Source organism: Capricornis sumatraensis, chromosome 6, assembly GCF_032405125.1.
Source record: "Capricornis sumatraensis isolate serow.1 chromosome 6, serow.2, whole genome shotgun sequence".
Classification (NCBI taxonomy): domain Eukaryota; kingdom Metazoa; phylum Chordata; class Mammalia; order Artiodactyla; family Bovidae; genus Capricornis; species Capricornis sumatraensis.
In genome coordinates this window covers 39,762,492-39,906,670 of record NC_091074.1, presented here as the reverse complement: position 1 = coordinate 39,906,670, position 144,179 = coordinate 39,762,492, and the positions used below count along the sequence as shown (strand labels likewise).

Sequence of the window (144,179 nt, the reverse complement as noted above, 5' to 3'; positions counted from 1 at the left end):
AAATCACGCGAAGTGAATATCTGAGCAATGAATATCTCCTTCAGTAATTAGTGTTGAAAATATTAAAATCAATTAGAATTTAATTCCTAAAATTCACAGTTACAGATTCATTCTTCGAGCTTAAGACCTTCGGCCCCAGATAAACTTGTATAAGAGCTTGCCTGATGGTTCAGCAGTAAAGAGTATGCCTGCAGTGCAGAAGACCTGGGTTTGATCCCCGGGTCTGGAAGATCCTCTGGAGAAGGAAAAGGCAACCCACTCCAGTATTCTTGCTTGGGAAATCCATGGACAGAAGAGCCTGTCAGGCTACAGTCCATGGGGTCACAAAGAGTCTGACAGGCCTTAAACAACAACAAACATATACAAGGGCAAGTATACTTGATGCAATATCAGTTATTTGTATATAAATATGAGTATCTTATCAGATCCTTTCCCCCCATAAGGTTTGGAAAAGGTAAGAATGGAGGAAGCATAAAGTCTCCAAAAGCTGGAAGGCAAAGGAGAGGCTGTTTTGAGGACATTAGTTACTTGATTTTAAATACTCTCAACCATGCCCCAAAGTTCATGTTTTTAAGAGGGTTAATTACATTTTATGGGTAAAATGGAGCTCAGATAGGCCATATAAAATCAAATGACAGAGCTTACACAGGCAGAAACCTTGGAGATATTGTAGGCTCTGTTCCACACCATAGCAATAAAGCAAGCCACATGAGTTTTTTGGTTTCCTAGTACATATAAAAGTTAAGTTTATACTGTACTGTAATCTATTATATGTGCAATAGCATTGTGTCTTCTAAAAACAACAATGTATATACAGTAATTTTCAAAGATTTCACTGCTAAAAAATGCTAATCATCACCTGTGCTTTCAGCGAGTCATCATCATTTTGATGGTAGAGGCTGATGCTTCATTGCTTTTGACTGATCAAGGCGGTGGTGGCAGAAGACTGGGGTGGCCGTGGGAATTTCTTAAAATAAGACAACAATGAAGTTTTGCATTTGCTGCATTAGTTGACTCTTCCTTTCACAACCAGTTTCTCTGTAGCATGCAATGCTGTTTGTCAGGATTTTCCCATAGTAAAACTTCTTGGTTTTGTTTTGGCTGAACCACACAGCATGCAGGATGGAACCCATGCCCCCTGCAGGGGAAGCACAGAATCTTAACCACTGAACTACCAAGGAAGTTTTGAAACTTCTTTCAAAACTGGAATCAATCCTCTCAAATCCTGACGCTATTTTATTAACTAAGCTTATGTAATATTCTAAATCCTTTGCTGTAATTTCAATAATCTTCAACAGCATCTTTGCAGAGAGATTTAATCTCAAGGAACCACTTTTTTGGTTCATCCATAAAAAACAACTCTTCATCCATTTAAGTTTTTATCATGAGATTGCAGCTATTCAGACACATCTTCAGGCTTCATGTCTAATTATAGTTCTTTGGCTATTTCTACCACATCTGCAGTTATTTCCTCCACTGAATCTTGAATGTCTCAAAGCCATCCATAAGGGTTGGAATTAACTTATAACAAACTCTTGTTAATGCTGATATTTTGACCTCTTCCCATAAATTATTAATATTCTTAATGGCATCTAGAATGGTGAATATTTTTCAGAAAATTTTCAGTTTACTTTGTCCAGATCCATCAGGACAATTATAGTTCATGGCAACGATAGCCTTACAAAATGTATTTCTTAAATAATAAGACTTCAAAATTGAAATTACTCCTGAAGCCATGGGCTGAGAATGAGTGCTATGTTATTAGGCATAAGTGACGTCGCTCAGTCATGTCTGACTCTTTGCGACCAATGGACTATAGCCCACCAAGCTCCTCCAGCCGTGGGATTCTCCAGGCAAGAATACTGGAGTGGGTTGCCATTTCCTTCTCCAGGGGATCTTCCCGACCCAGGGATCGAACCCAGGTCTCCCGCATTGCAGGCAGACGCTTTAACCTCTGCGCCACCAGGGAAGCCCCATTAGGCATAAAAATAATATTAATCTCCTAATGTATCTTCATTAGAGCTCTTGGGTGACCAGGTACATTGTCAGTAAGCAAGAATATTTTTAAAGGAATCCCTTTTTTCCCCTGAGCAGTAAATTTTAATAGTGGGCATAAAATATTCATTAAACCATATTGTCAACAGATGCACTGTCATTCAGGCTTTGTTGTTCCATTTATAGAGAACAGGCAGAGTAGATATAGGCAAATTCTTAAGAGCCCTAGGATTTTCAGAATGGTAGATGAACACTGGCTTCAACTTCAAGTCGCCAATGATATTAGACCACAGCAAGAGAATCAGCCTGTCCTTGGAAGCTTTGAAGCCAGGAACAGACTTGTCCTCTCTAGCTATAAAAGTCCTAGATAGCATCTTCTTCTAATATATGGCTATTTCTTTAACATGGAAAATCTGTTTTCTGAAGTAGCCACCTTCTTTAATGATCTTAGCTACACCTTCTGGATAACCTGCTGCAGCTTTTATATCAGCATTTGCTGCTTTACTCACCTTGTACCTTTATGTTATGGAAGCTCTTTGACTTTTTCCTTTAAACCTCGTGAACCAACTGCTACTAGCTTTAAACGGTTTTTATACAGCTTCCTCACCTCTTCTGGCATTCGTAGAATTGAAAAGAGTTAGATCCTGACTCTGAATTAGGTTTTGGCTTAAGCGAACATTATGGCTGGTTTGATCTCCTATCCAGATCACTCAAACTTTCTCCATAAGAGCAACAAGGCTATTTCACTTTCTTATCATTTATGTATTCACTGAGAAGCACTTTTAATTTTCTTCAAGATGATCCCTTTGCATTTCTCTAACTGGCACAAGAGACCTAGCTTTTAATCTGTCTCAACTTTCAACATGGCTTCCTCACTAAGCTTAGTCATTTCTAAGTTTTTATTTAAACTGAGAGACTTGTAACTCTTCCTTTCACCTGAACACTATTAATTGGCCTAACTGGTTTGTCTCAAGGAATAGGGAGGCCCAAGGAGATAGAGAGAGATTGAGGAGCAGCCTGTCTAGTGGAACAGAGCAGTCGGAACACAGACAACACATTTAGGTTAAGTTTGCTGTCTTACATGAGCATGGTTCACGGTGCCCAAAACAATCTCAATAGTAACATCAAGGGCCACTGACCACAGATCATCATAACAAACATAACAATAATGAAAAAGTTTGAAATATTGTGAGTTACCAAAATGTGACACAGATATAGACTGAGCAAATGCTGTTGGAAAAATGGCACCAAAAGACTTGTCTGATGCAGGGTTGCCACAAACCTTCAACTTGTAAAATAACACAATATCTGCAAAGTGCAATAAAGCCAGGTGCAATAAAATGAGGTAAATCTGTATTCAGATGAAATCTTTATCTCTAAATTTTATATATTCAAAGTTCAGACTATGAGAACAAGAGAAGACTGACTTCATCAATGCCAAAGTTCTATGTTGGGTGTTCTGTCTCACTGTCTTTATACTGGACACTTAAAAGAAAAGGAACTCTAAATAAAACACCCATGATATAAAGACAACTGCAACTTCACAGCTCTTAGCCATACATTCAGATTTTCCTCCCTTATCCTTCCACACATGTTATCAAGCTTAATTTAATATATGTAAGAAAGTTGGAGAATGTATTTTAAATTGTAGGTTATTTTCATGCAGCTATAAGGGTTCCCAGAAAATATTATAACTAGGAGTGAGTTACTTGTTGAACTTTTCTGTGTAACTAACATTTATTTCATTTGCTATCTACTTTCCCTTCCCCAACTCAAAGCAGCTGCAACATAGCAGAGATGTTGTATGGAATCCTAAAATGAATAAATTCCTACTTTCCTTCACAAAACTAAACATAGAAGTTGAAATTAACCTCTGTTAAAATTCCTGAGGAAATTTTGCCATCACAGCTTGACATATCTAATAGCATTTTGAAAAAGTGATGGCTCTATCATGAAGTTTTCAGAATTTCTGTCACTATGTTGACAGGTGGTAAAACACATTTCTACTAGTAAAAGGATAAGAGTGAATTTATCAAAATCTTTTGTAAGCAAATAACATTTGTTAGTGCAATGCTGGGCCACATCTCATATGTCACCTTAAGAGATCAATCATTTTGTTAACATTCAACAATGATATAGGGCCTGTTCGGTAATCATGATCTATGGCACAATTTTCTTATTTGTCTACAAATGTGGTTTTCTAAAGTGCTTTCTTCAATTGACTAATGCAAGCAACTATGAAAAAAATCTTTTTCAAGTAAAGAATTTATAGAATGTGGCAAAAGTTTTATTTAGTTGTTAATTGCTTTAATTTATTCAGCAAGCAATTTATTACAAGCCTACTGTGCACAAGGCGGTATGAGTTGACAAACATGTAAGGAATGGGCCTTGGCTGCAAGAAACTTATAGGAAATTTACATATGAAAACAGCATGCAAAACAGTGTACAATAAGCAAGGGCCCAACCAACCTCGCCTTTCTAAGAGCTCCACTAAACTACTGTAGGAGTCAAATATCTACCGGAGGCACAAGTTGATATAAACGAAAGAAATGTTTCAAAAAACATACACACTTTAAAAGGGCAGTTGCCCATTCAATCTAGGTTAAATGTTATTATGCAAATAAAAGAAAGAAGATTCAGATTTTTCATGTGGAAATCTACCAGTATTCAATTAGTGTTATCTACAGATTTTTTAAGACACTCTACAAATACACACACACAGGACAAAATAAAAATCAGCTGGCAAATTCTGTAGTTTTCAAATGAAAAAGGAACCACATCTGATCAGAATGACCTAGAAAGGCTGTGTATAAAAGACAGTATTTTAGCTGTGTCTTAATGCAGAAATAACATTGTCAAAAGATGATGTGAAAAACAAGCATTCCAAATGGAGAGAAAGTTTTAAAGAAGGGAAAGGTGGCTAGAAAATATATTAAGGAAACAAATAAGTGGGTTTCTTTTTTAATATCTTCAGAATTCTTTGTAATGTGATCAAAGTAAACTACGGATCTAGAGGATGTAAAGACAAGAGAACCCTCTTGAACTGTTGGTGGGAATATAGATCAATACGGCCAACTAAGAATGGTATGAAGATTCATTTACAAACTAGATATAGAAGTACCATATGACAAAAATCCCACAATTGGTCCTATACTCTGAGAAAACCATAACTGGAAGAGACACATGTACCCCAGTGTTCGTTGCAGCACTTTCTACAGTATCTAGGACATGGAAGCCACCTAGATGTCCATGGACAGATAAATGGATACGGAAATTGTGGTACTTATACACAGTGGGCTATTACTCAGCTATAAAAATGTATTGAGTAGGTCCAATGAGGTGGATGAACCTAGAGCCTATTACACAGAGTGAAGTAAGTCAGAAAGAGAAAGACAAAGATTGTATATTAACATGTGCATATGGAATCTAGAAAGATGGTACTGATGAGCTTATTTGCAGGGCAGCAGCGGAGATGCAGACATAGACAGCAGACTTGACACAGTGTGAGAAGGAGAGGGTGTAATGACTTGAGAGAATACCATGGAAAGATACACATTATGTTAAGTAAAACAGATAGCAAGTGGAAATTTGCTGTGTGACACAGGGAGCTCAATACCATGCTCTGTGACAACCTAGAGGGGAGGGCTTGGGAAGGAGATGGGAGTGGGGTTCAGGAGGGAGGGGACATATGTATACCTGTGACTGTGTCATATTGATGTATGACAGAAATCAACACAATATTGTAAAGCAATTAACCTCCAATAAGCGGGCAGCTGCGATGGTGCACAAGCACAGCCGAGAGGAGCTACCCCACGTCCGAGGTCAGGGGCAGAAAACAGGAGGACCCCATGCCCGAGGGGCGGCAGCCAAGAGGATCTCCCCACATCCAAGGTCAGGGGCGGCGGCCGAGAGGAGCAACCCCACATCCAAGGACCAGTGGCTGTGGAGGCACAAGAGGGCCTAGAGGAGCTACTCCACGTTCAAGGTCAGGAGCGGTGGTGAGGAGATACCCCTCGTACAAAGGAACAGTGGCTGCGCTTTGCGGGAGCAGCCATGAGAGATACCCCATGTCCAAGGTAAGAGAAACCCAAGTAAGATGGTAGGTGTTGCAAGAGGGCACCCAGAGGGCAGACACACTGAAACCATAATCACAGAAAACTAGTCAATCTAATCACACTAGGACCACAGCCTTGTCTAACTCAATGAAACTAAGCCACGCTGTGTGAGGCCACCTAAGACAGGCAGTGAGAGGTCTGACAGAATGTGGTCCACTGGACAAGGGAATGGAAAACCACTTCAGTATTCTTGCCTTGAGAACCCCATGAACAGTATGAAAAGGCAAAATGATAGGATACTGAAAGAGGAACTCCCTAGGTCAGTAGGTGCCCAATATGCTACTGGCGATCAGTGGAGAAATAACTCCAGAAAGAATGAAGGGATGGAGCCAAAGCAAAAACAATACCCACTTGTGGATGTGACTGGTGATAGAAGAAAGGTCCGATTCTGTAAAGAGCAATATTGCACAGGAACCTGGAATGTCAGGTCCATGAATCAAGGCAAATTGGAAGTGGTCAAACAGGAGATGGCAAGAGTGAACGTCAACATTCTAGGAATCAGCGAACTAAAATGGACTGGAATGGGTGAATTTAACTCAGATGACCATTATATCTACTACTGAGGGCAAGAATCCCCCAGAAGAAATAGAGTAGCCATCATGGTCAACAAAAGAGTCCGAAATGCAGTACTTGGATGCATTCTCTAAAAAGACAGAATGATCTCTCTTCGTTTCCAAGGCAAACCATTCAATATCACAGTAATCCAAGTCTATGCCCCAACCAGTAATTCTGAAGAAGCTGAAGTTGAATGATTCTATGAAGACCTACAAGACCTTTTAGAATTAACACCCCAAAAAGATGTCCTTTTCATTATAGGGGACTGGAATGCAAAAGTAGGAAGTCAAGAAACACCTGGAGTAACAGGCAAATTTGGCCTTGGAATATAGAATGAAGCAGGGCAAAGACTAATAGAGTTTTGCCAAGAGAAAGCACTGGTCATAGCAAACACCCTCTTTCAACAACACAAGAGAAGACTCTACACATGGACATCACCAGATGGTCAATGCCAAAATCAGACTGATTATATTCTTTGCAGCCAAAGATGGAGAAGCTCTATACAGTCAACAAAAACAAGACCAGGAGCTGACGGTGGCTCAGATCATGAACTCCTTATTGCCAAATTCAGACTTAAATTGAAGAAAGTAGGGAAAACCACTAAACCATTCAGGTGTGATGTAAATCAAATCCCTTATGATTATACAGTGGAAGTGAGAAATAGATTTAAGGGACTAGATCTGATAGATAGAGTGCCTGATGAACTATGGAATGAGGTTCATGATATTGTACAGGAGACAGGGATCAAGACCATCCCCATCGAAAAGAAATGCAAAAAAGCAAAATGGCTGTCTGGGGAGGCCTTACAAATAGCTGTGAAAAGAAGAGAAGCGAAAAGCCAGGAGAAAGGAAAGATATAAGCATCTGAATGCAGAGTTCCAAAGAATAGCAAGGAGAGATAAGAAAGCCTTCCTCAGCGATCAATGCAAAGAAATAGAGGAAAACAACAGAATGGGAAAGACGAGAGATCTCTTCAAGAAACTTAGAGATACCAAGGGAACATTTCATGCAGAGATGGGCTCGATAAAGGACAGAAATGGTAGGGAACTAACAGAAGCAGAAGATATTAAGGGGTTCCAAGAATACACAGAAGAACTGGACAAAAAAGATCTTCACGACCAAGATAATCACGATGGTATGATCACTCACCTAGAGCCAGACATCCTGGAATTGAAGTCAAGTGGGCTTAGAAAGCATCACTATGAACAAAGCTAGTGGAGGTGATGAAATTCCAGTTGAGCTCTTTCAAATCCTGAAAGATGATGCTGTGAAAGTGCTGCACCCAATATGCCAGCAAATTTGGAAGACTCAGCAGTGGCCACAGGACTGGAAAAGGACAGTTTTCATTCCAATCCCAAAGAAAGGCAATGCCAAAGAATGCTCAAACTACCACACATTGGCACTCATCTCATACACCAGTAAAGAAATGCTCAAAATTCTCCAAGCCAGGCTTCAGCAATACATGAACCGTGAACTTCCAGATGTTCAAGCTGGTTTTAGAAAAGGAAGAGGAACTAGAGATCAAATTGCCAACATCTGCTGGATCATCAAAAAAGCAAAAGAGTTCCAGAAAAACATCTATTTCTGCTTTATTGACTATGCCAAAGCCTTTGACTGTATGGATCACAAGAAACTGTGGAGAATTCTGAAAGAGATGGGAATCCCAGACCACCTGACCTGCCTCTTGAGAAACCTATGTGCAGGTCAGGAAGCCACAGTTAGACCTGGACATGGAACAACAGACTGGTTCCAAATAGGAAAAGGAGTATGTCAAGGCTATATATTGTCACCCTGTTGATTTAACTTATATGCAGAGTACATCATGAGAAATGCTGGGCTGGAGGAAGCACAAGCTGGAATCAAGATTGCCAGGAGAAATATCAATAACCTCAGATATGTAGATAACACCACCCTTATGGCAGAAAGTGAAGAGGAACTAAAAAGCCTCTTGATGAAAGTGAAAGACAAGAGTGAAAAAGTTGGCTTAAAGCTCAACATTCAGAAAACAAAGATCGTGGCATCTGGTCCCATCACTTTATGGGAAATAGATGGGGAAACAGTGGAAACAGTGTCAGACGTTATTTTTTTGGGCTCCAAAATCACTGCAGATGGTGACTGCAGCCATGAAATTAAAAGACGCTTACTCCTTGGAAGAAAACTTATGACCAACCTAGAGAGCATATTCAAAAGCAGAGACATTACTTTGCCAACAAAGGTCCGTCTAGTCAAGGCTATGATTTTTCCAGTGGTCATGTATGGATGTGAGAGTTGGACTGTGAAGAAGGCTGAGCGCCAAAGAATTGATGCTTTTGAACTGTGGTGTTGGAGAAGACTCTTGAGAGTCCCTTGGACTGCAAGGAGATCCATCCAGTCCATTCTGAAGGAGATCAGCCCTGGGATTTCTTTGGAAGGAATGATGCTGAAGCTGAAACTCCAGTACTTTGGCCACCTCATGCAAAGAGTTGACTCATTGGAAGAGACTGTGATGCTGGGAGGGATTGAGGGCAGGAGGAGAAGGGGACGACTGAGAGTGAGATGGCTGGATGGCATCACCATCTTGATGGACTTGAGTTTGAGTGAACTCCAGGAGTTAGTGATGGACAGGGAGGCCTGGCGTGCTGCCGATTCATGGGGTCGCAAAGAGTCAGACACGAGATTTTAACCAGTTTGAAAGAGCTGTTTTTTCTTATTGTTACAAAATGAAATGTACTCAATTTAAGAAAATACAGGTAGGCCAAGATAAGAAAATAACATGATGCCTTTCCCATAGCCTAAATATAGTGACTATTAACATTTTCTTAAATTATAATAGCTAATATTCTAATAGGTTGGCCAAAAAGTTCATTCTGGTTTTCCCACTAATTTAGCTATGCACATATAATATACTATAAGCACTGTACTAAGCACTCTTCAAGTCCTCACCTCTTTTTATGTAAATACAGATTTTAAGCCAAAATTAATCATATGTATATGGTTTTTAATTTATCTACATACGAAAATATTATTAATACCATTCTATGAACCCAGTCACAGAAAAAATATTTTCTTCCACAGTGACATCTTCTAATTCTTCCACAGTGTTACCTTCTAATTCCTACTTACTATTCCATGTATTTGTGATTTTTTTAGTCAGTTCTCTATTGATAGATATTTACAATGTCTGCAGATTTGCCTTCTATGAAGTATCAAATTTGATTAATTCAACCGAATGAAATGATCTGAGTCAAGCTGCTGAAACAACATTAAATAGATTATTAAGGCTCACATAACTGGTTAAAATTCCAGATGTAGGGCACAGGTCAGCTGTGGTTCAATCATAGCTAAGAATTCTTGTCTCTGAGACCCTTTTGACTCTGCCTTTGTGAAAGGCTCTGCTTAGTCTTTGGCTGGTGAAGAAATGAGAGCAACAGTTTTGGGCTTCATATGCAAACACAGCAACATCCAGAACAGAAATCGCCTCTTCCAGGGCTCCCAACAGAAGGTCTCTTATGTCTCATATACCCACTTGTGAACCATTTCCTGAGATGGGCAGAAGGCCATCAATAGGTTGGCAAAGGCCAGTGTTTTTCAGTAATCATTGGAAATAGAAAGTGGATTTACCATAAGACCTATGAAGGCTCTGCAGGACTGGAACAGAAAAATGTCAGCCCTGAAACAATAGGGGTGAGATGGATAAATGAATGCAAGTTAAAAATACTTGGGAAGGGGAAAATAGACTAGCTAAGCAACCAGTGATGTTCACTACAATAAATAATGCAGCAAACACCCTTAGGAAAGGAAAGGTTGAGGTCCATGTGACTGTATTGGGTTAGTGCAAAAGTAGGTGCGGCTTTGCATTGGTGAAATTTGCATTTGGTATTGGAATACATTATTAAACAAATGCAGCTACGTTATACATCATTTTAATGTGTATTTCTTGCTTTATGTTTTTTGCTAATGACTTATTACTTACTGTTTATTTTATATTTATTTTAGACCATGGAAATGATATTAGACAAAAAGCAAATTCGAGCAATTTTCTTATTTGCATTCAAAATGAGTCTTAACACAGCAGAGACAACTCGCATCATCAGCAATGTGTTTGGCCGAGGAACTGCTAACGAACTTACAGTGCAGTGGTGATTCAAAAAGTTTTGCAAAGGAGAAGAGTGCCTTAAAGATGAGGAGCACAGTGGCCACCCATCACAAACTGACAATAACCAACTGAGAGCTATCATCAAAGCTGATCCTCTTACAACTACATGAGAAGTTGCCCAAGAACTCAGCATCAACTATCTTAGGGTTGCTCAGCATTTGAAGTAAACTGGAAACGTGAAGAAAGCTCGGTAACTGGGTGCTTCAAGAGCTGATGAAAATCAAACAAACTGTCATTCTGAAGTGTCATCTTCTCTTATCCTATGCAATAAGGAACTGTTTTTCAATTGGATCATGACGTGTGAAGAAAAGTGGATTGTATATGACACCTGGTAATGACCAGCTCAGTGGCTGGACAGAAAAGAAGCGCCAAAGCACTTCATGTCAAAGTCAAACATGCACCAGGAAAAGGTCATGGCCACTGTTTGGTGGTCTGCTGCCCATCTCATCCACTGCAGCTTTCTTAATCCTGCAGAAACCATTACATACGTGAAGAGTGCTCAGCAAATCGATGAGATGCACCAAAAACTGCAGTCTACAGCCAGCTTTGGTCAACAGAAAGGGCCCAGTTCTTCCCACACCACCACCCCACCACACATTGTACAATCAGCGCTTCAAAAGTTGAATGAATTGGGCTACAAAGCTTTGCCTCATCTGCCATATTCACCTGACCTCTCACCAACCAACTACCACTTCATCAAGCATCTTGACAACTTTTTCCAGGGAAAATCCTTCCACAATCAGTAGGAGGCAGAAAATGCTTTCTAAGAGTTCATCAAATCCCAAAGCATGGATTTTTACACCACAGGAATAAACAAACTTATTTCTCATTGACAAAAATGTGTTGATTGTAACAGTTCCTATTTTGATTAATAAAGATGTTTGAGCCTAGTTATAAGGATTTAAAATTCACCATCTGAAACCGCAATTATGTTTGCACCAACCTAATACACAATTATTTCCTTAGGAGTTATTCCAAGAAAAGGAATTTCTGGAGCAAAGGAGATTGTTTTTAATGTTCATTTTGGGTTTGTTTTTATGTAATGCTGAATTTCCAACCAGAACTGCTATATCAATTCATACTTCTTCCAGCAGTGTCTGAGTTTCAGGAAGTGTTTATTAGGGTGGCATAGAAGTATATGTGGCTGATGACTGGTAAGACTAGAAACATAGGTTGGACTGGACTATGGATATCTTAAAGGCCAAAATGAGGACTCTGAACTTTACTAAGCAAATATTTTTAACTCAAAAAAATTGACATGCTATTTTTTTCTAAAAAGGGTTTTGAAAGGTTTAAATATATAACAATATTAATTAAATATAGATGTAAGAGCATGAGAAGACAAGCCACACTGGAAGAAAATATTTGCAAAAGATATATCAATAAATGACCGGTATCTAACACGGGGCTTCCCTGGGGGCTCAGACGGTAAAGAATCTGCCTGCAATGCAGGAGACCCAGGTTCAGTCCCTGGGTCAGGAAGATCCACTGGAGAAGGAAATGGCAGTATTGCTGAGAAAATCTCATGGACAGAGGAGCCTGGTGGGCTACAGTCTGTGAGGCTGCAAAAAGCTGGACACGACTAAGCCACTGAGCATGCACAGCACACATACAATATATATAAAGATCTCTTAAACCATAATAAGAAAACAAGCAACCCTACTAAGAAATGGGCAAGAGACCTTAACAGACACCTCACAAAAGAAGATATACAGATGGCAAGTAAGTATATGAAGAGATGTTCAATGCCATATGTTGTAAAAGAATTTTTAAAAAAAAAATCAAGTTACCACTACATAACTAGTAGAATTACCAAATCCTAAACACTGCTAATGCCAAATGCTAATGAGAATTTGAAGCAATAGGAACTCACATTTACTGCTGATGGCAATGCAAAATGGTATAACCACTTTGATAGTCTAACAGTTTCTTACAAAATTAAACATACAATCCACAATCACACTCCTTGGTATCTACCCAATAAGCCTACACATGGATGCTTGTATCAGGTTTATTCATAAATGCCAAAATTTGGAAGCAACCAAGATGTGCTTGAGAAAATGAATTAATAAACTGTACTATATTCAGACAATGGACTATCATTCAGTCCATCCAGACAATACAATATATTCAAGCCAGGAAGGGTATGAAGATAACTTAGATACATAGTACTAAGTGAAAAAAGGCAATCTGAAAAGGATACAATAATTATCTTTGACAAAAAGGCAATATGGTTGCCAGGGTGTTAGTGACAGTGAAGGATGACAGAGGATTTTTAGAGTAGTGAAAATACTCTGTAGGATACTACAAAGGTAGATATATATCATTGTACTTTATCAAAACCCACAGATAGTACAACACCAAAAGTGATCTGTAATGCAAACTAGGAACTTTGGATGATAATGGTGTGTCAGTATAAGTTCACCAATTGTAACAAATGTACCACTCTAGCAGGTTAGTAATGGGGAAGGTTGTGCATATGTGGTGACAGGGATTACATGGAAAGTCTCTGTACTTTCTGCTCAGTTTCATCATGAACTTAAAACTGGTCTAAGAATAAAGTGTGTGTGTGTACATGTGGCTTTTTTTTTTTTTTTTTTTTTGCACAAGATAGTAGTACGTGCTTTAGAAGATTAAACCTGCAGTGTTGTTAAGGAAGAACAGAAAGTCACCGAAGCTAGTGGAAAAACACAGGTAGAAAGCTGCTGTAATTGTCCAGACACAAAGTCTTAACATAATAAACTAGGAGGGTGTCAGTAGGCTACAATAGGCTATGCATGGAAAGCAGAAGGAACAGTGACATTTGCCATTGGATTGTCAATAGTGGATGTGTGGGAAGCAATCTCCTACTGAATATTCATGGAATTTGAGGAAAACTGGATCTAATTCCATAATTCTCAGTTGGTGAAAAGCCACTTAGAGCTAACTTTTGTGTACCTTTACTTCCTCATATGCTGAAATTTCTCATTTATACTTTTACTCAGACTTATTGCATTATTTAGCAATGTCTAAATAACACCATGTTCTTTTATGCCTCTATACCCTACACAATCTATTCTTGAAAACTAAAGTAGATTTTATCCTGACAGAGTAACTTTAAGATAATAGATCTGCCACTTACTGGCTGTGTTACCTTGGGCAACATTTTTTATTTCACCTTCTTCACCCATAAAATTGAAGCAATAAAATAAAAATATATATCTCATAGGAATATTGAGTTAGTTAATTGAGATAGTATAAAATATTAAGCAAAGTGCCAGGAATGAACTCAATGTATAATGATAGTTTTTTTCTCCTTTTCCAATGATTCTTCAAAACACACACACACAAACACACACAGGTTGACTCTATCAACCTTGTTTACTCTCTACCCAGCTCTTTTTAAAAGCCTGCTCTTGTATAAAGACCTGACAACGTGATTCTTATAAAAGTGTAAATAACTGGTAACCGATGGAGTGTTCCTTCTGCGGTGTGTACTTACACTAAGTGACACATAATTTTCTTTATTTTTATTAATGAAGACCCAGTCTGATAGAGTCAAGCCTCTGTCAGAAAAATGAGCTTGTCATGGTAAACTGAAAATAATATGCTCCCAGAGATATGTCCATAAACTTATAGCTCAGGAACATGTGAATGTTATCTTATTTGGAAAAATGTTTTTTTTTGCAAATGTATGAACTCAATGATATTAAAGTAAGGAGACTCTTCTGGATTATTTTCGCAGGCTCTAAATGCCACAGCAAGTGTCCCTATAAGAGACAGGCAGAAGGAGATCAGATACACAGAGAAGAGGAGGCAATACAAAAATGGAGGCAGAAGTTAGAGTGATGTGGCCACAAGCCAGGCGACATGAGTCACCAGGGGGTAAAAGAGGCATGGACTGGATTCTCCCCCAGATTCCGCAGAGTGAACGTGGCCCTGTTGACGCTTCCATTTTTGACTGCTCGTCTCTGTGATTTTAAGAAAATAAACTTCTCTTGTTTTATGCTACCAAATTCATGGTGATTTCTTACAGCAGCCACAGGAAACTAAACAGGAATGGAACTAAAGCAGATAGGCTATCAGTGATCCGGGTAACTTCAGACATTGTCCATTTCCTGGTATTTCTCCTATAGAGAAGGCCCAGCTTTTTATTCTGTCCTGTTCTTCTTCTCAATGGAGTTTTTCTCCTCGGCTACCTTTAGTTCTCTACCTCATGGTTTCCACCAGCTCTTAGTCTGTGTTACCTCATAGTTCTAGCTTGTAATTCATTCCACCTATAACTGATAGGATCATTCTTCTCATCCGTTATGTGTCAATTCCTATCTCCACCTGCCAAGTCATTTCATTCCCTTCCAGTTCAAAATCCTAAAAGAGTGAAAATAACTGACCTAGCAAATCATACGTTACTTTAGTTTCTTTGGGATTATAACTACAATCCTATCAGCTACAGCTCATGTCTCATGGCACCAAATGGCTGCCTATGGCTGGTCCTTTGGCAGGGATCCCATAAATATGCAATTTCCCCTAAATATGGCTGTAGGTGTGACCCTCTGTGACAAACAATCTACCATGCTTCTTATGTTCAGAAAGTTATAAACAGGCTGCTGCTGCTAAGTCACTTCAGTCGTGTCCGACTCTGTGCAACCCCATAGACGGCAGCCCACAAGCCTCCCCCATCCCTGGGATTCTCCAGGCAAGAACACTGGAGTGGGTTGCCATTGCCTTCTCCAATGCATGAAAGTGAAAAGTGAAAGCAAATTGCTCAGTCATGTCCGACTCTTAGCGACCCCATGGACTGCAGCCCACCAGGCTCCTCTGTCCATGGGATTTTCCAGGCAAGAGTATGGAGTGGGGTGCCATTGCCTTCTCCAGTGAGAGATTAATTCACCAATTATCATGGGCACAGAGCTTTTACATGACCTTTCCCTTATAATACCTAAAACCAAATGGAAATTTGACAGTCTCATGCTATCATAATAGGGTTCATTTTCCTAGACCCTTGGGTTAGATTTTGCATATTTATCACTGGAGTAGTTTTGACAGAAAAATAACAGTGCTTTGACTAATCTATTTGGAACATATCTGTGTGTCCTTAAAAAGTAAAAGGACATGTCTGTCAGTTTACAAGTAGGTCTAAGTATACATATGTGAGAGGCTCAAAGTTATTATGAAAATGGAATGCTGAACAACTATTACTAGCCATACATTATATCATAGCTTTACATTACTGTGCTTTCATGAGGTCATTTTACTAGACTGAACAAGTAGCAAACCAATCTGAGTTAGCGCAGTAAGAGGAACTAAGCATGCTTCTTTTTTCAAGATATCCTAAGTAAAATTGCACTCGAGATGCAGGAAGTTTCAGAAATACTTTTGGGGGATTTCCTGAAGGTGGTTACTGAGATCCACTAATAATTTTAAAGCAGCATTTGGCATAGGAAGACAGCAGCAACAGGATATAAAGCTATACACAAAAGCACATTCACATTCAATAGCTATAAATACAGGCAAAAGGACAAAGACCATTGTTCACCTTCCCAATTCCATCTGCTTGCACTCAAAAGGTAATTCAAAATGCTTTAAACATGATACTTGTAGGCATCAAGGACAATGAAACAGAGATTAAAAAATTAAGAATATTTATAGTTTAACTGCCCCAATATTTTAGTCATATTTCCAAACTTGTACATCTAACAATCATTTTTAAAAAATATGTAATCATATTTTCTCTGTGCCATTTCATTTATTGTTATTTAAATTTTTACTTAATAGACTGTGTTTCAAAAAATGCACTATGACAATTTAGACTTATAGTCAATTACTATAAGAATGAATGATCAGAAATTACATAAAATGATAAGGTTATTTTGATGAAATATTAAACCATTTTTAGAAAACATTTATTCTGCTAAACTAACATGAGATAATTCAAAGCACTGTGTTTTCAAATGTAGGTATGAGTTTACTCTGGATCTGTGTTAACTTTAAGTAGCTAATCTGATTACAAAGTTGACATTTAGTCTGATGTAAGCACATCTATAGCTCCAAGTAGAGAGACAAGCTCTGTGCAGCCCTGGAGCTTTAGAATCACAGCAGCTGGTCTGACCTCCAGTCTCCTCATTAAGGGAATCAAATTACACACACAACGCCCAGGGAGATCCTTCCAAACATGTTGGCACCTCCAAGACTTGGAGATTCCCCTAGAACTCCCACCAGAACTTTCCATCTCACTTCTGGTTTTCCATCTGAATAAACTATTCTTATTGTATTATTGGCCTGGCAATGACCTCATTTTGAAGGTGAGCCCTCAACATGTTCATGTAGAAGCGCTACATTGTGATTCAAGTGGGTGGTGGTGCTGTTTAGTCCCTAAGTTGTGCCCAACTCTTTGTGACCCTCATGGACTGTAACCCACCAGGCTCCTCTATCTATTGTACTTCCCAGGCAAAATAATGGAGTCGGTTGTCATTTCCTTCTCCAGGGGATCTTCGTGACTCAGGGATCCAACCCCACGTCTCCTGCATTGGCTGACAGATTCTTTACCATCTGAGTCACCTGTAATTCAGGTACATCCTTGTAATTACATCCTAAATCAACACATCTGTGGTTTTCCTCAAGCAGGTGGTAGGACACCAGGAAGTGACAGATGTTTTAGTAATATCCCACAGAGCATTTGCTTAAAGAACCAAATACCATGTCTTAGTCTAAATGAGTTGCAAACCAATACCAGATGAATAGTAGCAGACATTAAATGTTTCAAAAAATATTAAGGGAGAAAAAGCCAAAGTTAGAAAAATCTTCAATCACAATATTACTTTGCTGAGTACTATAAGACTCATGCTGTGGAATTTCATTTCATTGTGGAAGACAAGCATTGCACAGGAGCATGGATTGTGAATGACTACAATCCAACAAACACAGAGTAACATAAGTATAATGTTGCCCATAGTATAATGCGGGCAAAATGGATAGCACTTGGGACATTAACTGAGTATTATAGAAGAGAGAGTGGTTCTGTGTCTTCAAGGACACTGACTTCAGGGGTATGAGCTCTCTTACAAAATATTTTTCTTCATATGAGTTAGGACAACAGTCCACCAAGAGTCTATTTCTGCCTAGCTTTAGTAAAATGAGATTCTAGCACTCTCTTTACAGCCATTAAACAATGGCACCAAGAAAGAAAATGTGTGGAAATTTAAGCTTTTGGAACTTTTAAGTCTAAAGACACAAAGTCTCTTCAGTTGAACTCATTTTAAGTCACAGAACTTGACTGGACTTTGAGGCAAATGTGGGTCCAGGATGAATCCGTTTGATGATCCTGATAATGTATCCTTGGAATTCATTTATTATTATTTCTAATGGGATGAAGCCCATTACTCCGCCACTACTCTTTGTAGTTGTTCAGTTGTTAAGCCGTAGCCAACTCTGCAAACCCATCGACTGCAGCACTCCAGGATTCCCATCCTCCACTGTCTTTCATTGAGTCAATGATGCCATCCACCATCTCATCCCATCCCCTTCTCTTCTTGCCCTCAATCTTTCCCAGCATCAGTGTCTTTTCCAATAGTCAACTCTTTGCATCAGGTGGCCAAAATACTAGAGCTTTAGCATCAATCCTTCCAATGAATATCCAGGGTTAATTTTCTTTAGAATTGACTGGTTGGATCTGCCTGCAGTCCAAAGGACTCTCAAGAGTCTTCTCCACCACCACAGTTCGAAAGCATTAGTTCTTCAGCACTCAGCCTTCTTTATCGTCCAACTCTCATATCCCTACAAGACTAATGGAAAAACCTTTGACTAAATGGACTTTTGTTGGCAAAGTGATATCTCTGCTTTAAATTTAATACACCATCTAGGTTTGTTATAGTTTTCCTTCCAATGAGCAAGCTTTTAACTTCATGGCTGCAGTCACCATTGGCAGTGATTTTAGACCCCAAGAAAAGAAAACCTGTCACTGTTTCCACTTTTTCCCCTCCTATTTGTCATGAAGTTGATGGGACCAGATACCAGATACCACGATCTTGATTTTTTTTTAATGTTGGGTTTCAAGCTAGCTTTTTCACTCTCTTCTTTCACCTTCATCAAGAGGCTTTTTAGTTTCTCTTCACTTTCTGCCAAGAGAGTGGTATCATCTGCATATCTGAGGTTGTTGATATTTATCCCAGCAATCTGGATTCCACTTGTGATTCATCCAGCCCAGCATTTCACATGACATACTCTGTATATGGGCTTCCCCAGTGTCTGAGTTGTACAGAATCCGCATGCAATGCACGAGATGTGGCAGGAGCATGGGTGTGACCTCTGGGTTGGGAAGGTGACCCGGAGAAGGAAATGGCAACCCATTCCAGGATTCTTGCCTGGAAACTCCCATGGACAGAGGAGGCTGGGGCGGGGTGGGGGGTGGTCTACAGTCCATGGGGTCATAAAAGAGTTGGACACAACTTAGTAAATAGACAACAACAACTCTGTATATAAGTTAAATAAGCAGAGGGACAATATATAGTCTTGTCACATTCCTTTTCCAATATGGAACAAGTCAGTTGTTCCATATCTGACTCTAACTGTTGCTCCTTGACCTGCATACAGTTTTCTCAGGAGTCAGGGAAGGTGGTCTGGTATTCCCATCTCTTTTAAGAATTTTCCACAGTTTGTTGTGATCCACACTGACAAAGGCTTTAGCATAGTCAATGAAACACAAGTAGATGTTTTTCTGGAAGTCCTGTGCTTTCTCCATGATCTGGTGAATATTGGCAATTTGATCTCCGGTTCCTCTGACTTTTTTAAATCCAGTTTGTACATTTGGAAGTTCTTGGTTTATGTACTGCTGAAGCTTAGCTTGAAGTATTTTGAGCATAAACTTGCCAGCATGTGAAATGAGTGCAATTGTATGGTAGTTTGAACATTCTTTTGCATTGCCCTTCTTTGGGATTGGAACGAAAACTTATCTTTTCCAGTCCTGTGGCTACTGCTGAGTTCTGCAAATTTGTTGACATATTGAATGCAGCACTTTAATAGCATCATTTTTTTAAGATTCACCTTTGTGGTTATCTGGGTCATTAAGACCATATTTGTATAGTTCTGTGTATTCTTGCCACCTCTTCTTAATCTCTTCTGTTTCTCTTAGGCCTTTAACGTTTCTGTCGTTTATCCTGTCCAACCTTGTATGAAATGTCCCTTGATATCTCCAATTTTCTTAAAGAGATCTCTAGTCTTTCCCACTCTATTGTTTTCCTCTATTCCTTTGTATTGTTCATTTAAGAAGGCCTTCTGATCTCTTGTTGCTATTCTCTGAAATTCTGCATTCAGTTGGAATAACTTTCCCTTTCTCCCTTGCCTTTTGTTTCTAGTATGATTATTATTATTACTATTAATGCTGTGAAATTCATTACTCCTCATTACTCTTAATGAGCTCACTTTTAAATGAACCTAGTCTCTCTTTCCTCAGAGACCCTTTAGGAATCTTAACCAGATGCTGAAGCAGTAACATCTGCTGCTCATTTCAGATCTTCTTAATGGGACTTCTGCATCTCTCACAATAGAATAATATCATTTTATATATAGCCTCTGCCATCAATAAGACCCTTCAGAGAGAATGTTTAACAGTCCTTCTGACCTATGTAATTCATTGTAAAAAGACTGTGGCTCTCCCTCACGCTTAGGTGGGCTGAATAAGCTACGTCATGAGGGCGTCCCTGATGGCTCAGTGGTAAAGAAGCCACTTGCCAATGCAGAAGACGAGGATTTGATCCCTGGTCTGGGAAGATCCCACATGCTGCAGAGCAGTGAAGTCTGTGTACCACGATTACTGAGCCTGTACCCTAGAGCCTGGATGCTGCAACAGTTGGAGACCACGTGCCCTAGGGCCCATGCTCTGCAACAAGAGAAGCGACCTCAATGAGAAGCCTGTGCATGACAACTAGAGACTAGGTCCTGCTCATTGCAACTAGAGAAAAGCCTGCACAGCCACAAAGACACAGCACAGCCGAAAATTATAAATAAACAAATATGCCATGAACCAAATTTGGGATCATGTTATCTTCTTGTCAGCTTTGTATTTCATCTTCTCACAAAATCTGTGAAGAGTAGAGCCCCTTAACTGGCAGAGGCCTGGCTCTAATTATTGTATCCCAAGGAGGATTCCTTCAACCAAGCCTGCCTTGGAAAGCTTGGGGTCGCTGTCATGTCTCCGGTCACTCTGGTCTTACACAAGTCTGGATGAGGACAGGTTGTATGCTATGCAGTCACCATCACAACCAGCTCACAATGCTTCCTACAAGGGCAGTTCATGAACACCTCATCAGAATCTTTTTGGGGTGCTTGTTAAAAATACAAAGTCTTGGATCTCAACCCAGGTCTACTGAATGACAGTATCTGAGGGTGTTACCCAGGAATCTACACTGTCTGAGCAATCTTAGACATATTCATTTGAGAACATGAGAGAAAGTAGGATGATAATATTATAGTCCCTAAACAACAGTAGTTATCTAAATGTGGTATCTAGTTATTCTCAGGAAATTAGTTTGGTCTGAGAATAAATTTAAATGCAGAGAAAGCTACCCCCTCCTTTTCTGTGGATTTAGAAACTCTAACTCAATGAAACCCATGTCTTCAGAGTTGACTTAAATCTAGCAGATTGAGTACTAGTCCATCTGGGTTTTAATATTTTTATGTTCCTACTTAAAATTGACTTCAATTTGACTTTACAGCAGAAATCTATGAAAGCATTTCAACTATATCATTAAATCTGGTGTGTAACTTTATAGCCAATAGAAACATCTGGGAACCAAGCTCTATTACAAGTCAAGTTTTAAGTCTGTTGCCATTGGCATCCAGGAACTGGGTTTTATGCGGATCTAAGAGGCAGTGAGAAAAATGTGAGTAGAAGAGACGCTTTAGTGGTGACATATGCTTCTGAGCATGTTTTATGGCTCTCGGTACAATTACTTGATTATTTGGAGGGAGTCACACTACCTTTGCTTAGCAACCATTTTTCTTGTGTGGTCATTTTCATGTTAATGTGCAGCTGGCTAAATATTTTTTTAACTACCCATAAAAAATAAACACTTCATACAGTGCGATTACAGCCTGGATAAATGAGAGGACGAGGGCAGGAGGGAGTGAGAAGGAGAATGAATGGACTAGACCGCTCAGTTGACACTTGTCTCAGAAATCTGGTCTCTCACTGCATTTTGAGAGGGCAGTGTCTGAAAGAGGCTGAAGGATGGAAGGCACACTGGACTATAAGACAGGGCACCAGTCTTCATTCTACCCTCTTACTATTTGTGGGATTGGATAAATACTTTAAATCTCCAACCTACCATGTCCTTTTCTGTAATATGAAGGAACTAAATTGAAGTGCCTCAAGGGTTCCTTTAATTTCTAACATTCTAGTACTAAACATAGAAAAATTTCTCTAACTTAGTAGAAAAGTAAAATATGTCACAGAAATGAATTAATTTTATTTATGTTCAATAATAAGCAGCAGTGGTTCAGAACACCTTATAGATGGGAAGCTCTTTTTTTAAAAGAAAATACAATAAATCTCACATGAAAGTATGTCTATTTTGTTTATAAATGGATTAAAAAACAAAATCTAATTCTTCCAGAAATTCACAAAATACTTAAGTAAAATTTTATTAATCAGAGCAGCATCCACACACTCTTGAAAAATAACACCTATAAAATAAAACTCACTCAGTGTAAAAGCAATGCTTAGTTTATATAAAGATTCTTGGATCCCTTGAACTAACTCCAAAAATAAGTGAGGAACTACCTAAATAGTGTATGAGAGATAAACCTGAGCGTCCCTAAATTGAAGCTAGATCTTCGCATCTCACTCAGTTCAGTTCAGTCGCTCAGTCGTGTCTGACTCGAACCATTTTGCTGTACAGCAGAAATTAATGCAACATTATAAATCAACTATACATCAATAAAAAAAAATATTGGGGGGAACAAAGGCTATGCACAGGTGATAACAATGAAAGGTTTTAAGCAAAATAGTGACACAATGCAGCTACATGTTGAGAAAAATAAATTCCACTGCTATGAAGGTAATGGATTGGAATGAGAAAAAAGACCAAGTGAACAGGCTAGTGGAGACTTGTGCTATAGTTCAAGTAAAAAATTATGATCATCTAGAATAAAGGTGAAGACAGGAAAGACAAAATGGAAGAATATGAGATCACATGGAATTAACAAGACTTGATGATAGGTTGAGCACTGAGGATAAGGAAAACTGGGTAACCAGAAATTACTTCTAGTTTTCTGTGCTGTATTACTGGGTGACTGATAATTCTTCTAAGATGTGAAAGAGGAAATTAGCGGAGTGGGGACAAATACAAATTATACTTGAAAATTTTCTAATAACCTATGCAATTATTATTTAGGAAGTAAATAAGAGCATGAACAGGAAACACTGGGTGCTAAAGGAGAATGTGTTAATTAACTGCGATTTTTTCAGATAAAAATATTCTAATAAACCTATACAATCTCGCAGGAACTTCAGCCTTCACTGTCTATACTGATGAGACTCTTGTCTCATTGTACTTGTGTTCCCAGTGGGGACTTGTGTTTCGGTTACTGGCAGCCCTGGGCCAGAGGCAGCATGCTGGAATGGGGAGTGGTAAGTGAGTGCTTATTAACTAGTCATAACAGTATCCACCCACCCTGTGACTTCATTTCTGCATTAATGGAAGGGTGGGTGCATTGTCTGCCTAAGAAACGGAAGACTAAATTATTATCTTAAGCCTAGCAGATGCTGGAAAATTTAAGAAAGAACATTTTCCATATCTTTATTCAGAAAATTTTCAATACAAAGGAAAATTTTTAAGATTTTACAGTGAACATCTGTATATCTATCACCTAGATTCTATCAGTAATATTTTAGCAAAGGTGCTTTATGATATATTTATCCACTTATCTTTCCTTCTATTAATTTATCTTAACTTTTAATGCATTTCAAAGTAAACAGTGAAAACAGTACACTTCCCACCCTGCATACTCCAATGTTTGTGTTTTTCTTTCAATGACAAATTATATATGTAATGCACAGTTCTTAGCTGTACATTCACTGAATTTTGATGAATATTTACATCTGTGAAATCCAAATCCCTATATGTCAACATAAAGAAAATCAACATTATTCCAGAACATTTTTCACACTCTTTCCAATTCAACCTCTGCTTCCACCTCTCCAGAGGCAACCACTGTGCTGATTTTTTTCATTCTAAAATTAGTAGAATTATTAGAAAGGAATTCATACTGAATATACTCTTTGTGTGTGTGTGTATGTGTGTTTTATTGACTCAGCATAACATTTTGGCGTGGTAGTAAAGAGTCAGACTGCCAATGCAGGAGACACATAAGATCCAGGTCCGATCCCTGGGTCAGGAAGATTCCCTGGAGAAGGAAATGGTGACCCACTCCACTATTCTTGAATGGAAAATTCAATGGACAGAGGAGCCTGCTGGACTACAGTCCATGGGATCACAGAGTCAGACACGGCCAAGCACAAATGCATAGCACACATACATAACATTTTTATTTGTGTAAATTTTGTTTCTCCATGTTATGTGAATCAGTATTTTATTCCTTTTTATTGACAAGTAGTATTCCAATGTACTATTTGATGGATATCTGAAATGTTCCAAGCTTTGCTATTATGGATAAAACTGCCATGAATATTCTTAAACAAGTCTCTTTGTAGAAATACATTTTTATTCTCTTGGATAAATAACTAAGATTAGAATTACAGAGTCATTATGTAGCTGCATGTTTAAAATTTTAAGTAACTTCCAGAACCCTCCAAAATTAGTTGTACCATTTTACATCCCAACCAATAAAAGTTTCAGTTGCTCCACACTCTTACCAACATTTGGTTTATTTATTTTTAAAATTCTAGATGTCTCAGTGAGTTATCACATCACTGTGATTTTAGTATTCATTTTCCCTGATGACTAATGGCATTGACAATTGTTTGTTAGGTGTTCATTACCATTTGTATAATTTCTTTTTATGAAATACCTGTTCAAATCTTTTGCCTATTTTTTAAATCAGGTTGTCTCTGTTTTTTATTATTGAGTTCAAGAGTTCTTTATGAATTTTTGACACCAGTTCTTTCTCAGGTACATTTCTTGCAAGTATTTTTACTGTCCTGTGACTATTTAATATTTTCCTAATGATTTCTGATAATAATCAGACATTTTACACTTCAGTGAAGTCATTTTTTTTTCTTTTATGCTCATTTCTTTTTATGACACAAATATCTTTTGTTTAACACTGAATCAAAAAAGATCCTTCCATGTTTTCTTCCCAAAGTTTTTAGCTTTAGCTGGGGGCTTCCCTGGTGCCTCAGACAATAAAGAATCTGCCTGCATTGCAGGAGATCCGAGTTTGAGCCTGAGGTCGGGAAGATCCCTGGAGAAGGGAATGAGAACTCACTCCAGCATTCTTGCCTGGAGAATCCCACAGACAGAGGAGCCTGGTGGGCTGCAGTTTATGGGGTCACAAAGAGTCAGACATGATTGAGCGACTAAGCACACTAAGCTCATAAGTCAACATTTTGAATTTATTTTGGGGTATGAGTAAGATCAAACTTCTTTTCCTTTTTATATTAAAAAAAAATGATTATCAAGTTACTTGGTACCATTTCCTGGTAAGACTTACTTCCCCAGACAAGGAATTGCCTTCCCACCATTCCTGTACTTCTTGAAATACAGTTGTTGTTTGCTTGTTTATTTGTTTTTTTGGGGGGGATACAATTTTATGCTCTTATTCACTTTAAAGAGAAATGTAAAACAAGTGATCAGTTCTTACTTTGTGTAAATATTACAAAACTTTCTCATCCTCCCCCAGCAAAAGCCAGTCATAATAGACCAGTTGAATCTGGCCCTTGTTGTCATCTTCCTTCCACAGACAAATTCTGTTTATTACACTGAATAGAACAACTCTGTTCTCTGATGAACAACTCTGATGATTCAGAGATCCAGAAAAGCAATGAATTAGCTTTCATTCACAGGGCACTTCCTTTAGTGTCACTCACCAGTTGTGGTTTGCGGGTGGCGCATCTCCTACCACTCTCCAACAAATACCCTGCCTTCTGCAATTCTGAAATCCTTAGATCCAAAAAAAGTCCAGATTTTTCTCACTCCCAGGGATCTGCATGTCTTATTTTCTTTGCTCATAATGCCTTTGTCCTAATGTCTAAGAAATCCTATTCACATCACCAGGGACTTTCCTCAACCTCCTCAATAGTGTTAAATATTCTCTCCTAGATGACCCATGCACATAGGTCATAATGGATTATATCACTTATCCACAGTCTTCTGATTAATCATCATCTCTTTCCTTCTCACATATGGCCTTCTCAATATAAACCTCTAGAAAGTATAAACCTATCTTTCTCTGCACCTTAGTAAGTCAAAACAATAACCACAATAGTAGATTTTCTGGAAGAAAGAATTTAAATTTTCCAATGTAGTTTAAATGTCAAACATCTTCCACCTTACACTTGAGTATATTTATATTTACTAGATCTCACAGGATGAGATGGCTGGATGGCATCACAGACTCGATGGACCTGAGTCTGAGTGAACTCCAGGAGATGGTGATGGACAGGGAGGCCTGGTGTGCTGCGATTCATGGGGTGGCAAAGAGTCAGACACGACTGAGCAACTGAACTGAACTGAGATCTCACAGCCTTTGATCATTTGGTTTGGAAACTGTAATCATCTTCCTATGTTCCAGAACAGAGGGGAAAAAAACTTCCTGGAAAGAATAATAAACACCTGGTAGATAGTTTTAAGCTTCCTTATATATGAAGATTGAAAGAATGATTATAGTAGGACCTTTGAGGCACATTTTCTCAAGAAAGTGTCCTACATGGATTCTACTGTTTATCGTCTACACACAAAATTTCTAACACACTGTTGAGATTCTGTAAAGAAAGTACACTAATAAGTAGATGGGGCCCCAAGTCTGCTGTTGACTAGCTATGTGTATATATCAGTGAGAGGAAGCTGGATTTTGCTGCAGTAATAGCTATCTTGAACACTGTAGTTGTCTCACTTATACTGCAAGACTCATCGTGGGTCAGCCACAACCCTTTTTCATGTTGCCATCACTCTAAAAATCAGGAAAACTGCGATCACTGAGACAAAGAGAAGACAGACATGACAATCTGCACCCTGACTCTTAAAGCATCTTCCTGAGAATGTCACTCACATTACTAATGGCCACTCCTGAGTTAATCAGAGCAGAATCTTCAGTTAGGGAGGATATTTAGAATGCAGTATTTAGTGAAAGTAATTCAATCTACCAAATAAATAATTTTACAGAAAACATATATTGTACCTGAATCTCAGTTTCCTCAAATATAAAATGACAACTATGCAATGATAAAATAAATTACTTCATAGGGTTATATGGATTAATGGAGATAATGATTTTTAAAAAAATACTTAGCATGTTTCTACAATAGCCAGGACATGGAAGCAACCTAAATGTCCATCAACAGATAAATGGAAAAAAAAAAGATGTATTACATATACACAACAGAATTATTACTCAGCCACAAAAAGAATAATGCAGTTTGAAGAGACATGGAAAGACAAAAATAAATATCATATAACATTGCTTGTGTGTGCAGTCCAGAAAACTGGAACAGATGAACTTATCTGCAAAGCAGAAATAGAGACACAGATGTGGAGAACTCATGGATACCAAGGAGGGAAGAGGGGATGGGATGAATTGGGAGATCAAGATTGACATATATACACTACTATGCATAAAAGAAATAACTAATGAGAACCTACTGTAAAGCACGGGGAACTCCACTCTGTGTCAACCGAAATGGAAGAGAAATCTAAAAAAGAGGGGGGTATGTGTATACATATAACTGATTCACTTTGCTGTACAGCAGAAGCTAATATAACACTGTAAAGCAAGTATACGCCAATAAAAATTTAAATATTCATTAACTAATTAAAAAACACTTAGCATGACACCTGGCATGTAATTATTGCTCAGTAAATGTTTGCTTAAAATGTTGAAAAAAAAAGAAAAAGGACCTTGGTTGCTGTATCTGTCAAATAAGTAATAAACTCAAATAGCTCCGTGGTGTCAGGGTGTTAGCCGCATGGTTAAAACAACTAGAGATAATTGAGAAGTGTTAGTCCTTCAGTCATGTCTGACACGTTGCAACCCCAGGGACTGAAGCCTGCCAGGCTTCTCTGTCCATTCTCCCTTGGGAATGGCTACCCACTCCATATTCTGGCCTGGAAATTCCATGGACTATACAGCCCAGGGGGTCACAAAGAGTCGGACATGACTGAATGACTCACTTTCACTTCTTTCTGATCCTTTTGGGATGCTATTCTTGTGGAATTCCCCAAGTTAGAATACTAGAGTGGGTAGCCATTCCATTCCATTCTCCAGGGGATCTTCCCAACCCAGGGATCGGACCTAGGTCTCCCGCACTTCAGGCAGATTCTTTACCTGAACCACCAGGGAAGCCCAAGAATACTGGAGTGGGTAGCCTATTCCTTCTCCAGCAGATCTTTCCAAAAAGAGGGCTTATTCTGATATTGCCTCACAGATGCAGCAAATCACTAACGTCTGCAGTGTTCTTATTCCTTTACTAAAATAAGTTAGCTAAAAAATGAGGGTTTTGTTACAGGGAAAAATATTATAATAGATGTGTGGTGGCTTATTTATGTCACATTTCCCTAATGGCTAATTAGGTTGAATATCTTTTCATCAGCTTACTTGATATCTGTCTATGATCTTTATGAAGTGTCTGTTCAGACTGTTGATCCATTTTTAAATTTGCTTTCTTATTAAGTTTTGAGAGATTTTTAAAGATATACCCTAAATATGTCTTTTGTTAAATATGAGATTTATAAATTTTCCTAGTCTCTAGTTATCCTTTTATTCCATTTATAGGCCTTGTGCAAAAAGTTGTTGTTGTTTCTTTAATTAATGATGTCCAATTTACCAAGTTGTTTTATTTTTCTTTTATGGATCATGCTTTTGGTGTCAGGTTGAAGAAACTTTGCACAACTCAAAGTCACTAAGTTTTTTCTCCTATATTTTTTTATAAAAATTTTGAAGTTCTAAATTTTCAACTTAAATCTATAAGCCATCTTGGATTAATTTTATATAGTGTGAAGTATAAGTCACGGAATGACATTAGCAAAAAGATTTTTTTGTAGATGTCCTTTATCATCCTAAGGAAGTTCCCATTTTTTTCCTAGTTTGCTCAGAGGTCTTTTCGTGGATACTTGTTACTTTTTATCAAGTGTAGTTTCTGCATGAATAGCTAAAAACATGTGGTTTAACATTTTAGTCTATTAATGTGATGGGTTACATAAATTGCTTTTCAAATGTTGAACTAGCATTCTGTCCCAGGACAAATCTTACTCTGTAATTATATATTGTTCTTTTCATATGTGGCTAGACTCTGAATTGCTAATAACCTGTTGAGGATTTTTGCGGCTATGTTCATGAGGAAAAGTGGTCTCTAGTTTTCTCTTTTTGTACTGTGTTTTGGAATCCAGGGAATCCTGCCCTCATAAAATAAGTTTGGAAATAATCTCTCTTCTTTAATTTCTTGGAAGATACTGTGTAGAATTGGTGTGATTCCTTCTTCAAATGTTTGGCAGAATTCACCATTGAAACCATCTGGAACTGGAGATCTCTGGAAAATTTTAAAATACAAATTCGATTTCTCTAATAGACACAGCTGTATTCATGTTACCTACTTCCTTGCTAAATTTTAATATTTCATAGCTTTCAAGGAATTGACCCACTTCATCTACATTATTAAATGTATGTACATATATATAACTGTTCTTGGTATTTGCTTATTAATATTTCAATGTCTGTAAAGGTATATTCTCTTTCATTGCTAAAAATGATAATTTTGTCTTTTTGGTAATTTCAGTTATACATATATCAATTTTATTGATTCTAATATACAATTTCCTATTCCTTTTTTTTTTTTTTTCACTATTTTGTTCTGCTTTCTGTGTATTTCTGACCTACCTTTTGATTCTTTCTGATTTCTTTGGGTTAATATTCCTCTTCACTTTCCAGTTTCCTAAGGTGAAAACTTAAATTGTTGATTTGCAACTTTTCTTCTTTTGGTAGCTCAGAGGTTAAAGCATCTGCCTGCAAGGCGGGAGACCTGGGTTCAATCCCGGGGTCAGGAAGATCCCCTGGAGAAAGAAACGGCAACCCACTCCAGTATTCTTGCCTGGAGAATCCGATGGACGGAGGAGCCTGGTAGGTTACAGTCCATGGGGTCGCAAAGAGTCGGACACGTCTGAGCAACTTCACTTCTTTTCCAATACAAGTATTTAATGCTACAGATTTCCTTTGGAGCCCTGTCAAGCTTCATTCCATACATTTTCATATATTGTACTTATATTTTCATCCAGATAAAAATAATATATTTCAATTTTCCTCAAGGCTTCATCTTTGCCTTCATGGATTATAAAGAATAATGTTTTTATTTGAGGATTTTCCAGCTATCTTTCTGTTATTGATTTCTAATTTCATTAAATTGTTTTCAGACAATGTACTTTGTATGAATTCAATTCTTTCACATTTGTTTTTTTTATGATGTAAGATTTGGTCTGTTAATATATTCATGAATGTTTCTTGGACACCCAAAAAGAATGTATATTCTACTGCAGCTGGATAGGGTGTCCATGAATATCAGGTAGATTCAACTGACTGATGGTGATGTTGAGTTCTTTGTACTTGATAACTTAATGTTACCTTGTTTCAACAAATATAGGAGACAAGTTTCAAAAGTTACTTTCTAGCTATATTTTGAGGTATTTGAATTGTATCTTTCTTCATCCTTTTATGTTTAACACAGTTTACTTAAATCATATGGGAAATGTTGGATTGTTGTAGTCATTTTATCTTTTTTTTTAATATTTATTATTTGGCTATGCCAAATAATAAATATTAAAAAAAATACAGTCAGCAAAAAGAAGACCAGCAGCAGACTGTGGCTCATACTTATTGCCAAATTCAGACTGAAATTGAACAAAGTAGGGAAAACCACTAGACCATTCAGATATGACCTAAATCAAATCTCTCATGATTACACAGTGGAAGTGACAACTAGATTCAAGGGATTAAATCTGATAGAGTACCTGAAGAACTATGGATGGAGGTTCAAGACATTATATAGGAGGCAGGGATCAATACCACCTCTAAGAAACAGAAATGCAAAAAGGCAAATTGGTTGTCTGAAGACGCCTTACAAATAGCTGTGAATAGAAGAGAAGCAAAAGGCAAAGAGAAAAGGAAAGATATACCCATTTGAATGCAGAGTTCCAAAGAATAGCAAGGAGAGATAAGAAAGCCTTCCTCAGTGAACAATGCAAAGAAATAGAGGAACAATAGAATGGAAAAGACTAGAGGTCTCTTCAAGAAAAGCAGAGATACCAAGGGAACATTTCATGCAGAGATGGGCTCAATAAAGGACAGAAATGGTATGGACCTAACAGAAGCAGAAGATATTAAGAAAAGGAGGCAAGAATACACAGAACTGTACAAAAAAGATCTTCACAACCCAGATAATCATGATGGTGTGATCACCAGCCTAGAGCCAGACATTCTGGAATGCGAAGTCAAGTGGGCCTTAGGAAGCATCACTACGAACAAAGCTAGTGGAGGTAATGGAATTCCAGTTGAGCTATTTCAAATCCTGAAAGACGATGCTGTGAAAGTGCTGCACTCAATATGCCAGCACATTTGGAAAACTCAGCAGTGGCCATAGGACTGGAAAAGGTCAGTTTTCATTCCAACCCCAAAGAAAGGCAATGCCAAAGAATGCTCAAACTACTGCACAATTGCACTTACCTCACAGGCTGGCAAAGTAATGCTCAACTTTCTCCAAGCCAGGCTGCAACTGTACATGAACGTGAACTTCCAGATGTTCAAGCTGGATTTAGAAAAGGCAGAGGAACCAGAGATCAAATTGCCAACATCCACTGGATCATCGAAAAAGGAAGAGAGTTCCAGAAAAATATCTATTTCTGTTTTATTGACTATGCCAAAGCCTTTGATAATGTGGACGACAACAAATTCTGGAAAATTCTTAAAGAGATGGGAATACCAGACCACCTGACCTGCCTCTTGAGAAATCTGTATGCAGGTCAGGAAGCACCAGTTAGAACTGGACATGGAACAACAGACTGGTTCCAAATAGGGAAAGGAGTATGTCAAGGCTGTATATTGTCACCCTGCTTATTTAACTTATATGCAGAGATGCTGCTGTTAAGTCACTTCAGTCATGTCCGACTCTGTGCAACCCCATAGACGTCAGCCCACCAGGCTCCCCCGTCCCTGGGATTCTCCAGGCAAGAACACTGGAGTGGGTTGTCATTTCCTTCTCCAATGCATGAAAGTGAAAAGTGAAAGTGAAGTCGCTCAGTCATGTCTGACCCTCAGAGATCTCATGGACCGCAGCTTTCCAGGCTCCTCTGTCCATGGGATTTTCCAGGCAAGAGTACTGGAGTGGTGTGCCATTGCCTTCTCTGATATGCAGAGTACATCAGGAGAAGCACTGGGCTGGATGAAGCACAAGGTGGAATCAAGATTTCCAGGAGAAATATCAATAACCTCAGATATGGAGATGATACCACCCTTATGGCAGAAAGCAAAGAAGAACTAAAGAGCCTCTTGGTGAAAGTGAAAGAGGAGAGTGAAAAAGTTGATTGATCAACTTTTGATTGATCAATCATGATGATCACACCATCATGATTATAAACTCAACACTCAGAAAACTAAGATCATGGCATCTGGTCCCATCCCTTCATGGCAAATAGATGGGGAAACAGTGGAAACAGTGAGACTTTATTTTGAGGGGCTCCAAAATCACTGCAGATGATGACTGCAGCCATGAAATTAAAAGATGCTTGCTCCTTGGAAGAAAAGTTATGACCAACCTAGACAGCATACTAAAAAGCAGAGACATTACTTTGCCAACAAAGGTCCCTCTAGTCAAAGCTATGGTTTTTACAGTAGTCATGTATGGATTTGAGAGTTGGACTATAAAGAAAGCTGAGCACCGAAGAATTAATGCTTTTGAACTGCAGTATTGGAGAAGACTCTTGAGAGTCCCTTGTACTGTAAAAAGATCCAACCAGTCCATCCTAAAGGAAATCAGTCCTAAATATTCATCAGAAGGACTGACGTTGAAGCTGAAACTCCAATACTTTGGCCACCTGATGCACAGAACTGGCTCATTTGAAAAGACCTTGTTGCTGAGAAAGATTGAAGGCAGGAAGAGAAGGAGACGACAGAGGATGTGATTGTTGGATGGCATCACTGACTCAATGGACCTGAGTTTGAGTAAATTCTGAGAGTTAGAAATGGACTGGGGGCCTGGCATGCTGCATTCCATGGGGTCTCAAAGAGTTGGACATGACTGAACCACTGAACTGACTGACTGACTTCGCTACACCAGGTCTTAGTTGCAGCATGAGAACTCATTTGTGGCATGTGGGATTCAGTTCCCTGACTAAAGATTCAACCCAGCCCCCTGCAATAGGAGCATGGAGTCTTAGCCACTGGACCATCAGGAAAGTCCCACTGTAGTTGTTTTTTTCCTGGTGTTGTTTTAGAAGGCTAGTTAGACTCTCCACATACTCTGATTCACATTCTATAGACTGTGGTTCCAATATAAATTAATCATCCAAAGTCTTTGCTTGCCATTTACAACTTCCCCGTTAGTCACCCACCCAGTGGCCAGCTTGGGACCTGGGCTGTGTCTACCTCACAGTTTAATTCTGAAAGCATTTAATACATTCTTTAGCATCATATCCATTCCTGGCTCAGGGGTGAGCCCAAGAATTCAAATGCATTTTATGGGTTCATTTTCACAGGCTGTTTCCACCCAATTAACTTGCTCATTAAAAAAAAATTATTTTATCAAATTAGTAACCATTCATGTTCTTCATTCCACTTAAGTTTTTGAAGCTGTGAGATAAAGTCACCCAAACTTTTCTATCCATGTTTCATGGTCTTTCACTCAATTCCACCCTAAATGCCTCGTAAGGATTTATTCAGTCTTCCCTTACTCAACTTTCCTTCTTTTCTCTCTCTCTCTCTATGGAAATGTTCACCAGAATATAGTCTCCCTGGCCCAGTGACTTATCATATATCTATCATCTATCCCCTGGCAACAGTGACTATTGTCTGACTATGCCTTAATTTTACTTTCTCAGATCAAATGCATGAGGGAAAAAGCACATCAGCGTTCACTTGAACAGCCTCTCTTCTTTTCACAAGCAGTGAATTATATTGGTCTTTGTGCATATTAACACTGGAAAACCCATCATCTGAATACCAGAACTAGTCCTAAACCAAATGGTTAAGTAGGAGATGTGCCTTGCATTGCCTGCTACACTCTGTCTCTGCTTGCAGTTCTTTTTGTCCCCTCCGCACTTAGCTCAAGCTAGTTAACTGGCCAAAATTCCCAGGCTTGTCTGCCCTCTTGTATAAGATGGGAAATTATTAGATAAATGAAATCATACTGAACTGCTCAAGTCATACTCCTTCAGAGAGTATTTGCATTTTAAATGAGCTTGTCAAGACATGTTACTCACTTAATTCTGGATTTCCTAGCATGCTGACACCTGAAATGGTGGGTTAGTGTGAGGCAGAGATGACCCTAATTTTTAAAAATCCTTCTGCTAATACAAAGGGTTAAAAATGAGATGAGTGTTTTGTTCTTTGACTGCAGAGGGGAGGTGTCTGTATGAGTTTATGGGGAGTATAATTTTTTACAATTCATTGTCCATAATATTCTAAATTTCAAAATACTTATAAGATCAGATGTAGAAATGAGTGACAGAAATGTAGTAACTTCCTTTAAAATTCATCTCTTGATTCTCCTACTCAAACTGAATACAAAACAAACAACTTCACAAGCTATATGTGGTGATAATAAAGCTCTGCAATAATTTGCAAAATACTTCAAATTCTTCAGTCATATCAATAGGCTCATAAGTACAGAGAAAAGATCTAGTTCACTCACAAATAGCTATTTTATTATAGTTGACAACATATGTGTGTTATATATTTCTACTTAGACTGTAGAAATCTAACAATTTTGGCCAAACTTTTCCTAAACTGATTAGACTGCTGAACTCTTCTCTTCACATGACAGTCATTAACATTGTGAGCCAGTGTACTGCATAACACACTATGGGGAACATTCCAGTGGATTCTTGGCATTTCATAGGGATATATTCTGCAGGTTTTATAAATCCCCAAAGTCATACATTCTAAAGGAGATCAGCCCTGGGATTTCTTTGGAAGGAATGATGCTAAAGCTGAAACTCCAGTACTTTGCCCACCTCATGCGAAGAGTTGACTCATTGGAAAAGACTCTGATGCTGGAAGGGATTAGGGGCAGGAGGAGAAGGGGACGACCGAGGATGAGATGGCTGGATGGCATCACCAACTCGATGGACGTGAGTTTGAGTTGGTGATGGACAGGGAGGCCTGGCGTGCTGTAATTCATGGGGTTGCAGAGTCGGACACAACTTAGCAACTGAACTGAACTGAACTTAACTGAAAGTCATGAAAAACTCTGTAGTATATAATTTCCACCATAAATTAAATTAAAACAGTTTGTTGAATTGTTTTTCCTGTCACTGTGAGGGGTACGTGGTTGATTTAATAATGTCTTCAATTCCACTGATTAGGCATTTATCTCTACACCGATCCGAAGCTTCTTTGATTAAAACACCACTTTTTAAAAATTCCAACATAAGGATTAGCACAGGATAATTTGGGGAACAATTTTTGTCTCTTACTCTGCTTCCTGACTCCATACACACATATGCGTGTGTGGTAAGTCACTTCAGTTGTGCCCAACTCTGGGCAACCCAGTGGACTGTAGCCCACCAGGCTCCTCTGTTCATGGGATTCTCCACGCAAGAATACTGGAGTGGGTTACTATGCCCTTCTCCAGGGGATCTTCCTGACCCAAGGATGGAATTCTCATCTCTTATGTCTCCTGCATTGGCAGGCAGGTTCTTAACCACTAGCGCCAAATGTACAGACACAATTTTCATGCTTTTGTTTTTTTTAGGCAATGCCACGTGGCATGTGGGATGGTAGTTTCCTGACCATGGGTCAAATCCATGCCCCCTGAAGTGACAGCACAGATTCTTAGCCACTGGACCAGCAGGGAAGTCTTTCATGCTTTTGTTTTATTTTGTACTCTGTGGAGAGGTGGTGATGGCTTAGTCACTAAGTTGGGTCCAACTCTGTAAACCTATGTACTGTAGCCCACCAGGCTTTTCTGTCCATGGGATTCCCCAGGCAAGAATACTGGAGTGGGTTGCCATTTCCTTTTCCAGGGGATTTTCCCAACCCAGGGATCAAACCCACGTCTGCCACATTGAGGCAGATGCTTTACCACTGAGCCATTAAGGATTCCCATTCTATGGAGTAGTAAAACGTAATTGTGACCTAGGCTCACAAGGTACTATGTTAAATAAGCAGAAAAAAATACATAAGCAAATATACACAATCAACCTTATCCCTTAACCCATAATGACCTACTCATAATACAGGAATTTGGGAGGAATGTTGGTATTACATTTGAGATGGTTTTGGAGTCAAACAGAACAGGGTGGATTCCAGATATCTTTAGTAAGTTACTTAATGGGATGTGCTATCCTCATTTGTTAAGTGGGATTGTAATAGTTATTTGAAGACTGACTAACACAAGATGGAAAGACACAACACCCAGTAAGTCTTCCAAACGTACTAGTAATTATGTAAGGAATAGTCTCATGGCTGACAAGTCATTAAAATCTAAGTCTTTAAAGGTTACATGTGTGCCCATGTGTACAGTAATCAAAGCTAAGAGAGCCTTGATTTTCTCAACACCTTTTGCAAGCTAATTCAGATTTATGCCATGTTAAAATTCAGTAAGCATCTATTTCGACACTCCATAGAGAAAGCAATATTATTTGACCCAAATTCTGGGAGCAGACAACCTTCCTGTACCAGTTTTCTTTCTGAGTAGAGACTAATAGGACATTAATTTTATATACATCTGCATATGTTTTATTTCTTCAGGATTTAGTCCTTCTCTTTGAATAGATGCTGGAACAACTACTTTCTTCTTACTTCTATGGAGGTCAGCACTCTTATTTTTTTAGTAAAGAAAATGAATATTAGATAAAATTATGAAGAGTGGGTATTTACAGCAATGGCCAACATGGAAAGAAAAATAAAATCACACCCAGATATCCATTTTCCAAAATACAAGGTTTTTTAAATTTTCATATCATTTTTTCACTCTCAAATACTCTTTATATGACCTAGGACAAAAAAATGTAGGACTAAAACATAAAGTAGAAAACCTTCACATTTACTCTTCTTTTCTTCAACTTCGTAGCATTGAAATGGCTCAAAAATCTCTTCTTTCATTCAACTTCTCTTTGTAGCAATGAAATGGAACAAAAATCTCTCATCGCATCAGAAACAGTGGCAGAAACACAATACTCAGTGCATTATCAGCTCTCTCTGTCACACACACACACACACACAGAGAGAGAGAGAGAGAGAGAGAGAGAGAGAGAGAGAGAGGGAAACCCATAGCACAGTAGATGGTGTTTTCTGTGAGGAAAATTAAAACACAATGGCTGGATTACTATGAAAACAGAGTACATGTCATGGTTTCTGGGAACATTTGGGACAGCTGTTTTTCATTTTGAGTGTTTTCTCCAGTACTTTCTATCATATTAACAACTCTGTTGACCTTAGAAATTTCACTCATTCTGTGTGCTTCTGCTGCTGCTGCTGCTAAGTCACTTCAGTCGTGTCCGACTCTGTGCGACCCCACGAACAGCAGCCCACCAGGCTCCCCCATCCCTGGGATTCTCCAGGCAAGAACACTGGAATGGGTTGCCATTTCCTTCTTCAGTGCATGAAAGTGAGAAGTGAAAGTGAAGTCGCTCAGTCATGTGTCACCCTCAGCAACCCCATGGACTGCAGCCTTCCAGGCTCCTCCATCCATGGGATTTTCCAGGCAAGAACACTGGAGTGGGGTGCCATTGCCTTCTCTGTCTGTGTGCTTCTAAACATACAGAAATAAGGCTACAACAAGTGAGTCATGCTCAAGTCTGAACCACTTCAGAAGACACACGCAAAGAGAACCCAGAGTTCTTCTCATTCTTTCATAGGCTATGGAGAAACTACAGTAGCTAAGTTTGGACTGGGCAACCTTTTTAAAATTACCACATAATTCTTAATTTCAGACCATGTGAGTTTTAAGCACTATCATCTTTTCTTCCATGGAGAAAAATATTCTGATATGAAATAAGAAGTCATCTTTTTAAAACAAGATTGTTAGATAAAATTAATGTAACCATTCAAAGAATTCTGTGCTGTATTATCAGGTTTATTTTATGAACAATAAAAGTTGAATTTAGAGGGGTAAATCAATTTGCACCAAAGCCACAGTCTGAAAATAGAAAATCCTAGATTAAAACAGTTACTGTGAAGCCCTGTTTGATTCTTCCTAATTTGGACTTTTCTATGTCTTGTACTGCATTCATGAGCATGGCTCAGGAAATAATGTTTTGGGAACAACTTTGTCTAAGAAATATTTAACGAGGACAAACAGTACAACTAACAATAGTGTTTACTGTCATCAGTCTTCATTAGGTATGTGTGTACATATGAGAAATTTAAAAAAAAATTCAGTGAACACTTTTGAAAGTCAATAGTTGAATTTTAAACGCAAATAATAATCTTCTCTCATAGATAACTCCTAAGAATTTTAGTGGAAAATGGGAAGATGTGAATGTTTTAATCCCAGGTCACATTGAGGGTTTTTCTACTACTGGATAGATTGTTTAATCCTTTTATGTATGGGTTTTTCCAGCTATAAAATAAAAATTATACAACTTGGGTGAGTTGTAAAATAATGAATAACTAGATGGTGGTAAACTTAAATTCACAATATTATGGCCTGTATAATTTAATGCTTATACACAATCAACGGATGGTCCTTTATTGCCCACGTCAGATCTAGATGCTCTAGGAGACAAAAATAAACAGGTGAAAACACATGGTCTCCTGGAGAAGCCTACCAGGTAGTTAGGGAGATAGAATTTCCAGACATAAAAGAATCAATGTGCACTAGAAGACAATATATTAATAGAATCAAATGGTATGAAACATGTTGCCCCCATCTAGTGACTATTGTTAGTCATATTTTTCCCCCAAAACAACGAAAGCTCCATTTACTTTGGGAAGTCTTTCCCAAATTTTCTGATTCATAGATTCCTTCTTTGATCACTTTTTATTTGAGCCACATTTTAATCTTTTGTCAATTATTACATATATCTGTGAATTTGTTAATATACAACCTGCTTTCTCCACTAGATCTTAAGTCTCTTGATCAAAAACCACGCATGATCCTTTATTATATCTTCAAAACCAGATATTTTGTTTTGCACACTGGATGTACTCCTGATTCTTTTTCCTGATTACCAGGAAAACAATGATAATTGCTAGTGAGAAGTATAAATTCACAGAATGGAGTCACCGCAGGAACAACACTTACATGAATGAGGTTGTTACAAACCCATTGGATTCACTTGATCTTGAGTTTAAGCACAAGGATTAGCTCTTTTTCACACACGTCCTTTATTTTCACCATAGTATGGTTCCTGACATAGTAGAAACGGTAATGTTTGACAAAGGAAGGAAAGTAAGAAGGGGAAAAGAACTGGAAGAAGAGAAGAATAAGTCTGTTTACCGAAGAATGGACTCATGAAAAAAGGTAGGAAGTCCTAGACAAGAAGGACATTATCGGGAAAGGCAAAGTGGTTTAAATTGGCAGTGTGAGTGGGTACATGTATGTGAAACTATGTGGAAGGCATTCCAGTTGGAACAGGCAATTTTCCTTGTGAGGACATGTGACTTTGTGTTGAATAGGTAAGATATTTTTCATGCTGTAGAGTTCATACGGTGAAAGTTAGAATGAATAATTTAGAACTGGGACCAGAGGCAATGGAGCCATTACAGGTTCTTAAGATGATGAAAAGCCTTTTTAGGAAAACTACTTAAAACAGCAGCATGCAAAGTAGATGAGAGGAAACATTAAAGGTGGAAAATCCATTTAGATCCAATTGTGATAATGTAATCATGGGGTGATGAACCTGAAACTATAGCAGAGTCACCGAAATAGAAAATCTTTTATTAAAAAATATCAATAGAGTTTGATGATTAACTGAATATAAGAGTAAAAGAGATAAAGGCATAGTAAATATTCTCAAACTTGTAAATGATGGAAGAGGTTGAGTTCACAAACTGTGGTACAATGGGCTTCCCTGGTGGCTCAGACAGTAAAGAATCTGCCTGCAATATGGGAGACCTGGGTTTGATCCCTGGGTTGGGAAAATCCCCTGGAGGAGCGTGGCAACCCACTCTAGTGTTCTTGCCTGGAGAATCCCCATGGAAAGAGAAGCCTATCGGGCTACAGTCTATAGGGTCACAAGGAGTTGGACACAACAGAGAGACTGAGTACAACACAGCACAAATTAAAATAAGAAAGTACAGAACTAGCTAGTTTGAAGAGTTGACAAATTTGAGACATGATGATTCTATGTAGCATGAAGTAGTGGAAAAAACATCATAGTTGAGATGAAATAAGCAAACACTCCAGCTCTGTGCAGAGCATGAAGAAGATACTTGTTGAATTATCATTTTCATTAGGTCATTTAACATCTCTGGGTATTTAAGTTTCCTAAAATATTTTAAAAAGCACATAAATTCCTGTTATAATTACAGTGCTGTTAGGATAAAATAGATGGTGATAGTTCGATTTCTTGGTTATTGTCAAATCTTATGTAAGTTATAAATTCAAGATCTAAGGCAGAGGTATACATTTTGGCCTGATTCACATAGAAGTGGCTTATCTGCTCTTTCTAGGGTCTTACAGAGGTTGTTACTCACCCATATTTACTTTCAAAGAGATGGAAGATAAAACTGCAGTGAACATAGGAGTAATTTTCTAAAAAAAAAAAAAAAAGAAACCCATATCTTAGAATAGACTTAATTTTCTCTTGTCAACCAAGCACCTACCCCTATTTTCCTAACTATAAATTAAGAACACGACACCCCAACTCATTTAACTGATTTGTTCTACAAGTTTCAGCAAACACAAGGACAGGTACATTGGGAGGGTGGAAGAGGGAGAAAGTAGTTATGAGTGACAGGGGTACACAGCTTAGTTACACCAGTCTACAAGGAGATAGCATCAATTAGAAGGAAAGGACCTGATCACAGGCCTTTGATGAAAAGGGAAAGCATTCAATAATGATTAAGTTAAGTGCATGAACTCTGGAATCAGAAGAGCATTTATCTTGAGATAAAACACAGCTCCTAGCTGTGTGGCCACAGGAAAACTGCTGAAGTTGACTGAGCCACACGTTGTAACATGGGCACCATAAGAATACCCACCTCCTAGAGTTGTGAAGATAAGAAGAAATATAAGCAAGTACTCAATAAACACTAAATAGCATTATTAAAAGGAAACAGTGTTAGATCAGCCCCAATCAGCATGAGACACCACTAATTGTTTTCAGTCTTTAAATCTAAGGATTAAAAGAGAAAAGAAAAGAGAGCAAGAGGGAGAGAGAGAAGGGCTAGCAACCAGGATAGGTTGAGAAATGAGAAATAGGTTGAGAAAGGAAAAATGAGATGAAAATGAGGAAGAATGGGGAAAAAGTGACAGGGAAGAACGGAAAAGAGCTGTGGGGAAAGGGGACAAGGGAGGGAATCTTATTTACTTATTTTAACAAATTAATTTTACTGGAGTGTATTTGCTTTATAATGTTGTGTTAGTTTCTACTGTACAGTAAGGTGAATAATCTATACATATACATATATCCTCTCTCTTTTGGATTTCAGAAGGAGTCATAGTTGACATTTCCACATATCATTCCTTTGTCATTGAAATAGAAGTAGAACACAATAAAATTATGAACGAAACTGGAAAAAAAATTTAATGGCAAAGGAAAGCTTAGTTGGAGAGCAAAAACATAAGGGAGGAAAAAAAAAACCTTAGTGTTGTACAAATGGGAATTGATTAAAAGAAGAATATAATTTCGTCTAATTATTTTCTGTTCTTTTTCATATTTCTATAGCTACATAAACATGCTTGTTTAAATAATGTGCACTGCAAGCCTTCTTAGTCAAATATGGTTTGGCCCTATACACTCTTTTAAATGAAGTACACATATAATTAGGAAAGGTACCATAATACAAAGAGAAGATATTACATTACACCAGGAAACTTAACTTCTATAAAAGGGAGTCTACATTCTGGCCAACTAGCAAATTTTTTTTTATAATCCCTATTCATACACAATTCAGAATGATGTAATGCCAGGTTATATGTCAACTAAGCCATTCTTTCAATGAATCTCTGACCCAAATGCCTAGGAGTCTGTCTGAAGTTGATAGCATGTTGAAGAAATGAATAAACTCCATGGTATATCTATATATTATGGATTACTCCAGTTCTCACACAAGAACCAAAAGTAATTCAATTTACAATGCTCATATTACGCTAAGGAAATGAAGATGAATTAGTGATACAAGTTTATTGAGATAAAACATGCAGTTTTCTTGTGAGTTGAGAAATGATTCATATAAACAGAATTACAGATTTGATGGCCAAGAGACTTTAATATGTAAGGCATGTACATTCCTGGATGACCACAGGGAAAACTGTAGCATCAGCACTTGTATCTGATGGCCCATCTCCTCTCAACTCTCTTTTCCTCCTGTATATCCAGATACATGTACCCAGATGCTCATCTATGTCTCCTCCAAACACAGGACTCCAAACTAAGTCCCTATACTCCATTTATGGCTTTGGACCCTTCCCATAATATTATCCCATCTCTTAAGTACCCCTACCAAGTTATTTGTTACCCAACATGGCACAAACTAACCAGGCTAAAGGGTTCCTGAACATTCATAGGTGAATTCCTTTCTAGTTAACATATTTGAATGGGAATGTGAAAAAGAAAATAATAAAGTTCAGTGCTCATGCTGTGGGAAGATAACTTTGCTAGATCGTTTACGAAAAATATAGAGCACCCATTATTTTATGTCACACATAGTCTGCTTTTAACTATGGCATTCTGGGTTATAACAGGCAATAATCCTAATCAAAATTTGTCTTCTCAGAATCCTATTATCTCCTTAAATCATTTGCAGCACAAAACCAAAACTGAGAGGATGAGAATGAAATGAAAGGTGCTTCTGCTCCCCATTTCTCCACAGCTGTCAGATGAAACTGGTTGCTGTTGCAAGAGTGATCTTCACTGTCTGCGTGGAATTGCTAGGTGTGCACCTGTCAGAAGTGCTATTCCTCTCCCCCAATTTCCACTACCCATCCCCCCCCCCTTCCTTCTTTCCCTCCTTCTCTCTCTCTTTCTGAGACCACATCGTGTCCTACAGCACCTCGGATATTTAGGGTGGCGTCATTTCCACTGACTCCTAAGGACTAGCACTGATGCAAACTCAATTCAAATATGAAGCGTTTCTGGTACAGCATACTGAAATTTACATAGAATTGAGCAATGTTCTTAAATCAAACCAGGGCATATTTGAAGTACCAAAGCGTAACCTCAAGCAATAAGCCAAAGGTTACGGAAAGGAGGATCAGCTACTGCAAAATCAGCTACACCACGTGGGTTGGGTATATAATGGTGCAAGAAGAGATTGAGCCAGGCCATCTCAGTTGCCTTTCATCTTCTGGAATGGCTGGGGGCCTTGGGCTTTTTCTAACCCCATGAATTTGCATTGCCCTAGGCAGTTGTCACATCACACTGGAAAAGAGCAGACTCCCTGGACAAAAGGTCGTAAACCCTTCTGCACAGCGCTGACTATTGCACAAGCTTTCAGACAGCACCTTTTCATGACCTCTCTGCTTGCCCATGTCTGTCATTTCTTATAGGGCCATCACTTTGTGAACCAAATTATTAACTCCCACATTTATTCAAATCTGGGCTCCATGAAGTGCCAGATTCAGCCTCAAACTCCAGCTCCATGCTAGAGGAAGGAGTAATAATTCATTTGAAATCAAAGGTGGAGAATGGGAACAGCATTCTAGAACACCCTAATGCTCCCTAATGATGCACTGTAAATGAATCTCCCATGAATGCACTTTTATTTTTTCTAATCTATTTTACTTTTTAACTCTACCTCTTTTGGAATATGAGTTTCTCTAAGAACACAGGAAGCACTAATTCAATGTTGGTTTCTTAAAAATATGTGTGTAGCAGTGGAACCCATAACAGTTCTGAAAGAGGGCTAATGCCTATCTTCAAAAAATAAAACATGGAAGCAATAGGAGTTTGGGAGTCAGTATGAAAGTGAAAGTGAAAGTTGCTCAGTCGTGTCTGGCTCTGTGACCCCATGGAACAGTCCATGGAGTTCTACAGGACAGAATACTGGAGTGGGTAGCTGTTCCCTTCTCCAGGGGATCCTGCAACCCACGGATCGAACTCAGGTCTCCCACATTGAAGGTGGATTCCTTACCAGCTGAGCCACCAGGGAAGCCCTGGGGGTCAGTATAGCTGAGGGCAAATCCCGGCTTTCTCACTTATGCTCTTGGAACATTAAGTGAGTGGTTTCACCTCTTGGAGCCTCAAATGAATCTTTTGAGATCAGGGTTAATAACATTTGCTTCTCTGGGTTGTTTTGAGGATTAAACGATACAAAACATGTAAAGAATCTCACAAAATAATGTCTAACATATAACACTTATTCCTTTAGCCAGTTATTTTTCAGAGTTTCCTCTTTATTTTTAAATTATTTTTAATTACTTTTTTATTGGGATATAATTGCTTTACAATGTTGCGTTAGTTTCTGCTGTAGATGCAGACATATAGAACAGATACATTCTCTACTTTGTCACTGTGATTTGTGCTGCTCTGATTTAAAAGTGCTTTTTAAAACTCCAAAAAGGTTCTTGCCTGATTCATTAAATGGGTGTTATAACCAGTAAATTTCAGCCTTAATATTTGAAGATGTAATTACAGTATTATCTTTTATATAAGATGCATATGCTCAATATGTCTCATTCTGGTCACATAAGTATTCTCATTGAATCATACAGACTTCTGAAAGAAAATTATATTCTCTCTCTCTGACTCTCCATGCAACAAGGTTTTCATCTCAACTGTTGAGTAATGCTCTTAAGTCTTAAGACTAAGATCTATATAACTCTACTATGAGAAGTTCTTGAGTTTTCACTAGCAAATAATACTAACTCACTTTATGTGTGTCTTTATAGAGAATCGTTATGATCTTTTTGAAATTAAAAATGCATAAAACTTGTTTTCCTCATTCTCTTCCTGCCATGCTTCCGAAAGGCATTTTTGCTTTTCTGTCGGTACCTGTAACCCTAAGAATAAGGAGAAACTAGAAGCCTAAAATACAGATAGATATTGAGATATTCATAGGACACTGCCAGAAATGGGCATTGATCCTGAAGCCGTGCATCCAGGTTCAAATTCTATGGCGTGAGCCACATCTACAGGTCGAAATCTTTGTGTAAAAGCATAGCTCTCTGTAAACTTTTGGACATTTCCTCTCTGTGAGCATTCCATTGCTTTTTTCTACCGTGATTGAGGTTCTAGTTCGATATGCTTAGCTTCTCTGTTCTATAAAAGCAATACTTCAAATAAAATTTGTCAAATCATTTTCAAATCAAATGTATAAGTTTGCCTCTAAGCTAGGACATACAAAGATGATATTCTTTAGTCCTTTTATGTTTTGCTGGTGCTGAGTTGCTTAGTTGTGTCCCACTCTTTGCGACTCCAAGGACTGTAGCCTATCAGACCCCTCTGTCCATGGGATTTTTCAGGCAAGAATACCGGAGTGAGTTGCCAATTCATTCTCCAGGAGATCTTCCTGACCTAGGGATCTAACCCCGTATCTTAAGTCTCCTGCATTGGCAAGTGGGTTCTTTACCACTAGTGCCACCTTTATGTTTTAGTGTTATAAGGCAATGGCAAGCCACTCCAGTACTCTTGCCTAGAAAATCCCATAGACGGAGGAGCCTGGTAGGCTGCAGTTCATGGGGTCGCCAGCAGTCAGACACAACTAAGCAACTTCACTTTCAGTTTTCACTTTTATGCTTTGGAGAAGGAAATGGCAACCCACTCCAGCTTTTTTTGCCTGGAGAATCCCAGGTCTGGGGGAGCCTGGTGGGCTGCTGTCTATGAGGTCGCACAGAGTCGGACACAACTGAAGTGACTTAGCAGCAGCAGCATACACTATTAGAGCCCACCTCAAATTCAATTTCAGAAATTGTCAAGGTATTGGATGAAAGATATCAAAAGTGGATTATATGAATTATGTCAAAGACTATGCCATTTCAAGATCAGGATGTTTCAGTGATCAAAGTTTCCTAGTCTATAAAAGCTAATAGCTGTTATTATCTAACTCATAGGTGATTATTAATAGAAGGGAAAGAGTCCTTTAACTATTTCCTTTCTGTGGCTTTCCGCCTTTAAGGTGACCTCTATACATCACTACCAAAAATAAAAAAGTACCAAATAAAAATAAATTTCCAGTTCTTTCATGTGATTCACAGCCTCATGCCTGAAGCAAATCTGTAAGACCAGACATTATTTCACAGTGTTATGGGTTGAATTGTGTCACTGGAAAAGCTATGTTGAAATCCTAGCCCTATCACACTCCCGTTTAGTCACACAGTCATGTTCAACTCTTCGCAACCTCATGGACTGCAGCACACCAGGCTCCCCTGTCCTTCAGTATCTCTGGGAGTTGGAATAATCATCCCTCAGAAAGTGACTTTATTTGGGGATACAGTTGTTACTGTTTTATTTTGCTAAGTGAAGATATACTTGAGTAGGATGGGTCCTTAACCCAAAATGACTGACCTCCTACAAGCAGAGAGAAACTGAGATACAGACACAGAAGGAAGATAGCCATGTGATGACTGAGGCAGAAATTGGAGCTATGCTATTCAAGGAATGTGCAGGCTACCAGAAGCTGGAAGAGGCGAGGAAGCATCATTTCCTAAACTCTCCAGAGGCCTTATGGCTCTGTCAACCTTGATTTTGGACTTCTTATTCTCAGAACTGTAAGACAATTCTGTTTCAAGCCTCTCCATTTGTGTTGTTAAGCAGCTCCAGGAAACCAACACAGTTTTATGAGTCCTCTGAACTTCTGGCTCCAACGTCAGGACTCACTTTCCCATTACCACTTTACCCAGCCCTTAGATTTAAAGCTGCACTTCTTTCTCTAGTTTTAGTTTTTATCTCTTAACTGTAATTAATGATCATCCCCCAAGATTTTATGAGACACAGGTACACCGGAGCCAGCCCATACCAGTTTATAGCAACCAATTGGAATTTTGTTAGCCAATTGCTAAACGCAGCCATAATTTTTAAAATTACATTGTATAAGCTTTAAATTAGGTGAATTATACTAAGACAAAGGTAATGAATATCAAAACTCATCACTTCCTAATTATTTGACTACAATTTACTATAATCCGTGCTCTTGACACTACTTATATCAATTTATCTGTTCAATGGAAACAGTAGGGAAAAAAATGTACTACTGCCCATTTTTTTCCAACTCACACTGGAAGCTTGAAATCAGCTATGGTAGAAATATTTACACCATGAAAACTGTCAAAAGCTACAAGTCAGCTATTTCTACATTTTCATACAGCTAATTATAAACATTTACCAGCACTCCACTGAAACAACCTTTAAGTCCATTCAAACTGGGATGGCTACAGAAGAAAAGAGCAAATTAGGTTTATTAAAGATATCTATTTTCTGGGCCCTGCTATGCACCATTCAGTAGAAATTCAGAGTTTAGGACATCAAGTAAAAGGAAATAAAAGACTCTATTACAAACAATGAAGGCAGAGAGATTTGACAGGGATTATGAAGAGGGGATAAGACAGACTTAAATGCTGGTGACCTACTTTAGCATTGTCTAGTGAACCTCTCAGGAAAGTGTTTAGCTCTGGTTATAAATATTAATTAGATTCCAATCAGAGTACTATTTAAAGGATCTATGCTTCTTAGGAAGAGATTTCAGAAATATTTTAGATGGATATATAGAGAATACACATGTTGTTCAAGTTGGTAACAAACCAGATGATTTTACTTGATAAACAGACCCAACTCAGCTACACAATTATACACAAATTGAATGACAATAAACAGGCAGGGAAAAATCTTTGCAGCTTTAGCAGATATGTAATGAATAAGATCAACAGTCTTCAGTTTTGCTGACACCTTCCTTGTTAAACACATAATCAGCTGAACAACAACCAAAAAAGGAGGAACACCACCTCTACACGTTTAAAGCAAAGATTTAAAGAACCCCACACCCATTAAATATAAAAGATACTTCCTAAAATTATTAAAGGTCACCTGAGGCTGTTCACTGCTTGATATTCCTCTGAACTGTGGGCAGTAGAATCTCAGGTTAGAGACTTTGTCCTAATCCTTGAACTCTGTGCCAGCAGAGCTGGGAAAGCTGAAAACTTCAATCAGTGACAGAGAGAAGGTAGAAGGCCTTTTTTTTTTTTTTTTTTTTTCCCCTTTCACCACAAGGCCAGCAGCAGATTAAAGAGTGACATTACTCACAATACACACAGTCTTCGAGAGTGTACTTTTGCCCTAAACACTGTCTCATACCAGGGAGTGTTCTAAGGGTGGAATGTGTGAAGCTTACATCACATCACTCTGTTTTTGTGACTGAGGCATTCCTTTAAAACTTGTCATCTGAGTTCAACAATGTTCCCACTTCATTAGCTACTGGATTTTTTAAAATGATAATAAATAAGAGGCTCTCTTTCTTTCTCTGTGAACATAATCCACCTAGGGAAGAAACCCAGTCTCTTAAAGTTCCCCATAGTTTAATGACCATTCTTAGACTCCTAGCTAGTTGCTCAGTAGTGTCTGACTCTTTGCAACTTCATGGATGGTAGCCTACCAGACTCCTCTGTCCATGAAATTCTTCAGGCCAGAATACCTAGTGTTTCGCCATTCCCTTCTCCAGGGGATCTTCCCTACCCAGGGATCAAACTCAGGTCTCCTGAATTGCAGGTGGATTCTTTACCATCTGAACCACCAGGGAAGTCCTAGATTCCTTAGGTATTTAAACAGACAAAGGGCAAATACAGCTCATATATAATGCAGTCAGATAAAGGATGCATATAATCAAGTAGTCCGGGTCTAGAAAATTATATTACAAATACAAATAATACAGTAATCCTAACTTTTAGGATTTTACTTTTCAATATGTTAGGCTTGGGGAAACATCCTGAATTTAGGTGGTTGCTGGAAGATACAATCAATTATGGAAATAAGAGGAGGTTGGAGATGGATGAGAAAACCAGGGATAGGAAGTCAGCACTGCTAAGACTGAGGGCTTAGCAAAATACAGGAAAAAAAAATTGCTCTGAAGAGTTTTTCCCTCCTATTTTTTTTCTCTTTACTCCCCATGTGCCTTCTGCTTGTTGATGACCTTACTTCCTCCTCAGCCCGCATCCTAGACCCAGTACTGCGGTTCTTGTCAACTAATCCCCCAAATCAATGTGTGATATAGGGCTAACAGCAATTAGTTAAAGCTCTAACACATTTTTTTTTCATCATAGAAAAATCTTGAAAACAAAATATTCTCAAGACCCAAAGTAAAAAAGACCCTTATTTTTGAACATTTTAGATAAGGAATGTCCTCAGATCAAACCAAATAAAGCAGTAGTGACAGCCTTCATACCATCTATTAGTAGCCTACTAAGACTACTGTGATTCTAACACGTTTTGGAAATGATTATTTTGTCATTCAAAACATCTCTATTTTAAACTAAAATGTCATAAAGCATTAATAAGAAATTTTAAAGGTGTAACATAATTAAACTTTTCCTAAAAAGTTTATGTTTGTTTTATATTGCACTGGCACGAAGTATTAATTTACATATAGGTCATATTTTTACTTTTGGAGATGCTTTCTCTGCAGAAATCTAAAACAGAAAAAAACCATTTTCTAATTTTTAATTACCTTCAGTATCAAACACATGTTTTACTGTCTTTGACTCACAGCAAAGAGGTGTTTCTCTTTGTACAATTACATCGATGATAATTTAAAAATAAACTATTTTTATGGACCAAGTTCAAGTTAGATACTGTGTTTGTATGCTACTTTTCTCAACCAGCCCTATGCTGAACTTCGTAAGGGCTTTATGACAAAAAAAATTAAAAAAGAAAAAAAACCTCTTCATTATAATTACTACCCAATGATTTTGCGGTTTTCCAAATATAGGACAAAGCATGAAGTTTTATCAGTGAGGTGAGATTTAGTTTTTTTCCCCTTTGATTGAGTCACTTAATTTACAGCTTTTTATTTCATTTCTTTCTAAGAGAAGAAATAACCTATAATTTCTGACATGCTGACAAGAGAACTTTAGCAACTTTCTCCCCGATATGAAATATTTTACTGAGAAGGCCTATTTTCTATCCTTAGACTTCTTGGATATGGCTCTGCTAAAAACATACTCTGAGATGTACCTGCCCATGTTCTCATAAGTGTAAAACCTGAGTGATATCTCTGGGAAAGACCAAGAACACAAGTACTTATTTGTCCCAGAAAGAGAGGGGTCCCTATTTTGAAAAATCCTAATGGAATCCCAAATAGTAGTTTAGTAGACTGAAAAACAGTACCCTCTGCTTGAAGATTCTTAACACAAATTCAATGTTAAATCAAAACTATAATCTACAGAGTTCATAATAACTTATTTGGTAGAAGTTTCTCAGATCCATAGATGGCATGCTTTGGGTTTCTTTTAAATAGCTGGAAAAAAAAAAAAAAAAGATAAATTACCAAAGACAACTTTTTACCAGTTAGATTCAATATTCTTCCTCCATAATTAAGGTAAAAGTATATCAGCAACTTTCCCCTTTTAAAATCTACCACTCAGTAATCATATAGATAATTCTGGCTATTTAATTTTTCACATTTGCTTGTGCTGCCATAGTGTAACGTTTGATAAGACGATTAACTTTGGTTGTACACTCTCAATGAACTTTTGGTGGAATTATTACACCTTACATTAGTACAAAATTATTAGGAAAGGCTTCTCTGAAGCAAAATTTTTGCCATATAGGAAGATGAGGGATGGGGAATGATACTATAGTTAAAGACATTTTTCTGCCTCTAATATTTGTTACTAGTTCTAGACGTTGTAGTTACCCGGCAATTTTGAAAAACTGAACCTTTAAGTCTAATCAAAGCGTAGGTGCTTTCAACTAAGACAGGACGTTGAAACTACAGGGAGCAGCAGGGGTGGGAAATTTTCTGTTGCTCTTCTTGCCTATGCTTTACGGTACAAGGGTTGGCCCTGGTTTGGTCCACCTGCCAGCAGAGTTTAAAGTTTCCGAGGCTTGGAGGAACACAATGACTTGGATCTAACAGCCTAAATGGGGAGATGGGAATTTCTGCAGCATTGAGGAAGCCGTTAAACTGTTAAGCAAACTTTTTTTTTTTATTTTTTTTTTAAATGTGTCTGGGCACACGACAGACCTCTTCTCTCATGGACCAGAAATTATTTCTGATAATCCAGAATATACCACAAGCTTGAAGACATATGGCTGGGAAATGAAACAACCCTGGAGTGTGGCCACATCATTATTTTGTGTCGCATGGTACCAGATGGGCAGTCGGTGAATGGCGCTGGGATGTGAATGGACAGTTTTATAACGTGAATTTTTCCCCCAGTAGAGCTGAAACAGACATTTCCCTCTCTTGTCTTTTGGTCTCTAGCACTCGGAATTTCCCCCTCTCTGCAATATCAATTAACTCAACTTTGCAGTGGGGTGGCCAAAAAGGAAGAGGATGAAGAGGGCTTTATAATCTTGTAAGTGCTGGGCGAGTCACAGCGCCCCGGGAACTGCGGCTGCGACCCGCCGCGTCCTGTGCGGATTTCAGGACTTAAACCGCGCGCAGGCGGCTATGGAGTGGACAGTGCATTTGAACCACTGAGGATAGACACCCGGGCTCAGGAGGGGTGTGCCGATCTCCAGGCAGCCTTGGAGGCCGCTGCTGACTCTCATCGGTGGTATTTTATTACCATTTTCATCGTTCTTGAAAAGTCATGGAAGACGGCCCGCTGCCCGACCTCAGAGACATCGAGCTGAAGCTGGGACGCAAAGTGCCCGAGAGCCTAGTGCGCTCGCTCCGTGGGGAGGAGCCGGTTCCCCCGGAGAGGGACAGAGACCCCGGAGGGGGGAGCGGGGGCGGCGGCAGCGGTTGCAGCAGCAGCAGCAGCTGCTGCAGTTTCCCTCTCTCCTTGTCGTCCTCCTCTTCATCCTCCCCAACCTCTGGCTCCCCACGACCCAGCCACTCCAGCAGCACCCTGGAGAGGCTGGAAACCAAGCTTCACCTCCTCAGGCAAGAGATGGTGAGTGTGGTGCGCCGGCTGTGGGAGTGGGAACCCGGTCAGCAAGACCCGGGAGGTGGAGCAGGGGAGAGAGGGCGACTGGGGCGGCCGAGCAGAGGGCTGGGTGCATGGGAAACACTGGTGAGAGGGGCGCGCAGCGGGCGCGCATATGGATGTAGCTGCAGGAAGCTTGTTTACGGGAGACTTTGCTGAGTCGCAGTTCGCTAAGACCGGAAAGCCTGCCCTGCTCTGTGTACTTTCTGAAGCCAACTCGCTGCTACCGGCTCTGACCATTCAGCTGCCGGTCCACAGCCTCCCAGGCGTAAACCCGCCCGAGGGTCTGCAGTTACTGCACGCATCTGAGGCCTTCTGTCTGCAGTTTACACTTTCGTTTCCAAACGTGGGTCGGTCCGTCGTGCTTATTGCAAAAACACTTCCTGGTTTGCCGAAAGGTGGCGCGGCGGGGTCCCTGCAGCCCTTCTTCCTGGCTCACTCTTACACTACTGCTGCTCCCGCCCTTTGGGGCAACCCCCAAGCCACTGTGGAGCTGATTCCCCACTGCTGGTTCTGAAAACAATGGCTCAGTCGTCCTCGATGTCCTCATGAATAGCTTGTTTCACGGTTGATCCGAAAGAGCAGGTGATCCCCAGGCCCAGGGATTTGCTAATAACCACTTCCTACCCTTCCCCCTCAGTCCTCAGTCTGCAATTGTTTTCTGTGCTGTTTGCAAACGTTAGCCTAAGAATAGGACAATGGGGCTAACAAGGGTCCTAGAATACTTGTTATTCCGGATGTACTTAGAGAGAGACACTTTATTTACTTGCCGTGAACTCGGGCAAATTACTTAACCTCTCTGGACCTCGGTTTATTTTTTACAATGAACTGGTTGGAGGAAATGATTCCTTCCCAAATCCTTTTAAGATGACCACACCACAAAACCGCATTTCCCACCAGCTTGGAAATGAGGAAAGTAACAACAGGAGCCTCAGCCACTTCTACATACATCCTATCTATAGGGGCTTTGCATGAAGAAGAAGTAACCGGTAGTGTTACCCTAGCTCCTCTCTTTTTGCAGTTGGAACTCTGGGAGGGAATAAATTCCACAGCATAAAGTAATCTTAGCAAACATATTTGTACAAAAAGCCATTCTTCAGAGATCATGTCCTACATTCAGAATTTTTACCACACTATCAACAAAAGGGCTCCAAAAACCTCTCTTAAGATCTCTTAAACTGGTCTACTTAAGAACTTTACTTTTTATGCCTCAAGTATTCATTTTCTTCCCAACTGGAATGCACCAGATGTTGAAAGCAAACATGTAGAGATTCATACATACATAGTTCTATGTATGCATGGCAAAGATATCATTACTCTATTCACTCTTACGATAATTCACTAAATATATACACACACCACAGGTTATACATATTACTCAATAATTATTCAGTAAGCACATTTACTATATCTGGTAATTAACCAGGTTTTCAAAATACACAACATAAAAGTTCAAGGAGCCTATTTGCTTCTCCTATTGCTGCTAAGTCACTTCAGTTGTGTCGGACTGTGCAGACCCCAAAGACAGCAGCCCACTGGGCTCTCCCGTCCCTGGGATTCTCCAGGCAAGAACACTGGAGTTGGTTGCCATTTAGGGCTCTCAGATCTCTTGTACTCACCAATTATTATTTATATTAATTGTGTATCAAGCCAAGTGTACTGAAGAATTTTGTAAGATTTTTAGAAAATTGTTATTTTTCAATGAAAGGTATTTTCTAGCCTTGCTTATTTTTCTCCATGAAAATGTCATAGAAATCTGTTTTCCCAAGCCAGATCTTGCTATATATGATGATTTTGTTATATAAGTAAATACATTAAAAAATAACAAACAGAAACAGCAACAGCAGGAGCAGATTATTAAACTGACTATACTTTCTACGTGAAGCATAGTTATCTATGCATCTGGCAGGATTTATGCCAGAGCAGATGTTTTTGTCTTCAACTTTGTCCTCTAATAAAGGTCTCCACTGAGCAAATGATAACACTAACACAGGCCATGGGAGTTTAGAGGGAAGAAATCAAAAACAGGTATATTCCCCTGCCAATGAGATAATTTTCCCCCATTTTATGTAACTCTTGTGGGTGCTAAAACCTCCAGCTTCAGCATAATTGCAAAGCAACATATTTGTTTTTATGTAGACTTGGCACTTTTGTTATAAATGTGGAACAGATGTAGTTGTACAGTTCTTTCTGTCTCCTAGCATCCTCCTGAAGAGACGTTGGGGTGAGTCCTCTGTGAATTGTATGTTCTTTTCTGCCCTCTCCTGTGAGCACTGAGTCAGCCTGTTTGGACTTATGCCTGACCCACATTTTATGCTCATTACTTTGTGTTCACAGATTTTTCTTCTGGATGATCTGGAATTATCAGGCTTGGGTCTTGCCCTCAGAACTCCTTCCTATGAAACACCTTAGCCTTGTACAAGACTTTCTGGACTCTTGCAGGAATTAAGACTTCCTTCTTTTCCTATTAAAATGTATGTGCTAACCATTGACAAAAAGCACCATAGACTTTTCTAAGATAGAATCTCAACACTTTAAGTTCTTTACACACACCTGGTTTTCTCATTGTCTCTCTCTCATCTCCTTTTATGGTTTTGTGAATCATTACCTTAACTCTTATCTGTAAATATTACAATCAAAGCTCTTAGAGGTCTGTGAGACTCAGGTGTAAAGGAAGGAAGATGAAAGAGATTGAAGTGGTGAGGAGCTGTTTCTGTGGCCAAACTTCTTAACCTTGAAACTCTTGTTAGCAACATGAATAGCATATGTTCACGTGGGAAGGAAGAGTGTGGGAAGGAAAATATTGGAAGAGGAAATTTTCAGGCATATATTTGATTGCCGCTGTTTTTGTTTTAGTTGCTAAGTCATGTCTGACTCTTCTGTGACCCCATAGACTGTGACCCACCAGGTTCCCCTGTCCATGGGATCTCCCTGGCAAGAATACCAGAGCGGGTTGCCATTTCCTTCTCCAGAGGATCTTCCTGACGCAGAGATGGAACCCATGTCTCTTGCATTGGCAAGTGGATTCTTTACCACCTAGCCACCAGGGAAGCCCATATATTTGATACAGTAGGGCAATTCAGAGTAACCATCAGGATATTTTTGAGAGAGAGCACTTTTTCCCAATGGGTAAAATATTTTTCAATTTAGAGATAAGGAAATTTGACAATACAATAAGCAAATGCAGGGATATATATAGGAAATTTATAACAAAGTTAGAAATAGATGTCTGATATCTTGTGCAAAGTCTGCCCAGTAATATTTGTTCACTGCTCTTCAGTTCACAGAGTGTTTTACTATCTGCCATATTATTTGAGTCTCAGGTCATAACTGAGAAAGAAGCATCTTCACATTTTGGGAATGAGATCATTGTGGCTTAGAGGTGGTTGAGGAAACAGGCCAGGGCCACACAGCTAGTTAATAAACAGAATCACAATTTGAATGCATATCATCTGACTCCATGTACTATGCTTTTCCCCCATTCTAGTCTGCATCCCAATAAATTCTCTTCAAAATACAGAATAATTTTTATAAATCTGTGATAAGTCACAACCCCTACAGTACTTAAAGGACCAACAAAAAGAAGTCATCATGATGTCATGTCATGTCATGGGTAGTTTCAGATATTGGTTCATTCAATAACCAACAGATATTTATTGACTGCCAGCAATGTACCAGGCCTGCCTTGAGACATTGGGGATTTGGTACAAAATGCTTACTTTAAAAAGTCAATCTTTGGAGGCTCTGCCCTACATTTGGACTTTTCATTCTACTATCTATGCAGACTCCACTTGCAAAGGTTTCTTAAGAATAAGACTTAAAATATTGCTTATCAAATACTGTTCTAAGTTTTAGAACGTCACATAATATCTGAAATATTTTTCTAATAAATGTAAATAATCTCTGTCAAAATCTGTGTTTACCAGTTAGTAGTAAATTTTATACTGCAGTTTTCTTTAACAAGATGTTCCAGGGATTTTAGTGTTATCTCAATAACATCTGTACCATACCTCTAGTTTAAGACTGAACATTATGTGTGTTGATTTACTCTGGAAAAATTTTGAAATGTATAAGGTTATAATGGTAATCACTCAAGAATCAGAGTCTGGAGTTAGAAGGGATCTAATGGACCCACCCAAGTTTGCTTTCCTAGATAATTACTGTTCAGAACAACAAAGCAATGCTGAATGAAGTATATACTACCTATTTATGCCACATTCCAGATTTTTGGAATTTTAGTCAATTCTGTGTCATACTGGAATGGTTAATGCTGTGCCATTAAGAATGACTAATCTGAAAATATTGTTTCCTCATCCCATATTTTAGCAACTACTTTTGTAACTGTGTAATAGTGAGGGATAAACAATTTCAAGTTAAGTTATTTGTCTTACTATTAAAGCATTCAAATACTTAATTCTTCAACTCTTGCTTTAATAAAGTTTTCTAGATAATACCCAGGGCTAGACACAAACACACATAAATACAAGGCACATAATAATACTAGAACATAAATTGAAAATTTTTGAAAAGGATAGAATTGTATTTGGTTTTTATCAATACTTTCTCTTGTCTATCTTTTCCATGCCCCTTCTCATAACAAATAGTTTGTCTATTTTGTAATAAAAAGTGAAGTTACTTTATATTTCCTCAGAAAGTGATAATAATTTCATTAAATTAATTTCACAATTGCTTTGGACATGTTTCAAATTAGGCTAGGAGATTTCTATCGTTTGTTCCATAATACTGTTTCAGTAGTATTGTTACTGTTTTATCATGTAGGTTTTTTTTTTTTTTTTCCAATTGGACAAAACTTTATGTTAAACTCTTGGGTAAATACTTAAGAAGTCATACATGGAAGGCATTTTCCTTGATGAGTTCACAAGATAGCTGAAAAGATAAGACGGGGATATAATTTTGCCGGGGAAAGATTACAAACCAATATGTCAGCATGCCATAATAGAAATTGGACATAACTGCTGAGATTAAAAGATAAAGCTCAGGAGATTTCTCCTGACAAATGTGTCTTGTACAAGGAATTAAAAGTGCTGATAACCATGCAAATTAAGGGCTAAATATTAGTGATAAAGACATCAAAGAGATGAGAAAATCTGATTCCTAAACAGTAGCTTCTTCTGTTATTTTGCTCATGGAATGTTGTTATACTTAATCTAATAAATTATGTTCGTTTGTGTTTCCTTACACAGTGACTTAAAACTGACAGCAGTGTAGGCAAAGGTAGTAATTATTCTTTGGTAGAAACACATAGAATTTAGAGGATTTATGAAAAACTTTAAAAAAAGTAACATATCAAAAGAACCGATGAGCCCTGCCCTGTCCCCAGGAATGTACACCAAATGGAAAGAATTACCTTCCATTCAAGTTGTACAACCATACTGCTTCAGTCTTGAGAGACCACAAACTTTATGAGGATTTTTTAACTTCTCATAAAAGATTATGTTTACTTCCTTGGTAGCATAAAAACATTGTTTACCTTCCATTTTATGGTAATGAATCATAATTAAAACACTTTCTCACATAAGACTTTAGTTTTTGAAGATACTACTTCTGAAACCGTGATTCATGGCTGGAATCTCTGGCATTCCTGACAAGTTGTTATTTTTGTTTCTTTTGGGGGGGCAGGCAGGGATAGTTCTTTGAAGAACATTCCTTTTTGATTATCTTTTAAAGCTGTTCAGTCACTACTCAAGTGGTGAACCTCTGGTTCGGTAGAACCTTCGTAAACTTTGGAATTGGACAAGCAGGGATTCCCAGTCAAGCCTAGAGCAAGTCAGAGCACAGACAAACCACAGGGCCCACCAGCCTGCCAAGGCCCTGAACTCTGTTCTTGCAGAGACTTTTAGTCCATCTTCCCTGGTGGGAGGGCCTGCCCAGTTCTCAGCAACCCTCATTCTAATCTTGGCCCTTTCACTCACTGCTATGTGGCATCTGCAAGTTATGTTAACTACTCTAGGACTCTGCTTTCTGTTAACATAGTGATTAAAGCATCTCTCATAAGGCATTGTAAGAATCCAATGAAATAATATATAAAAAATCAGCTATTATTGATGCATCCGAAAGCAGTAAGAATGATGAGAGTAACAGGTGTTCTGTCAACTACGTGGCTGTTCTGTTGATCGTACAAAGAGAGTCCTTGATGGGACTGATGAAAGTGCGGGCACCTCTTCTATCAGACTGACCATCACAGCACTTCTCATGTATCAGATCTTCCATAGAGACCGCCTTTCCATAAAAAGCAAAAAAGAAACCTGTGAAGCCTTTCCCCAGCTTTAGTCCAAGCAAATTATAGTAGCATAAAGAACTGCAGAACTTAATTTCTTTAGGAAATCTGAGGAATTGAGACTAGTATTTGGTTACTTATCATGAGACTTTTCTATGTAGAAGGCACTGTGTTAGCTTAACAGTTATATGTACTATCCCATTCTTATAATAATCATAACTAAATATATTATTCACAAATATTTTTTATAGATAAAGCATTGAGGCTTGCTGTTAATGCTCAAAACTACTGAGAGAGTGGGGATAAGCTAGGTTGGGGTCAGAATCTGAGCTTTAAGCCTGTGTTGCTACATTTCACCCTTTAGAGAACCCTGTTGCCCATATTGACACTCAGGTTGAAGTGTACATGTGTGATTTTCTTCTAGAATTTACAAATGAGTTAAACTGTGTGGTTATTTACCATAAACCCTCCAAGGAGGAAGAAAAACTAAAGACATCTATCTTAGGAACAACCAAGATTTGGACGAACATGTTTAAAATCAGCTTGTTTCCAGTACTTGTACCCTGTCTTTTTGCCACCATCACCAACATTCCCATAAATACTTTTGTACAAAAGCTGCTGGTGAATTAATGCCCTGCCTTGACTAGTTCAAGGCTCAGAGTTCAATGCTGGAGCTCAATTGTGTTCATGACTTGGAGTTTTAAAAACTTAGCACGGGTAGCATTTTAGTTCCCTGAGACATTCTCTGAAATTAAGCTTGGCTCTTAGATAACTCACTAGAAAGTAGTAGAAATGAGAAATCCTTACACCTGCCAGGACTTTACAGATATGTGCTCAAAACACCTTGATCCAAACTGTGCTCAGTGTAAACTAGTCATAGAATTTCATAAAGAAAAATTATATTTTCAAACATACATTTCAAAAGTCTCAGTCTTTAAAATAAAACCCAAGTAACTCTCCTTTTAAAAAAGGGAATAAATACTGTGCTCAATATTTATTATGTTAATTTTACAGATAAGGAATCTATGGCTCACAGGGGTTAATAATTTGACTAGGTCACCATAAGTGGTTTCCCAGCCATTCATTCAAACAAGAACCACTGGGTATCTTCTGGATCCAAGTTATTCCCAAGCAGTGCTATATCTCAGCACCATGAAGTGTGCATTTATTGTGAATGGACATTTTTAGAATAATTTCATCACAGAACTATCAGTGGATATTTTGGTATCCCTTTAAAATATTATTGTTTCCTATTTAATTTAAATATATGCTCTCTTATTATAACACTTTCAGTAATATTATATAAAGGAAAACAAAAGTCCCTTTTCACCTACCCTTAACACATCTTCCCTGTTACTCCTTACCCAAAGGAAACCACTGCTGGCAATTTGGTGTGAATCCTCTTGGGTGTTTCTCTATGTCTTTGCCTGCATATATAGGCATATATACACTTACAGAATTTAACATGTGTGGATTTCATTTTTCTTATTTTACACAATAATATTTTATTATGTCACCTGGCATTTATTGGATTAGTACAATGTACCAGTTGGAACTGTAAATAGGTTTCATGAATTGTGCCATTTCATTCTCACTCCTAACCCACTTGTAAGGTAAGACCTGTGGGGTGTTAGGTAATATAAACAGATTACTGATAAGAGTTTAAGAAATATTTATCTAGTCAATTTGTATCTTATTCTGTCAATTGACTTACATGAATCTCAACTAGTCACTCATTAAAATGAAAAAGCCATTAGTTTGCTTTTAATAATAAATTATTATCCAAATATTCAGTAGTTCTTTTAGAATCAAATTCTACCCATAGAAACCTGACTTAATCAGACCACTTCATCACTCCTTTGAAGAAAGTAACCAAGTCTTCAAACTGGAATGTACTCCTCATCAGTCACTTGCCATTTAACATAATCTCTGTGTTGAGTTTTTTTTAAATAATAATATCAACAAAACTTTTTAAAGTTGAGTCAGAATGCTAACATGGCACAAGATGATTCATGCCACATCCAGGAACTAGAATGGCCCTCCTTAAAACTAAAGTGCCTCTGTGGTCATGTCTCAAAACCATCTTAGATTTATTCAGACTTTGGAAGGCTCATGAGGACAAAACAGATTCTACTCGCAGAGGCCAGGCATAATCATAACACTGGCTTCTTTATTTGAAGAAATAACTAATATCCTTCAAGCTGATTCTTACATGAAAGTGATGTATAAAAGTAGAGCTATACTACTGACCAATTTGCCCTCTCCACGAAGGCACATCTTGTGGAGAGTTGGAAGATTGCAAAGCAAAAAATCCTAAGAGTGAGACATTAAAGGGCTTCCCAGGTAGCACGAGTGGTAAAGAAACTGCCTGCCAAGGCAGGAGACACAAGAGATGCAGGTTCAATCCCTGGGTCAGGAAGATCCTCTGAAGGAGGGCATGGCAACCCACTCCAGTATTCTTGCCTGGAAAATCCCATGGCCAGACAAGCCTGGAGGGCTACAGTCCATGAGGTCTCAAAGAGTCAGACATGACTGAAGCAACTTAGCATGCACACACACAAAACAACTTCTTGTCCTGCATGACCTATATCCAGGTTGCTAAATAGGCCTGGAACATACTTCCACAAAAACAACATCTGAAATCATTATTGCCCAAGTAGGAAATGATCATTTCAACATTGACAAATCCTTTCTATTGAGTAGGGTGAATTACAAATCAACTGACTCCTTAGGATCTTAGTTGCGATGGCTGATGGTAATCGTGGACAAGACCACCACAAGGAAGGTAATGGACTGGACGACTACTTTGAGAACATTTACCAGCATTCCACAGTTTCCTCCTATGAGCCCATGCCTCCTGCCAGAAATAGGTGGGTAGGAAATATTGACTCTGATAGATTTTACATAGGATTTTAGTGAGAAAAGCAGTCATTGCTCAGAATGCAGAAAAGGACAAAAGTAATTGCTTATAGACAGACAAAGCCCTTTATAGGATTTCATGGGTAAGCATCTGAAAACATACTCTAGCCTCTTACCATCTTACAAAGGAAAGGAAATGAAAGTGAAGTTGTTCAGTTGCATCCGACTTTGCAACCCCATGGACTGTAGCCTACCAGGCTCCTCTGTCCATGGGATTTTCCAGGCAAGAGTACTGGAGTGGGTTGCCATTTCCTTCTCCAGGGGATCTTCCTGACCCAGGGATTGAAGCCGGGTCTCCCGCATTGCAGGCAGATTCTTTACCAGCTGAGCCACCAGGGAAGCCACTTACCATCTTACAAGATGATGATAAAATAGTGGTGCCAGAAGGCCACCAGTTTCATCACTTAAATCAGTGATTTTATAACCACACTATAAAACTTAATGATTTAATGGTATTTGAAATATTGTTCATTGACACAATTTTTCTGCAGAAAAAGCACATGATTCTTTAAGATATATTTATAAATCTCTGGAGCTAAAGAGCTCCATCATGTGAAAGTCTAACAAAATCCTATGTTCAGTTCAGTTCAGTCGCTTAGTTGTGTCCAACTCTTTGCGACCCCATGAACCACAGCATGCCAGGCCTCCCTGTCCATCACCAACTCCTGGAGTTTACCCACTCATGTCCATTGAGTCGGTGATGCCATCCAACCATCTCATCCTCTGTCATCCCCTTCTCCTCCCACCCTCAATCTTTCCCAGCATCAGGGTCTTTTCCAATGAGTCAGCTCTTCGCATCAGGTGGCCAAAGTATTGGAGTTCCAGCTTCAACATCAGTCCTTCCAATGAATACCCAGGACTGATCTCCTTTAGGATGGACTGGTTGGATCTTCTTGCAGTCAAGAAGTTGCACCACAGTTTAAAAGCATCAATTCTTCAGCGCTCAGCTTTCATTATAGTCCAACTCTCACATCCTTACATGACTACTGGAAAAACCATAGCCTTGACTAGACGGACCTTTGTTGACAAAGTGATGTCTCTGCTTTTTAATATGCTATCTAGGTTGGTCATAATTTTCCTTCCAAGGAGTAAGCGTCTTTTAATTTCATGGCTGCAGTCACCATCTGCAGTGATTTTGGAGCCCCCCAAAATAAAGTCAGCCACTGTTTCCACTGTTTCCCCATCTATGTGTACATGACTTCATTTGTCACTTTGTATTTGCGCCAAATTTTGGCTGTATATTTCAGTTTGGTTAAGAAAACGACTATCTTCTTCTCCCTCTCTATAATAATCCTGAGGGCAGAAGCTATGATTAAGCACTTCTTCTGTTTCCCTAACGCCCAAGCAATCATTTAGGACTCAGCATTTGTTTAATGTGTAAATCAAAGTACATCTTAGTCCTGGTTCTAATTTTTGGCTTTGGAAGGCATTAACAACATTGCCTTTAGGGACTCGAACATAGAACCCCAATCCCTCCACTGCTTCCCACCAGCCATGCCCAGTCACCTGGAACTTAAGTTCTTAGTTAAGAAAGACAGACATTTTTCTTCCTAATATCTGTTACTGTGACACTTGACTTAAGAGAGAGAAACAGGGGGGAGGGTGGGGAGAAGAGAGAGGAGGTGGGGTAAGGAGGTTGAAGAAAAGGAGGAAGGAAAAGAAAAGAACCTTTTTTCCTCTGTGAAGTGATGCAGAAGAATTTTCCTTGGTTTCAGGACCTATTCTATTCTCACATATGGTCAGTTTCAGAATCTGTTACTCTCAGGGATACTGGCCACATAGGAATGAAAGGATGCTTTTCATCTCCATTAGGTGCACACAGAAATGCACATTTTAGTTTCTGCCATCTTCTTTTCCTATTCTGGAATGAGGTTCTGAAGTCCCAGAGTTGAAAAAATAAAAGGAACTTAAAGAGAGACATCATTTATAATATTATATACAATACATATTGATATATAACACAGTTTATGTGGTTTTGGTTGAAAATGATAATTTATTTTGCAGTCCACCTTGGTACTCAGAGAGCACTGATTTCTTGGGCATACTCCTCTTGCCTCTCCTTGGCACATCCTCAATACAGACTTGGGAACACTGTGTCTGAGGTGTTTAAGGCAGTCTGCAAACTCGCAGTGAACATCATCAGCAATGTCCAGATGGGTAAATTAGATTGACGGAATGAGAAAAGTTAGGTTTCTTCAGGATTTATTATAAGATTCTAGAACTGGAGACTGTTTCAAAGACTGAACCAAGTTTTCGGTTTTTAATTTGTAACTAGATTTCAAAGATGAAAAATGGCTATCAGATATGTTCAGTTCAGTTCAGTCGCTCAGTCGTGTCCGACTCTTTGTGACCCCATGAATTGCAGCACGCCAGGCCTCCCTGTCCATCACCAACTCCTGGAGTTCACTCAGACTCACGTCCATTGAGTCAGTGATGCCATCCAGCCATCTCATCCTTTATCGTCCCCTTCTCCTCCTGCTCCCAATCCCTCCCAACATCAGATACCTTAGTATCACTACTAACCTAGCAACTGCATGGGTTTCCTTCAGAATTTTTTTGTCCCTATGTGAACTTTTAAATACTACTCACTTTCCCAAAGGGGTTTTGGTTTTATTCCCCTCCAAGAAGCTACACTGCATGGTCTTTTGCTGCTTTTAATCTTCCTACTTCTTGTTTATATTACCAACAGGAAAAATTTACAAATATGTGGGGAATTTTTTTTAAACTGTATTTTAAAATAATTTTGGACTTTACATAAAAGCTACAAAAACAGTCCTGAAATCATGGAGAAGGCAATGGCACCCCACTCCAGTACTCTTGCCTGGAAAATCCCATGGACGGAGGAGCCTGGTAGGCTGCAGTCCATGGGGTCGCTAAGAGCCGGACACGACTGAGCGAATTCACTCTCATTTTTCACTTTCATGCATTGGAGAAGGAAATGGCAACCCACTCCAGTGTTCTTGCCTGGAGAATCCCAGGGACGGGGGAGCCTGGTGGGCTGCCATCTATGGGGTCACGTAGAGTCGGACACTACTGAAGCGACTTAGCAGCAGCAGCAGCAGGCTCTCCCACATCCTCCTACACACATATCCACATACACATACAAAAACACAACTTTCCCTTAAACATTCTTCAACTTAAAAGTTTCCCTCTAGATACTTCAGTGAAAGTTTCAGCACAAGAAATTATAAATATTGCCCTTCCTCCCTCCTATGTATAGTATATTCATAATTAATGACTGACGTCACTTTTTCCTGCTGAATTTAGACCTGTCCTAAGAATATTTTTCAACAGAGCACTACAGGTGGCCACCTCACATCAATCAGAAGCATACCTCAGGCCAGCACTCAGTTAAATGGTACACGTGTGTCTACCTGAAGCGTATTTGGGGCAATTGGAAGAATATACTCTCAATTTCCTACCTTCCTATTGACTTAATGCCAGAAACCCTGTTTTTACAAAATCATCTTTTCAGACAGAGTTTGGGCTCCATATGAAAAAATGAAAGGGTAACTGGAAGATTTTGGACACTAGGTAGTATTCAGAAAATACATTTTGAATGTTAGACACTTTCTACTACTGACATTTAAGCTCTATGGGGGCAAGGATGCTGGAAGCTAGTTTTGTTAAGTGAGGAAGAGCAGAGAAGACTATGCAGGAAAAGTAAATACCCTTTTAGCATTTTTTTTTTGGTCTAAGAAAATATTTCTCCTTGGAATTGTTATTTTGCACTGTAAACCATAGTTTACAAAGCATTTTCACATATGCTATCTTCCTTTCTCAGTCATGGGGTTATGAGGTTACAACAACTAGACAGTGAATATAACATTTGCAGCATATGCTATTTTACAATGTTTATAGCATTCATTTGTTAAAGTATAGCATCTGCCTAGTAAATGTGGCTAATAATAATAGCCTTCTGCCTGATATTATACTCACTTGGCTAAAGAAGTAATAAATCAAGCTTTGCTATGACCATCATCTTGTTATATTAAATTTAGTATTTAAAATTCAGACAAGCCCCTTTGGGGGATTATGCTGTTGCTAAGTCGCTTCAGTCGTGTCCGACTCTGTGCGACCCCATAGACAGCAGCCCACCAGGCTCCCCCGTCCCTGGGATTCTCCAGGCAAGAACACTGGAGTGGGTTGCCATTATATTCAATAGTAAAATCCATATATTGAAATAAGTCTTGAAAAATGCCCACTTGTTTTTCCTTTACTCTGGCTATGTTAAGAGTTTGCCAAGAACTACGGCTCTGACAAGCTTGATGAAAGAGAATTTTAACTTTTATATTCTGCTTGTTAATTTTGAGTTTACTACTTCAGTTTTAAAATTTGTTTCCTTTATAAAGTAATACTTGTTCCAATTATTCCTTATTTGGAAGTTTTTAAAAGTTAGTTTGGAAAAGCCAGAATAAATATGTGAGAAGTCAGGATAACGAAGAGTTGAGATTTATAGTTTTCTTTCTATGTGTATTTTTGTCAGTGGAAAAAAATGAACTAGAATATGACAAGGATTATTTTGGTAGACATTGGACCCATGAGGATGAACCCACAAGTTTTCATGGGGACCAAACTTACATAAGGACTTAGAAATGGATTTTGAAATTTCCTCCACTCTGTCCAGTTCCCTCCCTCTAACCACCATCCTTCAGCCTATGAAATTATACAGAAATTAAACTGCCATCTCTACCATCATGTGTCCCGCTTCAAGATAATCTGGTACCACAGGGAAATGACATTTGAATTTTTCATATCAGTATGCTTATGCATAATGAAACTATTTTCTTAGATGTCTGTATTGGTATAATTTCATTGGGTTATTATTTGAGTTGATTTTTATCAGCATAGTATTGTCCATTGCCTTGATCTGTACTTCAAAGTGGAGTCTGATGAATATCCTGTGGGTCCTGGTAAGCATGTTTTGAACTTGTTCAGTTGCTCACTGGCAGTCATTTTTAATGGCCCTCCTTTCCAACCAAGTTATGGCTTACATTTATAAGTGAGATTAAAAAAACACCAATTTCACAGAAGATGGGAAACTTATTCAGTGAAGCAACTGACTACTTCTATTCTGTTGCAGTTAAAATGTCATCTGGATTCATACATGATAAGAAGTGTTAGTCACTCAGTCGTGTTTGACTCTTTGCAACCTCAAGGACCATAGCCCACCAGACTCTTCTGTTCATAGAATTCTCCCGGCAAGAATGCTGGAGTGAGTAGCCCTTCCTTTCTCCAGAGGATGTCCCTGACCCAGGGATCAAACCCTGGTCTCCTGCATTTGCAGGCATGATGAGATTAGGAATTTTGGAGGAATTTTTAAGATCAAGAGATCTTAATGGTTGTCATGTATTGTATTAATGTAGTATTGTTGTTTAGTCGTTAGGTTGTATCATCTCTTCTGTGATCCCATGGACTGTAGCATGTCAAGCTCTCTGTTCATGGGATTTTCCAGGCAAGAATACTGGAATGGGTTGCCATTTCCTTCTCCAATATTAACATATACTATAGCTTTAAAGGGAATTTAAGAAGACAGTGAAAGAATTTCTTTAAACAGTATTCCTTCCAGTCACAATACAAAGCAATCTTTTTAGTGAGCCATAACTTTACTTGGCAATAGACAAGGAGAATCCACAGGCTTTGGAGGGTGGTGCCGGCACAAAATGGAATTGCCCAAACATTGTGATTTAATTAATAAACAAAATGAGTTCAGAATATTGTCATTAGCAGTCAATAAATTAAACAACAAGGCTAAACTCACCAAAGGATACTACTTTCTGTGTTGGATACTTTTAAATAATCCCAGCACAACTATCTTACCTTATGGGCATTAACAAGCAGGTGGGTTAAAATGATTACTGTTAAGAGTCTGTAACACTTTTACTTAAAGCCATGAACCACTAACTAAGCTTCCTAGGAGCGCTATCAAATGCTCACATTGCTGAGTCGGAAATGGAGATGTAGAGACAGAGCGATTTACAGTAGACTGAGACCAGGCCAGACTTCCCACTTTCCAAACCGGTTGTTCCGGATACTGTGGAGCAGCCAACATAAACAAAGGAGATGCATTTCCATTTATATGTTAATTCCCAAAGTCCAGATATCCTTATGGGAATGCCCAGGAATTTCTTGACACTAACTGTTGTGTTATGTTTGTTTGCTTTCAGTCTTATGACGAACTGATTCTGTTTGGATTTCACCCAGTATTCCTTAAGGAGAGATACACTGTGCCTTTTTAGTTTTTCTTTTACATCTTTGAGTTGATTTTTTTGTAGGATCAAATAACTTGAAAATTTTATCTACATGAAACCCAGTGCCTTTTTGTAAGCAGAATTCTGTGCTACTCGAGGACACTAACTCCTATGAGAACAAATAAAATAAGTGTATACTAAGAATGTCAAGTTGATTCTTGCTAGACTCATTTCCAAGTGTGTGAATCTATTTTCTCTCTCTTGACCTTATACATGAAATTAACTTTGCCCCAGCCAGATATTTTAGTTGTTCCAATATCTATAGTAAATATACATCTTTCAAATCCTCACTCTTTGTTGGCCCTTAAAGACAGATGGAAACTCTCAATTGCAAATCATTTAACTATGTAAATGTCCACCCTGGACACTATTCCCCATTTCTGCTTCTAGAAATGTTTTCTAGAATAGAGATCAAGTAAATAAAACACATCCTAAACATCATCTTTATCCCACTACCATATAAACGCCAGGAAAAATACAAATGAATTTCAGACAAGAATTTCAGGTAACTTGCAAATCAATCAGATAAGGCATGAGGTTGTTACTAAAACAATAGCAATATTTAACCTCCACATTATTGAAAATTCTGGTCTAATGCCAAAAGGTTCTGACCCATAATAAAATGTAATTTTCATTGGAAACAAATTATATCTAACTGTTTATACTGTCCATACACACTTACCTTTTACATCTTAATGTATCACCCCACCTCAACTTCTTCAGTGTCCTCTGTGTATACTCTTGGCTTGACATTTGTACATGCCATTCCTTTTGTCTGCATCTTTTTTCTTTCCCATCCTCATCCTTCCCACTTCCTCTTAACTCTGATTTTTTATTGTTCCAGTCATATCATGGATAATACTGTATTTTTTTATATATCCCTCATAAGATTATAAGTTCTCTCAAAGCCAGAATCTCATTCAGTTATTTCATTTCTAGAATTCAGCAAAGTTTAAGAGCTCAGTAGTGGAGGAATAAATGAATAAAGCTGTCTAGAAAGTAATTAGGAGAATAACTATCAGTAGAAATATCAGCTTGAGCAAATTTAGGATAGTATAAAGCACTGACTGCCTGTTCAACTGTAATGAGAATGATTGAGGTGGATGAGAAGATTATGCTGGAGTCAATGAAAAGAATATTGGAAAGATAAAATTACCCAAATGAATAGAAAATACTAATCTAAGAAGTTTGAATATGATTTGACTGGCACTAAGGACCAATAGTGGCCACCCACTCCAGTATTCTTGCCTAGAGAATTTCATGGGCAGAGGAGCCTTGTGGACTATATATAGTCCATGGGGTCACAAAGAGTTGGACACAACCAAGCAACTAACACTTTCACTTTTTTCACTAAAGACCATGTAACAAAAACTGTATATTTTAATATATTATTTTTCTCTTAAGTTTTCTTGAGAACTAAATGGCTTCCATGTGTTTTACATTACGGGATCCTTAAAGTATGCTGTCTTTTTGAAATACTCATAAACAAGGAAGCATGCTGTTTATTACTGAGCAATGAAAGTATGCAGCAGAATAACAAAATGACAAAAATATTTTTGGAACAAGGAAAGAGAAAAGATTATACTTATTCAAAAGATAAATATGTCAGAAATTTTTGTTTTCTTCCTACTAGGTATAATTTCATATTTACAGATTATATGATTACAATATATGCCCTCAATAAATTTAAGTTGCCTTTATTAGTATGCTGATATTTTCTAAGCAAAAAAATTATGTTTTAATTATCCAAATGACATTTATCTATGAACTAATTATATAATTCTGACTGTTTGCTTTACTTTGAAATTAAAGTAGTTTTCTGATTAAAATGTAATATACATTCCTGATACATATTTTAGAAAGTACATAAAATACAAGGAAAAGATGGAGGGACCAAAAAAGTATTACCTTACCCTGAGGCCACTAGTGTAACATTTTTGTCTTATTTTTCTCCTGTAATTTTTCCTTTGCATTGTTGAAGTTACACCTTATATTTCGCTTTTTGTAGCTCATTTTTTTTTTGCTGGACATTGTATTATAAGCCTTTTCCTATATGATCTTTCTGAACTTAATTTTTATTCCCTGAAAAATACTGTTTTCCGTGCATTTCCCTAATACTGGATAGTTAACTTGTTTCTTATATTTTTGTTGTAATGATGTAATATTTCCTTAATAATTCCTAGGCAGGCAGAATAATTGTCATTCCTCTTGCAACATGATTTTCCAACTCTTCATTCCTTTTTCTTTTGTCAGACTGAATATTTGAGTAGTTTGTTTTTCTTTTCATTGTGCATGAATATTATTTTCTGATCTCTTGCAGAGGGGAAAAGAGCAGGTAAGCATCTGCATGACCACGCATTATAGATCTCAGACTGAATCCCAGCTCCATCAGTTTCCAATTGTATGAAGCTGGCAAGTTACAGATCCTCTTTGAGTTGCAATTTGAAGAGGACGATATCCATCAAAGTTTTTGTGAAAATTAGGTGAAATACATAGACACACACACATCATGACCTAGTGCTTTACTAAAAACTAGCCATTATTTTGTATGCAATGATTATTGTTAGAATTCTTTGTTGTCACTTTGGAAGTTATTCTGAACTTATTAAAACTTATTAAACTTATTAAAACTTATTAAATTTTCAAAGTGGGATTATATAAACAATATAACAAAAATTCAAATTGTGAATACTTTTATCAAAATAAAACCTCCACTACATTTAAAAAGCACTGCTACTAGGATTCCTCCTATTTCTGACATCGGTCACAGGGATTTACTTATGGTACCTATGCTTATTTCCCAGAATTCAATACATAATCTCCAGCTGCTCTTTATCTGAGCAGTGAATTCTGACACTGTATAACCAGCCTAGAAAGATGCTATTACTGAAGAATGGTAATGGGAATCACTCTGATAAGTTTAGAGAAGCCATATATACAGACTGTTAGGTGGGACCAATGTCAAGTTTTAGCTGATTGCAAGAATAACATCTCTAACTCAGAAGATGGACAATGGGAAAAGAAAAATAAAAATTTCCCTAGTTTTAGAAGAACCTAGATGGAGGAGCCTGGTAGGCTGCAGTCCATGGGGTCGCTAAGAGTCGGGCACAACTGAGCGACTTCACTTTCCCTTTTCACTTTCATGCATTGGAGAAGGAAATGGCAACCCACTCCAGTATTCTTGCCTGGAGAATCCCAGGGACAGAGGAGCCTAGTGGGCTGCCTTCTATGGGGTCGCACAGAGTTGGACACGACTGAAGGGACTTAGCAGCAGCAGCAGACACAACATTGGTTATGTTTTAAATTGCATCCAACAAAATTTTAACTTCTAGACAATGATTATAAATTCTAGTGATATTTGACTGTAAGTCTGAACTTTCATTATAGTAGTTTTGCTTTTATTCTGTATTAAAATATGGGATGGGGACTTCCCTTATAGCTCAGTTGGTAAAGAATCTACTTGCGATGCAGGAGACCCAGGTTCAATCCCTGGCTCAGGAAGATCCCCTGGAGAAGGAAATGGCAACCAACTCCAGTATTCTTGCCTGGAGAATCACATGGACAGAGGAGTCTGGCAGGCTATAGATCATGGGGTCTCAAGAATCAACATGACTTAGTGACTAAACCACCACCAGCACAATATGGGATGGGGCTTCCCTGATTGTTGTGAAGGACAGGGAAGCCTGGCATGCTGTGGTTCATGGGGTCACAAAGAGTTGGACATGACTTAGCGACTCAGCAACAACAATATAGAATGGGGCTTTCCTGATGGCTCAGCGGTAAAGAATCCACTTGCCAATGCAGGAGACCCAGGTTCTATCCCTGGGTCAGGAAGATCCCCTGGAGAAGGAAATGGCATGTTCTTGCTTGGGAAATCACATGGACAGAGGAGGTTGGTGGAGTACACACAGTCCATGGGGTTGCAAAAGAGCCAGATAGACTTAGCAACTAAACAACGACAATAACAATAATAGGATAAGCTGTTGACTTTTAACTTCAGAAAATTCTTCAAGAATTTTATTTCAGTTGGAATTATGTATTTTCTTTAATAGATATCAATAGATAGTAATAGCTTTATTAAGAAGATTGACACCCAAAGGAAAAGAAATGATTTGGCATCATCTTTGCTAATTCTGTGGCACACAGTTATATAAAAGCCAGCTATTATGTAGTATAACATGAAAAATGAAAGTGATGTCACTTAGTTGTGTCCAACTTTTTGCAACTCCATGGACTATAGCCTACCAGGCTCCTCCATCCATGGGATTTCCCAGGCAAGAGTAGTGGAGTGGGTTGCCAGTTCCTTCTCCAGCTGATCTTCCCAACCCAGGAATCAAACCCGGGTCTTCCACATTGCTGGCAGACTACTGTCTGAGCTACCAGGGAAGCCAATATAACATGTGTGAATGCAAGTATTTTGTTTCTTTTTTATCCCCTGAATTTATAGTTGTATTTATACATCCAAATTCAAATAGATCATTGACTATTTCTTGAAAATGAACAGTAGTTTAGAGGCTAGTATGTTAGGCAAGCATCATCGCATCTTAGGGTATCTCTGTAGTGGTTTATGGGTATTAGGTAAGTTTTATCATAGGCATCATTCTTATTTCAAATTTATTAAAAAAGGGCATATATATTTATAAAACTGTAATTGCTTCATAGATGACATTTTCAGTGTAATATTAGGATAAGGCATCATCTGAGTAAAAATAGTAACACTTCATATTATTATGAATCTGGGTGTCTAGACATGTCCTGATGAATTCATCATGTGCCATCTGTTCAATAAATCTTGCCACCAGCAGACTTATTTTTTGCCAATAGGTATTGTAGGTTTCTATCCATATTTGTTTGACTCTTTCTATTATTGATTTTTCTACATGGTTACGGACAACATTATGATGTAAAACATAGGGGCAAACTAACTCCTGTATTTTAAAAACACATTTTAAAACTATAGGAAAATTGGACCCAGTTATGCCTGCATTGCCTTGACTGTTTTCTTTTCCATCCTTTTCACCTTATGTGATAAGAATTAAGTAAAATGAACCATTCTGTTCCCAGTAGCTCTTTTTAAATGTGGTGACCCATCTGTTGCCATATGCCAGGCATCTGTTTTTTATCACCCTCATTTGTGATCTTTCAAAGCTAGAAGTGATGAATTAACATTGAATTTATGCTAATTTTTCTACTGTAAGAGAACAGCTATTTGCAAACCATTTAATTTGGCCTCAGTGATTTTTTAGGTGGAACAGAATATGCAAGGATAAGAATAGAAATCAACAATATATTTTTATTCTCAGTTACCTTTCTGAATAGGTATATAAGTTTTAGTTAATTATAATACTTCCATGGCTCCAATTTTTCAACAGCAAAATGTGAGATAGGATTCTTGGTTCTAAAATACGTGTTAAATTTAGATCAAAGAAATATAACATCAAATATAATAGTACCAAATAGTTCATGAATCCTTATTCAAATCAGCACCTGTTTAATCCAAGTAGATTTCTTTAAAAAAAAAAAAGATTCATTTTTATCCAATCTTAAACTATCATCAAAAGGTGTGATCTGTTAAAGGCTAATACTACAGACCAGACCATAATTTAATATATCTCAGCTTTTTAGTGTTGTGGAAATATCAATGAATTGAAACTAGAAGATAGAGGTGTCAGTACTATTTTTGCCACTAAGTGGTGATACGGTGTGGAGCAAGTCATCAATCTTAAGTTGACATACAGGTCTCATAGAATGTGGTAGCCTGATTTAATTATTAACTGTGGTTTCTTTTACCACTAGCAATCTGAGATTCTTATTCCTGTCTTTAAGGTATATACTTTTTGGTTTCATGGAATTAATCATGCATGCATTCATCAATTCATTTAACTTTTCATTGTGTACATGTAATTCTGAAGTATAATATGTATCAATGATATTAGATATTTTGATTGAAATATCAATGACTTTAAAAATGAAAATAAAAATGACTTAACTCACGTGTATCGTGTAGATTTTCTATCCTGAAACCATAGTATAATCTTTTTGAGCAAGGGAACAACCAGATTTTTATTGGAAACAAATTCAGTCAGTTTCATTGACCTGCTAAATTACCTTGAATTTCAGCATCCTCAAATGTGGTAGACTTTTTAGAAACAATTCAGGATGTCAAATTTCTTCAAATGCTTTTTCTGCATCAATTGAGATGACCATGTGGCTTTTGTCCTTCAGTCTGCTACTGTGGTATATTTAATTGATTTTCCTATGTTTGAATCATCTTTGCATTCCAGGAATAAATCCTACTTGGTCATAGGCCCTTTCAATTTGTATTTTAATTCTATTTGCTATCATTTTGTTGCAGATTTTTGCATCAGTGTTAATCAGGGCTATTAGGGCTATAGTTTTCATATTATATAGTGTCTTTGATTTTGGTATCAGGGTAATGCTGACTTATAAAATGACTAAGGAAGTATTTCCTCCTTTTCAAGTTTTTTGGAAGAGTTTGAAAAGGATTGTACTTAATTCTTTAAATGTTTGGTAGAATTCTCCAGTAAAGCTGTCTGGTTCTGGTCTTTTCTTGTAAGGAGGTTTTTGACTGATAATTCAACTTTCCTACTAATTTATAAGAGAGAAAAAAATTTCCTGTCCCTCTTAGGTGCCCTAACTGGGTCTGAAAATTAAACTGACAAAGACAAATTAACAGGAGGAAAGCATGCAAATTTATTTAATATACAGTTTATATAACAAAGGAGTCTGCATAAGGAAATAAACATCTGAAGAAAAGATTAAAACTGACTATTTTATGTTGGGTTAACTGAAGAATGGACACTCATGGAGAAATAGCATAGGCTGAAGAGTATGAGCTCAGTATAGTGAACTGGAGGAAATTTAACAAGGCCTATTTGTTCAGATTCTTTTTAGCATACCCTTGGGTTTTAAAGACGGGGATGCGTCTTTCCTGTAAAGAAAGGGAAGGTGCTTCTCACCTGAGAGTTTTAGCATATGTTTCAGGAGAGGAATGTGGGAAGGTGGTCAGAGTGACCTTCCTTCTTCTGCTATCTTCTCAAACTCCTTCAGCTTGAAATATTCAATATACCAAAGTGCCTTTTTCTTAGAGGTAGCCTGTCATGAATAGGTCTTTTTAGGTTGTCTTATTTACTTATGATTCAGTCTTGGTAGGTTTTCTAGAAATGTAGCCATTTCCACTAGGTATCCAATTTGTTGTGTATAATTGTCTATAGTTGTCTCAAAATCTTTTTGTTTCTGTGGCTTCTCCTCTTTTATTTCTAATTTTTCTTATTTAAGTTTTCTCTCTTTTTTCCTTAGTCTAGCTAAGGGTTTGTCAATTTTTTTAATCTTTTAAAAGAGAGACTCTTAGCTTCATTAATTTCTTTTTTTAAATCATTTTTGCTATTCTCTTTTCTATTTATTTCTGTTCTTTTTTTTAAAATTTCCTTCATTTTGCTAGTTTTCAGTTTAGTTCATTCTTTCTATAGTTCCTTGAGGTATATAACATCAGGTTGTTGATTTGAGACTTTTTTTCCTTTTCCAAGTTGGTGTTTACTGCTGCAAAGTTCAGGAGTTAATTACACTTTGTTGAGCACCATTGGGCCAGGCTCTATGTTATGTGTATATATTATTTCATGCAGTTCTTCCAGCCATACTAATACAGTAATCTAATGGGTAACATATACCATTTTATGGATTAAAATTTTGGTGCAGAGAAAATATTAAATAGCGTGTCTCACTGATGAATCCTAAGAGCTAATTAAGGGAATAATTGGATTTTATACCTGAACTTTCAAGATCCAAACTCTACTTCTTTCTGGGATACCAAACTGCCTGGGATACCATTTTCCTACCTGTTTGAGACGGGAACTTCATAAAGAAAAGAAATGCCCAAATATACTAAGTCAAAAAGGAAAAGACAAAGCAACAATGTCTACTTCTCTTAGTTTATTTAGAGGAAAGAGGTAAAGTCTTTGTGTAAAATGGTATTGCCAATGTGTGAGCAAGAATCTATTAAGATCATTCGAATGTCTGGTATCTTTGTAATTTTAACATTGAAAAAGAAATTATTTCTGAACAGCAGTCTCTCTTGAGAAGCTCAAACAGAAACTGATACCTCTTAATTTGGACTAATCATAAAATTAAGGTGTAAAAGCAACTGAATCTATTTAGGTCTTTTATTAATACACAGAGATAAGGATCAGATTCTTACCCTCGGTACGAAAAATTTCCCCAGTGAGTTGCATAAGCTGAGAATGTGATTTCTTAATTATGATAATCACATTGCTATTCCACACAGCATCTTTTTTCCAAGACCATCTAACAACTCTACCAGCTAGCAGAGTCTCTAAGGTAGCCTCAGGATATTATTTTGAAAGTGGTTAAATATATAAATGATAGCTAAAGCGGTCAAGAAACTGGCTCACAATGAAATAAGCCAGGTGTCACTGTATATCTGAGGAATCTATATCCTTGTTTATAGGATGGAGGATCAGACATTTCTTCTTCTAAAGGGAAACAGAAATTCTCAATTATCACTCCTTTTAAGAAATATTTACTGCATTAACTTCATTAAACTGCTGTAAGGATGCAATTTCAAAATGAAATCTTGCTTGTTCTCTTGAGAACACTTTAAATGCACTCATTTAAAACATAAAGTTTGTTTAGCAATTTAAAACATAGTTTGTTTAGTAATTAAGTTAGAAACAACATTATTGCATTTGAAAGGCATGTAACAAACTTCCTTTGTAGTCACACAAAAAAAGGCAGCATAAACATAGACTTCAGAGAAATTTAAATATGTCCCTAAATAGGGAGAACAAGTCAAAACTCAAGAGGAAATGCATATTTCTTATGAGAATTTTAAGAACAGTAAGACTGGGTTTATGGGGAGGAAATCAGAGATCAGAATAAGAATTTGGAGTCAAGGCCTCTGGGCCTTTCTCTGTCACTTCACCCACATCTTTGCTTCTGATTGAAAAAGAGAAAACAGCCTTGCTTCACATGTACAAACAGACTTTTATTTATTTTTTTAATGCTCATCCCAGTTCCTCCTAAACATGAATCTATCATTTTGCATTCAGGAGCATGAACTAGTAGGTTATTTAGTTTGGCAAATTAGTCCTAGAAAGAGTTTTCATCCATCCAGAAAAAGAAAATAAAATGCAAATTGGCAAAATGGTTGTCTGAAGAGGCCTTATAAATAGCTGAGAAAAAAGAGGTGAAAGGCAAAGGAGAAAAGGAAAGATATACCTATCTGAATGCAGAGTTCCAAAGAATACATAAAAAGCCCTCCTAAGTGAACAAAGCAAGAGAGTTCCAGAAAAACATCTATTTCTGCTTTATTGACTATGCCAAAGCCTTTGACTGTGTGGATCACATTAAACTGTGGAAAATTCTGAAAGAGATGGGAATCCCAGACCACGTGACCTGCTTCTTGAGAAATCTGTATGAAGGTCAGAAAGCAACAGTTAGAACTGGACATGGAACAACAGACTGGTTCCAAATAGGAAAAGGAGTACATCAGGGCTGTATATTGTCACCGTGCTTATTTAACTTATATGCAGAGTACATCATGAGAAACACAGGGCTGGAAGAAGCACAAGCTGGAATCAAGATTGCTGGGAGAAATATCAATAACCTCAGATATGCAGATGACACCACCCTTATGGCAGAAAGTGAAGAGGAGCCAAAAAGCCTCTTGATGAAAGTGAAAGAGGAGAGTGAAAAAGTTGGCTTAAAGCTCAACATTCAGAAAACGAAGATCGTGACATCTGGTCCCATCACTTCATGGGAAATAGATGGGGAAACAGTGGAAACAGTGTCAGACTTTATTTTGGGGCGCTCCAAAATCACTGCAGATGGTGATTGCAGCCATGAAATTAAAAGACGCTTACTCCTTGGAAGGAAAGTTATGACCAACCTAGACAGCATATTGAAAAGCAGAGACGTTACTTTTCCAGCAAAGGTCCATCTAGTCAAGGCTATGGCTTTTCCAGTAGTCATGGATGTGAGAGTTGGACTGTGAAGAAAGCTGAGCGCTGAAGAATTGATGCTTTTGAACTGTGGTGTTAGAGAAGACTCTTGAGAGTCTCACGGACTGCAAGGAGATCCAACCAGTCCATTCTAGAGGAGATCAGTCCTGGCCTGGGTGTTCTTTGGAAGGAATGATGCTGAAGCTGAAACTCCAGTACTTTGGCCATCTCATGCAAAGAGTTGACTCACTGGAAAAGACTCTGATGCTGGGAGGGATTGAGGGCAGGAGGAAAAGGGGATAGCAGAGGATAAGATGGCTGGATGGCATCACCGACTCGATGGACGTAAGTTTGAGTGAACTCCAGGAGTTGGTGATGGACAGGGAGGCCTGGCGTGCTGCAATTCATAGGGTCGCAAAGAGTCGGACACAACTGAGCAACTGAACTGAACTGAACAATACAAAGAAATATAGGAAAACAATACTATCAGAAAGACTAGAGATCTCTTCAAGAAAAAATTAGAGACACCAAAGGAACATTTCATGCGAAGATGGGTGCAATAAAGGACAGAAATTGTATCTACCAAACAGAAGCAGAAGATATTAAGAAGAGGTGGCAAGAATACACAGAACTATACAAAACAGATCTTAATGACCCAGATAACCATGATGGCGTTATCACTCATGTAGAGCCAGATATTCTGAAGTGCAAAGTCAAGTGGGACCTAGGAACCATCACAATGTACAAAGCTAGTGAAGGTGATGGAATTCCAGCTGAGCTATTTCAAATCCTGAAAGATGATGCTGTGAAAGTGCTGTACTCAGTATGCCAGCAAATTTGGAAAACTCAACAATGGTGACAGGACTGGAAAAGGTCAGTTTTCATTCCAATTCCAAAGAAAGGCAATGCCAAATATTGTTCAAACTACCATACAATTGTACTCATCTCACACGCTAGCAAAGTAATGCTCAAAATTCTCCAAGCTAGGTTTCAACATTATATGAACCGTGAACATCCAGATCTTCAAGCTGGATTTAGAAAAGGCAGAGGAACCAGAAATGAAATCGTCAATATTTGCTGGATTGTCGAAAAAGCAAGAGAGTTGCATAAAAACATCTACTTCTGCTTCATTGACTATGCTAAAACCTTTGACTGGGTGGATCACAACAAAGGGTGGAAAGTTCTTAAAGAGGTGGGAATACCAGACCACCTCACCTGGCTCCCGAGAAACCTGTATGCAGGTCAAGAAGCAATAGCTAGAACTGGACATGGAACAAAGGACTGGTTCAAAATCGGGAAGGGAGTACATCAAGACTGTATATTATCCCCCTTCTTATTTAACTTCTGTACAGAATACATCATATGAAATGCCAGGCTGGATGAAGCTCAAGCTGGAATCAAGATTGCCAGGAGAGATATCAGTAACCTCAGATATGCAGATGACAATCACCCTTATGGCAGAAAGTAAAGAGGAACTAAAGAGCCTCTTGATGAAGGTGAAAGAGGAGAGAGAAAAAGCTGGCTTAAAACTCAACGTTCAAAAAATGAAGATCATGGCCTCTGATCCTGTCACTTCATGGCAAATAGATAGGGAAACAATGGCAACAGTGAACAGCCCCCCTTCATTTTGGGGGGCTCCAAAATCACTGCAAATGGTGACTGCAGCCATGAAATTAAAAGATGTGTGCTCCTTGGAAGAAAAGCTATGACCAACCTAAACGGCATATTCGGAGAAGGCAATGGCAATCCACTCCAATACTCTTGCCTGGAAAAATCCCATGGATGGAGGAGTCTGGTAGGCTGCAGTCCATGGGGTCGCTAAGAGTCAGACACGACTGAGTGACTTCACTTTCACTTTTCACTTTCATGCATTGGAGAAGGAAATGGCAACCCACTCCAGTTTTCTTGCCTGGAGAATCCCAGGGATGGGCGAGCCTGGTGGGCTGTCGTCTATGGGGTCACACAGAGTCGAACACGACTGAAGTGACTTAGCAGACAGCATATTAAAAAGCAGAGACATTACTTTGCCAACAAAGGTCTATATAGGCAAAGCTATGGTTTTTCCAGTAGTCATGTATAGATGTGAGAATTGGACCATAAAGAACGGTGAGCACCAAAGAACTAGTGCTTTCAAACTGTGGTGTTGAAGAAGACTCTTGAGAGTCCCTTGGACTGTAAGGAGATCAAACCAGTCAATCCTAAATGAAATCAGTCCTGAATATTCATTGGAAGGACTGACGCTTAAGTTGAAACTCCAATATTTTGGCCATCTGATGCAAAGAGCCAACTCATTAGAAAAGACCCTGATTCTAGGAAAGATGGAAGGCAGGAGGAAAAGGGGATGACAGAGGATCAGATGGTTGGATGGCATCACCGACTCAATGGACAAGAGTTTGAGCAAGATCTGGGAGATGGTGAAGAACAAGGGAAGCCTGGCATGCTGCAGCCCATGGGGTCGCAAGGAATTGGACATGACTGAGCAACTGAACACGAAGAAAAAGATGCACACAATAAAGCTTTCTGGTGTCAGTTTAAGCTCCAGTCCTAGCTAATGTTGCTACACGGCCAAATTGTTTTCAGTAATATCTTTTGTTGCTGCAGCTAGTAAAATTTTGCCCTTACTAAAAATAGGCCTGAGATACTAATGAAGCCCTCTGAAGCTCTCTTGAGGGCAGCTAGATTTAGTAACCCACATTACAGCAGTGAGGCGAGACTCTGAGAGCTTCTGTTTAAGAGAATGTGGTGAACTCCTCTAAGGCATGGACTATCACAGCATCTTATCCTTGTCCAGCACTCCAGACTCCCTTCATGATATGCTTTCAAACTACATTCCCACCTCCAACCACATTCTTGATCCTCAGGTCATCTGGTTGGCTTTCCACTGCCTGAGCAGGAAGTGAACTTATACATTTCTAGACCTTTGCCTATTTTCCTCATTACAGGCTCCAATTATAATGTCCTTCCTGACTGGCCACCAGCACCCATCTCTCTATCCAAATCCATCTTGTTTTTCATTAGGCAACTGAAATACATCCTCTTTTCCCAAGGAAAATTAATACATACTTATTCTCTGCTACATTATCATATACATATGGACCTGTTTTTTCCATTCTCACTCATTTCTTCATTCAACATACCTTTATAGATTTGGCATGTACTAATAATTCCAGTAAGAAACTAGGATGAATGGACAGGACAGACCCACTGCACTGGAGGAGGCCCTGCTTACTACTTCCTTGTCATTTGTCTCTATATTCGATTGTTACCACTAAGTTTGTTGCTGCCATGTCTTGAAAAATTCTCTATCTTGAAAGATCCCCTCGTTCTTGCATAAACTCTTTCTACTGATGTAGTCATCTACCAGAATCGAATTCTGGGATCATCCCGACAGCGTTCTATTGGACAAATGGAGGAACTTCCAATTTCCTTTGCAAAGTGTATACATTTACTATTAACATGTTACATTCGAGAATCAAGACAATTTAGGGCTGAAAGGAATCTAATAGGGACATGGAGGCATGGGAAGATTAGGTGACTTGTTACAAGTTAAGTTACTAATAGAACCAACACTAGACTCAAAGTTTTAGGTTTTCTTGCTATTCTCACTGAACTCCACCATCAATGGGTAATTGAATCACAGGACATCACTAGTATCAATAAGTAACAACTCGGCCATCACCTCTGTTTTAAAAGCATTGTATGTTATTTCTTCCAGAAATAGATCAGTGTAGATATAAACATGACAAACTACATCACTGTTCAAAGAAGAACAAATTCTTATACATCCAGGTGAAATCATCTAATTAGAGTAAATTCTAGGAGAGTACTAAATTGGGAGAATGAATATAGCATTTGAGGCAATGTTAAAGAGCTCACAAATTTCATTTAAAATAAAGCAAACACAATAATTTTTCAAAATAGTATCATGCAAAGGGGCAGTTTAAACATTTGAGTTTCTAAAACACTAAAGATCGAAGCATATAAATTTAGTTACTGAATCTTTGGGCACAGAGATATCATTAAGCTATTTGTGGAAAATGTAAAGCGCTCAGTAAAATGAAGAGCACTGGATCATCACAATACTAGATATATGCTGAATCACAGATCATCAGAGAGAGGGGAAGCCAGCCAAAATGAAGAGCTAATCCATTCCTTCCTCCTGGAATTCACCTTGACCCACCCAGAAGAAACAAAGCTTATGGAGTATTACTTAAAGTATTAAATTCAGAGTATGCATGTTCTTTTACACAATAAAGGCAACTTTTTATGGAATAAATTGGAGATTAAAAGGGATTAAAGATAAAAAGGAGTTAAAGACTTAGTGATACATACTTAACAGAAACTTTTGTCACACAAAGTCACATTTTTCAGTTCCTTCACACACATCATCTGTGCTGCAGATACTTTCCTGGACCCATCTGCATTTATGCCTTTTCTACGTAGATTTCTGGCGGTGGCTCTGTTTGAGTCTACCAAAGCACATTATTCCAAAAAAAAGATAAAATAAAATAAAAGGGAAAAAAATGACTCATACAAACCTAAAGCAAGCATATGCTAAGGTTGTCTTTAGCCCTTTAATGAGGGGAAACTGTAAGGATGGAAAAGGTGGATAAAGGTAGAATAGAGGCACAGAGGTCAAATAAGTCCCTGAAAAAAATATACTGAGTTAAATTCATTAGGATGTGGTGGGGTTTTTTTTGTTTGTTTGTTTTAATACCTGTAAGACTAGGACTCTGGCAGCCACTGCCTAAATCCAGTTCACATGTTTTTGTAAATACTTTTATTGGAACACACGCTTGTTCAGTCATTTGCTGTGCCTGCTGTCTAGCAAATGGGGACCTTTGCAAAGCCCATAAAGAACAGCTTGGGCATAAAAGATATTTTAAAAATTTCCCCCTGAATTTAGGCTCTTATCTTGGGAAGGTAAAATTAAAAGAGTTAAAGTATTATTAGCATATATTTAGTTGTTTGATTAAAACACTAGCATTATGTGCTTGGAAACAATGAATGGTCATTGTTTGGCATTAAGAATGCGACACAATTTTAAGTAATTCTTTAAGTAACTTTTTTTTTTTTTTCAAGGACAAGCCAAAATCAGCCCAAAGAATGGAAAATGTTCAGGTTAGATAAGGCATCTCTACTATCTGGGCAGATAACGGAAGAATAACATTTTACTATCTCTTACTAAGAGCAAACTAAATTCTACACCAATTTTTCATTCCAACAGAAGAGGGCAAAAAAGCAACTTTGAGCTTTGCATTGGTAATGTAGTGTTTCATCCATAAACTCCTTTAAAAATTTGTTTCCTAACATATTGACTAAATGTCTGTGATAACTAAACTGTTTAACATTTAATGAAATTTGTTGTTATTCATTATTTTAAATGTATTTTTAGATTTAAAAATTTTATCTCCTGATAAAGCCATCAAAACTGAGCAAATTTTACCGACATTTTTACACATTATATTACTTTTTCCCCGTATAATTCTTTGTGTATTATTCACTCAGTCATTTCTGACTCTTTGCAACCCCATTGACTATATATGCCTGCCAGGCTCCTCTGTCCCTGGAATTCTCCAGGCAGAATACTGGAGTGCTAGCCATTTCCTTCTCCAGGGGATCTTCCGGACTCAGGGGCCAAACCTGGGTCTCCTGCATTGCAGGCAGATTCTTTGCTATCTGAACCACCAGGGAAGACTTTGTAGATATGATATTTAAAGGCAAATAATTTTGGAATTTTTGGTATAGTCAGTTTTCAATTTCAATTCAAGCTTTATTCTTTACTATCTCCTTTCACATTCTGGAACAAACCACTTTTACTGAGAACAAAAATACTCTTCTTTTTTGACAAGCAAAAGTATATTTTAGTTATAGTTCTTTGCCATGATTATTTCTAGTCTAGTCTGAACCACCTATATAAGCCATAAGTTTTAATCAAACTTACTAACCTTTCAGAGAAAAACTGGAGAGTAACCACTATCATATACAAGCATTAAGGAGACCAGCAAAGCTTACACAACTACGTTATAAGATCTTCACAGCCAAGTGTACACCTTTAACACTTTCGTGGATGCAAAAATATGTTTATTAAAATGACCCAAAGATTCAGCCACTCTGTAAATAAAAAGCAATGATATACATAACAACTGCTGATACATCTGAAAATTCTATTTTCCTTAGATATTATTTATAGCCATAACTTTTTATTTATTAACTTGATTTATATTAGTTTAAGTTCTATAATTAATATCCTCCAAATTATGTTTGAACTGAAAGAACACAATTACAGTTGAATAAAAAAGATTAAGAATTATAACTTAATATTGTTTTTGTTCAGTTGCTAAGTTGTTTCTGACTCTGCAACCACAAGGATTGTAGCTCACCAGGCTTCTCTGTCCAGCACTATCTCCCTGAGTTTGCTCAAACTCATGTCCAAGTCAGTGATGCCATCCAACCATCTCATCCTGTCACCTCCTCCTCCTCTTGTCCTCAGTTTTTCCCAGTGTCAGGGTCTTTTCCAGTGAGTCAGCTCTTTGCATCAGCAGACAAAGTATTGGAGCTTCAGCTTCAGAATCAGCCCTTCCAATGAATAGTCAGGATTGATTTCCTTTAGGATTGACTGATTTGACATCTTTCTGTCCAAGAGACTCTCAAGAGACTTCTCCAGAACCACAGTTCCAAAGCCTCAATCCTTCAGCGCTCAGCCTTCTTCATGGTCCAGCTCTCATATCCATACATGACTTTTGGAAAACCCATAGCTTTGACTATATGGACCTTTGTCAGCAAAGTGATGTCTCTGCTTTTTAGTATACTATCTAGGTTTGTCACAGCTATTCTTCCAAGGAGCAAGCACCTTTTAATTTCATGGCTGCAGTCACCATCCTCATTGATTTTGGAGCCCAAGAAAATATAGTTGAATACATAATTGCATATTTTCTTAATCTCAATATATGGAAGAAACCTTAGCTTATTTCAACAGTAAACCAGTTAAAGGAATTCAGGAAGTTAGCATTAACTAGTCTCTTCATTAGAAAATAAATCCAAATCTTAAACAAGAAAAATTAAATTACATGTTTAGTCTCCATATTGAAAAAAGCAAGGAAAAGACATTTAGTTATTTATAACCTAAATTTACCAAACCAATTCATGTCTAAAAATTCACTTTGATGTTTCTAAGCTAACATTGTGAAGGATTTTTTTTCCCCTTAAAAATGTCAGTACATTCAAAATATTAAAGTTCAATTTACATTCTTGGAATTCTGAGAATATTAAATTTTCCAAGTATTTATTAGTATCTCTAATGAGAAAATTCTCTTTTTTCCTAAGACACTATAACTTAATTTATTCTAGAAGTAGAGAAATATTTCATTTTCTTATCTGTGAGCAGTAAAAGGTTTTTGTCAAATACACAGCCACCAACAGGACTTAAAACTTCAGTTCTACCACCCTAGGCACAGGATGGTAGAAAATACAAAACACACATTCTCAAAGTGCTTTTCTCCTATTCAGTGGAAATAATATTTTCTACGTGGATTTGAGCACAACAAAAAACAAACAATATAGACCAACTGACCAAACTCTGTATCATCTCTCGCCCAACAGAGAATAGATTCCCATCATCCTATAGAGATCCCAAGTGAATACATCATGAAACCAGATTGCCAGTTAGTGCTACCCCAAACAGGAAATCATTTATAGATTATGGGACCTTGACTGGCCTCTTGGTTCATTGCACGAGTTCCTGGAATTGGCTGGTTTTGCATACTTTTTTTTTTAATACAGGAGTGTTCAGTACCCAGTTGAGAAAATGGACATTACCTAAACATTGAGTTAACCAAAACTGATAACTATTAGCCAAGGATCCAGAACAATAATAATGAAGCAAGCAAACCAGAATAAAAGGCACCAAATCAGAAGAAAATGGAGAGTCAGAATTTTACTCCAAAGGCCCCTTCTTTGGAACTGTTTCACCAGTTCCAGCAGGCAGGCATACTATGAATTTTGACGGCAACCTCCAACCCTATCAAAGTGTAATTTTTAAATAGTTAAAAACATGGTTCTCATACAAACATAGAGGGAGCACTTGCTGAAGATTTATTTAGCTTATTTAATGAAAAAAGCAGCAAGATGATACAGCTGGCCCAAAAGAGAATTGGAGTTTATGTAATTTCTCAGGAAAGATATATGAAATAATCTGTTCAGAGACAAAGCCATTTAACATCAAACAGGACAATAAAACCATAGCTTTGAGATGTTTTCCTTTCCACTGGGCCAAAATAATTTTCAGGTCTTCAAAACACAAATCTACACGTCAACTTACAAATTCATAAGTCTGAGCCAAGTTAGTAGTAAATTACAGGTCATACAAGCATATCTCTCCATTGGTAATTAAATTATGCTTTGGTAAGCCTCTTAGGCTATGCTTCAACACATTGCTGAAGAGATTGTTAAGCTCTTTGAGCTCATGAATCCTTTCCTTAGCTGTGTCCAGTCGACTGATACATGCATCAAAAGCATTCATCATTTATGTTGCAGTGTTTCTGACTTACAGCATTTCCTTTGGATTGTTTGTCCAAATGTTATCTCTCTGCTCACATGACACACCTATTCTTGCATGTTATCTACTTTCTATATTAGATTCCTTATCAAACTAATCATACTTACTTAAAATTCCCAGTCTAATAATATCAAAATCTGTACCATATCTGAGTCTGGTTCTGATGCATGACTTGTCTCTTCAGACTTTTTGCTTTTCAGAATGTCCTGTAATTTTTGTTGCAAGCTGTGTATGATATAAAAGGAACTGAGAGAGACCCAAAATGTGAGGTTTTATATTTATCTGAATAGGAGTTAAACTGTGTTTACTGTTAGCTGTAGGTATCAGAGACTAATATTTCCTCTAGTATCTTTTCTTTTTTGGTCTTTTTTTTTTTTTTTTTTTTTGTCTTTGGGTTTTCCTAGAGTTTCCTTAAATAGAGTCTGAGGCCTGTGGGACTTCCAGCTGCAGTCCCCGTTATTTTCAGGAGCCCTGTTGACATGGTGTATGGTGTAGGGAGGAGAGGCAGTCTAGAATCCATGGTTTGGTCTCAGTCTTTTTGTGAGCCTGAGATGGGCATTTCTCTTCACCCCTAGTTGGTTTTCTGGTGGCTCAGTAAAGAATCCACCTGCCAATGCAGGAGATGCAGGAGGTGAGAATTTGATCCCTGGGTCAGGCACATCCCCTGGAGAAGGAAATGGCAACCCACCCCTGTGTTCTTGCCTGGGAAATCCCATGGACAGAAAAGCCTGGCAGGCTACAGTCCATGAAGTCAAAAAAGAACTGGATATGACTTAGTGACTAAACAACAACAAAAATGTTGGTTAGGCTTTGGGAAAACCCCAGTCAGTGCGGCTCTGGTAAATAGTTTTCCTTGACAGCAGGCCCTGAGAAAGAGAATAGAGAGCTTTGGGCATATTTTAGAATGGTTACTTTGCTCCTGCCCCTATCAGAGCATCAGGGAAAGTTGGGACCTAGTGGGGCTGCTGGAGATAAAACTCATGAAACTGTGGGGCTTCCTCTGAAGTTTTTAACGTAGAGTTTTTAACTCTCAAGCTAGTCTACAATGAATCTCCAGCAATTCAATTATAGTTTTAAGTTTTCCTACTAACTCCAGCCAGGGCCTTCTGCTTCTGGACATCTGTTCTTGGTAAGCAAAGATTCTCTGTTTCCCCTTCTTTGTCTCCTGAGGGCAGCAGTTTACCCTATGACCTTAAGTCTCTGGTGGATGTAAGAAGAGTTGTTGATCTTCAGTTTATTCCATTTTTTTCTAGATGGAGAAACAGGAGTGATAACTTTCAACCTCAGACTCGAACCACAGTGAGAATCAGCTTTACAGATTTATTATAATGACATTAAATATATGTTAATATTTAAGACATGATATATAGGAAGCCACTAATAAATGGAAGATATGTTTATTAATATTCCTAAAGATTTTTTTAATCAGACAAAATCACTAAATAAGAAAGTCAGTGTATTATCAGTGAGTTGTTTCTCACTGGCCACACTTTATAGAGTGAGATCACTGCTGCGCTGCAACTCATGTTCTGGAGAGCCCCACCCAAATTTTCCCAAATGTCAATATTTAGTTGGTGTTTAGGCATCATATGAAAAATAAAACTAATCTTCATCATAAAAGGAAGCATTCCAAATATTATAAAATTATCAACATTAGCTAAAAAATGAATGGTTCTAACAAAAGGTTTGTGTCTCAGTTATATTCCCTATGCACAAGGACCATTCTACAGAGGCCCTTTCTAAAAAAATGGGTTAATATGTGAAACACAAAGTCTGGTTCATAGGAGACAATAAACACATTCGTTGCTTTCCTTATCTCCTCCTTTCTTTCCCCTAGTGAGGACACATTAAAGTGAATCCTTCAAATTAAATGAATTCAGAAAAGCAGGGTTAAAATTTAGTCAACTTGTCAGTACTGAAAACTCAAAGATGTCACTAGTCTTAGTGTATTCTAAGTTCTAAGCTATCTGAATGTTAACATTTAAGTTTATTATCTTATCATTGCATACCCTACTTTTTATGGTCCTCAAATTATAGGAGTATTATTTATAAGTGATCTCTATTTAAAGCATCATCTGTGTCACTAAATATCAGAGATATCATTTGTCATTTTGCCTTCAGGATAATAAACCATGCATTTGTCCTGTGGGTGATGCAGATGGCCCCTCAAAGAAGACCATGACTTCTTTCTAACATTTCTTGTCTCCATCAATGTATATTTCACTATTTACTCAATTTTTTACTTTTTTCAAGCTATAAAACAATATGCCAGGAGAGTAGCATTCCACAGACATGGTGGTCCAGCATCTATCACCCCAAATTATCCACAAATAGAAAAGATATATAGGTGCTTGCTACTCAAAGTGTAGCCCATATACCAATGGCATTGATGTATGTTTATCCATGCTGTGTAACAAATACTCCAAACTTTATCAAGGCAAACAACAAATGTGTTATCTCAGTTTCTGTGAGTCAGAAGTCTGGCACAGGTAAACCGAGTGTCTCTGGCTTGAGTCTCTTTGAAGTCTGCAATTAGCACATCAGATGGAGCTGCAGTTATTTCACAGCCCCCTCACTGCTTCATGCTCACTCACACAGGCAGTAGTAGTGGGCAGGCCTCAGTTCAGTTCAGTAACTCAGTCATGTCTGACTCTTTGCGAACCCATGAATCGCAGCACGCCAGGCCTCCCTGTCCATCACCAACTCCTGGAGTTCACTCAAACTCACGTCCATCGAGTCGGTGATGCCATCCAGCCATCTCATCCTCTGTCGTCCCCTTTTCCTCCTGCCCCCAGTCCCTCCCAGCATCAGAGTCTTTTCCAATGAGTCAACTCTTTGCATGAGGTGGCCAAAGTACTGGAGTTTCAGCTTCAGCATCATTCCCTCCAAAGAAATCCCAGGGCTGATCTCCTTCAGAATGGACTGGTTGGATCTCCTTGCAGTCCAAGGGACTCTCAAGAGTCTTCTCCAACACCACAGTTCAAAAGCATCAATTCTTTGGCGTCTAGCCCCTTGCTAACTATTGTCCAGAGATATCAGTTCCTTATCATGGAGAGCTCACAGTAGTACACCTCACAGCCTGGCAGATGCGTCTCCTCTCAGCAAGTAGAGGAATGTACCCAAGACAGAAAACAGTCTTTTTGTAATATTTTCTCAGAACTGACATCCCATCATTTTTGCCATACTGTATTCCTAAGAAACCAATTGAAAGGTCCAGTCTACACTCAGGCAGGGAATTACACAAGAATATAGATACCAGGAAAGAGGGGGTTTTATTGGGAGGCATCTTAGAGGCTGCCTACCTGTACTGGCATCTGCTGAGGACTTGTTAGAAATGCAGGATCACAGAATTAGTGAAGAGAATCTGAATTTTTTTTTTAACTTTTATTTTTTTTATTTTTATTTTTTTTAATTTTAAAATCTTTAATTCTTACATGTGTTCCCAAACATGAACCCCCCTCCCACCTCCCTCCCCATAACATCTCTGTTGGGTCATCCCCATGCACCAGCCCCAAGCATGCTGTATCCTGCGTCAGACATAGACTGGCGATTCAATTCTTACATGATAGTATACATGATAGAATACCATTCTCCCAAATCATCCCACCCTCTCCCTCTCCCTCTGAGTCCAAAAGTCCATTATACACTGCTGTGTCTTTTTTCCTGTCTTGCATACAGGGTCGTCATTGCCATCTTTCTAAATTCCATATATATGTATTAGTATACTGTATTGGTGTTTTTCTTTCTGGCTTACTTCACTCTGTATAATCGGCTCCAGTTTCATCCATCTCATCAGAACTGATTCAAATGAATTCTTTTTAACGGCTGAGTAATACTCCATTGTGTACATGTACCACAGCCTTCTTATCCATTCATCTGCTGATGGACATCTAGGTTGTTTCCATGTCCTGGCTATTATAAACAGTGCTGCGATGAACATTGGGGTACATGTGTCTCTTTCAATTCTGGTTTCCTCGGTGTGTATGCCCAGCAGTGGGATTGCTGGGTCATAAGGTAGTTCTATTTGCAGTTTTTTAAGGAATCTCCACACTGTTCTCCATAGTGGCTGTACTAGTTTGCATTCCCACCAACAGTGTAGGAGGGTTCCCTTTTCTCCACACCCTCTCCAGCATTTATTGCTTGCAGATTTTTGGATCGCAGCCATTCTGACTGGTGTGAAGTGGTACCTCATTGTGGTTTTGATTTGCATTTCTCTGATAATGAGTGATGTTGAGCATCTTTTCATGTGTTAGTTAGCCATCCGTATGTCTTCTTTGGAGAAATGCCTATTTGGTTCTTTGGCCCATTTTTTGATTGGGTCGTTTATTTTTCTGGAATTGAGCTGCATAAGTTGCTTGTATATTTTTGAGATTAGTTGTTTGTCAGTTGCTTCATTTGCTATTATTTTCTCCCATTCAGAAGGCTGTCTTTTCACCTTGCTTATATTTTCCTTTGTTGTGCAGAAGCTTTTAAGTTTAATTAGATCCCATTTGTTTATTTTTGCTTTTATTTCCAGAATTCTGGGAGGTGGATCATAGAGGATCCTGCTGTGATTTATGTCAGAGAGTGTTTTGCCTATGTTCTCCTCTAGGAGTTTTATAGTTTCTGGTCTTACATTTAGATCTTTAATCCATTTTGAGTTTATTTTTGTGTGCGGTGTTAGAAAGTGATCTAGTTTCATTCTTTTACAAGTGGTTGACCAGTTTTCCCAGCACGACTTGTTAAAGAGATTGTCTTTACTCCATTGTATATTCTTGCCTCCTTTGTCAAAGATAAGGTGTCCATATGTGTGTGGATTTATCTCTGGGCTTTCTATTTTGTTCCATTGATCTATATATCTGTCTTTGTGCCAGTACCATACATGACTGTGGCTTTGCAGTAGAGCCTGAAGTCAGGCAAGTTGATTCCTCCAGTTCCATTCTTCTTTCTCAAGATTGCTTTGGCAATTCGAGGTTTTTTGTATTTCCATACAAAGAGAATCTGAATTTTAATAAGACTCCAAGGGAATGTGTATGTCAAGAAGCACTGCTCCAGGGAGCAAGGCCCACATAACTTCACTCTTTGCAGAGGCTGCTTCTTCACCTAATTTTACTCACTGCTTAAAGTCACTTTCTAAGAATTGAAAAGGTTAATTTTCCTTGCAACTCGGTTCTCTCATACTCAACAAATAGGAAAATTATAGTTACTGAAGTATTCCTGAAGTACTGCTGGGCTGCAGATAGCAGATTAGAAAGAATTGAGGGACTGAGGAAGAAAAAGCAGCATAAGAACCATGGCAAACAGATCCAATATCAATATCTAGTAGTTACTGAAAGAGAAAATTGAGCACTTTTATAAGAAGGGACCATATGAAAAAAGACTAACAAGCTATTACCTCAGTAACCCCTAGGTGCATCGGTGAATAACTCTGAATTAGAAAAACTCTGTTCATGGTGGTGGCCTCTTACTACTATTTGATTCTGTTTGGTTCTACTACTTTGTTCTAGTTACAGAGATGGAGAAGTGCACAGCATATTTTGGAAATAAATCCATGAAAAATTAGAATATAGAAATATAAATACTAAGTGGGTTCTAAGTATCTTGATTATTCCCTTTCCAAATAGATTTTATATCTCAATGATGCTTAAAGAATAATCGTATTCAGTATTTTAAACCTTTCCATAAAAGACCACTAATAACTTTGGTGTAAATATTTTACATCTCCCTCAAATTCTACTTGGGGGAAAAGATAAAATTCCATTCCATACCAACTGTATGTTTAGTGACATCATGTTGGCAGCTGGACACTGGCCATTGTAGGAGTATTTACAGCATAGAAACTGTAAAACTTCATAAATCAGAACTTGACTTAACTTTGTTGATTATCTTAAGACAATGATCTTAAGGGGAAAATGATCTAATGGGGAAAATGTTGATACTACAGATACAACTTAAAACTGTGTCATGTCCTTAGCTATTACATTACCCATAGCACAAAAAAATTACTGGGAAATGCTCTCTATGCAGTCAAAAACTCATCCAACTCAGCCAAATTGCTCCCATCCACTGACAAATCCATAAAGCTCAGATGTAACTCATGCTGAGGCTGAAACAGTTTTCAATTTAATGAATATAATTTGCACTAGGGTGGAAAATGGTTAAACAACAGATCACATATCAGACTTAAGGAAGAAAAATTATTTAGAAAAGAGTTAGTAGACTGAGATCAATTCTATTTGTTCAATTATGGTTGGACTGAAACTAGAAGTTGCTGTACGTACAATAATTCAACAAAAATAAACAAAAGGAGTCTCTGAGAATCAGTTACAGTACATGAAGTTTACAATAAAAGGTACTGTATATTTTATTTTATAAAATATTTTATATAAATTATATATATTTTATAAAAATATTTCAGTATTATTTGTATCAGCACAGTTTCTATTACATGCATGTATGCGTGTTTGTGTGTGTGTAGCTTTCCAGGGAGCCAACCGTTCAACATTTCCCAGCAAACCACCCTGCCTCCTGCTTCCCTCCCATTGGAGACACAGCCACTACAAATCACAGGGGGGCACATTACCAAATCCGACCCTTCCGTGTAAAAATCGCACTTTAAATTCTAAATTAGAAAAATGAACATGCAGAAAGGACATTTATTATAAGTTAGCAGAAACTCTTCTGCTCTGTGTTCTGTGTGGGAGCTCTTCTGTTACAAATATGGGGAGTCCATGTTTCAGTGACATCATTCCAAATGAATTTCAGCTCAGGTGATTTATAGTCTCATACATTAGCCAGAATTATACTTTGCATATACATATTGAAATCTCTCAAGAAAAAAATTTTCACTGTATTAGGTTAAGGTAAAAGAGTTTTCATCACAGGCATCTAAGTATCAGCTGGAGCTAAAACCTGACCGAATAAGGCTGTAGAGTTCTCTGTCTTTGGTAATCAGAGGACTCACCAGAAGATACTATACAGATCTCATGAGCAGGCTTGATGGCAGGAATTTATGTTCAAGATTCAGGAGAGTCACATGTGCCCCTTTCAGATAAACCAGATGCAGCTATCTGATTTATCAAAACAATATCAATTGGTCAGCTGTGCTTATGATAGTGTTTTTATGTATGTAATTTAGTCTTTGGGGAAATTACCCCTCTATGAGGTTTTGGGAAAACAGTGAACTGTTTTAGTTATTGTTCAGTTCCACATAAAAACAATTCAAATGGAGGAAGACAAAGCTGACTGATAGAAAAATGGAATCCTCTGTTTCCCAATTCAAAACCAATTTTGTTGTAAATTTTGAACTGGCTACAAAAGCAGAGGAAAACTTTGGCAGACTAGCTCTGACTTGCAAATGCTGCATGCTCATCTCCTAAAGCATTCTAAACCCGAAGCATTGGATGCAAGTATTATACTGTGTCTTCTCAGACTGCAGTAAGATGGTGCCATCCTTAAGGGTCCTCTGGACAAAACAGGAGTGCTTTAGAAATACAGCTATTAATAAAACTGCTGAAAATTTTAAGGATGAGTAGACAGGAAATCTGTATTCTTCAAACTGAGGATGTGGTGAATTTGAGGAAGGAGTACATTTAGACAAGAGGAGGTTATACAAAGGGAACATGCAGATAAACTGGGATAAACTATTGGAGAAACAATATTCTAAGTATCTTTACAACAGCCTTTTAATTTAGTACATTAGATGCTTCTGATTTTTTTTTTAGATATTTAGAAATAAATACAGCTAGAAAAAAGGCCTTCCATCAATTAGAAATTTGGAAAAAAAAATGCTGGTTGGTTTTTTCATCTTAGACACTAGGATTAGGGCGTCACATTAAAAGGCAAATCTAATTTATTCTCCTTCCTTCATATTCATGATCACAAACTTGCTTGCAAAGTAGTCTTCTTCCTATAACAGCTTGCTGGGCATTTGGGATTTGGGTCACGGATACTGTGGATTTTACAGTAGGTTGCATAACTGGGAGATGGCCTGCTTTTATCTGATTAGTCAATTCCCATAAATAAAAAGATAAGAATGGTACAGGAGAGCTTTGTGAGAGATATGAACACTGGTGCTACGCAAGCCTGCAGGATGACAAGAAGGAGTGAGCAGTGTCCCTATTTGGCAGATATATTCAGCAGCTCACCCATTTCAGTTAATATATAGACCCATTAAACATGGTATGTATGTTTATCTTGGCACAGAACACAAATATTACTTTTAGAGAAACCCAAATGGCAAGAGCTAAAATTACTATCGCCACAGAATTTCTGATAAGGTGATTAAAATTCACATAGAGCTCAAACTTTAGCCATGAGCTTTTACTAGCTAAGTAATTTGCCAGAAATGGAGCAGTAAATTAATTGCTCTGTCTCCTGTATAGCTTGAATGATTCTCTCACAGCAGAAACAATTTAGTAATCAAACGGCCACAGGAATGACAATCAGAGACTGTTAGAGTGAAGAGAAATCCTGAGATGATCTGATCTACAGAATCTTCTTGTAACATTTTCAATGAAACCTCAATACAGAGAGCAGAGAAAAGTATATGTGGATTTCTCTACTGAACTACATTTTAAATATTGGGCAGAAATTAGACTTTGTTCACAGACTGCTTTACTATGTCTATTGAGTCCAGGAGCTCACCAGAGCTCAAAATTAATCCCCAGGATTCTTCTTCTTATATAAGAAGATTGTATATGCCAAGCCACCTTGCCCAAAGGTAGACTGTAACAATGATAGGCCAGAGCTCTGTCCTGGGTTCCTTATACACCACCACCAAAGAAGTCAGTTTATTTGGCAACTTCATGATGAAGTGAAAGCATGACTGTATTCTCTCTTTCTTGGATTCCAGTGAGACAATTCATAACCTTTGTAATTTTGTAGTAGTAAAATGATACATTAGACAAAAACATAGATCTGGAAAAGTTTGTTATTAAGAATATTTGCTTTTCAAGGCCCCCCCCATTAAGTTCTTCTATATACCAGTTCACTGATCATAATTGACATGAAATTTCAGTCTTCATTCTGTCTAGAGTTGAGAGACCTATTATGCTACAGTTTCGAAGCATGAGAGGCTTATTAATTATGAAGATGGGCTGCACTGCAATAACTAAGGGCCAGCGGTGACAAGTGAAGAGGAAAAGAGGAAAGAACATTGACATCTCTTTGGATCAATTAATGCAAACCTTACAAAAAATATTGTTTTGGTAGCATCCTATTTGATGTTCCCTTTGTTTAATTTCTTTCACTAAGTGTTTACAGAATAATGCTTGGAGTGTGATTTACATCGTGAAGTCCACTTCCTTTCAGAGATACTATGTTGTAACCTGTATATTTAAGCTGGGAATAACTTTGACCTAGTTACTCAGTGTTTGAACTCTGTGAATCGGTGAGTGTGGGATTTCATGCTTGGAATGCTGTAATACTGCAGAGCTCTTTCTTGCTACTTTGTTCTTTCCCCTCAAGCACTGTATCACTAGCAAGTGTTAGTCGGTCATCTGTGTCCGACACTTTGTGACCCCATGGACTCCTCTGCCATGGGATTCTTCAGGCAAGAACACTGGAGTGGGTTGCCATTCCCTTCTCCAGGGGATCTTCCCAATGCAGGGATTGAACCTGGGTCTCCCATATTGCAGGCAGATTCTTAACCATCTAAGCCACTAGGGAAGCCCTATGATATTACTGACTTATAGCAAAACTCAAGGGAGGGGCATTCTTGACAGATGTTCAGCTTATGGCAATCATTCAGGCCTTGGACAAATAAGACTTGTACATCCACTCTGCGTTAAGCACTCGTGGAGGTCTTGGGCACAGTGGTGAACAGGACTGACCAAGACCCCTGCCCTCTGTGATGGCTTACATGCTCATATGGAAGGCAGAAAATAAAAAGTAAACAAGTAATAAGTAGGATGATTTCCATTAGTCGTAAGTATTATGAAGGGAATACAGAAATATAGAAATGCTGTATACAACTAAGCATAAGAATTAGATACTATGATTGATCAGGAAGGGGCTCTCCGAGGAAGGGTCACTTAGACTCAGACCATGAGGAAGTCCTCCCAACAACCACTGTCCTCAGAGAAACGTCCTGGGATCTTGTAAGACCTCAAGTGAGAAAACCACACAGGTTTCTGCCCACTGGGCAAGACTGCTGTCTTCTGAATGGATGGGCAGACTTCCTAAGGACTGGTGTGCATGACAGTGAGGGAAAGCAGGGCAGCTGCTGGAGACAGCAGCCACATGGTGATTTAGTCCTGGTGGTGGATCGTTCCTGCTTTGAAGGTTCACCGGGAGGAGCATAACTGCACCTTAATTCCAGGAGAAAGCACTATTAGGTGGAGTGCCAGGTGACAGGCAGACAGCCATGTGAACCGAATGGCTCAGGGCTCCCACGGTGGGAAGCTGTTTACTCTCTCCCCAGGAGGACACAGGGTTAGATGCAGTTAAGTGGGTAATCATTATCAGCCGGACCAACACGTTCTTAGTGACTTGCTTTCGTCATATTTTCCCCTACAGTGGTTCAATGGCCTGTGAATGTTTGCTTTCAGAAGAAAAGAATTTTTTTATTTAAATAAATCATTTCATGGTCAAAGGAAGCTTTTGTTACTTCAGAGTCTACTCCCCTCTCATTCATATTGCTCAACAAAAGTGAACACTTCTTATGTGATGCAGCCACTGTGTAGCTCAGACAAAAACTGCTGGAAAAAAGTGTAAGTATGTTTTAGTCCTCCAGTGACACAGTTGCTGGGAATGTGCAGCATTATTGTCTTAAGGGCTGAACTTTCTCAGACCCTAAAATTGCGACTATTTCCCCTCCGCAAAATCAATCCATCCTTAAAACAGACCATAAGAGATGGACAAAACGTAAGACATGGCTTTTTTAAGGAACTGCAAGCTTAGCTGAAGAAACAGCTAAAAGACACAATAATAGGTAGCAACATAAGTGTACACAATTAAGGCAGATTGTCAGATACAAACTACACAGTAGAGGGTAAACAGGCCAGCAGAAGAGATACTTCATGGAAGAATTAGGACTTCAAGAATGGGGAGGATTTGGAGGGGAAAACAGTCAAGTATTTCAAGTGAAGGGAGTAACAGGGAATACGTCCAGATCTGGGCATGCGCAGGAACATTCTGACAGGACAGGGTGGGGATGTGAACAAATGCAGCTGTGATTCATTTGGGGAGCTATTGGGAAATGGGTCACACTTCCATTGCACTGTGCCTACGATGGGCACAGCATGTTTTATCGGCTACAGATGCTTAACCGAACAATTTTGTAGGACTTTGACTTCTAATTGATTTTCCTGGCTCCTCTGTGGACGTAAGCAAATTGTTGATGATTTGTAAATATTTGTTGTATTACTTGTAATTTGAACAGTATTTTGATGACTCATAGGGTGTGGGGGTAAATTCAAATATAAAAAATTGCCACAAAACCTCTTTCCCCCACACAACCTTAAAGCAAGGTCACTGAGACAACACCACAAATAGAAAACCATCTCAAGGCTTACTAAGCTCTGTTCATGAATGGCTCAGAGAAAATTGATTTTCCTTGCTGACTGCCTAAGAATTTTTGGTACACTTCTCAGAGAAGATAAGGTAGTCTCCTAAGTCACTTTATTTAATATCCTAGATAGATTAACGGGTTTAAAATTATACTTCATACTTCATACATACATACGTAAGCATTTGCGTACATATACACATGTAGTTTACCTGCAATCTTAAATCTCTGAAGTCATCCTAGAAATTTCATCTCTCCTAATGGCTATCTGTCACATTCACTCAATCCGAAGTTCCCTTTCAGAGATGGATTGTTTCCTAGAAATACATTTACAATATAAATGCATATATAAGCTTCTTTCTCTCTTCTGACTTGAGTCACTCACAACGGAGTGCCTTGGATAATTCTAGAAACACGCAAATCTGAATTCTCCTGTGTGTTCAAGAGAGAATAAGCAAGGTCCAGTCTCCTGGGTTAAAAGACCTCAGGTGAAAAAACGTGGAATTTCATTTAAACCCTGATGAATGTGACTAGGACCTCTGGTGGCTAAATCTGTCCTTGCCTCACAGTCCAGTCCACCGGAATCTCTGTAGGAACCTTATCTCTTCAATTCCAACCAGAACAAGGGCTATCTTGTAGCGTCTCTCCCCCTACTTCCTTCAGAAACACCCTTCATGTTAACAGATATTCCTGTTGAACTGAAGGGCCTACAGAGAAATTCTGCTTTGTAACTAAGAAGACAGATTTCTCTGAAGTAATTTAAAACCATCAGAAAGACTACATACCTAGAAGTCATTTAAGGGAACTGTCCCAGTCTCATATCCCAGTTTTGATTGGAGCTGCTCTTGACACATCTGAAGGAAATAATGAAATCTACAGAAAATACTTGTACACTTGATTGTGTAAAGTAGATCAGCCTCATTTATCAGCCTCTTGGATTCAGGAAATATTGAAACAATTTGGTTCCTGTTAAACATGAAAGCATTACTCAGCACTACATATTTGTCAGTATAGTCATAAAAGGTGCAGACATTTTCTGTACTCTTAATTTTTTATTTTCAGATTTCAGTTTCTTCATCTATAAAAGAGGGATAAAAATAATAATACTTAAGGCACAGGGTTATCATTGAGTTGACCAAATGTTCGCTTGCGTTTTTCCGTAACATCAAAAAACCTGAACAAACTTTTTGGCCAACGCAATATAATGCGTGTTGAGCTTTTATAAATGGTGTTTGTCACGTAATCTCGCAAAAATAGGAGCTGCTACAATGATGATGATGATTCCTTAATTTCTACAGATTCCTATCCCCCCTTCTCTCTATCCATACACATACTCTCAATTAACAAGGATAAACTATTAAATCTGAGCTTCCCTGGTGGCTCAGTGGTAAAGAATTCTGCCTGCCAATGCAGGAGACACAGGTTCAATCCCTGGGTTAGGAAGATCCCCTGGAGAAGGAAATGGCAACCCACTCTAGTATTGTTGCCTGGGAAATCACATGGATAGAGGACTACAGTCCATGGGGTCACAAAAGAGTCAGACACAGCTAAGCAACTAAAACAACAACAAACAATCTGGGCATAGAGAGAACAAGTCTCTGGACAGAATCTGTCATTCAATAGGATATTTCCAGGTAGCTTGGTGAGGGTCAGAGATGCAGTGAGAGTTTATAGTCCCTTTCAGAGCCTGTTAGGGCTGGAAGGAGGTGAGTTCTTTGAGTATGACTCCTACCCTTTGTAAGCAGTTTTCAAAAAGATCCTGTGCTCAAGTAAATTTGTATTTTATTCTCTGAATGTAAAATGATGGACTGCAGGAGGCAGAATTTAAATGACTCTGGGGTCTTTCAAGAACACAGAGTAACTGGCAGGTCTCTCCGCTCTCCCTGCCCTCCACAGGTTAACCTCAGAGCCACAGACGGGAAGCTCATGCGCCAGTTGCTCCTCATCAATGAGAGCATCGAGTCCATCAAGTGGATGATTGAAGAGAAAGCCACCATCACCAGCCGAGGCAGCAGTCTGAGTGGCAGCCTGTGCAGCTTACTGGAGAGTCAGAGCACCTCCTTACATGGCAGCTGCACCAGCCTCCATGATGGCAGTGACGGGCTAGATGGCATCTCCGTTGGGAGCTACCTGGACACTTTGGCAGATGACGTCCCAGGCCACCACACCCCCTCAGACCTGGACCAGTTCAGTGACAGTTCAGTCATAGGGGACTCACGTGCACTGTACAAGCATCCCAAATTGGATTCTGAATACTACTGCTTTGGCTAATGCCCCAGTTTTATGCATGGGATTGGTGTGCAATTAACTTGTATTTATCCTCCTTCTCCGCTGCTATATTTTTGGTGTGAATTTTTTTTTTTTTTTTAAGTACGACAACCTTTTAAAAGGAAGCTTATTTTGAATGGCTTGATGGTATTTCTATTGCTCCTAGTATTTCTCATCTGGACTGATTTCTCTTTCTCTCTTAAGTCTATTTATTACGATGATTTTTCTCCCTTCTTTCACAGTGGCACAAATAAAGTAGGGGGAAAAGAATAAGCAATAATTATATCTTTGCTTTTGTTTTCAGAGCAAGGGGTCAGGGATTACAAGATAAACTTTGCTGAATTTTACAATAAACCAAAGTCTGATAATAGTTGATTTTGTTGTCTGTATTCTTAAATGATTCAAAGGTTTGTTTTCCAGAAGACACTGAGGTTTGTTACTGTTTTTATATTAGGTTGGACAACATGCTTGGGACTAAGCTAGGCATTATTTTGAGGCCACAAGTTCCTAGTGTGAAATCAATAATACCGTCAACCACACACTTCTCATGAGAACCATTAGGAAGCCCCAACTCTATGGAATCTATTCGGTTCAACTTTGTGTTCATACTGTAGATGATCATTTTGTCACCAGTGATTCTAACTCAAGCTGTAGACAAATTTGTGTAATTAAATATATGATTCTCCCAAATTTCAAAGAATAACTGAAATTAAGTAAGAAGGTGATTAGAGGTTAAGGTGTCCTAGATTTATTGTATTCTGAGATTTTGTTGATGTTTACTATAAGCATTTTACAATTATAGGATATATAAAAACATAGATTTATACAATGGATGGATGATGGATGAATGAAGTCGGAAGTAGTATCACTATTTACTTACAAAACCTAATAGTTCCTTTCATTCTGAGAAGAATAAATAATTTCTTTGTTTTCTGGAATGACATCTGAAATATCATTCATGTAGTGAAAATTTCAATGTGATATTAATCTTCTATATTTCATTTACCTTGATGATTCCTCGTGAGTAAATATAATTGAGATTTCAAACTGTTCTCTGTAATGATATATGTTTCTGCACTAAACACTTCACAGTGTGAACCAAAAACTCTACTTGTAACTGAAAAATGGCCATACTCCAGAAATAATTTCCCCCAAATTTGCTTTGTTATTATACATATTACACACAGTCAAATTTATTATTTCCAAGTTATATATTATTCAATTTCCAATTAAGATCTACAGGGTCTATATTTCACACTGGTCCTTTTTTCATAAATTGTAGATAAAATCCTCATCAACAATCTCAAGATGTCAGGATTGTCTCCCTTCTGTGTTTGAGGAAAATGAAACACAAAGAAGGTAGGTAACTGGGTCAAATCTCCCAGTAACTGTCAAAATTGGGATTTAAACTTAAGCCTGTCTAATTCTAACGATAAAACTTGGTAATAAAACTTGGTACCTAGGGAAGTTAAATAATAAAGTGGAGATGAGAAAGCAAACTTAACCCATGACAAAAAGTGACCTATCATTTTTCTTCTAAATTAGTAGGACCTACATGCTCAAATCCTGAGGTTTTTGAGTCCATTCCTGACATCACATGTCCACAGTCAGTGTTGTTTTTATAGGCGAAGCAAGGAGTTGGCCACGTGCCAGCTATCCCCCATTTTTTTACCCCTTTCTACTTGCTTTCATTTTAAACTTTTAGTAAAGGCTGGTGGGTTGGCTATTTTGTTTGGTTTTAATGTGGAATTAAACTAAGCAACTTTTAGCACAGATTTTTTTTTTACCAGATTAAAATCCAAGAACATGCATTATGATCTAGCTGGTAGAACTAAGGCTAATGAATTTCAAACAGAGAGCAACGACATTTGTAACTATACATCTACAGCACTGCAAGAACGTGTTCAACAAGAGGGGAACGAGGAGACAGCAAAACTGTAAGAGGCATCAAGGCTAAATTCTAACCTCTTCAAAACCTGAGATTTGTCTAGAATAAGCCAGGCACAGGAAAGATGAGTTCTGTCCTCGGATCACTGTTTCACGTTGTAAATTCAATCTGACCAATTTCATTCACATGCCCCTTTTTCCAATTGTGTTCCCCTGCTCCCTGTCCATCCCAGGCCCTCTATAAATTTCATCTCTATAGAAAGGAAATGAAAAAGCCTGAATGCAATATGAATGAAATGTGCAGAACTGTTTTCATTTGTGCATCTTATTTTAAGTTATCTATAAGGAACACTGGCAGAAAACTTGAAAATGTTTTGGCTATGTAAGTTTCACGATTTTATGTACTTTACTGTAGTTCCTATTTTTCGTAGAAGATACCAAATATACAGTCTATGATTTAGACATATGGAGTCACATATAAGCCAACAATGTTGTGATAGTTGATTTTACTAAGAAGAGGGGAATATGAAGCTAAACACTAATTATTGACATATTCATTGGTCTCAAGACAATGGATGCATTTTCAAATAAATAATTCCTATAACCAATGTATGAGCTGGAATACTTGATACTTTATCTCTGTCAGCACCATGAAGAAATGAGGTAAAAAGTTAAAGTGCCTTCAAACTATTCTGCCTGCACTGAGTTGTGTTCTCCCAGAAAAAATGGGATTTTCCTCAGTTACAGTAGCCTCTACATTTTATGGATTTGGCCTGGCAACCTGCAATTCATGGGGTCGCAAAGAGTCAGACACAACTGAGTGACTGAACTGTACCGAACTGATTCCTTTTGAACTGTGGTGTTGGAGAAGACCCTTGAGAGTCCCTTGGATAGCATGGAGATCCAACCAGTCCATCCTAAAGGAAATCAGTCCTGAGTATTTATTGGAAGGACTGATGCTGAAGCTGAAACTCCAGTACTTTGGCCACCTGATGTGAAGAACTGACCGAAAAAGAATCTAATGCTGGGACAGATTAAAGGTGGAAGGAGAAGGGGATGACAGAGGATGAGATAGTTGGATGACATTACTGACTCAATGGACATGAGTTTGAGTAAACTCCAGGAGTTGGTGATGGACAGGGAGGGCTGGCGTGCTGCAGTTCATGGGGTCACAAGGAGTTGGACATGACTGAGAGACTGAACTGAATTCCAATGCTGTAACGTTTTTATACTTCATATCTGTGTATAAGTCAACTCTTTACCATAGACTACAAAATCCTATGCAGTCTTTCCCCTTTCTAGTGTCTGAACTCACCTTATACCATTCTCCACCCTCTCTCATTGTAAGCCTTATTTACATCCTTACAATTCTTTAAAAATTTCAAAATCTACACAAGTTCCTACATTAGAATCTTTGCACTTCTTATATCCTCTTTCTGAAATGTTCATCTACTGAATGTTCATAAGTCTTGGTTACCCAGTTCTTTCCAATCTCCAATCAAATGGCAAGGGATTTCTTACAAAGCACACCTAGAATATTTTGTTCTTACCCTGGTTTATTTTTCTTCATATTATCATCTGATACCTATTTTGTGTGTATATTTTGTGCTTTCTCACACTAGAATACAAGTTCTAGGAAAACAAGAACTATGTTTCATCTACCACTGCATCTCCCATCAGCTAGAAAATCTGTGTCTTACAATAGATACCAAATACATTTTTATTTTTACTGAAACAATTATTAATTTGCTGAGTGCCTTCTAGGTAACAGGCAATGACTGTTCTAGGGATTTGTGAGGCAAAAAGAAAGGTACAAACCCTGATCTCAAGAAATTCTTTTGTGTAGCATGTTTTCATGGCAGGAAATCATAATACTCACTCCCATCACCCAAAGATGACATGTCCTAATCCCTGGAACATGTGAATGCCTTACATGGAGAAAAAGAAACTTCACAAATGTGACTAAGGTAAGAATCTTGAGATGGTAAGGTGTCCCTGGATTATCCACATAGGCAAAGCTTCTAGAAGCTTCAAAAGACAAAGGAATAAATATCACCTGGAACTCTACTGACATCTTTATCTTAGCTGAGTAAGATGTATTTTGGTCTCCTGACCTCCATAATTATAAAACAATGAATTAGTGTTGTTTTAAGTCACTAAAGTCATGAAGTTTGTAGTAATTTGGTTAAGTAGCAATAGGACACTATTAAGACTTCTGTAACAAAAAGTGAGATGCTGCTGAAAGAAGTATCTAAAAATGTGGAAGTGGCTTTGAATAGTTACTGGATGAATTTTGAGGAGCATGATAGAAAAAGCCCAGATTGCTCTGAAAAGACTGTTGGTGAAAATATGGATTTTAATGACTCTGCTAGTAAAGACTTGGAAGTGAGAAGAAAAGTAAAGAAAAGCTGTATTTTCTTAGAGAATACTTAGTTATCATAAGCTGGCTCTTGAAAGGAATGTAAAAGCATTGTTGGTAAAGGCTCAAAAGGAAATGAGAAACATTACCAGAAATTGGCAGAAAGAAAATTCTGGTTATATGGAGGTGGAAAGTTTAGCAGAACTGTGTCCTACAGTTACATGGAAAGCAGAACTTTTAAGTGATGAACTTGGATATTTTTTCTGAACCCAGGAAAGTGCTGAAGATGTTGAAGATATGGCTTGGTTTCTTACTGCTTCTTATAGTAAAATGCAAGAGGAAAAAGATAAGGAAGAGGAGAGTTTAGTCAAAAGGAAGTCAGGACTTGATGAAATAGAGAGTTCTTAGCTGTCTAGATTGCAAAAGACACTACTGTTAGGAGAGTCACCGTTGAGAAAGAATGATCTAGAGGGAAAGCCAAGATTGTGTCTGGACAAGCTTTTTCTAATGCTTTAGAAAAATCCAAAGTTCTGAGTGTTCAAGCACAGTGATGTCTCTTTGAAGAGATCAGACATGTGACTGGACTAATGGATTCCCTCAACTATGTGAGCGAAAGCCAAAGATAGAGATGGAATTTTCTAAGAAAGGCCCGTGGAAGGGCTTCTTATCTAATGGAATGAATTTCTGTGACATACACAGGAGACTCATAACGTTCTTGATAATTTTATACCAGCAAATCCTTTGTTAGCTTGGACTGAAAGGAATAGAGATATCAAATTACTGCTATCCTATAAATGCCCCACCACTGTATTTTGGGAGCATATTATTTATTTCTTGAGTTTCACAGGTTTGAACATAGAGAAGAATTGTGTTTTGGGAATGGATTATACCCAAGCCACACGCATATCTGATTTAGATGATTTAGCTGAATAATGTGGGACTTCTGAGGTGATGAGATGCTATGTTGAATTGAGACATTTGGTAATGTTTAGATGGAGTGAATGAATTTTACATGTGAGATGGTTATACACTGTGAGGTCCAGAGAGCAGGCTTTGTTATGAAGTGTAATGAACCCCCAAAGATATCTACCTCCCAATTTTTAAAAACCTGTGATTATGTTACCTAATATTACCTTACTAACATAACACCTCTACCCAAGTGTCTTTCTCTGTTGTAGTTCTGTGCTTTTTTTTATTATTATTACCAAAGAAGATGGTAGATACTCAACAAGAAAGAGTTCTGGGCTGTATTATAATAGAGAATACAATAGGATGCAGCTAGGTACCCAAAATTTTCACAAATCATGTTTTAAGATAATTCATGTAGGACCAAATTCCTATTCCTTCTAATTTCATGAATAAACATGACAAATATAAACATGCCTGGGCTCCTAACAGGTGAAGTGATGCCAGTAGTAACCTCCATTCTGGGAAAATGTTCTGAAAGTCATATCTTTCTAAGAAGCACTTGGGACACGTAAGAGGGCGACTTGAACCATATTACATGAACCAGTCAGCTGTGTACTCTGTGGTCTCCTCCCTAGCACACTGGTTAATCAAGAGATAAGCCACCTTTTAAAACCAGGTTTTTAATTTCAACAATACAATTTTCATTTTCTTATTTCCTCAGTGATTCTTATGACACATTCAGAGTTACCCTTCATCTTGTGTTTACCATTTGATGGCCATTTGTTTGAAGAGCTGTTGAGCTTCAAGCACATTTTCTATACTGTCAAAATGGATATTAAGACAGTACTATTATTTCAGTAAAATGCATTTGTAGCCAATAGATTGCCTCCATTTCTTCATATTTTAAATATCACCTGAACCACAGCCCCCAGATTTTAAAACCTTCTAAAATATTTTAGCTATTTGTCTTGCTTATATAAGAGCTTATAATCTCAGGAGGAATGAAGACAATTACAATACAGTATGATAGTTGCTGAGTAAGAAGTATGGTCTAACATGGGAAGAAGTATTGGTGATTTAATGCAAAATCTGTAAAATATGTCCTTGGTAAATATCAAAAGCATATCTTAGGGACACTGATTTATTATTTGTTTTCTCATTACTGAGAGAGACATAGTATAATTCAACTATTTCTGCATAAATCTTTCTACCTTTAAATTGTGTTTAATTCAATAAAACTTAAGATAATGCTAATAAATAGATGGCTTAGAGTTTGTCAATAGATTTCTTGCTCATATAGCTTACATTTGCTACTGTTCCAAGGGGATGGATTTATTGAACAGAATCAGAATAAAAATAAAAGAGAATAAGAATACCTATTTCCATGATTACTACCAGATACTAACTACCAGAAACTGCATCTCATGGAATCAAGAATGTTTTTCTGCTGGGAGTTGTCTAATGACCATGGATACAATAGCAAACCCATGTTATTTTCAACCCAAATAAATCTTTAAATAAATTACTCAAGTTCATTCAAATAATAATGGTCAGATCGAAGATGCTAATTTAAGCATTACAGACTCCAAAACTTACAGCATGCAGGGTATAACAAAAAAATATATTATGCTTAACTCAAAATATCTTTTCTTGGCCTGAGATGTACCAAAATAAGACTTGTCTGCGTACAGTTATATTTATAGCTAACATTTTTATTACAGTCCATTATCATGCTATCTGTTTAAGTCTGGAAGACTTAAATCCAGTTTTGCAAAGAAGAAGGATTTCTCAGAGTAAGTATGGAAATATAATAGTGGTATGAAGGAAGAAGAGAGAAGGAGTTAGAATTGATTTGCACAGGGTTTTAATTCCTTGCACAGGATACAGTTTCTGCTTGGATTTTGTTGACTGGTACATCTCACACTGTTTCTATGGAACCACAGTTACCATTGTTTAAATGTTTAGTAGAGCATTCCCATAAATGTTAAACAACACTCTTTCAAAGCTTCTCACCTATTACTCTGGATTATTGTATAGCATGCTTCATCAAAGGCCTGGTCAAACCAAACCAGACCCAGTGCTAGGATCATATGACATCTACCTGTATTTATGAGTGCTAGTTAAATTCCAAACATTGCCTCACATTGGCATTCTTTCAAGTCACTAATATCCTGCCTGTTTGTCCAACGTGGGAGAAAGAATTATCAGAGCCTGCATTATTTCATTCTTTACTAATAAGGGATCATGTACCAATAGGGATATGTTGCATTCTTGATGTTTTTAGATTATTCTCAGAGTGATTTATAATTATTTTTACATCAGCCAAATCCACCTATAAATCAAATACAATTTTAGCTATTAACTCTGCATTTTTTCCCTCCGATGGAAAGGGATATATGTACGAAGTCAGAAGACCTCCTACTCCTTTATAACTGATGCATTCCAGTTCCTTGTCACTTGGCCCTCACCTCAAAGCATTATTTTTGTCTTTCTTTATTGATGATTCTTTGCAAACTTACTAGGGATGAATCTCTCAAACCATCTGACAATTTTGTCCCTCATAAAAAATGAACTGAGGTCACATATTCTGCTGGACCCTCGAAGATCTGATTTTTTTAAATCAGAGATTATATGATGATGGATCTTGAAGGGCTGTTAGAGGGCATGGAGAATAATCTATCATTTTGCAACTATGCTAAATGAAGCATTCCTGGGCAGCTTGTAACATATGATAGACAATGTGGACAAGTCTGTCTGAATTATGATTTAGAAAATGATCTGATCTTTAGAAAATGTTCTTGCTGCAAAGAATAAATGGCTTAAGTTTTTTTAAGTAAAACAAACAAAAGTAATGAATTCTACTTAAAATATTAATAACATAATACAAAAAGGGAAAAGAAAGACACTGAAGAAGTGAAATGGCATAGTCATTAACCTACAATTAAGGGATGGGACAAAAGTATAAAGACGCTGGTTTCCGAGTATTTCCTTCTGCTAATTACTCCATATATTAACTTTGAAATAACTAACTTTATTTCTTTGTGCCTCAGTTTTCTCATCTGTAAAATGGGCTTAATACAGCCTGCCCCAGAATTGTTTGGAAAGTGCTTGAAATATGACTGAACACCCAGAAATGCTTGATAAATTATGTTACTACTATTATAACAACTAGTGAAGTAAAGGAATTTGTTTAAATTGAAGAAGGAAGAAATTAAGGATGGCCTGTTATGGGGCATATAGTATAGGTACATATACTGCTGTCTGATCCAATATTATTCACAACTAAATTCTGTGTTGATAAACTCCCTCTTCCCAACAGAAGTTAAATAGCTGTCCTGGAGCTAGCCATGGTCGTGGGACAAAATTTTGTCCAATAAGTTGTAAGCAGAAATCTGACAAGAGTTTCTGGAAACCCTTTTGCTGACTTTGAGCTGTTTATATAAACCATTCCTGAACTCAGAATATTTTGAGCTTCTCACATTCTTATTTCCTATGGCAGTTGTAAAACTCTTGCAAGTAAAGGCATTAAAAGTACAACTTGCATTTTTAGGACTGTTAACACTCAATGCCAGCACTGAATTAGACAAACTGAACACAGTTGTTTTTCTTTTGCCCTAAGGGTCACGATAATACTGCTAATAAGTCTTTTTTTTAAGCCAAACAAGCTTTTGTTTTTATAGTACATGCTTTAGAGCAATAGTCAAGTCTTCAGAATGACAAGAAAATGCTGAACTCAGATTCTAGTTTTTTTCAAATTTAGCTTTTGGAAACCAATCATCTACATAGAGAATTCTTTAGACAATATTTTCTGAAACACTGTTAATTTGCTGTCTCAACTTCATGTGGAACTATGTTTTTTAGAAAAGAAAAAGGAATATCTATATTTAACTTTTTTGTTTTAGCTCCCATACACATACAGTAACAGAAAACTCTATCATTTTAGTAGATTTATTATAGAATGAAAAACAAAGCCAATATAAATATGAACAAAATTTAACATATAACTGTATCAGACCCACTTTTCCTACTAGGTTCATCCTATCAATCAGTCAGAAAACAATAGGTAACATAATGATAGCCAGTGATATCATTTATAGTCACAAGTACCACTTGTCATAGAGTACATTTAATTCAGTAAGAGTTCAGTGATTTATTTTTTGAAACCCTATCATAACTGTATCTTCTTCCAAATGCTTACTACCTATAGAACTTTGAAACACTTGTCATAGAGTACATTTAATTCAGTAAGAGTTCAGTGATTTATTTTTTGAAACCCTATCATAACTGTATCTTCTTCCAAATGCTTACTACCTATAGAACTTTGAAACATTAAAATTCTAGTGGATTTTCACTAGCTTAAATATCTGGATCTTTAACATGGATCTAGGCTTAAATATCTGCCAGTAGTTAGGATGAAAAGTTATCAAAGAGCAAGCCTGACTACTAGAGGCTTGCTCTTGAATTACTAAGAGGCATAATGCAAGTATGCCAGAATTCTAAAAGATAGGCAGATCTATGAAAATGGCTAAAATTTCATGTAGTGTGTTCTACAATGACTAACTAAGAAATGTTAAAACCCTGAGACTCTTGATGAATTTGCAAAATTAGACAAATTGAGTTTTTTTTTAATGCTTTTTGGAAAAATGAAAATATCACCAGAAAATGTGTGTGTGTTTTTTTTTAATTTGAGATCCTTACATTTGATGAGAAATATGTATGAACTCACAGACTTTGAAGGCCTTCAAATATCAATGTCAAAATTTTGCTCAGGAATGAAGAACAGAAAATAAACAATATATAGTTTTCACCACAAGATTGTATCTTAGGAGTTCTTCAGGGAAATCTGAATTACTAGTTACTGGGATCACTGTTATTTGCTAATGGGGAACTATTTAATTTTAAGTTAAACAATTCACTTTTAAATAAATACTGTGATACATTCTTTCTTTTAGTAATGCAAATAACTTCCATATTTTCACAGAGGCTTGTGTTCCTAAGAATGAAAGTCTATGGTATGTCACATTATACTTAAATTCTTTTTGAAGTAACTATAAAACATTTTTGTGTATAACTTCCCTTTAATCATAGTTATTCTATAGTTATATACTGTAACATATTCCCTTCAAGAGCTTTCTATTGCAAAATAATTCCCTTACCTTAGTATTCACACCTGCAATTTTATCTGCCCATGTTAGCTCTGCAAAATAAGAGTACTCTTCCTTCCAAATGCAAGGAGTAAAATGACTAGAACTGTCATAAAGATCTAAGGGAAAAAAACAAATAATGATTTTCTTCATCATCAAGTCAGTATTGAAGCCAATAGTACACAGTTGCAAAGCCACAAAGCATGCTCAACAACCAAAGTCAAAGGACCAGGGAGATAATCACAAAAAGACCACATTAGAAAGTAAATCCGGATACAAAGCTAAAAGTCTTTAATCTTGCCAAAGGACACCAGGGAAAGAGGTTAGGGTTCAAACAGGGAAGAGGAGTAAACTCTCACCCACTATCCAAAACACTGGGCAGTTCTAGAGAAGAGCAAAAGTGTGGCTCATGAGTGAGACAAGCTAGATAAATGAACCATGGATATGCCATGCCCACTATTCTCACCTTGAACAGGTTTGACTATAATATGAATATACCTTGAGAATACTGTATCCATGTCTTTGCTCTTCCTTCCCCACGCTCAAGAATTCCCTTCTGCTTGTCCTCTATCTATCCAAATCCATTTATCTTGAATATCTTCTTGAGGTGCAGTCACCTTTACTGCAAACCTGCAGTATTTGCTGACTGTACTGTGAGCTTTGGAACTTAAGAATTTTCTGTAATATGATGTAAGTATATGTGTATGTGAATATATATATATGTGTAAGTAATTCAATGGTAGACTCCTAAACTTTACTCCTTACTGCCTTAATGTTACATATTTCATAATTTTCATTCTTAGTATATATTCAATAGATATTTCTAGAAGAAACTTACTTGAGTTTATTTGTAAGCACTATCAAATAAAATTTCACAGTCATTAAAATCAGCAGAAAAATTATTCATACCATCAACATATTACCATTATTTAAATTGTCTTTGAGTTCAGTCACTCAGTCGCGTCTGACTCTTTGTGACCCCAAGGACTGCAGCATGCCAGGCCTCCCTGTCCATCACCAACTCCTGGAGTTTACTCAAATTCATGCCCATTGAGTCAGTGATGCCATCCAACCATCTCATCCTCTGTCTTCCCTTTCTCCTGCCTTCAATCTTTTCCAGCATCAGGGTCTTTTCCAATGAGTCAGTTCTTTGCATCAGGTGGTCAAAGTATTGGAGTTTCAGCTTCAACATCAGTCCTTCCAATGAATATTCAGGACTGCTTTCCTTTAGGGTGGACTGGTTGGATCTCCTTGCCATCCAAGGGATTCTCAAGAGTCTTTTCCAACACCACAGTGCAAAAGCCTGAATTCTTTGGCACTCAGCTTTCTTTATAGTCCTACTCTCACACCCAGGGATGGGGGAGCCTGTTGGGCTGCCGTTTATGGGGTCGCACAGAGTTGGACACAACGGAAGTGACTTAGCAGCAGCAGCAGCAGCACATCGATACACAACTACTGGAAAAACCATAGCTTTGACTAGATGGACTTTGTTGGCAAAGCAATGTCTCTGCTTCTTAATATGCTGTTTAGGTTGGTCATGACTTTTTTTCCAAGGAGTAAGCGTCATAATTTCATGGCTACAGTCACCATCTGCAGTGATTTTGGAGCCCAAAAATATAAAGTCTGTCACCATTTCCTCTGTTTCCCCACCTATTTGCCATGAAGTGATGTGACCAGATGCCATGATCTTAGTTTTTTGAATGTCTTTAATAGATGGCATTGTCTTTAATAGATGGCTAAAAAATATGAGAAGAGAAATAAAAGACATCAAAGAAAGAAACAATGGGATATTTTATAAATATTAAATTTAAGTTTAAAATACATTCAAAATTCAAAATGGATTAAAGGCTTAAATTTAAGACCTGAAACCATAAAACTTCTTGAAAAAACATAGGAAGTAAGTTCTTTAACATCTGTCTTGGTAAAAAATTTTGGCTATATTTCACCAGGCAAGGGAAACAAAAGCAAAAATAAACAAATAGGACTATATAAAACTAAAAAGCTTTTACACAGCAAAGAAAACTATTAGCAAAATCAAGCAGTCACCACTTGATGAGATAAGGTATTTGCAAACTATGTATCTGATAAAGGGTTGATATCCAAAATACATAAAAAAATGCATACAACTCAACATCAAAAAAATAACACTATTTAAAAATGGAATAGGATCCAAAGAGAAATTTTCCCAAAGAAGACATGCAGATGGCCAGTAGGCATACAAAAAAAAAAAACACTCAACATTACTAAGCATCAGGGAAATGCAAATTAAAACCACAATGAGATATCATGTCATATTTGTCAGAATGACTGTTACCAAAAAGATGACAAATTACACTTGTTGACAAGGATGTGGAGAAAAAGGCACCCTCCTGCACCACTTTTGGAAAGGTAAATTTGTGCAGTCACTACAGAAAATAATATGGAATTTCCTCAAGTAAAAACAGAACTATCATATGGTGAGCAATTCTAAATCCTGGGTATTTAATCAAAGAAAACAAAAAATTAATTAGAAAAGATATATGCATCTTATGTTCACTGCAGCATTGTTTACGATAGCCAAGATAAGGAAGCAACCCAAGTGCTATTCATCAATCAATAAATGAATGGATAAAGAAGATGTCACATATTTATACCATGGAAAATTAGCCATTAAAAAAATGAAATCTTACCATTTGTGACAGATCTAGAGGGCATTTTGAAATAAGTGTGATAAGTGAGAAAAAGACAAATACTGTGTGATTTTACTTATACATGGAATCTTAAAAAAAAAACAAAAAGAACAAACATAACAAAACAGAAACAGCGTTCTAGATACAGAGATCAAATAGGTGATTGCCAGAGGGTAAGGGAGTAGCGGGAGGGGAAAAAAAGGTGTAGGAAATTAAGAGGTACAAACTTTCAAGTTGCAAAATAAATGAGTCATGTCTATGAAATGTACAGTGTGGAGAATATCGTCAGTGAGTCTATACATTTTGAAATGTATAGAAATAAAAATTTACAGTGTTTTGTAATAGGAACTGACATAGTGTTGTAGGTCAATTATATTTCAAAATCAAACTCACAGAAAAAGAGGTTGGTCAGATTTGTGGTACCAGGGCCAGTAGGGGTGATGAGGGGGAATAAGATGAGGGAAGCCAAAAGGCACAAACTTTCAGTTATATGAAAAGTAAGTACCAGGGATGTAATACACAATATGATAAGTATAATTAAAACTGCTGTATCTGATATATGAAGGCTGTTAAGTGCTGGCTGCTCAGTCATGTCTGACTCTTTCCAACCTCATGGACTGTAGTAGCCTGCAAGGCTCCTCTTTCCATGGGATTCTCCAGGAAAGAATACTGGAGTGGGTTGCCAGATGGTAAATTCTACAAGTTCTCACTATATGAAAAAAAAAAAAATTTATTTCTTTAACTTTGTATCTATATGAGATAATAGATATGCACTAAACTTACTGTGATAATCATTTCATGATATTAGTATGTCAAGCTATACATGTTAAACTTATACAGTGCTTTATGTCAGTTATATTTCAATAAAACTGGGAAAAAATGTGAAAACAGATATAAAAGTTATCAAAGAAAGAAACAATGAGGAAGTTATATGATATTGTGATTAGCAAAGCCAAAACTACCAAATAAAAATTTTAATTAATAAATAAATTAAATGAATAAGCCAATACTTTTAAAAATATATCATTTTGTTATATACCAGAGTCATTTGAGAAATGTACCAGGAGATATAATTGACAATCAGTTCAGTTCAGTTCAGTTCAGTCTCTCAGTCGTGTCCGACTCTTTGCGACCCCATGAATCGCAGCACGCCAGGCCTCCCTGTCCATCACCAACTCCCGGAGTTCACTCAGACTCACGTCCATCGAGTCAGTGATGCCATCCAGCCATCTCATCCTCTGTCATCCCTTTCTCCTCCTGCCCCCAATATGTAAAATAATTGACAATAATTTTAGTGAGAAATTATTTGACCGAATGAAGAAATGGTAAACTTTCCAGAAAGATAATATAAAAGTTGAAAGGATGGAAAGATATTATAATGTGCAATTTTTTCCCAGTTTGTTTATTTGTTTATTTATGGAACTGTATAAGCAGGTGATACACACTGCTGCAGAAGTAAAAAAAAAAAAAAAAAGAATAATATCTAAATCAAGTAAGGAAGAATGGGTAAAAACATGAGAGAATATATTCAGCAAGGAAGAAATTTCTTACCAGACAATCAATCCCATGTGCATTATAGTGTTAGTTTTAAAAATTACCATAAGAGAGCTAGAGAAGAAAACATTTTAAATTTCAAACATTGGGATAAAAATCAGGAATTAAAATGATAAAAAAAATGTGTATTTAAAAGTTACAGCTCTGAAATTTAGAAAAAAGATAAACAGATTCAGAAAAAAACAATTGCAGCAAATAGAGTAAAAAGGATGTAATTATAGAAAGCAGCTTGACGGGAAAGCTTTTATCAATAATTTACTATTGTTTGGTGCTGGTGATGTTCATTTATGATTCATTTGAAATTATTTCAAATGAAATGTTCTATAAAACAAGATTCATTTATAATTCCATAGTTCTAAGAATCGTTATTATTGAAATCTAAGGTTTATATATTTTGATTTCATGCCGTGAAACGGTCACAAAAGAATATCTGATCTCTAGCCATGAAAAAAATTTTAAAACAGTAGTCGAAAGCTATTATCACTAAGAATTGTTTTTCTGCCCTCACCGAGAATGATTGAATTATTTAAGTTAGTGCCAAACACATAGTAGATAGTAAGTACATATTACATGAATTATAACATAAAATTATACTGCTTACAAGGAATTTTCCAGAAAGCCTTTTGTTGTTATTTGGTTAGTTTAAAAACAAGTTTATAATTTGAATTGGTATAATACAATTTTGCAATAATAATGCTGTTTACTTCTTAGACTGGCACAGTTACCATTTTGATTTGTACGTATTCACATGTGGCTCTGCTTGATTTCAGAATTAAACTCTGAGTTAAATTGGCTTTCATTGAAACCACACTTAATGTCTATTTTCAGCTGTGTATGCTTACTTTCTTTCTTCTTAACTTACAATTTAACCGCCATTTTAGTCTAAGTCAAATTCTCACAAGAGAACTGAGAACCTCCTTTTAATCCCAAGAGTTTACTAGAGTTTCTTAAATTTGTAAAGAGAAAAAATATGTTTACATACAAATAAAGGAAATGGTAGGAAGCTGATCTCTGTGTGATTTTATGAAAGAAAATATTACCCTATTTTAAGATTTCTGACAAAAAACATAAAATATACAACTAATCTATTCCAGGTCAACACTCACACTTTGAGAAGAAAAGCAAGAGAACTAGGAAGATGAGAAACAGTTTTATGAAAACAGATCTAATCTTTCAAGAGATCATTCATTCGACAAACTGTGCTCTAACTGACATGGGTGCTGTGCTGGAGGTTAAGCTAAAAAGGGAAAGGCTTAATTTGATGTTGAATATTTCACAGTCACATAAGAACAATCATAAAGTATGGTAAGTGCTATAAGAATGTGGCAGAAATCACAATAATAAAAACACAAGTATTTACCTTTCTCTCCACTCCTTCTAAGGGGTATCATTTGTAAGCAAGGCCTGATTACATGGCTATTGTATCTCACCCTCAAAGCTGTGATCCATTATATTGTATAACTAAAACTAATATAATGTTGCATGTCAATTATACCTCAATAAAAAAAGAGTGAAATTTATATTTAAGTAAATGTGAAAATTTTTGTAAAAAAGGTTTACTTCTTCATGGTGTATGTTTATATTTTTAAGCCAGCACAGAGAAAAAAATGTACCCCTAACACAATGGACCTGTCAATAATGAACTTGAAGATGAAGTGCCATTTATTAGAAACAAATTTTGCCCTTTTTAAAAAAAGAAAACTAAATGTTACTGAGATAGTACAAGTATGGCTTTCTCAAGTTAGTTTTGGATTTACTATAGCTACAATGGGCTGCAAACATTCTCCCACAAAACAAACAGCCATTCCACAAATGGCAAAGGATTAAAAAAATTTAAATGAATGTTGTTCTTTTTTTTCTAACCTTTCCTTAAAATAAGATTTGGCATTAATATTAAAAATAAGTGAATGAATAATTAAAAATGGTTTATCTCTGAAAAGAAACACAGCTTAAAAAAAAATAGGTTGTAGATACACAGAATGAAATACATCTATCACACACATAAAATTCAGAGGACATTTAGTTGACATATAGTCAGTAACTACAGACTTGTTACAACACAAATTGTTGTTATCCCATTTTCCTACACTTTCTCTATATAACATGGATCCATTTTATACTCCCAAAATATATAAATAAAATAAGAAAAATAATTTTAAAATGCTACCATTAGTATACACTAATTACTATTAGAAACCACGAGGTATATTTATTTTATTTATTTTGTGGCATGTGTTTACAACTTAAATGTCATTGTCTCATTTTACAGATAAGGAAATTATGGGGCAAGGGAAACTATATCGATGTATAATCAAGGTCATATAGCCAGTAGGCAACAGAGCTAGAAAGGGGGATCTGTTCACTTTAGCATGAAAGCCTTCTCTGTCCATTACAATAACACTGTGCTGTCATCCAAGATATAATACTATTCTAACATTGCCTGCACCGCTAGCTGGAAGTCTTCCTCACTGACACAGATCCAGCATCTGCGTATCAAGTTCATTATTGTCATCTAAAGCAGCAGCATATCCTCTTCAATTATCCATTCTACTAGCTGCATGATTATTCATATATTATGAATTTTATATGATTCACCTTCCCCATTAGTGAGTTACTGCAGCAAGGCAGATAAAACTGACTCATAGTTCAGATGTTAAAAAGAGATGGATTTTTAAGTAACTATATGCAGAGGAAGTGTATTCTGCAACGTCAGTATTCTGAAAAACAGAAGTACTATCCCTGAATTTGTCTATTTTGCAAATAAGAAATTCGGGGTTATAGCCTTTCTTAAAGCTAGCCATCTTTAGAGATGAAGCCAGTTCTCAACAATATGGGTCTTAAAGGAAGGTTTACTGTATGCCTAACCTGCCTTCACAGTATAAGCTGTCTTTTTACATTTAGCAATCTAGCACCCTAATCACAGAGTTTCCATTGTGGGGCTTTATGGAAGGCAAGTTTTCTTAGCACTCTGAATATATTGTGCCACTCTCTCTGGTATGAAAAATTCCACTGAAAATCAGCTGATAGCCTTATGGAAATTCTTCTGTATGTTAACCAGTTTCTTTCCTCTTGCTGTTTAAGAGATTATCTCTTAATATTGATTTTTTTTTTTTTTTACTTTCTCAGTGTAATGTAGATGTAGATGTTTTGATGTAGACTTCTTTGGGTTCAGCTTGTTTGGGATTCTCTGTGCTTCCTAGATCTGGATGTCTGTTTCCATGATCTGGATGTCTGTTTCCTTCCCAGGTTAGGAAATTATTAAACTACTATTTCTTCAAAAAAGTTTTCTGCCTGTTTTTCTCTTTCTTGACCCCTATAAAGTCAATGTTAGTACACTTGACATGGTCCCAGAGGTCTCAACCTACTCTCAGTTTTTAAAATTATTTTTTCTGTTATCTTGGGTGATTCCACTACTCTGTCTTCCAGATTACTATTTCATCCTTCTACAACATCTTCTGTTGATACATTCTACTCTATATTTTCATTTATAGTCATTGTAACCTTCAGCTCTAATTGATTATATTTTTTAACTCTGTTAAAACTCTTACTGTGTTCATCCAACTGCTCCTAAGTTCAGTGAACATCCTTACCTCAAACTCTTTACAGGGCAGACTGCTTATCTCTATCTCACTTAGTTCTTTTTCTGGTGTTTTGTCTTATTCCTTTGTTTGGAACATATTTCTCTGTATTCTCAATTTGCCCAATTTCCTGTTTTATTTCTATGTACTGAGCAGGTCCACTATGTGTTTTGATCTTGGAGAAGTGGCTTTATGGAATATCCTACTAGGTACAGGATCCATGAGCATGCTCCCCTCTGGCCATCAGAGCTAGATGTTCCAGGGGTACATCCAGAGTGAGCTGTATATGCTCTTCTATTGTGGCAAAGCCAATAACTAGGTATCTATAGGCGAGCGGGCCCCTAGCTCAGCAGCCTGTGAGGACCTAACTTGTGTGGTTGTTATGGGTTTGCTGGTAGGTGGAGCAGGAAACCTGGCGTTGCTGGTTTTAATTCCAGACAGTACACACCTGGGGTAGATCCAGTGGTGGGCAGGGCAGTCTATCCGAGAGGCTGGCTCTGCAGCCTAGTGGTTCATGACAGCTGCAGACCTGTTGGTAGACGGAGCATTTTACCCATGTGGCTGGCTGTGTGGCTCAGCCCTTCATGTCTACTGCAAGCCTGCTGGAGGGTGAGGCAAGCCCCTGGAACCAGCAGGCTAGACAAAGGATTCTGAAATGGTGCTTCCCAGCACTGGTGCCAGTAGTGAAAGAACAAGATCTCAGAAATGACTGCTGCCAGCGACTGCATTTCCCAGGTGAGTTCTGGCCGCCTCCTGCCTCTCTGAGGAACTCGCCAAGATCAGCACGTGGTTCTGACTCAGGCATTTTTCCAGCTGCTACATCTGCAGTTGCAGGACTCAGAGAATATGAGATTTCATGCATCCTTTCAGAATGGAGTCTCTAACAGCCCTCTGGCTCTCCTGAATGTAAGCTCTTCTGATTTCCACAAACTCTCTGAGGACTTGTCTTCATGGTGCAGAACCCTATGCTTGAGAGCTCCTTGTGGGCTTCAGATCCCTCATTCTTCAGGGAGGATTCCTGTGGTTGTGATAGTCTCACTGTGTGTGAGTCACTAAATGGGAGGTGTGGATCCTAACTGTATGACATCTCCATCCCTCCTATCCGTCACCCTGTGGTTCCTTCTTTAAATCTTTAGCTGCAGAAAATATTTCCTGTTAGTTTTCAGGTCTTTCTCATAGATAACTATCCTTGAGTGTACCCATGGGAGGTAGTGAGGTCAGGGTCGTTTGACTCCACCATCTTGATTCCCCTGCCAAAACATTTTCAATCAACAAATTTCCCTAGAAGTTTAAATCAAAGAAAAGGAGTATAATTGCCTCTAAGACAGCAACATCTCTGTATTTTGATGATATGAATGCCAGAACATCTATGTTTGTATTCATATCTAAGTGTAGGTATGGAAATAATCACAGAACTTGGATTCTGAACTCCAGTCTTCTCCTGTGTTCCTTCATAAAAAGACGTAAAAACCTCCTTTATGCACATTATGACACAATGGTAATAAAATTTAAGCTCATTGGCTGACTTCTGGCCTTGAAGACATTATGCTTAATCTGATTCACGAGAATGGAAGGAGTAGATTTAGTGTTTCTCTCAAAGATTATACATATGATTCATTTTACTCTCCCTAAACAAGACTATTCCTTTTCATTTTAAGATTTGAAAGATTCAGCCCATGTTTACAGCAAAGCTATATAGATAGATCAAATCAAATTAATATTATTTAGCTATTGGATTTTAGCATTTACTTAATTAAAAACAGGAAAACAAAAGTGTTGGTTCTTTACTTTCAAACTGTCTAAAGCTTCACCTCGAATTATGAGGTTAGAGATGTACTTTTTATTATATTGTGGCTGCTCACTTTATTTACTTTCTTACTTATTTAATAATTTTCAATACCTACTCTGAAATGCCAGACACTCTTAAAATTAACATAATATTTGAGTAACAGCAGAAAAGAATAGAAGACAAGTATATTGTGACAATAATACCATATGAACAGCTATATGAACAGCAAACACAAGAACTGTATGATAACATAATATAGTTAATGATATTAGGGATACCATCTAGGTGGGAAACTACCCCTGAAATGACTGTCACATGATTATGAATGGGGAATAAGGCAATTAACTCTTGTCTGCATAAGAATGGGTGATAGGGCTTGTAGGAATGACATTAAGCAGGATAATGTTAATTTTAGTGAAATGAGAGGCATTCAATATGTTTAGGTCTCACAATGAGGTACAAATGATGCAAAATAAGGTTACAGAGTTTGACTGGGACAAGATTATGAAAAGCCTATAGCTTAGCGAGAGTTCATAAGCATCAAAGATTTGAAATGGAGAAATTATAGTAAAACAGTAAAACAATTTTAGAATCTTATTGTCCATATAATTTTCAGATTGGCTTATGTAATGAAGACAGAGGATTCATGCAATCTTTAGCCAAAAATACCACTGCTAACAGGTTAGGGGCAATATTAAAAAGAGTGGGTCTTCCCAGGTAGCACAGTGGTAAAGAATCAGCTTGCCAATCTAGGAGATGCAAGAGACACAGGTTCAATCCTGGGGTTAGGAAGACCCCCTGGAGGAAGAAATGGCAACCCACTCCAGTATTCTTGCCTGGAGAACTCCATGGACAGAGGAGCCTAGTGGGCTATGGTCCATGGGGGTCACAAAGAGTCAGACACAACTGAGTAACTGAGCACACAGATACACATTAAAGAGAGTACTTGAGTAATCAAATAGGTAATCCATATTTAACATATGACTCTTACAGGTTTTTCACCCACCAAGTGACTTTAAATCTATGTAATATCCTTACTTTCTGCACCTGCAATTCCTCTGATTTGTGTCCTTAGGTAAGCTTTAATTTACGGAAGAAAACTATTAAAAGTCAGAAAGAATCTAGGTGTTTCTTGCAGAAGAAAAGAGGAAAAAATGAAACAAATTCATAGCTTCTACTGGGATAAGATTATTGTCAAGATAATGGCTCCTGATTTTACAACAACCTAGAAACCCTGTCTGCAGGCTTATGAACACTTTACCTTTAAGAACTCCAGAGGGCTCCTTTGTCAATAAACAAGCTATATTTTTCACAAAAAAGAACCATGCCATTTACCTGAGACATGAGGACCTGCAGATTAATACTGAGTGTCTCATGTGTCAGAATTACTTTTAAGAAGACTAAATCTAAAAGTGAGGACCCTGTGTTTTTAACATTAATTTATGAGTTTAAGAAGGTCACATGCATGCTGTTACGGTCAAAATATACAAAAAGCACATTTTCAGTTTTGAACAAGGTGAATCAAACCTAATATTGCTAAACATTGTTGATATATCTATACTATTGTCTCTTTGCGATAACAGCCAAAAGAGTTACAGATTGATACAGAAAGTAAGGCATGTTTTAATTGGAAGGCACAAATGTAAGATAAATGGATTTTTCCTGTTTGGATCCTACAGAACACTTAAAGGCAGAACTGCTGAACTCAACCAGTTTGTCTTATTAGCAGAGGACATGGCCCTTATTTTATAATCATTGTCTCATTGCTCCTTTCCACAAATATCACAATGGCACAGACTCCTGATACTTGGAATCGTTTAAGCTTGGAGAACAGCCAGTTCCGTTTATCATCTTGTATTTTCCCATGTTTCTGACCACTGGTTCCTATCCCTGAGGGACGTAAAAAAGATGTACCATGTACCGTCACAGTCAGCCTGAGAAGAGCGGCAAATATATTATGATGTAAATGCAGAAGACTTGAGAGATGCGGGCTCAGTCTTTGGGTAGGGAAGATCTCTGAAATAGGAAATAGCAACCCACTTCAGGATTCTTGTCTAGAAAATTCTATGGACAGAGGAGCCTGGCAGGCTACAGTCCAGGGGGTCACAAAAAGTCTGACAACACGATTGAGCACACATGTACACCAACTGGCAAATGGATTTTGGAAAGATGTAATCAGGTGGTAAAATGGACAAGAAAAGACTCCACCTTAATATTAATTTTCAAGCATCTGTCCTCTTTATGTACATCTTGTATGTGTGTGTGTGTGTACCAATCTCTTACAAAAATTATGGTCTGGAGATGTTACCAAAATAAAGGATATTTAATTGTTTAATAGACAATTATCACATCTTATTCTAGAGTACTTCTTCCTCATCCGAGCTGATTGAGTTATTAGATGGCTACTATTTCTAATCAGTCTAATATTCTTCAGTTCAGTCGCTCAGTTGTGTCTGACTGTTTGCGACCCCATAAATCACACCATGCCAGGCCTCCCTGTCCATCACCAACTCCCTGAGTTCACTCAAACTCATGTCCATCGAGGCAGTGATGCCATCCAGCCATCTCAGCCTCTGTCGTCCCCTTTTCCTCCTGTCCCCAATCCCTCCCAGCATCAGAGTCTTTTCCAATGAGTCAACTTTTCGCATGAGGTGGCCAAAGTACTGGAGTTTCAGCTTTAGCATCATTCCTTCCAAAGAACACCCAGAGCTGATCTCCTTTAGAATGGACTGGTTGGATCTCCTTGCAGTTCAAGGGACTCTCAAGACTCTTCTCCAACACCACAGTTCAAAAGCATCAATTCTTCAGGGTTCAGCTTTCTTCACAGTCTAACTCTCACATCCATACATGACCACTGGACCTTACCTTCCATCAAAAAGTTGACTGTGACAAAATATTGAAGACAGTGTGACAAATTTTCAGTCAGAGAGAGAGAATTAGTTCCTAGTAATCAAGAAAAAGAACAAGTTTCCTTTTTCCTAACTTATGTAAGAAAGAATACATGACTCAATGGTTACAATATGAAGATCAGTTGATCCTAAAGCCAATTAGCATATTTGGTCTCTTCCAAAAACAATTCCTTACCAAAAACAGTCAATATAAATGTGTGTTACAACCTTGGCAAGTCATTTTTCTTTATTAAATCAAGAATCTTTAAATATTCATACCCTTTGACCTGACAATTCCAATAAGCAGATGTTTGCTATAGAAGTAACCTCATATAGGGAGAAAATATATTCCTAAGTGGGCTTCCCTGATGGTTCAGATGGTAAAGAATCTGCCTGTAATTCAGGAGACACAGGTTCAATCCCTGAGTCACGAAGATTCCTGAGAGAAGGGAATGACTATCCAGTCCAGTATCCTTGCCTAGAGAATTCTAGGGACAGAGGAGCCTGGTGGGCTATAGTCCTGATTCATTGGAAAAGATCCCGATGCTGGGAAAGACTGAGGGCAGGAGGAGAAGGAGGCAACAGAGGATGAGATGGTTGGATGGCGTCACTGACTCAAAGGACATGAATTTGAGTAAGCTCCAGGAGATAGTGAAGGACAGGGACCAGGTATGCTGCAGTTCACAGGGTCGCAAAGAGTTGGACACAACTGAGTGACTGAACAACACCAATATTCAGAGTATTCATTAGAGTGTTATCTATAACAGATACCAAGACACCTAAAACAGAGTAACAATTCTATACATTGTGCTAAGAACACAAGCTAGAATACTATATACCAACTGAAATTTTTATGATATTTAAAAAAAAAGAAAAAAAAATATGGTAAATATTTGCTCATAAAGTTAAATAATTTAAATGATTTAAGAACACACGCACCAGGATACTTACATAAGAATGTTCATAACAGCCTTAAACTAGAAACAGCCCAAATGTTGATGAATAGTACAAAGAATAAATAAATTATATAATATTTAGACAAGGGAATCCTATAAAAAATGTAATTGAACTTTAGCCACAAGCAATAAAAACAGATGAAACATAAATGTTGACCAAAAGAAGAACAAAATATGCATAGTAAGATGCAATTATATCGTTAAACAACATTACTTAAAGCACTGTGCATAGGCAGCATAAGTCCAAATAAAATACAGTAAGTTTATTAAACAAAAGGGCATGATTAGTACAAAGTCAAGACAGAGATTACCGCCAAAGAAGAACAAAGAGGACATCATCACGGAGGTGAATCATATAAAGGACTTTAAAAGAGATGTTAAAAGGGTCTTGTTTCTTCACCTGGGTAGCGGTTACATAGATGATTCTTTAAAATCAATTGTTTTCTACTTTTATATCTGATGTGATATATTTTATAACAATATTTTAAAGGAATCATGAAAAACTAATTTTTTCGCAACTCGGGAGAATTAGCATAAAATAACACCTGAGTTGGGACTTGAAGATAGAACTGACACAGGTAGGAATATCCAAAGACATGAAATTGTATGGGCAAAAGGAAAGAAGTAGGGCATCAAATAGACAAGTTTCGCTGTACCGATGAGTGAGGAAGGAGAAATAAGAGAATTAAGCTGGAACATTATCAGCAGAAGAAACCCCTCAACACTAAGCAAGCCGGATACAATGACAGGATTCAGGTATTGACATTTTACCTAACAGCGGTAGATTAATCCTTTGCTTTCCCTGTGCTCCATCTGGGAAATCAGTTACCATCCCAACACCCTGAATCACTGGGATGTAGAACCAGCAAGGTTGAAAAAAACTTCAGCAATTTCCTTCTTTTCCAGGACCGAGAGCCGCTTACTGTGTCTACTTTCCAACCCCATGAAGTTGAAGTCCATCAGTGCCTATTCATTCTGGTCTCTGACGCTAACGTTCTGCTTTGGTTCCTGTATACGGTGCTTTGTTAGTTCCTGTTCCAGACACAACCATAAAGTGATCCAGTCTTTTAGGTTAAAACTACACAATTCAGGTTCCCTGCCTCTGTTTCATCTGCCTAACAGTTCACCTTTACTGCCCCTGGAATCTGGTGCTGAGTATACTTTGCCTTTCTAAGGTCTGTGTGCCTATCTCTCTGAAAGGCTCTGTCATCTAGGCTGCTCTGCAGGTAATGTGGGCTTAGTATCCTCCCCAAAAGCCTGGCTATAAGAAATGTGGACAGGTTCCATGGTGGATTTGTATCTCCATTTTCAACTTAAAAAATAGAAATGATATTCCTGGTTCAGTAAATAATAGGAGTGAAAAGCAACTGTTATATATGTAAAGGGTTAATGCTTTATTTCTTTGCTATTTTATGCTAAAAACATTAAGATCACTATTTCTAGAAGGGATGGAAAAACTGAATAAATATATGTTGGAATTATCAAGTATAGATTAATTTTTTAAAGTCTATCTTCATTTTTAGGAGAAATTAAATCCTATTTGTCCAGACATTTAACAAAACTAATCTTTGAAATATACTATGGTAGTGTAACTTTATGACAAGAAGTGAGAAAAATTCAAGAGTAGTTTCTAATGTCTTATAAAGCTCTTCCCTTCATTAGCTGTGATGACACATACATAGAATTTTCCTTTCTCTTAAGAATGAGCAGTCTCCATAGTAAAAACCAACAAACATGAGTACATATTTAAAGTCTTGGATGTTTATATTTTAGCTAAATGAATAATTTTTTATTTAAAGAAATGAAGAGCCATGTTGTCAGAGGTTTTGTTTTTATTTAATATCTTCCTAATAAGACAATTATAACAGAGGGTGGTACAAAGCAACTAAAATAACTTTGGCTATAAATTATCCCTCCAGAGATTATGATTTGCAGTGACACATTTTCATAAATAATGATTATAATACCACTGCATGACTACGTTTTCTTCTATGTAAATATTTGTGTCAATCCAACTTATCCCAAGTTACTCCCACTGAAGTTGCTATCGAATTGCACTGCTTAGAAACTTGAGTTTTTTGACATGTCTTGTTTCCGTGTTTGTTTCCTTGCCTGCTGCATGAGCCAGTGTGCCATCCAAGGGAACTGTCAACTCTCACTCACTCAGTTTTACGTGTCATACTATTAAAATACAATGTTTCCACCTGGTTGGTTTTTTTGTGAAAAACTGTCAATTTTGATTTCTGGGAGTATAAAGGAGCATCTACCTGTATTTACTTATGTATTACTATTATTCAAGACTCTTAACTGCAAATAATTGGCAGTTACTCAAGCTAGCTCCAGCTGAGGGGAAAGGAAGGAATTCAGACAGTCCTCTCAGGACAGAAAAGATATCAAGAATCTTGGTGGAATCCTCTCAACTTCCCTTATGTACATTCCTCTATGAAAATTGGCTTTCCCTTGCTGTGAAGTGCACACAGGAAAATATGAATGTTCCATGTTCCTGAGTTAAGTTAGACTTCTCAGCATACACAGGATCCATTCATTGTTTCTTGGTCTATTCTCAGTTTTCAAGACAGGGAAAAAGAGGTTGCCTTAATCTCACCATGGTATTAAACATTTCTCATCACAGGGAGTCGAAAACAAATCTGGCTACTGGAAATCCAACCTTTAGATAGACACGTAAAATGGTTTTGTCAACAAGGTCAAATACTTTACATATGTCTATTCTAAGCTGTCCTACCCAAAACTAGCCTTTGTGTCTTCAAATATCTGTCTGCACCGTTAGTACCACCTTTAGCCTCACTTTGAATTGAGGTTCAGGGTCTGAGAAAAGGCCTCAGGACCTAAACACAAGTGTTTTGTAATGATTAGTTCCTTTTAGAGAAAACACAAAAGGCTTTCTGATCTACTCTGTGATTCAGTTCCCTCAGGTAACTCTGGCATCAACAACACACTACTCATGGCCACTGCCTAAATTCTCACACAGAAGCTTGCTAAGCAGGTAGACACTTTAAAGCAAAGGCCAGGAAAGGAAGTTACAAGGAAGAAGCTCTGTGAGTATTCGGCAAAAACAATGCACCATTCATTCCTCTTATTAAGGAGCCATTTCCCCTTCAGGCAAATTATTTCACCAACAGACAATAATGAAGAGCTTCAGTCAGACCCTCTTGACAAACTGGGCAGAGTGCTGGACAGGTGCCACTGTCTTAGAGAGAAACACAAGGCTTTTTCAGCAGAACTTTCTCACAAAGCAACCAAGAGAGAGTACATACATCCCATCAGTCTCAGATGATCTGATTGGAAACGTCAGAGGGTGTCTTTTGAATCCAAAAGACAAGAAGGTATTTGGGCAGTTAGACAAAACTAAGAGGAAGAAAGCCAGAGACAAATTTACTTAGTAGAAGAGAGATGGATAAGACCTACATGACAGAAAATGGGAAGCAGGAATATTATTCTCTTGGCCTTTTGGTTCTGACTTTTAGAAAGTCTACAGCTCAGTGGCAGAAGATGCAGAAAGATGAAGTAGTGTTGTCAGTACAGCCAAGTACTCCCACTGACAAAGCTCAGTTTTGAAAGTATTGCTGATGCTGGTGCATATTTAACAAGACAAATATATTTGATGGGATTACACTTTATGTCATGAGCAATAGGATAAATTTAAGAAAGTTGTCATCTTTGCTAGGATTCCAAAATTACAATATGTTTCTCGGCAGAGAATTTTCTTTCTTATAACATCATGTAAGAGATGGGGAGTGGATGGCAATAGGACAAAACTGAAAGAACTGAAATTTTTACTAATGGGAAAAAAGGTCATAGTACTATAATACTTTAAAGAGAGAGAGGAAGGGGAAAGGGAAAAAGAAAGAGGGAGAAACTGAGAGAGGAAAAACAGTGAGAACCTCGCCTTATTGCTTTGAGAAGTCCCACAACCAATATCAATTTGGCTGTTTCTCCCTTTACTCTGTCCCATTTTATAAGATTTTATGGTTTTAATCACTTTAGGGAAGGGAGTGCAATAAAGGAGCAGTGTGATTTTCTAAATACACAGACTCCAGTAATTCCTAGGAGATCCCTGTCAGGATTTTAGAACAGAGAGTATGACTCTTTTATGAAAAGTAGCCACTGAAGAGAGCTCATATGTTTCTTTGATTATTATAACCAGCACTTATGTTGCATGAGACAGTATCAAGGTGCTAACCCACAAAAGGAACAGTGTTTAATATGTGGTTTGGCAGTTAATATGTTTAATATGTGCAGACTCAAGTTAGGCTACCTACCTAATTCAGATTACAATTTACCCATGTCCTTCATCCTCAAACTATGTCACTGTAACCACTGAGGTATACATTTCTGATTTTTCAGCTCACAGGATTTTCAAATTCACATTAAGGACAACATTGAAATATTTAAATAATCACCATGAAGAAGCTAATTTCCTTCCCCCACACCCCAACAAGCTCACTCCGGGACCACAGAGAAGAGACCTGACTCAGCTCCATCCTGGCACAGAGAATTAACTCTCAGTGAAATGGAAGTGAAATGAGAGGTTTGAGCAATAACATTTTATCTTTCCATGTGGTGTTATTACTGCTGGGAGATCATATTGAATCCAATGTTCCCTAACTCTGAAAAACATTCTGCCACAAAAGCCGTATAATCTTCCTACCTGACCTTTTTTTTTTTTTTTTTAAGAACTATTAATAGAATCCCTGTTATGGACTATCCAGCCATTTCAATTGCAAATCATATGTTATATTCCCTCATATGCAAATTATTATGTAGATGGGAAACGTTGAGAAGTGGTTCTTAGACAACTACATTCGTAGTAACCCTGTTTCTGCACTGGATCAGGATTCTTTGTGACAGAGGGTTATATCTTACCTATTTTTGTATCTCCAACTTCTAGCTCAGCACTTGGCACATACTAAGGGCTCAACAAATATGGAAGGAAAAAAACTGACTTCAAAGGCATCAAATGGAAAAAGCAGCAGCACCTCCATTTCTCTATTACACAGTGATGCCACTTAGAAAGTCCAGCTTGAATTCAGTTTGGGTATTTCTACTTCAGCCACAAATCAAGATCACCAGAAAATATCACGCTGATAAGGGTATCTAATGCCAAAGCCCCAAGAGTTAAGCTTGGGTTAAATTTGAATCAACTATTGATAAGTCATTCAAAACTAAGCTTTATCACTGTGATTATATTTTGGAACTCATTCTGTTGATTTCTCTGTATTAATGTTACAATGTTTATTTGTAGAGAAATGTATACTTTTGGAAACATGCTGCTTTGGGAACAGATGTGTGATGGAGGTTGTATCTTTTGCTTAATGTGTTCATCAAGAGTGGATTTTTAACACTTGATCTTCAGTTGTACATAGGTACATGGTAGCTTCTTAAAGAATATTTTATCTCAGATTTTTTAAAAAATACAACTCTCCAGTCATTGACCTTAAATTGAAACCATGTAAAGTAATACCAGTATTTAAATTTACTTTATGTTTATAATCATGCCACATCAGTTCATACATATATTTTGGAATCATGTCATGAGAATTTATTATATATAAATTCATCAAAGACAAATTCACTTCACTTTGGGCTGAAGTGTTTCCATGCTACCAAGTCAATGTCAGTGTGTTCAGTTATGTATTTTTGGTTTAAAGCTTGTAAATAATTTTAAAAAATTGTTCTATAATGAATGCCTATTTTCATATAAAAATTACTGGGAATATATTAATAATTGAAGGGAAATAATCTAACAATTAGGGAATGTTACAACAGATCAGCGCACATCACTGGAACAATGAAATGAAGTATATTGTATATCTATGGAAAGACTAGCTTTAAAGCATCTTCAATAGCATGATGTATCACATTATTCATGCCATAGTTCAGATCCTATTCACCTATTAGCCTTGCCTTTTATTAAATCTCTAACTCTGCTGCAGCAATCAACTTGGGCTAAGTTCTAGGTGATTCCCACTAGCTCAAGTTAACACAATTTGGTTCATGTCTAATATAGGGCCCCTTGCCTTTTATTGCAAGGTTTTCCTGTTGACCGTGAGGTGTGGCTTACCAGGAAGCCTGCTCACAGCAACACTCACGTGAGGGAGTTCGGATGCTATGGGTATGGACCCGGAAGAAAGAGTAGCTAGTAGATACATTCATTTCCCTTTCCTTCCCCATGACTGACAACTCATGCTGTAGCTCATAAGCTTTCTTGGAAAATGTTTCCTCAGGACTGAGATGAAAACTTCATATCGGTTCTTCATGTTTCACTTCTTTTCTCTTTAGTCCTATTCCCTGGAGCTGCGCTTTCTAATAAAGTACAAGGACATAAGGCTTTGCCTCGAGCTCTGCTTTCTGAACAAACCAAGACATTTAGAATGTCCTAGAAAGAAGACTTTCAGGCCACCATTTTGGAGTTGGAATATCAAGTTGTCAGATGGCAGCAAGCATTTTGGCTTCATATGGTGGGGATAGCATAGAAATCTGCATAGAAATCTCTGCAGATTCGTGCAGAGATCTGTTATCCTTTCTCCCTATTATATTATAGTCTATAGAGTCTTTGATCATCTTGACATCTGAGTGAACAAACTGGTCCAATAATTTGATGATATCCTACTAATATGATCCTGTGAGTAAGAAGCAGCAAGTTTGCTAAATGCCCTAGTAAGACATAGGTATGTCAGAGAGGTAGAAACAAGATCCACAAATCCTCACTGTTGCCTCATTAGTGAAGCTCTTCTGGACCTAGTGGCTCCCCTGTGGCTAAGATGGTAAAGAATCTGCCTGTAATCCAGGAGAACCATGTTTGATCCCTGGGTCAGGAAGATCTCCTGAAGAAGGGAACGGCTACCCACTCAAGGATTCTTGCCTGGAGAATTCCATAGACAGAGGAGCCTGGTGGGTCACAAAGAGTCAGACATGACCAAGTGACTAACACTGTCTGGACCTGGTGGCCTGGAGCCATTAAGGCAAAGGATGTGGTTCCATCTGCACCTTACACCAAGAAAAAAGAGGCCAAACACTTGCACTCAGGATTTTGGAACAAGCACATACGATACTTTTGCTCAAGCCCCTGTATTTGGAGACCCTTGACTGGCACTTAGAGTAAGAGAGGAATCTGACATACATACAGGCAGAGGTGTACGCTCCTGTGTCACCCGGACCCTCTGGCCAATTATTTCAATAGTGGTGTCAGAGGTGTCCACAGTGGAATAGGGTGCTCTGTGGAGTCCCTGGAAAATCTCAACAGAAAAATGCACATCACAAACCCCTAGAATTATGGAGCAAAACTATGCCTTCATGGACAAAAATTACTCTGTTTAATAAACAGTTCCCAGGGTACCCAAGCCCTCAAAGAGACTGAGTAACTGTGCTTTAGGAAGTGACTAATTGGTTTAGAAACAGCCCATTTTGAACTCCGTGTTATCAGAAATGAGCCATAATGCAGGGTAGCAGTTCCATTTGATTATATTTTGTGGAGAGGGTGTTAGGAGTTCCATCAGAGTAGCAGGTAATCAGACTTCATGTCAATCACCCCTATTGTTCTGACATCTTGGCTCCAACTCACATCAAGGGCCATAAGAGAATTTTCCTTTACAGTCAGTGGAGAAGAAATGAACTTGAGCCTGGTTCACAGGTGAGATGACACAACAGGAGAATAGATTGTAGGTTGCTGCCACATTGAGACCCACACCAGGTGGCCCTAAGAAACAGAGGGAATGGACCCCAAGGCCACGTAAGTGGTGCATTTATCAGTCACTTTGCTATCACATTTTTTCTCTTTCCTTTTTTTGGCTATGTTGGGTCTTTGTTGTAGCCCGCAGGCATTTCTAGTTGCAGCCCGTAGGTTTAGTTACCCTTGACATGTGGGATCTTAGTTCTCTGAACAGGGGTTGAACTTGTATTCCCTGCATTCGAAGGCAGATTCTTAACCATTAGACAACCAGGGAAGTCACTATTACATCTTTATACTAGCTTTTCCGCATCCTTCTCTATTTCATTTGCCCTCCCCTGTTCTGATCCCTAGATAATAGTCTAAAATAAAGCCCCAGGTTCTGATTTCTTGAAAACTAGGTTCAGTTCAGTTCAGTGACTCAGTCGTGTCAGACTCATGCGACCCCATGAATCGCAGCACGCCAGGCCTCCCTGTCCATCACCAACTCCTGGAGTTAACACAGACTCACATCCATCAAGTCCATGATGCCATCCAGCAATCTCATCCTCTGTCGTCCCCTTCTCCTCCTGCCCCCAATCCCTCCCAGCATCAGAGTCTTTTCCAATGAGTCAACTCTTCCCATGAGGTGGCCAAAGTATTGCAGTTTCAGCTTTAGCACCATTCCTTCCAGAGAAATCCCAGGGTTGATCTCCTTCAGAATGGACTGGATGGATCTCCTTGCAGTCCAAGGGACTCTCAAGAGTCTTCTCCAACACCACAGTTCAAAAGCATCAATTCTTCGGTGCTGAGCTTTCTTCACAGTCCAACTCTCACATCCATATATGACTACTGGAAAAACCATAGCCTTGACGAGACGGACCTTTGTTGGCAAAGTAATGTCTCAGCTTTTGAATATGCTATCTAGGTTGGTCATAACTTTTCTTCCAAGGAGTAAGCGTCTTTTAATTTCATGGCTTCAATCACCATCTGCAGTGATTTTGGAGTCCAGAAAAATAAAGTCTGACACTGTTTCCATTGTTTCCCCATCTATTTCCCATAAAGTGATGGGACTGGATGCCATGATCTTCGTTTTCTGAATGTTGAGCTTTAAGCCAACTTTTTCACTCTCTTTTTTCACTTTCATCAAAAGGCTTTTTAGCTCCTCTTCACTTTCTGCCATAAGGGTGGTGTCATCTACATATCTGAGGTTATTGATATTTCTCCCGGCAATCTTGATTCCAGCTTGTGTTTCTTCCAGTCCGGCGTTTCTCATGATGTACTCTGCATATAAGTTAAATAAGCAGGGTGACAATATACAGCCTTGACGTACTCCTTTTCTGATTTGGAACCAGTCTGTTGTTCCATGTCCAGTTCTAACTGTTGCTTCCTGGCCTGCATACAGATTTCTCAAGAGGCAGGTCAGGTGCTCTGGTATTCCCATCTCTTTCAGAATTTTCCACAGTTTATTGTGATCCACACAGTCAAAGGTTTTGGCATAGTCAATACAGCAGAAACACATGTTTTTCTGGAACTCTCTTGCTTTTTCCATGATCCAGCAGATGTTGGCAATTTGATCTCTGGTTCCTCTGCCTTTTCTAAAACCAGGTTGAACATCAGGAAGTTCACAGTTCATGTATTGCTGAAGCCTGGCTTGGAGAATCTTGAGCATTACTTTACTAGCATGTGAGATGAGTGCAATTGTGCAGTAGTTTGAGCATTCTTTGGCATTGCCTTTCTTTGGGATTGGAATGAAAATTGACCTTTTCCAGTCCTATGGTCACTGCTGAGTTTTCCAAATTAGCTGGCATATTGAGTCCAGCTCTTTCACAGCATCATCTTTCAGGATTTGAAATAGCTCTATGGAATTCCATCACCTCCACTAGCTTTGTTCATAGTGATGCTTTCTAAGGCCCACTTGACTTCACATTCCAGGATGTCTGGCTCTAGATGAGTGATCACACCATCGTGATTATGTGGGTCGTGAAGATCTTTTTTGTACAGTTCTTCTGTGTATTCTTGCCACCTCTTCTTTATATTTTCTGCTTCTGTTCAGTCCATACCATTTCTGTCCTTTATCCAACAACACAAGAGAAGACTCTACACACGGACATCACCAGATGGTCAACACCAAAATCAGATTGATTATATTCTTTGCAGCCAAAGATGGAGAAGCTCTATACAGTCAACAAAAACAAGACCAGGAGCTGACTGTGGCTCAGATCATGAGCTCCTTATTACCAAATTCAGACTGAAATTGAAGAAAGTAGGGAAAACCACTAGACCACTCAGGTATGACCTAAATCAAATTCCTTATGATTATACAGTGGACGTGAGAAATAGATTTAACGGCCTAGATCTGATAGACAGAGTGCCTGATGAACTATGGACTGAGGTTCGTGACATTGTACAGGAGACAGGGATCAAGACCATCCCCATTGAAAAGAAATGCAAAAAATCAAAATGGCTGTCTGGGGAGGCCTTACAGATAGCTGTGAAAAGCCAAGGAGGAAAGGAACGATATAAGCATCTGAATGGAGAGTTCCAAAGAATAGCAAGAAGAGATAAGAAAGCCTTCTTCAGTGATCAATGCAAAGAAATAGAGGAAAAGAACAGAATGGGAAAGACTAGAGATCTCGTCAAGAAAATTAGAGATCTCTTCAAGAAAATTAGAGATACCAAGGGAACATTTCATGCAAAGAAAACTAGGTTAAGACACATTAAAAAAAATCATCATGATATAAAGTTATATGAACAAAGATAGAATATAAAATTATATATCTGAGAGACTTGCTTTGTACAAAGTAATATCTAGAAAAAATGTTAACAATATATATTAAACAGTGTTAACAGGTGCTATTTCTTGGGAGCAAGACTAGAAATGGCTATTTATTTTATATTCTATAGTCTCCAAGTTTAATACATTGAACATAGGTTATTCAAACGCAGAAAAAAATGTTCTATGGGACAAACTATCAGCAGGTTTCTGTAACAGAAAGCAGTCTAAGGGCATGGTCATGGTATAAGACAGATGAAAAGTAAACAATATTTCATGGGAAACAAGTATGCAACTTGAAATCAAACAAATGCCAAGGAAAATGTCAGAAGCTAATGAAGGGTCAAGGGAAGATAAGCACTTCAGTCCTGAATAGTTTATCATGGTCTTATTTGGGGGCTGAGGTCTTTTCTGATACATATATGTTATAGAAAATCTTGGAAAAGAAAATGGCAATCCACTCCAGTATTATTGCCTGGGAAATCCCACAGACAGAGGAGCCTGGCAGGCTAAATTTCATGGGGTCGCCAAAGAGACACGACAGAGCAAATAAACAACAACAACACAGAAAATCTACCATCAATACCTAATGGAGGTATCCCGTGAGAAATATATTTTCCAATTAAAAACTGGACAACATCTGAAAGTGTAAGTAGAGAATGCTAATGAAGTCTGGGGGGAAATATTTGAAATTTGAAAAAAGTCAAGGCTTCCTGGTCTGTGAAGTTATGGAATACAGGAGTAGCTAACTCCAGTAACAAGATAATATAGGTATGACTAGATAAAACATATGATTATATTAACATGTGCAAAAGAAATCTATCTTAGGAAGTGGACTGTATTTAGACAAATTTATGAAGACTTGAGGATAGAATACAAAAGTGCAAAGGCACTGCTACTGCTGCTAAGTCACTTCAGTCGTGTCCGACTCTGTGTGACCCCATAGACAGCAGCCCACCAGGCTCCCCCGTCCCTGGGATTCTCCAGGCAAGAACACTGGAGTGGGTTGCCATTTCCTTCTCCAATGCGTGAAAGTGAAAAGTGAAAGTGAAGTCGCTCAGTCGTATCCGACTGTTAGCGACCCCATGGACTGCAGCCTACCAGGCTCCTCCATCCAGAGGATTTTCCAAGCAAGAGTACTGGAGTGGGGTGCCATTGCCTTCTCTGGCAAAGGGGCTAGTAGGTAAGTAAAACAATTCTTATTTGGCATGAGAAGAGTAGGAATGCTCTTCTTGATTACAGGAAAGGGGAGGGATATAGGGGATGTTAGGGGTCAGAGATAAGAGACTGAATGAGGAGGATGGGTAAAGACAGGGAGTATGATGTGCCCTACCTACCAGCCATGGCTCTAGAGCCCGGAATGCTGGGCGGGAACGGATTTCCTGTAAGACCATGAACAAGCTCAGTTTGTTACAAAGCAGAGATGGTGCTCAACCATGTAGACGTACAGAAGGACAGAGCACAGAGGTTGAACGGGGGCTGTGGGTTGTCACAGAATGTAGGACGGGGGCCAAGGACAAGTAGACCAGATCCCAGGTACATGGACTTCTTGGGGGGTGGGTGCTGGTTGCAGACCTCATGACAGTGAGATGTCATGTAAGCCAATGTAAATTTGTGCTATGTGGGGGTCAGGATGAAGAAGCACAGTTTGAATTGATGGCCAAAGAGCAAAACAAGGAAACTAGATACCAGAGAAGAGGGTGCACCCTAAGTGACTTCCTGGTACCTGTCACCCTCTCTGCCCAATTTTTAAAGTAAGAACAGAAATATACAGTAGCCATCCTGGAAGAAATTTCTGCAGCGATTTATTTAAAAAATAAAGCTAGACCCTGTAAATGGGGTTAGGCAAGTCATTATAACTTGGAAGTTCATTCAAAGAATGCAGTTTTAAAATAAAATAACAAGCATTCGGTGACATTAATGTTGATTTTGCCCACAAAATCAGATAGGACCACAAGACTTCATATTTCACTTGTAACTTTCAATGATTGATTCCAATCTGGCCGATCCAGGAGGAGGAAATATTCTTGGGGAAAGAAAAGACACGTGATGGTGCTTGTCAGAGAGAAGAAAATAGAGGGTAGGGAGAATGAGACTGAGGAACAAAGGGGGTGAAATTAAAGAGGGATGAGGCCAGCTTCTTGCAAGGGCACAAGGCCCTGTATTAAGATTCCCAGTGTGGTTGAATGCCCTTTTTTCCGGGTTTTGAAATTCTTAATTTTTCCTCTGTACAAGTTATATAGCTGGCTCTGAGGCAGAGGTATAAAGGAAGAAAAGTTGAAATGGAAATAAAGAAACATAGGAATTATTTTAACTCTAGTTAAAAGAAAAGAACTCAGAGGGAAAACAGACTTTCCGGGGTAGGTACTTGGTGAAAATGGCACAATGTCAAGTTGAATGGGATGGGAAGAAACTGGGTCATGCAAAATATTTAATGCTGTTTTACTGTCATTAAGTGCTCAAAGAAGCTTATCTGGGCATCCTCTTAATGTCTCTAGACCTGCAGGCTTAGAGAAAGAGCTAAACAAATATACAAATGTGATAAGAGGAATAATGTAAACCAGGAAGCTGAACAAGTGTCCATGCATGTGTAAAGGCTGATGGCAGGGTAGGGGCATGTCCTTCAAAGGATGAGACTGGGGCATTTGTGGGACATTGGTATCAGTGACTTAGAAGACTAGAGAGGAGGGCCAGGCATACAATAAATTGAAGTGCCATTATACCATATAACGCTGATACATTAAAGGGTCAAAAATCCAACCTGAAGTCAATCTACCTCACGGAAAGTTTCCCAACAGGTAGAATTATATGATAGCATTTTGTCTGTCACAGGCACTCTTTGAGACACTGGAAATCTGAGGGTACATCAGAAAGGTCATGAATCTCGTCCTAAGAGAGCTTGTAGCTTAGTGAGCCTCCTTATATAACTTCATTAATGTTGTAATCAGTGTGTTGAAGAAAACATAATGAGTTATAAAAATTTATGTACTGGAAGCTTATTCTAGGATGAGAAAGGGAATTTGAGAGCCTTCCTGAAGAAGTAATATTTAAATTGAGATCGGCATGTATAGAAGTGGGCCAGGTCTGGGGTGCAGGAATTATGGAAGTATTTCGGGCACAGAGCTGCTGTAGCAATTACATTCATAATGCTCAGTCATGTCTATTTGTGACCTCCTCGAATATAGCCCGCCAGGCTCCTCTGTCCATGGAATTTTGGCAGACAAGAATACTGGAGTGGGTTGCCCTTTCCTACTCCAGGGATCTTCCTGAGCCAGGGATCAAACCCATGTCTCCTGCATTGGTAGTGAATTCCTCACCGCTGCACCACCTGACAAGCCACTTCATGTGAGGCCTAAAAGCCCCAGAACTGTACCTGACTACCGAGGGCAGTGAGTCACGCACAGTAGATGCTCAGTAAATACTTACAGGCTGAATGAATGAAAGAAAGAAACAAAAGCAAATGATGTGTTCTAGGATAGCACTAAACTTTGAAAAGCTCTAAGCCAATAGGATCAAGATAAAATTAACCCTTCAAAGAGTAAGTTGATTGTAGTCAATAAAAAAATAGATGTGGAAATAGATTCAGGATACAGTGGGGAAAATGTTAGTCACTCAGTCGTGTCCGACTTTTTGTGAACCCAGGGTCTGTGAGGCTCTTCTTGTCATGGGATTCTCCAGGCAAGAATGCTGGAGTAGGTGGCCATTCCCTTCTCCAGCAGATCTTCTTGACCCAGAGATCAAACCTGCATTTGCAGGTGAATTCTTTACCATCTGAGCCATCAGATAGCTATCGCTATAAAGTGGGAAAAAGACACCATTTATTAACCATCAAGGTCTGAAACAGCTTGAATCACTCCTATTTAGAATCACAGTCCTCAGAGACCAGCACTTTTTCACAAGCCGTACACTAAGGAAGTCCATCCACTGTTTTAAAAAGCTGTATTGCCTACACTTATGTAATGCAGTTCTAAGCAATGGATCATCCTGCGTAGAAACCAGCTCAGCCCTAGTAATTCCACAGGCCTTTGAGTAAACTATCATGCATTGCTTATGAGCAATTAAGGCTTGAGGAGAAATGCTTCTCTTTTATTTTCTTTCAGTCTAAGCAAGCCTGACCACTGACCAAGACAGAGAGCTTTTATTGCCTAATTCTTAAGTCACTCTGCAGAACTGTTTGACTTGGATAGGAATGTGAGGCTTAATTAACAAAGACTCACTGTGGTGAGGAACTCAGGACTCCCTCCCCCTTTCTTTTCTGTGATTCCATTGTCGCCACTCTAGGGCTGCTCCACCCACAGAGTCAATTTTCTGAAAGAGTGACTCCAGTCCTTGCAGCCAAAAGGAAAAGAAAATTGGAACCTTACTTAAATTATTGTTTGCACCCTTATACTTTATAGTCACCTAAAAATTTCCTGTTTTAACCATCTAATCTTGCTGTTTCTAAGTGAACATAGTGTAATTTAAAATATTTATTTTGTAAATTAGTATTCCTTACCTCTCACATGTAAAAAAAAAAGTCATAAATACCAGTAGACTCTATATAAAAACTACAATCTTTTCATCATTTCTTTGATGAAGCCCACTACATGTAATAACCAGATAGACCAGGAGCTCTTGAAAAGCAAGAACTACATCATTCATATTTAAACTATTGTAATTCTATTTTTAATGTGTCTGATACACATTAGCTTCCTGTCTACTAGTTTCCTCTCTATGATTAAGTTTCCGCTCTAGCCTAATTCCCCATTGAGAGATTTTTTAAAATCCATTTTTATTTATCATTTATTTTGTGCCAAACACTGAGCCAGGCAGGCAGCACATTCACATGATTTCATTGGTTAAATGAGTCCATACAGACAAAGTCCTAATAATAATTCCAGGCACAGAGTAAGCACTGAATAATATTGGCTATGAATTTATCTTTTAATCAGCACATAGCTGGCAGTATCTGATGAGACAGGTATTATAATTCCTACAGTACAGCGAAGATAGTACTCAGTGAGAGAAGCATGTAGCAAATTGCCTGAAATGACCCAGCCAGTTTGTGTCTGAAGTCATAAGTGTCTCCTCGCTGCACCTGATTTCAGAATATTCCTGGTACAGATCTTGTGGCTTGACAAAAATATGTACCCTGAAAATATAGAAACTGAAGCCTAATTCAGACTTACGGCATAGTATAAAGTCCGTGCAGACAGAAGAATACTGACTTACCGCTTGGGGGAAATGAAGTCCGCAGGTTAAGGAACACAGGCTGCAGAAACTGTGGCAAAATTGGAGAAGGCAGCCAGTCATTGCGCGCGCGTGCGCGCGTGTGCGTGTGCGTGCGTGTGTGTGTACATGCGTTTGTGTGTTTGTGGGTCCAACAGCACAGACCAACCTAGAGTGCTCACTCCTCAAGCAGGTTTACTAAGCACGAGCTTTGTATTGTGCACTGGGTTGACACTGGGCAATCAGACCAAGATGGGTAAGTTAGGAGTGCTAAACTGTCCTCAGGGAGCTAACAGCCTAAGAACAAAACAGACCCAAGACAAACAAGCAAAGCAAAATAACTGCAAACTGGGATATATCATATGATGAAAGCAAATGGGATATTGAGGTAAGAGATTTGGTTAATAAAATTTAGGTATTCAGGAAGTAGTCCTCATAGCTTTTGAATTTCATATTTACTTTTTAAATAAGTGCTATTACAAACCACAAAAATGTATCATGAATAAGTACATACTGCCATATAAGTAAAATATTTTTAAGTTATTTTAAAAAATCCATTAATATAATGCACCATATCCTGCTGAAGTCAGAATCAAAATAGGAACTCTCCTACTTTATCATTTATAGACCTTAAATAGAAAAGTTAAAAAAAATAAAAGTATACATTTCAATGCTATTCTCTCAAGTCATCCCACTCTCTCCTTAAAATATAAATTAAACCAATAAAAATAAAAGAAAGAAGAGTTTTAAAAGTTGAACAGAAATAAAATTTGTCTTTATTTGTGGGTAGAGTGAAAGACAAATACAAATGGAAACATAATATATGAAAAATGGCATTTGGAAATTTCTTCCATACGAACAAAAAACACAGTGATCATAAATTTAAAGACTGATGTGCTCAATAACATCATATTTCAAAAGACCCATAACCAAAGTCAAAAGTTAAACAACAGGGCGGGGGGCGGGGGGGTGGTGGTCAAGATTTACCTAAATAAATAGACAAAGAATCACAACCAGAATTCTGACTAATCATGTTGAAGAAGACAAGCAATAGATAAGAAAAATGGTCACAGGATGTGAACAGCCATGTGACAGAAGAGGAAATCAAGATGGGCAATAAACTTGTGAAATGATGTTCAGCTTCACCAGTAGTGAAGGGGGACACAAGTATTAATAAAAAAAATAATGAAAGAAAATGTCCTACTCTTCTCTTTTATGAAACTTTATAAAAAGCCTAGAAACTTCAGGTGTTGGAGACGATGTGAAGAAATGGTATCTCTGATCCTGGTGGAAGTAAAAATTGGTATAGACCCTTTGGAGAACAGTTTGGCTGTATCTGTTGTGCATATATAAGAGGAAGAGGGTAATGCTGACATCTGTAGATGATGTTAATATAAGGATGTTCAGTGTAGTGCTGACACCAAGAGTAAATATCATGAAGTGATTTGTTTCCGAGAACATGGAAAAATCATACAGTGAACAGTATACAACTAGCCATTAAATAGCCTTACTAGCATAGATATATGGTTTGAATGGGAGGAAAAAGCCAAATTCCAAAATGAGAACATTCGTGGGTATTTTGAAAACCTACAATTTAATACACTGTATTTCATGTAATAAAAATATCACAATGAGACCAAGGGGGCCATCCATCAACTTTAGAATAGTGGTGTATTTTTGGAGAGGGGAAGGAAAGCTCAGGGCATCTATCTGTATTCCCAGTACAGTGCCCTATAAAGCTTGCATTCATAAACCAGCTCACCGTGAATTCATGTTAGTAAAGACTCTAGTGACTCAGATTAATAAATTCCTTTCTTCTTTATTGATGATGGTGACTTGACACACTTTTCAAAAGATCTTGGCTCATTTCTGTTTAAAGTTTCTTTGGGAAAATTCAAGGATGCCAAATCCTTCCATGACTGCTAAAGTTGGCAGGTTACCATTATTAAAATTGTTACCATATTGTGATGAACTTCTGGTAGTTGTGTTAATCAAATTGCATGAGAATGTCATTCCCTTAAAGGAAATATCTGGTTTCACCAGCCTGTAAATCTGTATTAACAATTCTAAGTCACTGGCTCAAACTGAAATCCAGTACCTGGTTCATAGCAATCAACTGCAGATAAATCAGTTGGAGGCATTTAGCCATCTTCTCTAAGAGACGCTGTTAATATTAAAATACTCAATGGCACCTGCATAGTATGTTTGCCTTCATACACTATTGCTAGTTTCTTTGTAAGTTTGCCAAGTGTTTTCAAATGTACCCCCTGGGAAAATGACCTATCAGTAATTTTTCCTGCATTTTCTCAGGCTGATAGAGAGCAGGTCTTTGATCATGCTGACCGAGGGCTGCACTACTTAGAGTTCTAAGCACAGAGACACTTTATGCTTGTGCAGCTAGGCAAAGCTTTGTGCCAGCGCTGGATATCTGTATGTCTTACATAAAGCTTAAAAGCTGAAATCATGACCTACAGGTTGGAGAAACAGAATGACTCTATATTTCAACTAAAATTATGTTAGGCTCTTTTTGATCCTCTGAAATGCCAGTAATTTGCTCTTTTCCATTACTTTTCTCCACCAAATCTTCTTTCCTTCCCACTCAATCCCTCCTCCCACACTCTCTCTTAAAGGTATACAGAAAATAACTTGTTTTTCACAGACAGAGGAATATTATTTTCATTATCTGAGTTAAAAAGCTAATAGTAATAAAGCCATAATTTTCAATGAACCAAGACAAAAATCACCATTCCTTTTTCTTTGTTTCTGAGAGGCAGGAGAACAAGTGTTATTTAGGCATATCATACTCTTAAGACAATGGAAAACATTAGGGGAATGGATTTCACATCAGAAAATCTAAGAAGGAAAAATCCTTTCTTGAATGGTGTTATGTTTCTTTTTCCAGAGAAGGCAAAAGGTCCAGTAAGATGAAAGCAAAGCCAGGATGCCTGTGACAGCAGTGAAGTTCACTTTTTTTTTTTTTCTGAGGCAGAGAAAGAAATCCGACAAATTAATTCTCATTGGAAGGTGTGTCAGATTTCATTTTCTGACTGAGAAATCTATTTTATTTTATTTCCCCCCCACACCCAACATCTCTCCTTCTCACTGCTCCTCCTCCTATATATTACATTGAGAAATAAAGCAATTTCAAAAAATACTTGTTTAATTATTTGACTCTGGTCCATCACATTATCACTGAGAATTGGTTTCCTCACTTGCCAAATGCGGCTTCCTTTACCTAACTCCCTGAGTACTTATAAAGTTCAGCTGTTGGGAGAAAACTGGTCAAAAATAGAAACATTTGCAGGAGTTTGGGCATGAGGATGTGTGTCACTGAAATATGATCACCCAGGTGAGAGGAGGGTGGGCTCTATAGGTTTGGGGATGAGCAAGTATTCTCACAAAAACATTTCATTTCTTAAAAAAAAAGATTAACCCTGTGCCAGACAAAAAAGAAACAGAAAAAAACCAAACCACAAGTCTTTGCCCCCAAATAATGGTTTGTAGCCCCTGTAGTAATAAAAAGGATGGGCTCTGGTTTAGGACAGCTTAAGAGTTAGAAATCACCTCCAAATACTTGGGTTGTCAACTGATTTAGGGAGTATACTTAATTTCTACCTCCCACTCCGCCTTTTATTGCACATAACATTGTGTAAGTTTAAGATGCACAAATGTGTTGACTTGCTACACTTACAAAGTACAAAATGATTATCATTAAAGCCTTAGCTACCACTTGCATCTCATCACATATTTACCATTTCTTTTTTGTACTGAGGTCATTTAAGATCTACTCTCTTAGCAACATTCAAGTATAAGATGCAGTATTATTAGCTATCATTGCTACACATTAGACTTATAACTTATAACTGGATTGCACTCTGTGACCAACATCACTCATTCTCACTTCAGTTTAGTTCAGTTATGTCTGACTCTGTGAACCCATGGACTGCAACATACCAGGCTTCCCTGTCCATCACCAACTCCAAGAGCTTGCTCAAACTCATGTCCACCGAGTCAGTGATGCCATCCAATCATCCCATCTTCTGTTGTCCCTTTCTTCTCCTGCCTTCAGGCTTTCTTAGCATCAGGGTCTTTTCCAATGAGTCAGTTCTTTGCATAAGGTGGCCAAAGTATTGGAGCTTAAGCTCATTCTCACTACTCCTCATCTCACCAGCCCTTGGTAAACACTATTTTGCTCTCTGCTTCTCTGAGTTTGTCTTTTTTAGTTTCTTCATGTAAATTATATTATACAGTATTTGTCCTTTTCTTACCTGGGAAGTTACTTAATTTCTTTGTCTTGATTTCCAACAAATGTTAACCATTGTATTTCCACATTAAAACATAAGGATACTAATTGTATATCCCTCCTACTGTGTTGTGAGTCTTAAACAATATCATATATGGACAAACTACTTCCTTCATAATTATTTGTTGTTACCATATCATTACCTTACACAAAATAATTTTCTATACAGATGTAAGAAGTTTTGGTTTGCTTTACTATTGTTTGCTATATGATACTCAAATAAAAAATTATAAATATAAAATCAAATATAAATTCCAGATAAATTAATCACTTTCAGGATGTAGAAGACATTATTTTAAATGTTATAATTCTTTTACATGCAGATAAATTTTAAGCTATTATATCTTTGTGGGATACATTCTTATTAATTCCAACAAAAGAAACCTATTTTTAAATTTTCACTGAGAATAAAACTAGATCTAAATAAGAGAATATTTTTCTGGGGTGGGGGGGGAG

The 144,179-nt window shown here is 37.9% G+C and overlaps 1 protein-coding gene across 1 annotated transcript; it reads left to right on the top strand.

Moving 5' to 3' along the window:
- The first annotated feature begins 51,331 nt into the window (after positions 1-51,331).
- Positions 51,332-100,875, top strand: LURAP1L (leucine rich adaptor protein 1 like). Its single transcript, XM_068974118.1, has 2 exons — positions 51,332-52,306; positions 99,666-100,875. The coding sequence occupies exons 1-2, from the start codon at positions 52,001-52,003 to the stop codon at positions 100,038-100,040; spliced, it is 681 nt and encodes a 226-aa protein (XP_068830219.1). The 5' UTR covers positions 51,332-52,000; the 3' UTR covers positions 100,041-100,875.
- Positions 100,876-144,179: the final 43,304 nt, after the last annotated feature.

Excerpts from the sequence above, each read along its gene's own strand:
- LURAP1L (XM_068974118.1), top strand. The coding sequence starts at position 52,001 with ATGGAAGACGGCCCGCTGCCCGACCTCAGAGACATCGAGCTGAAGCTG. Across the intron at positions 52,307-99,665 it reads ACCTCCTCAGGCAAGAGATG|GTTAACCTCAGAGCCACAGA; the intron begins GTGAGTGTGGTG and ends TGCCCTCCACAG.